Source organism: Dipteris shenzhenensis, chromosome 11 (genome assembly GCF_047967505.1).
Source record: "Dipteris shenzhenensis isolate YYH24624 ecotype China chromosome 11, Dip_SZ_1.0, whole genome shotgun sequence".
In the NCBI taxonomy this organism is placed as follows: domain Eukaryota; kingdom Viridiplantae; phylum Streptophyta; class Polypodiopsida; order Gleicheniales; family Dipteridaceae; genus Dipteris; species Dipteris shenzhenensis.
Window position 1 is genome coordinate 52,815,961 of NC_141606.1, and position 144,179 is coordinate 52,960,139.

The 144,179-nt window shown below is 44.1% G+C and overlaps 1 protein-coding gene and 1 long non-coding RNA gene across 2 annotated transcripts; one reads left to right on the forward strand and one right to left on the reverse strand.

Annotated features, from left to right (window-relative positions):
- Positions 1-28,985: 28,985 nt before the first annotated feature.
- Positions 28,986-106,509, reverse strand: LOC147897165 (RNA-binding KH domain-containing protein). Its single transcript, XM_087381432.1, has 12 exons — positions 106,069-106,509; positions 105,712-105,788; positions 87,190-87,300; positions 86,447-86,515; positions 67,659-67,715; positions 67,509-67,547; positions 66,610-66,711; positions 65,904-65,986; positions 65,673-65,754; positions 42,314-42,457; positions 41,866-41,967; positions 28,986-29,287 (listed from the first exon to the last, which is right to left on the reverse strand). Exons 1-12 carry the CDS (start codon positions 106,274-106,276, stop codon positions 29,204-29,206), a joined length of 1,158 nt encoding a protein of 385 aa, XP_087237558.1. The 5' UTR covers positions 106,277-106,509; the 3' UTR covers positions 28,986-29,203.
- A 6,542-nt stretch (positions 106,510-113,051) lies between these two features.
- Positions 113,052-113,431, forward strand: LOC147897166 (uncharacterized). The gene is made up of 2 exons (XR_015541741.1): positions 113,052-113,207; positions 113,294-113,431. It is a non-coding gene; the product is annotated as an uncharacterized LOC147897166 (long non-coding RNA).
- The last annotated feature ends 30,748 nt before the right edge of the window (positions 113,432-144,179 follow it).

The window sequence follows — 144,179 nt, forward strand, 5'->3', positions numbered from 1 at the left end:
AAATCTACGATTGTTCTCTGGGGGGATGGGCTGCGCATGGTCCCCTACTCTTGTTTCCTCAATCTAATGAGACGATCTCTATGCCAGACCACCTTGTGAATAAACGCTCCCAGGCATCTCTGGTATGGGTATAGGAGGGCTCTGGAGAGGCCCTCAAACCTGTCTCTAAAAAGGCAATGGTATCGTCCATGAATCTCATAGTAGATTGGGCAACAGAAAAGAAAGTTCTCCTCTAACTCCACCTCATGGCATGCACAAAATGTGCAAATCCGATGGGTATCCCCTCTGCGCACGCCTGCTCTCGATACAAAGCCAGTGCAATGAGACACATAACTGTCCAAGGGCAATCCTGAGTGAATGAGGTAGGTGGGTTTGGGTGTATCTCAGTGGAATGATGAAACCCTCTACTAAAATGTGCAAGCAATGGTCCTAATAGAGGCTAAGCTTCATAGGGAGCCTGCATGTGCTCGCCAGGTCATGAACGTGTGTAGCTGTAGGAGATCCTCCCAGATGATTGGGTTGAATTTCTTGCCTTGGAACACGACAAATGGAGTGTCAATGTTGTACTGAAAGGGTGGGAGCCTATCTATATGAAAACCCAATCTCTCAAACCACCTGCATGGCCATACGTACCAACATCTATGATCAACTTGAGCTGTTAGGGCCATAGAAGATTCTAGTGCCAACCAAGGTAGCCTGCCTCACCCTGTGGTACATGAGCCGTATGCGTGCACTTGGTAGAGATAAGTGATAGCCTAGAATGCCGCATCAACTATAGAGAAGATACCCCGAGCTTAGCTTGAATGATCTGATGAGGGACAGATGGCTTGCTTTGTATCATCCGTGAGAGTAGCAGAACCTGTGATCTCTCCACTCGAGCCCACTCTGTGTCAGAGAGGTCTGGTCCCCAACAAGTGCTACTGTACATGCCCGCAGGTCGAACCAAGGAATAAAAAAGGAGAACCTTGGAAGCATAACCTCTACTCAGGCAGGCCTGCATCGCCAATCTCACCGTGAAGATAGGTCATGAAAACAGAACCCACAATATGAAATGATCTCAATTGGTGCCTGTCAAAAGTAAACTACTCTCTATGTGCAGCTACTTTGGAGGTGTTGAACATCATAACCTTGGTTTTACCCAGGTTGACCCTCAAGTCATGAGACTCGCAAAAAGCCAGTAGTGCATCTAAATTTCTCTGGAGCCCCTCAGCAGATGAGGATAATAGCACCACATGATCAGCGTACAAAAGGATCTGGAGCAAGTCACCAGCAAGAGAACAACCAGCACCTCCCAATGTCCTCATAAAGGACTAAAGCGTGTCTATGAAGAGGCCAAATAAGGTTGGTGATACAAGGCAATCTTGTTTGACCCCAATGGTGCTCATTATCTCATTTGTCCATCCGCCCCCCATCCGAACCTTGCCAAAAACCCTCTCATAAATTTCCATAAAATGCCAAACTATCTATAGCCCATACCCTAGTTCCTATAACCTCCTCATGAGGTGTGCTTGAGGTACTGTATAAAAGGCTTTGCAAAAATTTACAAGCAGTAATATACCCTCTGTCTACGTGTCCCGGCCTCCTTTGTGACACTTCTAAGTGCCAAGATCTGATCCATGGTCCTGTGGTGACATCGAAAGCCTGCTTGCTCTGAGTCCCTACATCTTTGCATAGTAATTGACCTCCATATCTAGCACCAAAGCATATATATTGGACATGACATGCCAGATCACATTAGGAAAAAAGGGAGCTCATTTTGGGGCCTTTTAGGGTTTAGAAAAATAGGCTCTCGACCAATCAAAAGAGGGCCAACATAACTTTGGTAAAATACCAAAAACCATGTAAAAATATGAAATAAGTCATATTCAAAATCTTTTTCTTTTATTATGTTTGACATACATGATCTTCAAAAGATGATTTTATGTGTAGAATTTTATGATTTGGACATTGCTAGCATATCTAGAGCGGGCCAAAACCCCCAATTCGACCTTGGAGACACTAAAAACCGACCCCTCGAGGCCGAAAAAGGGTAAAAATACTCAGAATGGGGGATTTGCACAAAAACGTGATTTGGCTAGCTGGCACACCCCCAAATCGACCCTGGAGACACCAAAAACCAACCCTCGAAGGCCCGAAAAAGGGCAAAAATGATTGGAATAGGAGATTTGCACAAAAACGCGATTTGGCTAGCTGGCATAGTTGGCCCACTCCAAACGCGCTGGAAATGTCAAAATCACCAAATTTTATGCTAAAAAGCAAGGATCTTATATATGTATTTAATCTGAAGCCTGCATACTAGACTAACATTTTTGTAGTAAGTATCCGTATATTATGGCATTTCCCACATTTTGAGTGCAAAAGAATAGGTAAATAGTGAATTTCTTATAGGGCCCCAAAATGAGTTCCCTTCTTTCCTAAATGTAATGGTCCTATAGTTACTTGGATCCATGGGATCCCCTACCTTGTGGATAGGTGTAATAGTGTTGAGGGTATATGCAACAAACTCGGTACATAATCCCTCATGATTCTTCACTCGGTCACTATGAAGCTTTATGACAGCATCTTTGATGCCCCGCTTAGTGTAAAGAGTGCAAGAGGTAGGTCATGGTATGTCTAAGAGATCAAGTGGGGGTTGGTCGGGGATGTCATAAAGTGTGCGGGCATAGTTGTGCCAAACTTAAGTGTCTATGAGTGGTGAGGGAGACTACCATCCAAGAAACCATTTCCAAAAGTCCTTGGAATTATTAGTGAAAGGATGTTTAGTAATTCATCCTTGTTTTGGTGAACAAAGTTTGTTTCTTCTGGAAAACTAGATGGCGATACTCGTGTAATGTGTCTGGCTCACTTGGTAGGCCATGTCATGATTCGAGTCGGAGTTGTCGACGAAGAGCCTTACACTCCTCATCGTACCACCTATTATATGGCACAGAACCTAAAGGTGGTGGACAATTAGAACATGTGGTGTGAGAGAAGGCATGAAGGGTAGCTTCGTGTAGTGATTGGCTAATCAACGTGGCCCAATCCTCTAGGAGGGAATATGTGGTCAATATAGGTGAGTAGAGTGTAAAGCCGTGCGGAGTATATGGGTGAGAGGCTATGGTCAAAGTGTATTTTGTGATAGGTGGTGTGGTGAGTGGTAGAGCAAGGCAGGGAGTGGTGATATTGAAGAAGAGATATATGTGATCAGCCCCAAGTGGTGGTGGTGAAACGGAGAAGCTTGTGATATGTGATGTGAAGGCAGGGGATCCCACGATGTAATCAACTATGCTAGAACCCCTCCATGCAGAAAACAGGTGAAGCTGCTAGAGGAGGGCCATTGCTCAAGACCATTATAGATCATGAGATCATGTGTCATACCTAGATCTAGTAGTGCATGTGCGTAAGAAGTGATAGGGGCCCATCTATCAGCAGACACCCGTGATATGTCAGCATCAGCCATATCTATGTCTAGAAGTAAAATAGCATCATCTCAAAAATCTAGGACATGCTCCTGTCCTCACGTTGAATCCCCCAGTAGGAGAACATCTCCGTGGCTCGAGAGATCCATGATATCATGATATAGGGGTGTATATGGTGATATCTCAGCCTCCTCTCATACTATCCTGGCAAAATGTGAGTTCTCTAGTGGGAAGTAGCAGGTTGCTATAAAGAAATCACCGCTATTGATTCATCGTAATCAGATCCAAAGAAACCTAGAGTGTGGATCTCTCCTCTCCATTGAGATCACCCCAATAAGAGATGATCTATATAAGACTGCTACTCTTCCTGATCCTCGTACTCCACCAGTCTCCCTCACCTACCCCCTATAGGCTAACTCCCAAGTGTATCCACTAACAATTGGTAAGGGGCACTCTGGGCTCTGATGTGTCTCTGTGTAGAAGACTATGTCTTTTCCTATGTATGACTCCAAAAAATTCCCAAGCTCGAACCATAGGGTACCATTACAATTCCAAATGTTACAAGCAAGGGTCTCAATATCTTGAGTCTCATAGACCCCATCCCTCTATGTGGAAGAGCGGTCAGGTGGTTGGCGGGGACCCGGTAATGAGGCATCCATCCTACACCACTGCCCACTTCTCCTCTTTGCGAGCCACATCACACAGTTGCAAAAGGGTATGTGTCTCCTTTATCTATAAAGGATTCAAGTCCTCATCCATAGATATAATGGGGTGATCACGTAGAGCCGATCTATGTCGCAAAGCTACCAGGCATGCCTGAGTCTCCCTAAAGCGTGTAACAAGAGGTTGCTCTCTATTGGGATCTCCCCCCACTCACCATGCTCCCACAATAGCATGGTGTGAAACTCCTACTATGGTCTCCACGAAGGTGGTTGCGTCACCCATCGGTGCACTCTCTATCCGTGGGCCTAGGGCACCAACTCAACACATAGTATGTTACTACCCTTGTCCAAAATCCAGCGTATGGGGGGACAAGGTCCATACATAATATGCATCGATTTCCTTAAAACTATTCAAATATGCATGGGAAAAATATGACAATGTCATGTCCCTCGTCCCACAAAATATAAGGTATATACCTTTAAAAATATGCAAGATTTTAAGATTTGTATATATTTTAAATAATATGTGAGGCCCAAGGGGGGGGGGTCTTTTGGATGAGGGGCATTCAAACAAAAAATACATTAAAATATGAAAACCCAAATTAATGTGACTTTTTCATGTGTTACCCAAATTTCAAGGTATAAAGACATATTTGAAGCTCTTTTAGTATAGAACACAACCATGTTGATAATTTCTACTCATGGCATATTGTTAATTTCATCTCATACTCAAGATTTTGATAGGTTTTCTTGATATATTGAGAGCCTTGGTATCCCTCTGATGCTGCTGCTCCAAAAGGGTAGTCGAAACAATTTCTTTTGTAGGTTCTTGCTTCACCACATCTACCCATTTGGATGTCTCTACTATGGCCGACTGCATGGTGGCTATTTGAGCCTACTGCAATTGTACTTCTCGAGGCTATGCTTAAGGAACAAAACTCCTTTCTGAGCTCCACCATGTCTTATTTGAGCTCCTGAATCTATTGGTTGAATAATAATTGCCTGCTCTTGGGTAAAATGGGTATGCTTCTGTGCAAACCGGGTCAACTCCACCTCTCGTGCTCGAATGCTACATACCTCCATGAGGAGATACTCCCATAAATCTAGTGGGTAGCTCCAATCTCTAAGGATAGAGAAGTGGGGGGGCTGGATGGTGGGTGGTGAGCTGATGAAATGAGCAAAAAATGGCGATATCAATGATGAGGGGATTCTAGTAGAGTACTAGAAAGAGGGTTGGCTCAGAGGGATAGGGGAGGGGGAAACACAGTATTAGATAAAGTGGGACAAAAGTTGCATTTTGGGAATTTCGAAATTGGGTGGATTTCATTAAAATTGGGAAAGGCTTCATTAAATTTGGGAAATTTTCCATTGATTGTGGGAATTTTACCAATATTGAATAAGCTAATATTTGGAATTCCAATGATTATGAAAAACTTCATTGGTTGTGAAACAGTTTATTGCGTAACAAAGCATTTGTGGCAGAGTTTGAAAATCATGTATTTGGTGGTGTTAATAAACACCGACTAGGGACAACATGTATATTTTACTTGAGGTGTTAATAAACACCAATTGGTGGTGTTAACAAACACCATGCATAGTGAGATCCACTAGAAAAAAGGAGTTGTTGGTGAAGGTCAGCTTCTGAAAATTGTCATATTAATAATATGCAAATACCCATTGACAAGATAACAATTGAGAAACATCACATGAGAACACACCTTACAATGGAAGTTTGGGAGATTAAGAGGGAGAAAATCGACACCATTTTCTATGCTCTGATACCAAGCAAACTCTCCTGTGCTTTGATACATACGCTCTGTGGAATCTTGATCTTCTTGGGTCTATTTATGGATTTTGATGTCCATGACCAGACAATTGCATCAATACACTCCCATACCTATGGATCCAACCTATTCTCTGCCCAATACTTGTTCCAACAATCAACATAGGCATCTGCATCACTGAGCCCCTTTCTCTTAACTGATGGTGCCCAATATTGAATTAATAATTTCTTGAAATTAGGAGAAGCAGCATCCATCTCGGCAATTGATATGGCAACCCTAAGCCATATGGGGTATATAGGATCTGATGGCCTCACCAAGACGAAGTCACCTTGTTTAACATCCACCATTGGTCTAAACTCTTCCCTTGGCTTACCTTTTAGAGGCCCACAATAGTGATCATTCCATTCGTCATAGCCTTGGAAATCATTAATGCAAGCATCTATATCATCCTCCTCATCAAGAGATTGTGTTCTTGGCCAAAACTCTCTGTACACTCCTATCTCTGAGATGTTTTCCTGTTCGAGCTCACCGATCATGGTTTTCCAATAGTCTATCACTGGCCTAATGTACGACTCATAGGATGCATTCTTTCCACTTGCACATCTCTCCCAAAACTTAATGTAATCCTTTATCCCTGATATTACTTGCAAGTGATCTCTCACAAATGCAGCCATTGGCAGTATATCTGGACAACCTATTGGCAACAATGATCGACCCTCACTATCTTTCTTCCATAGCTCAATTCCCCCTTCAATGGGCATCCAATTCGGTGATTTTGGATGCACCTTGTACTGCATCATTGGTATGTCACCTTGCATGTAAAATCAAAATTGTAATGGCTTTGCATGTCCAACTAGCATTTCTTGCCCATCACATAGGTAGCCATCCACATAATCCTTGAAGTTAGGAACCTGTGTAAGAACAAATGGTGCCAATGAAGATGATGTACATTTTTTGAATGCATCCATCAGATGTAGGAAAGTGAATGTTTGTCCCACCTGCAAGCTCTCAGAAAACCTACTAAACATTGCATCAATGTCCTCATGTGTGTGCCCTACCATCAAGAAGCCCAATTGAACTGTCTTGAAAATGCCCCTTGCTACAAGAAGAGAAAGGTATGCAAACAAGTATCTATTTTTGTTCTCAGACCCAAAATATTCTAGTTAGAGTAGCAAGTTATCTGGCAACTTTTGGAATGGTGGCTCAATAGCAACACTCCCCTCTAAAGAGGGTGGGTTTTCTCTTGTATTTGATGAAAAAAATTCATACATGTGTCTGTAGCCCTTGCAATGGAAGTTGTCATGGCCTCCATGACAGACTTTGGGTCACTTTTCGATACAGTTTCTAGATTTGCATTTGTGATCGTGACATCTACATTTTTAGACAAGCTAGCTCCACTTGTGGAAACATGTGCACCTTTAGAACTGTAATGGGAGTCCAAAGCGTTTCTTGAACATAGAGCATTCAAAAGGTGAGCATTGCTTCTAGGAATCCCATTGGTAGCAAGGTCTCCAAGGTCATGCATATCCATCCTCTTGAGGTTGCACAAACAAATTGAGAGCGATCCAATCGTCAGGTTGGGATCAGATGGCCACAAACCATTGAGGGTGAAGTGTCCATAATGACCGTTTCCATGCCCATGGGTAATCATTCCAATGAGTGAAACCTATAATTGCCATGCAGAATCGGTGTCCTTGGAGCTCACCCAAAGTCTTGGAATTGCCATCTTTTTGTGGTCCATCTTATCATGGATTATGCATACATACTTTTTTGGATCCATCTCGGAGTACCTACGCCATGTGTAGTAAAGTTCCTACAACTTTGTTGCTGTATCATATGCATCTTTCTCTCTTCCATCAGCGAATTGCACTCATCTTGACTTTTTGTGGTTTCCAATTGAGCCTTGATCCGGCTGCACAAGCTACATTTAGAGATTTCACTCGTCTTAGCAAGGGCTACATTTTTTAAGTCTGATTTCCAAATCCTGCCAAATGTGGATGTGGATAGGCTGTGATAACCACGTTGATTAAGTGAAGTGTTGACCTCACGTAGGATGTCTATCTTCTTATACACTTCAGGTATCACTTGCTGTGTCTCTCTAGAACCATCCTGCATGGTTCTGCTCTTGTGAGGCATATGCTCTGTGCTATTATCCACAAAGTGTTGAATGAGAGCCCTTCCCATACCTATGTGCTCCCTGCTCCTCCTCATAATCCCTAAATTGCCATGCACATATCACTGCACACCACTCTGAAATTGCTTCCTGTATTGATAAAATGATGTCCTTGGAATTCCATGCATCTCATACCATGCTCTACAACAGACATCCCGACCATCTATTTTGAAGTTGTAGCATATCCTCCCTATGTAGTCATGATGCCAAGCCATTGACAACACATCATATATAAAGTTTGTACGAGACTCTAAGGAGCTGCCCCAAAAGTTCTTCCTTAGATTCATTAAGAGATCTCACTCTGCATGTTGGCAACACCTACTCCCACAACAATCGATGGAAGAAACCTGATGCACTGAATCTAGTGACATTTTGTACATTGGTGTTGGAGGCTCTCTTTGTTTAGGCACCCTGTTAATGAAAGTGTAACTTCTTTTCTTTGATGTTGGATCATCCCTTTTCAACATTTGATCATTGACCAACTCATCTATACCAGCAACGTGGTCCATGGGCACATATTGTTGCAATGGGCTTCCTTCAAGTAAGGTAATCTACTTGATGGGCCACTTTACTAGGCTAAGAGAGCCGACATCTTGCATAGAAGACCCTAAGTCCCTTCCTCTAATTTGTTCTTTCTTTTCAATACCCACACCAATGCAATCATTACCCAATAAGTCAAAGTTTATAGAGTCTCCCAGGAAAACATATAAGATCACACCTTCCCCCATGGTCTTTGTTTTGCTCTCATCCCATAAGACAACCTTTTTCTCTTTCCAAGATTCACGAATGAAATTGTCAGTTTCCAATGAAGAAACTGGCATTGCCTCAACATAAGGTCACTCAGGCTCACTTGTTGGTGTAGCTTCTTCAGTTACCGCATCATCTAAAGAATCACCAACATGTTTTAGAGAGCCCTTAGGCCACTTGACAATGCTCCAAATTGCCTCACCAATAAGCATTGCATCCATAGTGGGAAATGGCAAGAGCATTTCACTATTGATAGACTTCTCCACTATCACCGATACATTTTCTGTCCCAATCTTCACACCACTACATTAGGCCTCTAGATCTATTGCACACACTCCACCAATTCCAACCACTTCATTCCCCACCATCATCATGACCTTCTTCCCGCTTCTGTTACCATCCCCTGTCATTATGATTACGGAGAATCAATTATGAACAAATTACAACCAAAGAATTTCATAAGACCATAAAACATGTCCTTCTAGAGGGGAAGAATGGCATTGGTGCAAATCTCTAGAATGCATGAATGAGTCTATACAAAATTTTCATGAAAGCATGAATTATTTCCCTAAAAATTTTAGCAATTTGATAAAACTTTTTCTAAAGCATGAATTATTTTCACCATCGTCATGACCTGATTCATGCATCTGATAGTAGCCATCCCCTCTCATTATGATGATAGGAAATTGATTATGAACAAATTACAACCAAAGAATTTCATAAGACCAACAAAGGTGTCCTTGTAGCCGGGGGAGAATGGCACCAGTGCCATTCTCCATGTGGGATTGTGGAGAATGGCATTGGTGCCATTCTCCATGTGAATTCGGCTTTCCTATGGAGAATTGCATATCCCATCTTTGAAAAGGGGAATGGCACCAGTGCCATTCTCCCCATGCATTGACTTGAGAAAAACATTTGTCTTCATAAGAGGAGAACAGACTAGTGCCATTCTTCCTTTGGAAGATAAAATTTTTTCTTGGGACTTTGCCTTGGGAGAATGTCAATGGTGCCATGCTCCCTTTGCAAAGCCAAAATTTTATAATAGCACATTGCAATGGGAGAATGGCACTGGTGCCATTCTCCCTTTATGAAGGCAAACTTTGAATCAAGACATTGCATTGGGAGACTAGCACTCGTTCCATTTTCCCTTTGCAAAGCCAAGATTCTGAATCGTGACATTGTAATGGGAGAATGGCACTAGTGCCATACTATCTTTGTGAAGTAGAAATTTTGAATCACAACATTGCATGGGGAGAATGGCACAGCCAAAGTTTTGAATCAGGACATTGCAATGGGAGAATGGCAGTGGTGCAAATTTAAAATTTAAAATTTTTGGCTTTGTAATAGAAAAATGGAGAATGGCACTAGTGCCATTCTCCCATTGGAAATTGGAGAATGGCACTAGTGCCATTCTCCCAATGGAATGTCTTGACTCGAAATTTGGGCTTCACAAAGGTATAAGGGCACCAGTGCCATTCTCCCATTGGAATTAGTAGAATGTCAATCTATAGGTTTAGTTTGTCTAGATTACCACTAGTGGAGAATGGCAGTGATGCCAGTCTCATGCTGGCAACTACATAATGACATTGAGATCATCAAACTCACATGTGGAATGGAATCAGACACCACTCTCCTATGATCACAGTCTTCGCTCTGTAGAGTTCATATGGATTTGTGTCAATCTCTGTGAAGAATGGTAGTGGTGCCAATCTCATACCATGAACTGAAAACGTGCACAAGGAATCCTAAGCTCACATGTGCATTTGCACTTTTGCCATTATCCTACTATAGCCAATAAAATTAGTGGAATGTCAATCTATAGGTTTAGTTTGTCTAGATTACCACTAGCGGAGAATGGCAGTGATGCCAATCTCATGCTGGCACCTACATAATGACACCGAGATCATCAAACTCACGTGTGCCATTTTGACTCTGTGAAGCCAAAACTTTGAATCTAGGAGAATGGCACTAGTGCCATTTCCCCTTTGCACAGCCAAGATTTGAATCAGGAAATCACAATGGGAGAATAGCACTGGTGCCATTCCCCCTTTGCAAAGCCAAAGTTTTGAATTGGGACATTGCAATGGGAGAATGGAAGTGGAGCAAATTAAAAAGAATTTAGCTTTGTAAAATGGGGAGATTGGAGGATGGCAGTAGTGCCATTCTCCCATTGCAATGCCAGAACTTGAGACCATAGACTCTGTGTGTGTGTGTGTGTGTGTGTGTGAACGTGGTATTCATTTGAAACCATACACTATTTTACTTCCATTTATTCATATATGTGGTAAAGTTGATCGATATTACTTTATGAAACCTAGATCGTTATGTGAGCTTATTCATGTTAGTTTGGTTGTGCTAGGTTGGTTAAGTTACAAATTTTTATGTTAGAGTATGTTTTTCTTGATCAAGGTCCAAGTAATGTAAAATTTTGCTTTTCGTATATCTCGCCGTCCTTGCTGCCTTGACTCAAGAGGTAAACTTACCACCCAATACAATATTCTCTTGTACATTTCGTTGTGCTCTCTCTCTCTCTCTCTCTCTCTCTCTCTCTCTCTCTCTCTCTCTCTCTCTCTCTCTCTCGCTCTCTCTCTCTCTCTCTCTTTGGCTTTGACCTCAACTCAGACGTGCCCCTCTGTAGGCTGAAGTGCCCTTAACTTGGCAGCTTGAATGCTTATGCTATTTTCACACTAAAGCTACCTAAGTCCCTCTATGGTGCATTGAATGCATCTATGCCATGGGTTGGATGGGGCGGGCAATCTTGCCCATCCATGATGTGTGGGTGGTGCCCATGGTATCGAACTGATTGAGTGTCAGTTGTGTTGTTTCCTTCCACCTCCATCAACTTCACAGCTCCGATGGAGTTCAGGCTATCGAGCCATTGGTTGCCTTTTTGGACGCTCAAACGTAAGCTTTGCCTACGCTCAAATGACCATCAAGCTCCGTGCGACCTCCTCGATTCTGCCCCGACCTCAAGACTCTCCGTGCGAGCTGTGGTGAGTAAAACTCTGAGACTCTGAGACTCCTCTCCAATTCTGCTAAATTGCAATGATTTGTTTGGAATGAATAGAAAGTGAATGAGGGAAATGCATTAATTGAAATGAGAGAAAAGGTCTTGATTTGTATGAAATGTAGATTTGAAAGTTTAAAGTGATAGTTTGAAACTACTAAATAATTCAAATTTTGAAATATAGCTCTTCTCGCCATTGTTCCCTTTTGAATTTTGGATATATAGAGTGGCACTTATGCCATTCTCTCTAATATTAAATTTAAATTCAAATTCATATTGATATTTTTAATTTCAATTTGTATTTCAAATTGAAATTATTCTTCATGATTGAATGGCAAATTTAGAGATTGAAATTCTAATTTTAAATGGAGAATGGCACCAGTGCCATTCTCCAAGACCTCATAAGAAGTCCTTGAGAGTGGCACTAGTGCCAATATCCCTTGAGATAAATTGAAAGACTTGCAACACTAGTCAAGATTTATGTGTAAGATTTGGTACCAAAATAAAAATATCAATGATACACTACCATTAAAATCAATGGAATGCCAATCTACATGTTGAGTATGTGCAGATTTCCACTGGAATCTACATAATGGAACTTAGATCCCCAAACTCACATGTGTATTGGAACCTGGCACCATTCTCCTATGATCAGTGGAATACCCCTCCTATTATATTAGGGTAAACAACTATACCAAGGGAGAATGGTAGTGGTGCCAATCTCTTATTGGGCCCTAGAAAATGGCATTGAGAAGCCTAAACTCACATGCCATTCTTCTATGTTCCACCGGTGGAGAATGGCAGTGGTGCCATTCTCTAAAACATGCACAAGGAATCCTAAACTCACATGTGCATTAACACTTTCTCCATTATCCTACTGCAGCCAATAAAATTAGTGGAATGTCAATCTATAGGTTTAGTTTGTCTAGATTACCACAAGTGGAGAATGGTAGTGATGCCAGTCTCATGCAGGCACCTACATAATGACATTAAGATCAACAAACTCACATGTGGATTGGAATCGGACACCATTCTCCTATGATCACTGGAATACCCCACCTAGAATAGTAGGGTAAACATTTGTACAAGCAGAGAATGGCAGTGGTACCAATCTCTTATTAGGCCCTAGAAAATGGCACTGTGAAGCCTAAACTCACATGTGCAGCCAATAAAATTAGTGGAAAGTCAATCTATAGGTTTAGTTTGTCTAGATTACCACTTGTGGAGAAGCCTAAACTCACATGTGCATTCTTCTATGTAGTGATCACTGTCTCTGCTGTGTACAAATGTTCACCACTCTCCTATGATCACTGGAATACCCCTCCTAGAATAGTAGGGTAAACATTTTTATAAGTGGAGAGTGGCAGTGGTGCCAATCTCATACCATGACCTGAAAACATGCACAAGGAATCCTAAACTCACATGTGCATTCTTCTATGTAGAGATCACTATCTCCACTGTGTAGAGATCATATGGAATTGTGTCAATCTCTGACTTCATCAAAGTCACATGTGGATTGGAATCAGACACCACTCTCCTATGATCACTGGAATACCCCTCCTAGAATAGTAGGGTAAACATTTGTACAAGTGGAGAATGGCAGTGGTGCCAAACTCATGATGGCCCTAAGAAATGGCATTGAGAAGCCTCAATTCACATGTGCATTCTTATATGTAGTGATCACTGTCTCCACTATGTAGAGATCATATGGAATTGTGTCAATCTCTTGGGAGAATGCCACCAGTGGAGAATGGTAGTGGTGCCAATCTCATACCATGACCTAAAAACATGCACAAGAAATCCTAAACTCACATGTGCATTCTTCTACGTAGTGATCACTGTCTCCGCTGTGTACGGATCATATGGAATTGTGTCAATCTCTTATTAGGCCAATCTCTTATTAGGAGAATGGCAGTGGTGCCAATCTAATATCATGACCTGAAAACATGCACAAGGAATTCTAAACTCACATGTGCATTGGCACTTTAGCCATTATCCTACTGCCATTCTCCGCTAGTGGTAATGTGCATTCTTCTATGTAGTGATCACTATCTCTACTATGTAGAGATCATCTGGATTTGTGTCAATCTCTATGGAGAATGCCACCAGTGGAGAATGGCAGTGGTGCCAATCTCATACCATGACCTGAAAACATGCACAAGGAATCCTAAACTCACATGTGCATAGCACTTTTGCCATTATCCTACTACCATTCTCTGCTAGTGGTAATGTGCATTCTTCTATGTAGTGATCACTGTCTCCGATGTGTAGAGATCATATGGAATTGTTTCAATCTCTGTGGAGAATGCCACCAGTGGAGAATGGCAATGGTGCCAATCTCATACCATGACCTAAAAACATGTACAAGGAATCCTAAACTCACATGTGCATTGGCACTTTTGCCATTATCCTACAGCAGCCAATAAAATTAATGGAATGTCAATCTATAGGTTTAGTTTGTCTAGATTACCACTATCGGAGAATGGCAGTGATGCCAATCTCATGCTGTCTAGACTACCACTAGTGTGGAATGGCATTGAGAAGCCTAAACTGACATGTGCATTCTTCTATGTAGTGATCACTGTCTCCGCTATGTAGAGATCATATGGAATTGTGTCAATCTCTATGGATAATGCCATCAGTGGAGAATGGCAGTGGTGGCAATCTCATACCATAACCTCAAAACATGCACAAGGAATCCTAAACTAATATGTGCATTGGCACTTTTGCCATTATCCTACTGCAGCCAATAAAATTAGTGGAATGTCAATCTATAGGTTTAGTTTCAACTCACATGTGGAATGGAATAGGACACCACTCTCCTATGATCACTGGAATACCCCTCCTAGAATAGTAGGGTAAACATTTGTACAAGTGTAGAATGGCAGTGGTGCCAATCTCTTATTAGGCCCTAAGAAATGGCATTGAGAATCCTAAACTCACATGTGTAGAGATCATATGGAATTGTGTCAATCTTTATGGAGAATGCCACCAGTGGAGAATGGTAGTGGTGCCAATCTCATACCATGACCTGAAAACATGCACAAGGAATCCTAAACTCACATGTGCATTCTTCTATGTAGTGATCACTGTCTCCGCTGTGTAGATATCATATGGAATTGTGTCAATCTCTGTGGAGAATGGCAGTGGTGCCAATCTCATACCATGACCTGAAAACATGCACAAGGAATTCTAAACTCACATGTGCATTGCCACTTTTGCCATTATCCTACTGCAGCCAATAAAATTAGTGGAATGTCTAGACTACCACTAGTGGAGAATGGTAGTGATGCCAATCTCATGCTAGAACCTACATAATCACACTGAGATCATCAAACTCACATGTGGATTAGAAGTGGACACCACTCTCCTAGAATACCCCTCCTAGAATAGTAGGGTAAACATTTGTACAAGTGGAGAATGGCAGTGGTGCCAGTCTCTTATTAGGCCCTAGAAAATGGCATTGAGAAGCCTAAACTCACATGTGCATTCTTATTAGCATCAGTGCCCTTCTCTAGAAGGTCACGTGAGAAAAATCTCATGTGATAACCTTCACATAAGGAGAATGGCACTAGTGCCATTCTCTGATTCTCTGTAATCCATGTGATGAATCGAACTTCTACCATTCTCCTTAACATCATGGAGGATGGCACCAGTGGCATTATCCTCAAACTCTCACGGAGGATGGCACTTGTGCCATTCTGAACAAACTCACAATCCATGTGTTCAATGGCATTTGTGACACTTCTAACATCATATTATGTTGGAGAATGGCACGAATACCATTCTTTATTATAACCATCTTAACTTTGATAATGTGTATATTTGCTTACTGTGTTGTTGTAGTTTTTCATAATGCATATATAAGTTGCTTCGCCTTGGTTATTTTGTTAATAGAAGTTGCATTGTGGTTGTAATATTTCCTACTATAGTTATGATTTTCTATTATACATTTCATTGTGTCCTTGGTTCTTTTGTTAACAGAACATTGCAAGAATGGCTAGCAAGGGAAAGAGAAAGGTTCGAGAGGTGTCAGTTTATGATGGAGTTAGTTCTGGAAGAGGATGGTTTTTGGATATATACAATAACGAACTCCAAAAACTCCATAAAGTGCATTGTTGAGATTAAGCATGATAGAGCCCTGAAAGAAGCGCTCATCAAGGAGTTCAACTCACATCACCCTTTGCCCCAACATCAAACATGGGATGCCCTTACAACTTACTTCAAAATTGATTCAATTGTTTATCAGAGCTTCAAGGGTTCATGTGAGTCATGGGTCAAAGAGAAGCTGCAAGTTGGCAAGTCCACACCTGATTTCCCAAAAGCCGCATCAATCTATGTTGATTGGGTGATTAGTTCAATAGAGGGTAACAAGTCTACATCACAGTCTTGTTTTCCTTGGACAATTATTCAAGTGAACATGGAGATGGAGGGGGAGAGCTTTCTAGCACGTCACTCCAAGGGACAACTTCCAATTAGCTTGTGTGTTCTTGACACCTCAAAGGGATCTGCCAAAGCATTTGTTGGGATAAGGATGCCTTCAAGAAGTTGCTCTATGGCTTGATGGAGACCGTTGCCACTCCGTCATAGTATGTATTGCTATCATTTATGACAATTATAGAGATGATAAATCTCAAGGAAGCAATGATAGAGGCTCGATTTTGGCATAGAAGGTTTGTGGGTGTTATCCATGAATCAGATAGTGCACAAAAGGGTTTGTCTGAGACCTTCTGTGTTTTGTCATTTGTCAGCTCACATGATGGGTTTGATGGATTTGAGCACATGTTAGAAAACACAAGGCCATACACAATAATTGAGGACAATATGTTGAGAGATATGGTGCCATGAGCACATAGATTAAAGGGAAAAGGTATGTGATAAGGAAAGAATTAAAGTAGCCACCCTAAGATGTGGACTACATGATGTGGAGATGTGGATTGAGGATATCCACAAGGAGAGATGTGGATGAGAGGATCCCACATGGTTTGACTATTCTAAAGGCTCTCTCTATATAAGAAGCCTATCATGTATTGTTGAGTACAAGGAGAAATGCACATTCACTCAAGATTCTGTTTATGAGTCCAAGTTAATCTATCTTGGAACCTAATTGACTTGAGGTACATGTCATGAGCACTCTCTTCATCATGTTTACACACAGGTTCCATCCACCTTAGAGCGCTCCATAAATCCTGAGGCACACATGTTTTGTCATGGTATCAGAGCTTAGGTCTATCTCTTCTTGATTAGTTGTAGGCACACCTTAGGTACTCATGGTTTCTCTTAGCTAAATATTGAAACTCCATTTGGAGATTTGAGTTTCCTCTAGCGTGAACTTCACTTCCATTCCAAGACAGATCACTTTCTTCTTAAGAGAGACATTTCCGTCCACTTATTTCCGTTGTGTGTGTGTGAGAGAGAGAGTTTCATTCTGGTAGTCCCAAGGTTCAATATCTCCTTCTATTTTGAGAAGACTTGAAGGCTAGTTGTCCCAAGAAGATCCCGCAACTGATCGGTCCACTCCTTCAACTCAGGCTACAGCTTGCGAAGGTAGAGAGGAGGATACAAAAAGCGATGGTGTCGATGATGGAGATCCAGTAGATATGCCAAGGTCTCTCAACGACTACCAGCCCTGAGGCGCAGCACTAGTCGATGTCACATAGCCGAAGCAGCATATGCAAGCTCACAAGAGGCTCCAACCCTCTACAGTAACGAACTAAGCAATAGTAGCCGCCCTGCTACTTACAGTCTAAACCTCACGGTAGCTCATCTACCTCTTTAGCAACAGAAACGGGATAGGCAAAGTATCAGACACGAAGTGCACAGAGCAACTCAACTGAAGCCTACGTCTATGCAAGCAAAACAAGCCTGACGGCGTAGCAAGTTAGCAAGACAGAGCCACAACAAGGTTTGACTATAGCAGCAGCTCATCCTCATTGTCGCTTGGCGGCTAACCAACCACGAGCACAACCTGCAACAGCAGACAACCACCTCGCAAGATAACCTCGCAACAACGCCAGACGAGCAGCTGCCAGCCCTGACAGCCAGCACCTATGCTCAAATGACTAGCCCATAGCAAGCGCTCTCAGAGACTCCGTCTACGTCCATGTTTGACTGCAAGGATCCCGACTCCAAGCTATCTCCACAGCTCTCACGTCTCACGACGTCCATGCTCTAAGGTGCCCCGAAAAGCAACTGTCTCCAAACGATTCTAGACTACAGCAGACTCTCAACGACTCGGCCCAGCAGAACTATACGACCATCAACAGCTCCCTCGCCAACATGCTCTCAAGGCCTCCTTCTCCAAACGAGCGACCTCACGGTATTCTGCAACGACTAAGCGACTCCCTCCATCTCCAAAATCGACGAATCTCTACATCACTGAATGCTCCATGTCTTCTCCGTCGTCGCCAATTCTCTGTTGTCTCCAAGGTCTCAGATCTTAGGAAAAAGTGACACGTGGCAGATAAGGCTTTAACTATGGTTAAGATCAACCTTGGTCAAGTTTATGGTTAGGTTCAGTTACTTGGACCATGGTTAAGTTTTTCTTAGACTTGGGTTAACTCAGTCTGGTTAGAAGACTGCCACATAAGCATGCACAGTCAGCAGTGTCTTCGAAGCACACAGCCTCTTGCTAAGCACAGTATGGAATTCAGCATGTGAATCCCTGTGCCACATCATCAAAGGCCCTTTTCTTCACAAAAGCTTCAACAAGCCGTAACTCTCAATCCAAGAAGAATTTGGACATGCTCCAAAAAGGAAAAGTGATCGTCTTTTCGAGCTCTACGTGCCTGTCATGTCAGAATCATTGTATGCAATTAGACACTGCCAATATTGAAAGAATTCAATTGGTAAGACCTTTGCAACAAATGGAAAAGCAAAGCATGAATGCACACATCATTGTCATAAGCATGCCGAAAGCACAAGTGCATGAGATGACCATAGCAGAAAGCATGGCATCCACACAGAAAGCATCAAGGCACATGGAAGAACAAAGCATCATGCATGAAGCTACACCAAGCAAAGAAGCAAACGAGTCGTCATCAAGCCATGAGCCAAAAGATGACATAAATGGAATGTATTGAGAAAAGCAAAAACCTTGCCAACCTTGCCTATGTTTTGTAATCAAACCTGACCACCTGAGAGTAGCTATGAAAGCACCCAGGGGAGGTATTGACATGTAAACCACACTTGACCACCTTAAGTAGCAATGCAAGCACTAAGGGGAGGTGATGGAATGTAACTCACATCTGACCACCTTGCAGTAGCCAAAGGATCATGGCACCAAGGGGAGGTGTTGAGAGATATGGTGCCATGAGCACATAGATTAAAGGGCAAAGGTATGTGATAAGGAAAGAATTAAAGTAGCCACCCTAAGATGTGGACTACATGATGTGGAGATGTGGATTGAGGATATCCACAAGGAGAGATGTGGATGAGAGGATCCCACATGGTTTGACTATTCTAAAGGCTCTCTCTATATAAGAAGCCTATCATGTATTGTTGAGTACAAGGAGAAATGCACATTCACTCAAGATTCTGTTTATGAGTCCAAGTTAATCTATCTTGGAACCTAATTGACTTGAGGTACATGTCATGAGCACTCTCTTCATCATGTTTACACACAGGTTCCATCCACCTTAGAGCGCTCCATAAATCCTGAGGCACACATGTTTTGTCACAATATTCTTTATTCTGATGAGGATGATGAGTATGAAAAAGAGGCAGTTGTGAAGCATGGCATCATCAAGGAGTGCATCAGGTGCTATTGTAGTAGGGAACATGAAGTTGTTGTTGATGTCTTTACTAATGGATGTGTGGCATGACAAGCATTGTCAAGCAAAAAAAATTGATCTCACTGGTGAAGACATCCCAACAGGCGACAGAGGTCAAGGCTATGTGTGTGGCACATGCATCAAATAATCCCCATATTAAGATTTGGTCTAGCATTGAGAGACCTCTTGAGACACATAGAGCTGATTCACCTATCGATGAAGGAATAAAAGAGGGTGAGCATCACATTGAAGACTTGTGACCTTTAACTGAAGCAGATCTTGAAGCTATCCCAAAGATTACATTGGAAGATTTGGAGCAAGGTCTTTAGCTACTCATTTATGCCTTGTATATTCAGTTTCAAAATAATATGACTTTTATGGATTTTCTCGATTGCACATACTCTCATTATATTAAAGAGATTAATCATTAGGTATGATAAAATTGTGTGACATAATGACATGGGTAATGGTACTAGTGTCATTCTCCCTATGTCAGGTTATATGTAAGAGGTACTATTAACATTTTATGTGACCTCGTATGGAGAATGGCACTAGTGCCATTCTCTCTTTGTGGTTATGTAGAAATGGTAATACTGTTATGTTCCTTTCTTGAATCTATGTTAGTTGAAAGCATTAAAGAGATTAAAAATTGTATGGTATTAACTATGCTACCAAAGTTTGGATTTGGGTGCTTTCTACAAATCTATTGGACTAAAGTAATACAATATCTATGCTTTTAGATCATGCATTGTACATTTCTTTTGGGACATGAGGGGAGGTACTAGTAGTATTCTCTCCTCCAAATGAGGATATAGAGAAAGGCACTAGTGGCATTCTCCATATTCTTATATGTAAAATGGCACTAGCACCACCCCAAGAGAAGAATGGCACTATTGCCATTCTCTCTCTGAGTTCAGAGAGAAAGGTCGCACTATTTGCATTTTCAATTGACCTTTAGAGAGATTGGCACCAGTGCCATTCCCCAAAAAGACAATGGAATTAGTGAACGGTGATGGATAATGTTCGTACTTTATTTTTATTTATTAGTTTCATATGCTTTTGTGCTTCGACATTGTTGAGCACACTCTAAAGAATCAAAATATTTCTATATTCCTCAACTTCCATAGGGACCAATGATGCATGGAAGGATATGGAGACATCAAATGTAGAGGACAACATACCACCCAAAATGGGGACTATCAATTACGCGATGGATACAGGAGGTATAGAAGAAAACATAACCCCCAAAATGGAGAAAATTGCAAGGAATATCACGAATCCTATACTTTTAGAAGAGAACGTGGATGAACGTACTGTCTCAACATTGGGGACAAGACTAGATAATCTTATTGTTGTTGCAGACATGTATGAAATCATAGCACCTGACAATTTGGATGAGTCAGAAGCCAGCAACTTCAAGGAGAACTTGGATCTATATCCACATACAATTTCTTTGGATATGCCACGATTAACAATCATATTAGACTTGAATGGCCTGTTGTTAAGTCGCTGCCTATTCAAGTCTCCAATACATCCATCTATTATGCATGGCAAAAGTAGCTATATGGTTGTTTGTCCTGGGTGCATAGAATTTCTGAAAATCTTGCTACAAAGATTTAATGTAGGTATCTGATCAACTGCGATGGAGTATAACGTACTTGATATGGTAGGAAAGCTACAAAATTATGCAAATGAGAGCCTCCCTTTCTTTGTTATATGGTCTCAGCAAGGATGCTACACTTACAGTAAGACGAGGATAAATAGGCCTGACAAGGTTGGTATTGACACAATGTTCAAACCCTTAGCAAAAATCTCAAAGGCATTTGGATGTGATGCTAGAAGGACAATCCTTGTTGATGACTCCCCATACAAGGCTTGCATTAGCCCTCCATCAAATTGCATATTTCCTTCAACGTTTGATGTACAAGACAAGGATGATAATATTCTACTGAGAGAGTTGATGCCGTACTTACTACAACTCGATGAAACTAAAGATGTGTGCAGCATGATTGAGAAAATCGGTATGGACAATTACGTGTGATGGAGGGGCATAAGGATTTCAACCTTGTCCAGAAAGTAATTGATGAATGGAGGGAGGAAAATCATGCATGGTCAAGAATGGAATATAAAACAAGAAATCATTCTCTTGCAGATCAACTAAGAGAGAGGGATATAGGTGGTAATATAGAACCAAAGGGTGTACAACCTAGGGCAACCCATGGTGGTGATGGCCAAGTGCCTAAACTCAATGCATCCCAAATAAGACTTTTAAGGAATGCCCCGCAACTATTTAGCATGAATGCTATGCAAGTTTCTCAATTGGCTGTAGACCTAGGGTACAAAGGTCGCTATATCAAGAAATACATTGCTAAGGGCTACATAAACCGACTACAGAATGTGTATTTTTCATGAAGGTACATATGTCAAAGTGTTTTTTGATTTTATCTCAAGTCTATATAACTGTTGTTGCAACTAATTGAATTTGTCTTTTGTGATGTAGATAGATATACGTTCAAATCAAGCTTGAGTAGGTACATACCAGAACGAGATCCATTTGGACCACCAAAGTTACCTGTCCCTATCAACGAAGTGTTTTGGATAAAAAATGTGGCTTTCGAGGTGCATGAGTCAACCATTACAGGTCCTGGCTTGGGCTTTTTTGTGCATGGCTCCATCAAGAGAGGGACTACTATTCTCCATTATGGAGGTGAGACTGGAAGGAATTATGTAGAGTTCATCCAAGGCTAAAGAAGTACTCTATCCAAGAGGACCCTACTGTCCCTATGAAGGATATGGTGCATATTGTTGGTGATGTTCAATATGGCAATGTGGCAGGATTTATTAACAGCAATAGAAATACCAATGTAAAGCCAAATGTTTGTTATGTATTTTCCCCTAATGTTCCACCTTGGTATGACCCCATGATGAACATAGATATTGCAGAATATGGTCACATTTGTATTGAATCCATAGATGATATACATGCAGGAGAGGAGCTATTTGTAGACTATGAGTTTTGAATAACAATATTGTATTTCTTTATACAATCATTACTTATGGGAATTACTACTTTCTTGCCAACTATGTAAATTGGTGTGTAATTGTTGTGTGTGAATAATATGCAAACATGTTCATAACTACATTCATGATGTATTTTGAAGGAGTGTCTCTCGTGCCATTCTCTTTGGGGTTAGAAATTGAGAGTTTCTTTGGAATCATGATTTATTTCAGGGATTTCAATGGTGCATCAACAAGTTGTTATGTTTTCGTCCTAAAGTGTACTTTTTTACTTTGCAATGAGTAATCAACATGACATGTAAAGTTATCCTTTTACAATAATGCTAGTCAGTCTAAACATTGAAAGTGCACAATAAATGATTGTCATTGCCACCTAAATTGCATCAAATGCTTGTCATTGCCCATTGATTTTCCATCAACTACATATCTTGCATTCATTCTCCTCAACTATATATCTTGATTTTCCATCAACTACATATCTTACTAAGTTAAAGAGCCTATGCATTTTCATTGCAATACTCATGGTTATTAATTACACTACATTTTTTAAACGGTGTTTTGGAGATTTTCAAATGAGAATGCTCACAACAAAAGCGAGTCTCAATATCAATGGAAATTCCAGAGATTCGCTATTATGAAGGTGTTTTTGAACATCACTATGGCTCACGAGATGAATCTAACTCAAATGGGTTTCAAAGTTTATTATTTTGTTGATGATAACGTACTTTAGACACTGATATTCTATTTATTATTTGAGAATGTAGTTGATATTTCACACTTCATGAATGGCTATCTAGTCTATTTTCACATATTTCTCCTGTTTTTCCATTGAGGGGAGCTACAATCTCTTTCAAAACTGCCATTCTGGGAATTGTGTTTTTCCCGAATTATCTAATATGGTCTTGGGAAGAGAAAGAGTACTATAAAGCAATATGTGTATCTGGGGACCGATGGAACAGTCATAGGTGTAACAGTCGATATGGCTGTCGAAGTAGAGGCTCTTGGTCTAGCTATCAAAGTCGATGATGAGGATCCCAAGGTGGATGCGGGTGGTGATGATGATGAAGATGGTGGCCCCACCAAGGTAGGTACTGTACTAGTCTATTATTGCTTTGTTGTCCACATCGAGTCCACTCATGTTGACACCATGGATGATTTTTTCAAGTTAGTTTCGTTAAGAAGCTAAGCTTTAATATTGGCTTTGAAAGTTTTTATTCCCTAACACAAATAAATGTTTGAAACATTCGCTAGGATTTGAAACTCTTATGCAAAAAAATATAAAGTTTCACCAGGATTTGCATTTTTTCCTTCAAAATTCAAATAAAATATATTAAAAACTAATATATTCTACCAATATTGTGAAACTAAAAAATGAGATCGAAAACTTTCGCCAAGATTTTATATTGATATATAAGCATAGCTTTGATAAAAACATCCTTGGTTGACACGTGTGTTCACATTGTCTAGAGTAAGTTGTTTTTGAATCTTGTCATCTCCCCTCGTCCTTTTCTTTGTCATTCTCTCACTTGCCTTTTCCCATCTTGCTGATATCTTGCTAATTCAAAACTATATCTTTGTTTTTGTATTGGCAGGTACGTGGGCATCACTTGCAACCCCTTATGTGGGCCTGTCAGCCCATGCTCGCTCCATCATCAATGGGCAACTGGCCAGGTGGGAGAATCCTAGGCGGAGGGGAAATTGGAGGCAGAAGGCCTAGGTGGGGGGGAAAGTAGGGAGGCCTAGGCAGAGGCAGGAGGCCTAGAACGAGGATAGAGTAGGAGGTGGGAGGATGGAGTGGCGAGGTGGAGGCCTGGGCAGGAGGGTGATGCAGGAAAGAGGCATGGGAGTGCAGTAAGGAGGCGGGGGGGAGCAGTAGGCGAAGGGTGGTGTAGGAGGCGAAGAGCAGCAAGGAGGCAGAGGACAGCAGTACGGAGGAGGGGGGGAGAAGTAGGTGGAGCAGGAGGAAGCTTCACGGAGGGGCAGAGAAGGCACCAAGGGGCAAAGAATGTGGAAACATGGGTGGAACATGGGTGGAGGGTGGAGCAGCAGCGCGGGTGGGAGCAGCAATGCGAGTGGACCAAGGAGCGGAGCAGAGCAGAGCGAGCAGGGCTGGGGTGGAGCACGGCAGGCGGAGCAGGGCAAGAGTAGAGAGAGAGAGAGAGAGAGAGAGAGAGAGAGAGAGAAATTCGTTTATGCCATCTGGATGCCTCATAGGCCTATGAGACTAAGGACACTCAAAAATAGTTTCTCATACAAGCCACCATGGGTTAATGCAAGGGCTCACTATAGCCCTGCCCCTTATTGGGTGCTATGCTAAAAACATGAAATCCAATACTCAAAATCCTCATAGAACCAAGTATCAACTATGACCTTAGCTCCCTGATAGTCCTCCGTGGAATGAGGATATATCATATATGGCTCTATCAGGTTATCTCTCGTTGTGCTGGTGAAGGGTGTGGCCTTCGTGATCTATATATATGATTGGCCATACAAGAGTGTACCTCGCTTCTAACATTCCCCTCTGAGTAAAGCCAAGATTGATTGGGCCTCCATCCTGTGTGATTTGGTTTATCTCTACACTGTGTATTCTCCATCCGGTTCAGTTTGAGTTTGAGTTTGAGATTCAGTATCTCTTAACCCAACTCAGTTTCAACTCAGTCCATTAACCCCATGTTGGGCTAAATCCCTGGCCGAACCTAGAGGTTAGGACCAACATTGGGGTAGGCAAGTTTATATAGGCCATCATGGAACCTACCAAGAAGTCGTTTGCCACATCTCGACCTCAACCTCGACTAGCAAGTCTCTTACTTGACTGTTGCAGCTTTTACCCCGACTCCTAGCGCAAAGACATACCACCCAATGAAGACCGTCTCAAATCCAAAGAAGCGCATTTATTTACCTAGAGCTTGAAGTTCAAGAGCTCAAGCTTCGGCTTGCAACTCTAGAAAGGAGGGTTCCTGATATGAAGGGTTATGGAAAGCAAGAAGTCATCCATGAGGCAATACAAAAATGTAATGCATCTCCACCGGCACCGCAATTGGTTTCTAAAGTGCAAGACATGGTCACCACTCAATTGAAATCTATGAAGCAAGAGATGATTGTTGCTGATGTGAATATCAAAGTGAACAAAGTTGATCTTCACATGTGAAAGATCAAGAATCTATGGTGAATAATAGATGGATCTTATGTATTGGGGGTTTGAAAGATGGATGCCTTCATGATGATGAAGAGAAAGAAATAGACGATATAATTGTAGGCCTTAAGAAGGAAATACCGCAAGTTGAATGGGGCGAGGATGATATAAGCAATATCTATCAAATTGAAACTCAAGCACAAGTCTACTTCAAAGGGAGGGCAGCAAGAGTTAAAATCCTAAGACAAACAGATAAGTTGAAGGGCACAAAGATTTGGATATCTAAGGAAGTCACACCAACCCAGCTCAAACCAAAAAATAGTGAACTCGCCAAGGTAAATGAAGGACGCAAATGGGCAATTTATCGAGTTCGGCAACAATTGATTAGGGACTTCAAATCTAAACCCAAAGAATCTCAGTCTTAAACTGATGTTATAAAGGCCACCTTATGATAGTTCTAGAATGTAGTTATGCCCTATAATAATTCGGGAGGAGCCAAGCTTTGTGCAATCCCCCGACCCTGTCTGGTCTTCCAAATGTGGTTAGTCACTTTTTGAAGGTTGCTTTATCTCATAGACCCGTGAGGTCTTCTACAAATGTTAATAGGTCTTTCTTTCTTTCTATGTCATTGCATCTTGATAAGTAAAGGCCAATGTAGACCTACCTTATCATGAACGTAGATCACCTGAGATAGTGGTCCAAACCAATGTCGTCTTAAAAGAGCCAATGATATCTTCCCTGAATCTCGTAGTAGTAAATTAAGCATGTACAAAGAAAGTGTGCCTCTATCTCTGCCTCCTCCAATGTGCATAGCGTGCAAATCCATTGCTTTCTAGGTATATCTACAGGCCTCCCTCTCAATCATCAACTAGTGGAACGAGACCCACAATTGTCCAAAGGCTATCCTTAGTGCATGAAAAACTCATCTACCCTCCAACAAATACTAGGGTCCGATCACTCCTCTGATACTTTGAGGAAGTTATCATGATAAAGGTAGAGCTTGGTAGGAAAGTAATCATGATAAAACTAGAGCTTGCTATGGAACTCCTAGTTCCCTCCCCCAAGTCCATGATGTATGGAGCTCAAGTACCAAACCATATCATATGGTTGATCTCATTTCATAGAATGCAAGAAGGTGGGTGTCCAAACTGTACAAAAAAGGCGAGTAAATCCATCTAAATGCCCTAATTTGCAAACCATCTGAACATATGTGCATGCAAGGCTATGCTAATCCCTCTGTCCACTAGTCGCCTGGATGACTCTGTAGCCAACCTCAATAGTCTCCAGCTGGGCAAGGTCCAAATCATTTTAAGATGTTACTATCTAAAAAATGGCATCGATATGGATTTGCATCATGGCAAAACTCTACCTTCATTGTCTGATGAGAGACAAAGAGGTTTCTTCCAATCATCTTGGATCCCATAACACCTGCAACCTCTCAAATCTCCTCCACTTAGTCATCACTGAGAGATCTCTCTCTCAAAAGGGTATTGAATATATATGGTTGTCGATCAGACCAAGATATCGAAAAACCATCATCCCTTCATCGAAGGATCTAAAGTTGTGAAAACATTGTCACTCTAGTCGAGCCAAAGCTCACTAACCTCTCGTAAGTTGTGCTCTCTCTCTCTCTCTCTCTCTCTCTCTCTCTAGCCAAGATCTATAGGTCTCTACTATAAAGGGAGAAGCACTCCATGCTAAAGCTCATCTTCACTATAGGGGCCATTATTGAGGAGTTGAGATCAAGATCTTAGAAAGTCTATACTTAATTTGTAGACTTTTGCAAGAGCTTTCGACACAAATTTGTCACAATTTCAACACTATACATCTATCGTGTTGTCTCTCACTATGGCAGAAAGAAGGGAGGGAAGGGAAGGGGAGAGTGGAAAGAACCATTGTTGAGCAACTTGGGGGTCATGGCACGCAATTAAGTGATCTAGGTAACCAAGTCATTAAGCTACAGTGTAAACCAAAGCTCAAACTTGATGTATTAATGCACACGTCCCATGAAGTTCATTCTAATTTGTTCCATGGACCATGATCATTGCTTATACACTTCTAGCAATCCTCTCGCCACTCCGTTATGCACGCACAGAGAGATGGTTCGAGGGACTGGGGCTCCACATAGACAGACTACCCCCATTCCAGTACAGCATGGATGCTCTGTTTTCTCCCCTCCTATCACACAAGATCAACCAAGATATCCGTGAGGATCTATTACAGCTACACATTCCGGACCTGGCTGGCCCGGAGTGATCTTCCAATGAAGCTGGGCTTCTACATCACTTCTTACATACCACAGCGGAGGGTTTCATTGACCCACCAGGGTACACTCAGATTTATATACCCCTCACTGAGGATCTCACTTGGGTAGTTCCGAGTCTCTTTACATAGACTTCGTATCGAGAGCGGAAGAGCAGAGCGACTACCCAAGGAGAGGCGCATATGCACACTGTGTGACATGCAAAAAGATTGAGACAGAGGAGCACTTCATCTTCAAGTGTCCTATTTACTATGAGATCCACGGGCGTTTCTACTACCTCTTCAAAGATAGCTATGGAGTTTTGGGTCAACTCATCTCCTACCCAAACCAGCAATGTTTGGCAAGTTTCGTTCATAAGGCACTCAAACTCCGTGAGAGGATACTTCGAGCATGACGACATGAGCAAACTTCTTCCTTGGCTGATCTCTCTTGGAGTTCTATCACGAAGTTTTTCCAACCAAATCACATGGACACCCACGAGACGAGGCCTCGACCGTGACCCGGAGCCTATGACCTAACAGCTCAAATAGAGGGTTGACCACAAATCACACTTGGGGATATCCCCTCCATGTTTAGAGTCGAGTCTCACTCGACGAGGGTCACACTAGCCCTGGTTAGACGCAGAGCTATGACTAGGAGACATGCCAGGGCTGCACCTTTGAGTGGATGACAGCACTCGCCAATTTCATGCCCCCATTGCCACATCCACCCTGATGTCTTGATGGTGATGATGATGATGATGATGATGAGATAGTCGACTACCGACATAACATGACTATGTTGTATCTAGGATTTAGTACTAACATTCTGCATATTTTGCATTTGCATTGGTGTGGATGCTCGTTTAGTAGCTCCACTACCACAGCTCATTTATACCAGGTTTTCACAGTCTCATAGACCCATCGGTCTTCCGAAGAATTTAATAAACTTTATTTATTTCTTTCTTTCTTTCTTCTATCAAACCTCAACCCCCTTGTAAAGATGTTCAATAATTATAGCTTTATAGTTGGAGCAATGCATAGAGAAAATGAGCAAAGCAATCTCACTATTGCAAAAATGAATATACAAAGGTGTAATCATGTAGTTTAGCCATTCACCCTACAAAACATCCATTCCACTTTTACAATGAGCAATAACAAAAATCCCCAAAAGATTCAAGGATTCTTCTGTGTTTCACGATACCAAGACTTCTCGTACAACGTTATAAGATAATTGGCCATATCAAGCCCGGCCTTCGACTTCCACTTCATTTCACCATTTTTGTAGCAAGGTAAGATTCCACATCTTCCAACTTTGCAGCTCCTCTTTGTCCCATACCCTTAACTTTTCCCTGAAAACATTATCGAGTACTAAGTCATAAAATGCAAAAGAATACTCATCACCTAAGGCAACATGTAATATTATCTCAAAGACTGTAACCTTCTTAAAATTGCAACACCACATAGAGAAATCTCTCTCTCTCTCTCTCTCTCTCTCTCTCTCTCTCTCTCTCTCTCTAAAGAATGCTCATCACCTAAGACTGTAACCTTCTTAGAATTGCAACACCACATAGGAATCTCTCTCTCTCTCTCTCTCTCTCTCTCTCTCTCTCTCTCTCGGCTATCACATCTTCACTCTAAGGGCTATCATTGAGGAGGCGAGGTCCAGACACCAAAAATTCTACACATGCTTCATAGACTCTCGAAAGGCCTTCGACATTGTCCCACGATCCCGCATGATGAGGCGACTACAAGGGATGCGGATTCCAAAGACAATGATCTTGGGTGTGATGAGTCAGTTAGAGGCAGATTTCGTGCCCCAGACGGTCTATCGAATTGGATTGAGAGCACGATCGGGATGAAGCAGGGTTGCCCCCTCTCACTGACTCTCTTCGTACTCTACATTGATGACATCACATCCTTCATACACAGCCTAGGGGGCAAGGGATCATTACTAACTAGCCTCATGATACAGATATTGCTATACAATGATCACATAGTCCTTATATCATCTTCAGTGGAGGGGTTGCAGAGACATCTGGAGACGCTAGAGGTGTTTCACGCACGCGCACATACGCACACACACACACACACAGCGGACACTCAACCTTGGCGAGACCAAATTTTTATTTTTAAACTTTTCAAAAAATTTGTGGGCCAACTCAAGCTTCACTTATTGTGGCGAGCCAATGGAGGTAGTAGTCCTACACATATTTGGGAGCAGTCTTCTTGGGATGCGATCCACCCGAAGACAGAGTGGAGGAGATTTGAGTGGTTATAGGTGATTATGAGTTTCAGGATAATTCGGTGTATAAGCCCTCAGTCCCATATGAGATGGCACAAGCAGAGTTCGCCATGACACCTCTCCAAGTTGTTGCCATCTTTCAGACAATGACATTCATCCACAAAGTTTGGGACTTACCTCACTGGAGACTTCCGAGGCTGGGCTTGAAGTCATCCAGGCAACGAGCAGAGAGCGGGGCAGACACATGGTATGCATGTATATCCGCATGGCTTGCTAGGCATAGTATGCATGTATATCCACATGGCTTGCCAAGCATGGTATCGAGATGATCAAACTTCCCCCCTTTCATTACGGCATGGGCATGTCTCTTGAGTCAATCCCACGAGATGAGATCTACCGTATCACAAGGTTAGATCTCCTCCAGCTCCATACATCCCACACTTGGGTGGGTGGGGGGGGACCAGGAGCTCCCCACCAAGATCCACCACTTCTACCACAACCACTTCTTAGAGAGTATTGGAGAAGGGATTCATCATCAGACCCCAGCATCTCGAGGAAAAGGGAGTCTCACATGCACTCTATCAAAGCGTCTAATTGAGCAACATCAGATTGCCATTGGACAAATGCGAGTTTCGTCCCATCAGCTGAGGATTGAGGCGGGGAGAGCCACAGGTATACCCAGAGAACAATGGATCTACATGCTATGTGCACTGGGGGAGGTTGAGACAGAGGAGCATTTCCTTTGTGATTGCCCTGCCTACTATGAGATTCAAGGGCACTACAGGCCTCGGTCCACTATCACGACTGATCCATTTCCATGACCAGGTCTACATTGGGCTCCACTCAAAATAAGACCCTTGCAAAGAAAATAAACCGGTGTAGAAATGTCATGGTAAATTCTGAAAATATTGATGTAATATGCAATAATTAGGGCTTTGTCGTCCTTTAAAACATATTCCCTGTGTCCCAGCCCTTGTGACTTGTTACATTACACTGCCTGCTGTCGAACTCTGGAAACAACTCACGTATTAGGCTTGGCATTGTATTATTACTAGCTGTACTATTCCACACACCGATATGCATATGATGACCACCCTCTTTATGGGTTTCTATACATATGATGATACTCCGACATATAAATGTAAAAGTTAACTTCGTAATTCCTACTGGAAGTCTTTATCAGATTGCCAAGTAGCGTCCGAGTCCTCCAGACATCACCAAACTTTCATACAAAATCTTCCGACACCATGGATTGCCCAAGAACATCGTCTCCCACAGAGTTCTTAAGTTTACTAGTCATTTTTTTATTTCTCTTTTCGAATCCTTGGGTACAACTCTATTGTTGGTTCTATGATGAGTGTAAGGCTTTACGCCGTCAGCTCTGATTCGAAATTAAAAACAGTCTTTTGAGCGCACCAGATACGCTACGCGAGTACCATAGACTGGTACGAAGGAAGAAACTAGACTTCGTTCGTCGGAACGAGAAGGAGCTACTGAACATTTTGTTTGGTAACAACTCTAAGGACTTCTGGCGGAGATTTCTAAAAGGACGGTCCCCCCCGCCACTCACTGACACTAAAATCTGGTTTGATTATGCATGCACACTTTATGACATCCCAAGTCAGCCAGTCCCTAATCTCTCACACATTCCCCGTCCCACATCCTGCACCCTCTTCACTAGAGGAGGGGTAAAGGATGCCGTAATGAAGCTTCATAATGGCCGAGCGAAGGATCATGAGGGGCTATGCACTGTGTTCATTGCATATGGGATTAACCTCCTAGCCCCGATCTTAGCAAAGCTTTTTAATGAAGCTGTTTGTTTGGGGTTTCCACGCACTTGGACCATTAACACTATCTCACCCATTCACAAGGCAGGGGATCCCATGAGCCTAGAGAACTACAGGACCATTATGATTGGACATGTCATGTCCAAGGTTTCTGCATCAGTACTTGACTCTGAGGTTAGCAGATTTGCAGAGTGTCGAGGACTTAGAGCAGCAGGACAGCAAGATTGCAACGTGATCATGGAACCATGGACCACATTCTGACGCTTAGATGTATCATCGAGGAGGCGAGGGCACGGAAGCAAAGAGTTTATTGTTGCTTTGTGGATTTTCGCAAGGCATTTGACACGATTCCGAGAGCCCGCCTCATACGGCGCCTACAGGACTTGGGTTGTGACCAGGAGATCATTTGGGCTGTCATGGCACTTTACGAGAGTTTCAGGCAAAGTTCGGGCAAGATCCGAGTGAACAGACGAGATCATGAGCACTATCAGGGTCAAACACGGGTGTCCTTTATCACCTACCTTGTTTGGCCTCTACATTCACGAGCTTGAGACAGTGGTGCACACACAGGGGGGTGTAGGTTGCTCTCTTGTGCGCACGCTGATCCAGATATTGCTCTACGTAGATCACGTGGCTCTCTTGTCTTCTTCGGTAGAGGGGCTCCAAAGACACCTAGACGCACTATAGTCCATTTGTGAGTCTCATGATTTGAAGGTCAACTTGGGTAAAACCAAGGTCATGATCTTCAATACATCTCGAGCGATCATGCGTCAGTAGCAGTTCACATTTGAGGGGTCACATGTTGAGATAGTTTCATCATACACTTATCTTGGGGTTATCTTTTCTAGACCCAACTTCACTATGAGACCCGCGATGCAGGCACGCTTGAGCAGAGGGTATGCTTCATTGGCCAGACTAGAGAGATAGTGCTTCCGCTCGCACTTTTAGGATCCACGCACCACGGGGTTGCTTTTTGACTCCTTGGTTTGCCCAACAGGGACGTATGGCAGCCCTAGTTGGGGACCAGACTTATCGGATATAGAGTGGGCCCATGTGGAGCGGCTGCAGATGATTCGTGGTAAGCCATCTGTTCCTCACCAGATCATTCAAGCTGAGTTTGGGTCACCCCCTTTACAACTAAATGCTGCATTTCAGGTTATCACATATCTATACCGAGTCAGGGAATATGGGGATTACACCTCAGGGCGTAGCAAACTACCATGGATAGCTCTTTCCTCTTCTACGGCACTTGTAGCAGGAGGGGACCAGAGGTGTTGGTATGCACGTACAGAGATGGTTTGAGCGACTGGGGCTCCACATGGATAGACTCCCTCCCTTTCAGTACAGCATGGATACTCCGTTTTCTCCCCCCTTCTATCACACGAGATCAACCAGGTTATCCGTGAGGATCTACTACAGCTACACACATTTCGGACCTGGTTGGGACCGAGTGAACTCCCAATAAAGCTTAGCTTCTACTGAGATCACTTCTTACATATCACAGCGGAGAGTTTCATTGACCCACCAAGATACACACAAATTCACCTACCCCACTCGCTAAGGATCTCTCTTGGGTAGTTCCGGGTCTCTTCACATAGACTTCGCATCGAGAGCGACAACGCAGAGCGACTACCCAGGGAGAGGCGCATATGCACATTGTGTGACATGCAGGAGGTTGAGACAGAGGAGCATTTCATCTTCAGGTGTCCTGTTTACTATGAGATCCGAGGGCGTTTCTACTGTCTCTTCAGAGATAGCTATGGGATTTTGGCCCGTTTCCTCTCCTACCCAGACCAGCGGTGTTTGGCAGGTTTCATTCATGAGGCACTTAGACACCGAGAGAGGATACTTCGAGCACGGAGACAGAAGTAGACTTCTTCCTCGGCTGTTTCCTCTCAGAGCTCTATCATAGAGTTCTTTCAGCTAGATCACATGGACCCCCATGAGACGAGGCCTCGACATGACCATGACCCGGAGCCTGTGACCCGACAGCTCAAACAAAGGGTCGACACACAGATCACACTTGGGGACATCCCCTCCTTGTTTAAAGTCGGAGCCCGACCGACGGGGGTCACAGTAGCCATGGTCAAACGCAGAGCTATGACTAGGAGATGTACCAAGACCGCACTTCTGAGTGGCCGACAGCACTCTATTGCCAACTTCATGCCTCCACTGCCTCATCCATCCTGATATCCTGTTGTTGATGATGATGATGATGATGATGATGATGTTGACGATGATGCTGAGATGGATATATAGTCGACCATCGACATTAGTATTGCCATTCTGCATTTTTGCATTTTGCATTGGTATGGATGCTCATTTAGTAGCTCCACTACCACAGCTCGTTGTATCAAGATTTTCACAATCTCATAGACCCATTGGTCTTCCGAAGACTTTAATAAACTTCTCCGACATTATATTCAATCAGGATTGGAAGCTTGGGAAGAGTATCTACCAATCCTGAAGTTTTCTTATAATAACTTTTTCCATAGTATCATCAACATGACTCCATTTCAAGCTGCTCATGGCACGCTCCGATTGTACCAACAAATTTTAAGCTGCTCATGGCACGCTCCAATTGCAGTCAATGATCATATGCGTAAAGCGCAAGAGCGGTATCAACAGTCAACCAACAAACGAGTCCCGATGTGGCATCCCGCAGCGTCCCATCCCCCGTGACGCCATCGATGCCTTGCGCACCTGAAAGCCGCCGCGTCCCCATCCCACGATGGTGCCTCGGGCTCTCGGGTCGGGTCGGGATGCGTGGTGCCCCGAGCACCCGCGTGGTACCCCGAACGCTGTCGCGCCCCTCGACGATGCCCTACGTACCCATGCCTCCAAACCGACGCTGCCGCGACCCCGTCCCACGATGGCGCCTCGGGCTCTCGGGTCGGGTCCAGACGCGTGGCGCCCCGAAAGCTACCATGCCCCCTGCGACGCCCCGTGCACCCGCGCCTCCAACCCGACGTCGCCGCGCCCCCGTCCCACGGTGACGCCTCGAGCCCCTCAGTCGGGTCGGGACGCGTGGTGCCCCGAACACTGCTGTGCCCTCGGCCACGTCCTGTGCACCCACGACTGCAACCCGCGATGCTGTCGTGCCCCCGGCCATGCCCCGTGCACGTCCCGCCGTAGCAACCCGACGCCGCCATGCCCCCGTCCCACGGTGGCGCCTCGGGCTCCCGAGTCGGGTCGGGACGCGTGGTGCCCCGAACGTTGCCGCACCCCCGGCCACGTCTCGCGCGCCCATGCCTTCAACTCTTCACAAGAGACACATTCATATGAAGAGGACTACTACTAGTATTATTGTAATGGACCCTCGCATCAAGGATTTAGGGTTAAACATCATTACTATCAGGATTAAACAGGTATCACCAACATTGTTTAGCCTCTACATCGACGAGCTTCAGGCCTTCATCGAGACAGTAGTGGGGTAGGCTCCATCTCCCGCAGGCTCTTTGACCCAGATCCTCCTCTATGCAAACGATGTCGTCTTACTCTCCTCTTCAATTAAACGCCTCCTGCAATATCTAGATGCACTACACACCTTTTGTAAGACACATGATTTAAAGGTCAATCTTGCTAAACCAAGGTTATAATCTTCAACACACCCAAAGAATCCATGCATAGAGAGTAGTTCACCTTTGATAGATTAGCCGTGGAGATCGTTGCGTCCTACACATATCTAGGAGTGCTTTTCTCTAGCCCAATCTTCATGATGGGACAAGCCATGCAAGCCCAACTGAGTAGGGTTATGCTTCGCTTGCCAGCTTGAGCGACAGTGCTTTCACTCTCACTTCTAGGACCTGGACCAAGTCTCTTCTCTTTGATTCTTTGGTCCGCCCAGCTAGTATGTATTTATCTATATCTTAGTTCCTCACTCGTAAGGGTCCCAAATGAGGAGCCATGAGCATGACAAGATAGGTGAAGGTAAGATACATGAGCATTAGTGTGCAGCCATGCATCATCCCATGAGGTTCGCTCCATGTTGAGAACAAAAGATGTCTATCCACATCATCAATGTGCATTCGGGTGAATGCAAGAGGTGGCATTCAGCAAACCAAGGAGATGATCTGGCCTGCAAGACACGTGGTTGATGTACATTGCTTATGTGACATTGTATGGATGCTACAGACAGCCATGCAGGGCTATACGGATGATGACGTCATAGGAAACAAGGTTTGCTGACATGGACCTATGGTTGATTATCCTATGGTAGCTCAAATAATACCTGAGGCAGTGTCTTGAAGTACTTCCGCGACTGCTCAAAGGTAGGACACAACACAAACCGTCCTGCCTCCCCTCGTGCCTTAGGCCACCCTTGATATCCCTCCACCCCCCGCTTCCTCACCTCCACCCGCGCCCCTTGTTGGAATCACTCCCTAACCGCCCTTCGCCTTCCACACTCCCTCTTGAGTTAGCGGCGGTGACACGATGGCTGCTAGAGCAAGTTGACAGATTCTATGTTGGGGATTGGGCAATGCACAAAGAGGGTGCCAGGGGTATTTCGCCCAGGGACCACAATGTCAGATCAATCACCGGTTATGCTCCATTTAGAGCAACCCCATCTTCGTGGACTCTCACCAAGAGGGGTCTGCATCCTATGCATAATATTATTACATTGAGAGTGATTATGAGGGATGTTTCTTAAAGGAATCAACACTTTTTTAAGGTAATAACAAGGGTACAAAGAGATGTCTCTAAATAAGAAAATTATGTTGTGAAAAAATGAATGAGTGACTAGTCTGTATATTTTTATGATAAAGGGATCTAGTTCTAGTGAAAATAAAAGTGTAAAAACCATGTTTCCTAAAGAAATACATTTTTAAATCTCTTGAAAAACACACTCGGATAAACCTACTCATAGGTTTTTGCTCGTAAAATTGACGCATCCCGCTCAGATCTACAGGAGATCTTATGCACTCAGATCTATAAGAGATCTTGGAGAGCTGGACAATATCTCGATAGTGGTCTCCCCGAGTATGAACAACCAAGTGGAGGCGCCTTAAGTGAATGAGGAGCTTTTGGAGGCCCTCCCTACGCAGAAGTGCCCAGGGTAGGATGGATTGACACCATCCTTCAAGTGCTTTTGGGAGTACATTCACACCCCTCTTCGGTTGTCTTTGCAAGAGATTTTCGCTCTAGGTCTCTACCCCTATCCCTGAGTCAGGGGTGGATTTGTTTTGATAAAAAAGGAGGGGGCAGGTCTGATACCTGCATAAGTGAAACTGTATCACCTAACACTGATGTGACTTGCACCTGACCAATCCCTTCCACAGGATAAGCTGCATTGTTTCTACAAGTGACAATGCCCCCATGTAGAGCATCACTCAAGGACTGAAACAGAGATTTGCAAAAGGTCATGTGCTTAGAAGCACCGTTGTCAAAATACCAGGCTCACTTAGAATTTGAAATATATAAAGCTGAAGCATGCATCTCTGGATTGTAGTGGCAGGTCACAACAAATGCCCATTCATCATGAGCCGAGTTTGCTTCCTTATGAGGGTGATCATGGGCAGCACGAGCATGTGTGCTAAGTGTGTGGCATTCAATTATTGCTGTGTACCGCAAGACCTTTTTTCTGTTTTTTCTTCTTTGAGCAATGCGCTTTTGACATTCAAAAGTGTCATGGCCAGGCTTTTTGCAATAATTACAGCACTTCTCCCCATGAGCAGGAGAAGAAGATGATGAGGTACAATGAACGTTTGGGCTTGCTGTAATCCCCCCCCCTTGCCTTTGCTTCTGTGAACGGTAGCAAAGGCATGATCTACATGAGTATAAACACCCCTGTTTCTATTTTGATGGCTCGACTCCTGCAGGAGTAGGGAAACAAGCTAATCGAAAGAATAGTGGTTGGCCACTAGCCTCAATGTCGTAGCAAGTCCCTGTTATGAGTGAGGGAGCCCATCAAGTGTCATAGACACTAGCTGTGAATCTGGGACAATGTCATCAACATTAATGAGCTGCTCTCTAAAATCATTAATCTATGTGAGGTAGGTGTCCATGATGCCCCCTTGGTTGATCTTAACACCATCCAGCTGCTTGCGCAAATAGGCAACCCTAGCCTCATTCTAGAGATTGGCCAAAGTATCCCATGCAGCCCTTGCCTCATTCCAAATTTGATAGAAATTGGCCGAAGTGTCCCATGCAGCCCTTGCTGTCTTATAAGACCAAATGTCTGGGATAACTTCCCTTTTGCTATCAATAGCAATCACTGCATGTGCATGTGCATCTCTCTGATCCCAACGGATCTGTTCCGGTGTGAAAGGCACTACGAGCAGTGGTAGATGAACCAGAAGTGGCGATGGTAGTTGTTGCGGGGGCAGCAGATGCCTGTGCTGGAAAGATGGGTCAAGTCTCAGAACCAAAAATAATAGCCCGAAAATTCCTGGATACCAATAGGTGGCACACCAAGTGCGACCACATGGGATAGATGGTACCATCAAGTCTGTCCTGAGCGACGAGCATTCCAAATGACTCATTGTTTGCCATTGCAAATAAAAATTCCCCAAAAAAGAAAGTGCGCTGCAAATGTCAAAGTTTCAAGGCAACAATGCCATGAGCTCGCTGCACAAGAGTGGACTGCAAATCTGCAAATGTCAACTCAAAAAATTAAAGCAAGGCTTTGCAAGTGTTTTTGCCACAAAGGGCTGCTCAAACACTGAGCAAAAATGCAAAAGGTTGTCCCCCAAATCCCATCAATAAGCTGACCTGCAAAATTATGTCCAAGAAAGCACTGGCCTGCAGAAGTGACCAGCCCAAATCAAAGGGCAAACGTCTGCAAATCTATCCAATGCAAATCTGAGATGAATTTGTCCACAAATAGTGGATGATGTTCCTCTAAAGCAATCTTCGAGGCAAGAGTGCCAAATGGAGGACAGGGGATACAAAAGTCCCAAAATTTTCAAGAACAAACTACCCTAAATTGAGCTGTACCATGCAAATGTCACTGCAAATGACACCAAATCTAGCAAAAGCCCCAAATTCTGAGAGGGTAATTATGCCAAAGAGAGAAAAATGGGACAAAATCCCAAACTGTGCTGCAATCCACCAAATGTCCCTCAATGTGCTGCAATTTCTAGCCAATGTCAATGCTCCTGTATGCAATGTCTACAATAAATTGCCCCTAGCCTCAAAAATCCCCAAAATATGTGAAAATCAAACTACTGACTATAGCAAATGTCTACAATCTCACTCAAACTGAGTGTAAAAGTTCTTGCAAATCTGCTAGAAGCCTTGTCCTTTGCAAAATTGAAGCCCTATGTGAAAAGGCCCAATTTATAAAGGGTAAATTGCAACAAAAGAGGGGAAAACCAAGAAAAGCCCCAAATTTCAACTATATCAGACAATAGAACTGAAAACCTACAAATCTGAGCCAATAATGGTGCTAGGTTGAAGCAATGTCAACCAAAAGCCCCAAATCTGTGATCAAAGCAGTAATTTTCAGTTGTATTGACGATTTGCCGCTAGGACGATCTGTGATCTACAAAAGTTTCTTTCATCTGTACGGACACTATCCAAGCTGTACGGACGGCTTGCAAACAAATTGTACAGAAGTTGCGTATAGATCTGGTAGGTTGAACGGCTAGTTTGATGAGAACGTACGATAGATTTCAAGGAGCACATGGCAGATGGTACGGACTACAGCAGATTTCAAGGATGTCCACAGTGTAGATACATGTACAGCGCTTGTACAGATGGATTGTCGTACGGTGTACAAACAATAGGGTCGCTGACAATGGTTGTAAGTTGAAGCACTGTACGGACGATCACCACAGAGTTCAGCCTACGGACAAATGCTTGAACCTAGCACATGCAATACGGGTGAGTTCCGTGCATTGTATGGATTATTCGCGCCACTTGGTCGGATGCTCACCTAGGCTATACAGATACTCAAAACAAGTTGTATGGATAATATCCCAAACTTGTACAAATGTGTACCATACGATTGGCGATGGTGGATGCAGCACAAATGTAGGCTAGAACAGCAAAGTGATGATTCAACTCCTACATATATTGACATGTGGGAATGGGGAGTAAGCTAGATCAACACTGCTCTGATACCACTACTAGGTGTGGGGAGCAATGGAATGCAAGTGGAATGCAAGAGAGCCAACAACAGCTCAGAGAACTCAGCAAACTAAGTAGCTTACAAGGCCATACCAGGGCAAAGTGCTCACAAGGCCTCCCACAATGCTTCAGGCGCACTTTCAGAATCCACCGACAAAGGGCTAGCTTTACCCTAGTGAGGTTGACTGCCATGTATGCGGCACCTTTTTGGGGGAATGATCTCGCGGCGACAAACTGGAGGAGATTTGAGCGGCTACAGGTGATTATGGGGTCTAGGATGATTTGGAGTAAGCCCTAGTCCCCCATCAGATAGTACATGCAGAGTTCGCCATGACACCACTCCAAATTGATTCCATCTTTCAAACAGTGGAATTCCTCCATAGAGTTTGGGCCTTACCCCACTGGAGACTGCCGAGGCAAGCACAAGAGTCATCCAGGCGGCTAGGGGTCAGCGCAACATGATATGCGCATGTATTTGGTTTGCTAGAAAGGGTATTTAGAAGGACTGGCTTTCCCCCTTTCAATATAGCATGGATGCACCATCCGTGTTCATCCCACGAGATAAGATTAACCATATCATACAATTAGATCTCCTCCAACTCCATACATCTCGAACTTTTTTTTTTTTGCCTGGGGGGGCCAAGAGTTCCCCACTAAGATCCAGTTCTATCACGACCACTTCTTGAGAGCTTCAAAGGATGGACTCACCATTAGACCCCATTACCTAGAGGACAAAGGTCTCACATGCACTGAGGATTGCCATTGGACAACTCGTCCCATCAATTAAAGATTGAGGCAAAGAGAGCTACAAGCACACCTAGAGAGTACCAGAACTATAGGTTATGCACGCTAGGGGATGTTGAGACAAAGGGGCACTTCTGGTTTGCCTGCCCAGCCTACTAAGAGGTTTGGGGACAATACCACTGCCTCTTTAGGAGCGGTATGGCTTTGGTCCACTCTCACAATTGATCCACTTCCACGACCAGATCCATGTTGTTGGGCATAGAGAGACACTATTGTGACGGGTCAGACAGCAACAAGAGGTGACCACACCACAAGAGGCTTAGGTAGTCCGAGCACAGTGACATGTCACGAACTTTCATGCATTTGAGTTAACTCCATAACAGAGTGGGGTGGAGGAGGAGGACATGATGGCAGTATGGATCAACAGGAAAGATGGCATGACACTGCCGAGCCAGAGACACAAAAACCACACATGACACAGAGAGTGACCAAAGCACATACGATCGACGTCCGGTCTATCTCAGCTTTCCTCACTAGAGACGAGGCGTCACTCTTGACATAGCCCATCAGATATAGAGGTCGAGGAGACCACGTCCTCCACCACAACGAGAGACAACTCGGCGGAAGTAGATCAGGGACATCTCTACAGCCAACCAGAGAGCCACTACGGTGCCGGGGTTTGGATCTTGAATTTTAGTTTTCAGTTTCAAGTTTTGAGTTTGAGCTCTTTAGCTCTTTAGCTTAGAATAGCACTCAACAAGGACCCAAGCACACCCCTTTGCTTCATCCCACAAAGGCTTGTATGAGTTTCTTCTCTTGATGTACTTTGTCCCATAGGCCTTCTGAGGGCGTTAATATATGTTTCTTTCTCTCAACATACACACTCTTTCTCTACCTTTTTTGGGTGAATCCATTTGTCATTATAATACAAAGAACAGTCCCAAGGACAAGCAGCTACAAACATCAGAAGATGTCATTATATGACAAGAAAGAAAGATAATCTATATCTCAAGCACACACGCACATAGACCAGACCCCCCCCCCTTCCAGAAAACTTAAAAAGGGAATTAAAGTGCCTACTGACCTTCAACTTGAGAGCCATTGCAGCTGCATCTTTCGTAGTTATCTTTTCGTGTGCATTTCTGTCATTTGAAGAAGCTCCATCATTCCTAGCTTTCTTGGGCTCCTGTACAAAAAACCAAAGAAGCTAAGGCACGTAACTGCACAGATATTATAAAATAAATGACAGCTGCTGACTATACACACGTGTAGCAACAAGCTATTTAGTGTCCCTGTTCCCATGTTTTATTCCATGAAATCAACCAAATTTTCCAAAAGCTTTAGATTAGAAGCCTACAATAAGGAACAATGGCCTGCCCCTACCCCCAAAGAAAGAATAGAAAGTTCATTTATTCTGAGGCATGAAATACATGTTGCCACAGTAGATTTTATAAGCATAAGAGTGGAATATGAACAAATCCCTTAAGTTGTCCATGATGTTTTAGCCCTTCATTTGGACGAGCCGAGATTACCTTAGGAGGCACAAATGCAGCCTCTCGTTTTCTTTTGCTCTCAACTGCTTTTTCAGCCTGCTTCTCATTCTTCTCCTGCCACTTCTTGGCAGCTTTCCTCTCTGCACTAAGAAAGTATTCTCCACTTTCCAATTGCAAGTCCACCTATCATGGCAGCAAACATTAACTTCATGCAAACCTCTCTCTCTCTCTCTCTCTCTCTCTCTCTCTCTCTCTCTCTCTCAGAGGAAGCTTTATGCCAATACATGGTCCGCCCCAAGCTTGAGAAGATGGATGCAAACAAAATACCACACAAAGCAATGGAAGCTAAAAAGACCACTGAATGGCACAGATGGAAGAGAATGGATGGAATTATGGGGCATACATAGCAGGAGATAAGATATTTAGTAACGCAGAAAATGCTAGAGAAACTATGGCAAGACCGGCCATGAAAAGGCAGTTTTACAAACAATAAATTAATCCAATGGACAGTTATGAGATGCAAATATACCTCAGGGACGATATATCAATGTTCGAAAGGCATTTAATCTGCAAAAAAGGACCAGCTCACATGAACTAGAGGTGGAGAGGGGCAGGTGGGCAAGACCCAGGATCCCAAGAGATGCAAGAATCTGCAAATCTGCCCCACCGCGGAGGTAAAAGATGAGCAGCACATACTCCTAAAATGTTGAGCATAAATACACATCAGAGAAAAATATGGGAACAGCAGGGACAGACCGAAACCCTGTTGGAACAACCAGCCAAAATACTGGGAAGTTACCGAGATGAAGTTTTGGAACACCGTAGCAGAGTTCTCGAGCTAGAGCATAAGTTAGCTAAGCAAGTACTCACAACATAGCATGTTTTGTAAAGATTTCTTTCGGTGGGTGTAAAAGACCACTATTGGTTTATGGCAGTCACCAGCCCCATAAAGGACTTTAATACAATCATCTCATATCATATCTCTCTCACACACACATACACACAATAAATAGATCCTATCAAACACAAAGAAAGAAGGAACAAAGTCCAACAATGCTCGTGAGTTTTAATCAGTAGTGCCACAGCCAAAGCATCCAGTTTCAGCTCTGTAGATATTGCAACCAAAAAGATGAGTCATTTGAACTACTTAACTTATCCTGGCCACACACCAAGGCCCAAGTTCTACTGAAACACTAACTCCTGAGAGACTTTAATACAATCATCTCATATCATCTCTCTCTCACACACACATACACACAATAAATAGATCCTATCAAACACAAAGAAAGAAGGAACAAAGTCCAACAATGCTCGTGAGTTTTGGTCAGTAGCGCCACAGCCAAAGCATCCAGTTTCAGCTCTGTAGATATTGCAACCAAAAAGATGAGTCATTTGAACTACTTAACTTATCCTGGCCACACACCAAGGCCCAAGTTCTACTGAAACACTAACTCCTGAGAGACGTTGACACACACCCCATAAAAGGCAAGTCAGATGGCCCCCTCCGCACTGAGGCAGGCAGAAGAATATGGGACAGACAAGATATCCCTGCTTGTGATAGGGAAAAAGAGAAAATCAGTTGCATGTATCCAGTAGGTAACTTTCCTAGAACAAAATTCCTAAACTTCAAGGCAAGAATAAATATTACTTTTAAACTGTTTTTTTCTTAGAAAGCACCTTACTAGATTATAGCTATAATAATAGCTTTTGCTAAGAAAGTTAGGAAAGCATGGCCACCCCACAGCTTCATTTGATGATAAAACAGAAGTTTTATGTTTATTCTGTTTTTCAAACAACAGAAGCAGTAGGTATGCCCAATACTCGAGTCTCATTGAGCAAAAAGTAAAGTGAAGGGTTGGGCCTCTTAAAGAACAAGCATCCACTCCTACCAAAGACGACCTGCTCCCTGCTCGACGTGCTTTGCTAGCCACCCTCTGTTGCCCTCCATTCTCCACCCATGCCTTCTCTCCCCTTCGCCACTCCATGTCCCCACTTCTGCCTTTGACGGGTCTATAGGCAGGAAGTTTTGGGCCACCGCACGTCCTGCTCAGGGGATGCAGCTCCCGCTGAACCCCCGCTTCTATTTTTGTCAATTTGTCTGGCTTTTCAGTCATACCAGTAGGCAGCCCACTTTGACCTGCCTGCCTGCGCTTACACTTGGGGATTGTGTCTGCTTTCAGTACTGGCCCTAGGGCCATTGTGCCCTACTTTTGCTGTGTCTTGTCTATCTCCCCTGCCCCTTCTTTTTCGCCGCCCCTCCTCCTTCCTTGTCGCGCCATGTCCTATTTCATCAACCCGTCCTTTTTCTTTTCCCTGTTCTAGCAGACAGGGCTTTGGTCAACAAAGGCGGCAGAGATCTTTAATGAACTTTCTTTCTGCCTTCACTTTGACATGCTGCTGCAGTAGCCTGTCAGTCTGCTGCTTGTTGTGGCCTCGACTTGCACATGCAGTCTTCCACTGGCTGTTCTCGGCAGCCCGTTTCTTGCCGCTGGTGCTACGCACTGATGCAGACTGTTCCTGCTGCTGTACCAACCCAAGTATCATCATACTCATGCCCTAATAGAAGATCTATGTGTTGCCCAGCCTCCAGGTGGCAACTTTCTGTAACCCTCAAGTCCTCTAGGGTCTTCATGTACCAGCGTGGTAATCTTTTCTCATTTGTAAGAGTTTTCTTCTTTGGCGGGTTTGATTGTGTTCCTTCTGAATGTGATTCTGAACTTTCTGAATGTGATTCCGCTTCCTTTGCTGATCATACCTATCTTTTCTTTAGCATCTCTACCCGCCGCTGCACAGCACTTTCTACCTCGTTGAGTTCTTACTCCAGCTACCATGATATACGCTTTGATCGCGATCACTCACCTACTTACTCTAGCCGTCTGTACATACTTCTCGCATACATTGACTTTATACCCCTATTAGAGGACCGTGCTGCCCTAGTCACTCGCTCACTACACGAGACTGCTCTTCACACCGTACCCTGTAATAGCTAGTACGATGATGAGTGCAAGGCTTCACGCCGTCAGCTCAAATTTGAAACAAAAAACAGCCTTCCGAGTGAACCAAAGACACTACGCGAGTACCGTCGTCTGGTACGTAGGAAGAAACTTGACTTCGTGCGCCGGAATGAGGAGGAGCTACTGAACATTCTGTTCAGCAATAACTCTAAGGACTTCAGGCGGAGATTTCTAGAGGGACAGTCCCCCCCACCACTCACTGACACTCAAGTGTGGTCTGAAAATGCACGCACGCTCTATGATATCCCAAACCAGCCAGCCCCTAACGTATCACATATGCCACGCCCCACATCCTGCACCCTCTTCACTAGGGGGGGGATAAAGGATGTCGTAATGAAACTTCATCATGGCCAAGCGAAGGATCATGAGGGACTATGCACTGAGTTCATTGCATATGGGATTAACCTCCTAGCCCCGATCTTAGCTAAGCTATTTACTGAAGCTGTTTGCTTGGGGTTTCCATGCACCAATCTCACCCATCCACAAGGCACGGGATCCCATGAACCCAGAGAACTACGAGACCATTATGATTGGACATGTCATGTCCAAGATTTCTGCATCAGTACTTGATTCTGAGGTCAGTTGATTTGCGGAGTGTCGAGGACTCAGAGCAACGGGACAAGCCCATTTCAAGCGGGATCATGGGACCATGGACCACATTCTCGCGCTCATATGTATAATCGAGGAGGCGAGGGCACAGAAGCAGAGGGTTTATTGTTGCTTTGTGGATTTCCGCAAGGCATTTGACATCGTTCTGAGAGCCCGTCTCATACGACGCCTACAAGATTTGGGTTACGACCAGGAGATCATTTGGGCTGTCATGGCACTTTATGAGCGAGTTTCAGGCAGAGTCCGGACAGGATCTGGATGGACAGACGAGATCATGAGCACTATCGGGGTCAAACAAGGGTGCCCATTATCACCTACCTTGTTTGGTCTCTACATCAACGAGCTCGACACAGTGATGTAGGCATAGGGTGGGGTAGGTTGCTCTCTCGCAGGCACGCTGATCCGGATATTACTTTACGCTGATGACGTGGCTTTCTTGTCTTCCTAGCAGAGGGACTCCAGAAACACCTTGACGCACTACAGTCCTTTTGTGAATCTCATGATTTGAAGGTCAACTTGGGTAAAACCAAGGTTATGATCTTCAATACATCTCGAGCCATCATGCGAGATGAGCATTTCGCATTTGATGGGTCCCCTATTGAGGTAGTTTCATCATACACTTATCTGGGGGTCGTCTTTTCCGGACCCATCTTCACCATGAGACCCGCGATGCAGGCGCGCTTAAGCAGAGGATATGCTTCATTGGCTAGACTAGATAGACATTGCTTCTACTCTAACTTTCAGGATCCACGGACCAAAGGGTTGCTTTTTGCCTCCTTGGTCCGCCCAGCAGGGATGTATGGCAGTCCATGCTGGGGGCCAGACTTGTCGAATACAGAGTGGGCCAGGATGGAGCGGCTACAAGTTCTCATGTTATCACGGATGATCCGTGGTAAGCCATCTGTCCCTCACCAGATGATTCGAGCGGAGTTTGGGTCACTCCAATTACAGCTAGATGCTGCATTTCAGGTCATTACGTATCTGTACTGAGTCAGGGAGTATGGGGATTACACATCTGGGCGTAGCAGGATACCATGGCTAGCACTGTCCTCTTCTATGGCACTTGCAATAGGGGGAGACCAGAGATGCTGGTATGCACGCACAGAGAGATGGTTTGAAGGACTAGGGCTCCACATGGATAGACTACCTCCTTTCCAGTACAGCATGGATGCTCCTTTCTCTCCCCTCCTATCACACGAGGTCAACCAGGTTATCCGTGAGGATCTACTAGAGCTACACACATTCCGGCCTTAGTTGGCCCGAGTGATCTTCCATTGAAGCTGCGCTTCTACAGAGATCACTTCTTACATATCACAGCAGAGGGTTTCATTGATCCACCAGGATACACGCAAATTCACCTACCCCCCTCGCTGAGGATCTCCCTTGAGCAATTCCGGGTCTCTTCACACAGACTTCATATCGAAAGCAGCAGAGCAGAGCGGTTACCAAGGGAGAGGCGTGCAGGAGGTTGAGACAGAGGAGCATTTCATGTTCAGGTGTCATGTTTACTATAAGATCCGAGGGCGTTTCTATTGCCTCTTCAGAGATAGTTATGGAGTTTTGGCCCGTTTCCTCTCCTACCCAGACCAACGATGTTTGGCTGGTTTCATTCATGAGGTGCTCAAACACCGCGATGTCCGAGCACGGAGACAGGAGCCGACTTCTCCCTCGACTGATACCTCTCAGAGCTCTATCACGGAGTTCTTTCAGCCAGATCACATAGACCCCCACGAGGCGAGACCTCGACATGACTGTGACCCGAAGCCTGTGACCCGACAGCTCAGACAGAGGGTTGACTCACAGATCATACTTGGGGACCCCTCCTTGTTTAGGGTAGGAGCTCGACCGACGGGGGTCACAGTGGCCCTGGTTAGATGCAGAGCTACGACCAGGAGACGTACCAAGACTGAACCCTTGAGGGGGCGACATCGCTCTATTGCTGACCTCATGCCTCCACTTCCACAGCCTCATCCATCCTGATGTCCTGGTGCTGATGATGATGATGATGATGGTTATGATGATGCCGATGATGATACTGAGATTGATATATGTAGTCGAGATATGACTATGTTGTATTTAGGACTTAATACTGCCATTTTGCATTTTTTTGCATTCTGCATTGGTGTGGATGCTCGTTTAGTAGCTCCACTACCACAACTCATTGTATCAGGTTTTTGACAATCTCATAGACCCATCGGTCTTCCAAAGACTTTAATAAACTTTCTTTCTTTCTTTCTTTCTAAGCTTGGCACCGTCGAGGTTATGCAGGTGCTGTGGTTGTTTCATTGTCTAGATAGGGCTTAGTCTATTGGACAACTATGTCCTTGCTAACCAACACTTTCAGTGACTCCTTGTCATATAGCCAATAAAATTTGGACTCATCATTATATTTGACAAGCTTTATGATAGGCTTCTTTCTAGTATTCACGACGCAAACAGACGCTCTCTGTCCATAAGGACCTTGGAACATTTTTACCTCTCAGCACGCTCAAACCCATCTCTAGAATCGTACTATTCTTGTGCTCTGCCCCCCATTTTGTTGGGATGTTCGTGCTGGCATCAACTCATGTTTGATGCCGTTCTTCTTGCAATATGCATTGAACTCACCTGATGTGAATTGTCCCCCTCGGTTTGTTCTGAAAGTATTAAGTTCCCTTCCTGTCTCCTTGTCTACTTTAATCCTTTGTTCTTGAATTTCTCTAGAGCTTGTGACTTCTTGGACAAAGAGTAGACCCAAATCATTCTTTCAAGTCATCAATAAAGGTTAGGAAGTATTTTCACCATAAAGTGATCTAGTAGGCATGGGCCCACGGATATCTAAATGAAACTCCAGTGGATCAATGACCTGATTTGTGTTTGACGGGCATGATGCCTGGTGTTGCTTGCCTTCCAATGAAGATCTGCAAACTTCCGGTTTGCTTGTCAGTTATAGAAGTCTCTCCACCATGCTTGCCTTCTGCATCTCTCCCAAAGCTATGTATCCGATGTGCACGTGCCATAATCTAGACATTCTTGTGTACCATTATTGCACTAATCTTGTAGAGTCACTCTTTCTCAATGATTCGGACTCTCCCTTGTTAGAATTATTCTTTTTCAGATCCTCCCCCTCCTTTCTCAACTATCCTTTCCGAACGTCTCATAGTAGAAGCACTCCTTTTCTTAGAATCTCTAGATTTGTATTTTTTGGAGTCTCCATCAGATTGAATCTTGCTCTTGATGGGCTTTTTGCTTTATAAGGAAGGCCTTGTGGCTGGATCCATTAAACTTCTCCTCTTTTTTGCTCACTCCATTCATCAATAACTTCTTGGATGAGGTTGAAATCATTATCGCCTTCCACCACCAGTAATTGTCCATACCGATTACTCTCGATCACAACACGTGCATCATTAGCTTCATCAAGATGTAGCAAGTAAGGCATCAACTCTCCCAGTAGAATGTAATCTCCCTTGTCTTGTACATTAAACATATGAGGGAATATGCAATTTGTTGGAGGATTGATGCAAGCCTTGTATGGAGAGTCATCAATAAGTATTGTTCTCCTAGCATCACATCCAAACACCTTTGAGATTTTTGCTAAGGGTTTAAACAGTGCCTCTACATCAACCTTGTAGGGCCTATTTATCCTCCTCTTGCTATCCCTACTGAGCCCATATCACGAAGAAAGGGAGGTTTTCCTATGCATATATTTGACGATTTTCTACCATCTTAAGGACATTATGCTCTGTCGCTGTTAGTCAAATTTCTACATTAAATTTTTCTAGCAAGATCCTTAGAAATTTGATGCACCCAAGTCGAATAAACATAAAGCTATTGTGGCCATACATAACAGATGGGTATATTGGTGACTTGAACAAGCAATGGGCTAATAGAAACCCATTCCAATCCAAGATCACATCATCCTTGGCTTATCCAGAGATGATGGCGTTGAATGGATTACATCTGTATTGGCTCACTAGATCTTGACTCCTCCAAACTGCCTTATGCTAGCTTCTTCTTGTGGAAGTAGGGGCAATAGCTCTTCAAATGTAACTGTGCCGACCGTTGCCCCGCAATGACGGTGGTCACAAAACCTTTGTAGCTCCCGGGAACATGCAAAGTAGAAGCATAGCAACCTGAGACGAATCCGTTTGTTGACCAACTAGGGAAAGCTGGTCCCTTACTATCGTCATCTTTGTCATGTGATCATGTACTTAGGCCCCCTCATCCAGTAGTAAAGTTTAGTCAAGGAGTCTAGCTGCGTTGTTGATCTTGTGCATGTCCTTCAAAATAGGCCATGCTTGAAACGCATATCTGCAAGCTGAATATGCTGCAGGGTCATCTGCAATCGTGCCAATGATTATGACTAAGGGCCTTTGCATGTTGTTGTGCCCAATCTTTGATTGCTATAGGATCTCTTGGTGTCACCAATACCATGGCAGCATTCTCTATGTCTTGGCGCATGAGATCTATTCGTGTCATAATTTCCCAAAACGCTCACCGCAAGGTGGCCATCTTCCAGAGTGGGTAATTTGTACAATCAAGCTTTCCTAAATCCCCAAAAGCTTAGAATTGGTAATTTGGTGGCCAGGACGAGGATGTGAAAGGCTGAAGGGAGTGAGCACTCTTTAAAAAGTGTCAACTTTTGTATGTTGTTGAAATTGGAGTCGCCTCTTTCTCATGAGGAGCTCCTTCCTTTAGGATTTGGGGTGTATCAGAAGAGTCGCGGACAAGGCTTCGATACCATCAAGTGCTTCCTATAACACTTGTACGCAATAGAAAACAAACGTGAACTCTTTCCAAGGCATGCGCAATAGTACAGTGCAAATAATATAACATAAAACATGGATTTGCAGAAGATATGACTTCAAATAGAACCTCAAAAAATACTCAATACATCCAAAACACTGTTGGGATTTGTGGACTCAACAGACTTTATATTGCATGCAGTGAGAAAACTGAAATTGTAATGAAACCTTGAGATTCTTTGACACTATCGATCTGAATGATATAGACCGGAAAATCAGCTGCGCAATAAACTCAGACAAAGAAAAGATGTATTCACGTAAGAAATATCCTTGCCACGAGCAGAGATGAACCCAAGAATAAAGGCAGCCAAAATCATGAGCAATCAGTTCTTACCACTAAACAACTTCTTCTGTAGCCTTTCATCAACACATGTCTAGACCTTGGAAAATTCTCTTTAACTGTTCAAAGAATTTCTGACTCCCCAAACGATTTGCTATGAGAATCACAACATGAAAACTTTCAGACAATCAAAGACTTATGACGTGCTCAAATTTTCTCTGCACCACACAGGCCCTCAAACGACTTGGATCAAAACCCAGATTCTTTCATAAGCTTTCAGACCCTCAGGGATGCTTTCGTCCACCTCACGAACAACAGACTTAGGAAACCCGCTCTGATACCGATTGTTACGATTTGTGGACTCAACAGACTTTATATTGCATGCAGTGAGAAAACTGAAATTGTAATGAAACCTTGAGATTCTTTGACACTATCGATTTGAATGACATAAACCCGAAAATCAGCTGTGCAATAAACTAATAAACTCAGACTAAGAAAATATGTATTCATGTAAGAAATCTCCTTGATGTCGAATGACTGCTTGAGCTCACCTCTACGGAGTTTGTTGCATTTACAAAAGACTCTTATTGACTCGACTGACTCGTCTATCTTACTTTAGAGCTAACCTTATAGCTGCAGCTACATAGACTCTTTAGAGCATCACGTTGATCCCGACTCTCATCAGTGAAACCACCGGCTGGACAAAGAGAGAAAACTCATGGCTCAGAGAGAGTTTATATCGACCTGGCAACACCACCTTGGAACCTCTTTCACCACCATGAAGTCACGTGTTTCAGCCAACCTTTGCTCACAAGCACCCATGTCGTCTCAACAGCTGAAGCTGGTTGGTCCACATACAATGACCAATGCATGGCCACTTGCCACCTTGACATTCCCGAATGGTCCAATCACAAAGCATCTAAACAAGGCCTCCCCAACCTTAGAAGCATGTCATGCCTCCCCATGAGGGTCATTTTCCAACAAACACACCCAACAATACATTGCAAAAGACCTGTCATAAAACACTGATTTGCTAAAGATATGACATCAAGTACAACCTCAAAAAGTACTCAGTATATTTGTCCACAGAAGTGGGAAAGTGTAACTCCAAGTAGAGCACAAACACTAGCGGTGTTGACCAAAGCTAGCTAACCAGGGACGACCTAGTTTGTTGCAGATCAAATGACCAGATGAGACTGACCTAGTTTGTTGCAAATCAGCCCAGTTGCTGAGCTATGTTGACCTGACCGACAGGTCAAACATGTCAACTGTACTTGTCTGATTTATTGACTGAACCGGTCAGCCTTGCACCTTTCCAAGTGCCTCTTCTGGTCGCATATTTGGTGTAGATATGCTACTGACTATGTTAGCAATCTACAACACTAATCTTTCTTCCAGATTGCCTCTATTTGAGGATTCTTGTAGCTGCTCACAATCTCTACCTACCTTGCCTAGTCTATAGATCTACTCCCCTTTGTCCAAAGGCTAATAGGTGGGGTTAGTGATCTCAAACTGGGGGATTTTTGGGTCCTACCCCCTCGGCCATCCTACTAATGATCTGGAAGGACATGGGGGTGAGAAGAGGGAGGGCTCGCAAAACATGGTGTAAAACCTTGGCCAAGTTGCCCATCTCTTTGCAGCCTAGGTGCTGCCTTAGTAGGCATGAAACCTTACCTCACTGCTTAAAGAAAGGTGCCCTCCTGCTAATGATCTGGAAGAACCTGGGGGCGAGGGGAGGGGTGGCTTGTGGTCCATCTGCTTGCAGTACCTGGTAGGCATGAGACCTCAACCCATTGCTTGCTGACACCTCGAACCAAGGTCTCTAGAAGTATCTCCTCTAGAAGAAGAGTATCGATATCATCTACAATTAGTCGCACCTTCAGACTCCATTGTCAAAAACCAAAGCTGTTGTGGTCCATGACGCGAGTACAATAGGCTCCAATAGAGGACAAGATAGATCTGTACTCTTTGGGAAGGCTTGGGAAGCGAAGCATAATGGGATACCGTGGTGTGTGATGCATCATCGCCATATCGTCCAATGTGAAACTATGGTATCAAGAGATGAAGAAAACCAGTGTGATCCAAGGTAAACTGAGCTCTACTCCACCCATGCTTGAGTGATGTCTAAGGAGTTACGCTAAAGGAGAACAACCCTCTCTCGTAGACGTAGTCTTGTCGGGGTGTGGGGATGAGACCAACAAGGTGTCCCACCACCACTCTTTCCTGAAGGGACTACATAGCCTTCTGCATTTGTTGTTGTCCTTTGGGGAAAGGGGGTTTTGGATGGCTAAGTTGATGATATTGCCACGTGAGCCCCTCTCGCCAAACCAAAAGGCTACCTTTTGCTCCTGATTTAGTGTCAAAACTTGATTTGATTTAAAATCAAGCCTTGAGAACTTCTATCCTGATTCAATGTCAAGACTCAAGCTAAACTAGATGTGAATGTCTAAGTTGCATTAATTCGTGTGAATTTTCTTTAATGAAAAAACATTTTTCCTTATTTAAAATGAAATGGACAAAATTATCCCATTTTATTCGTACAAATAACTTTATTATGAATAAATGGTTATTCATACGAATAAACCTTATTTGTGCAATATAAAAGTTGTTCGTACAAATAACGTTATGAAGTTATTTTTCCCTAAGGCTTCGAAAGACCGAAGGGTCTATGAGACTAAAAAGAACTAAACTAAATGGGTAGAGCCTCTAAGCGGGCATCAACGCCCATGCCAAATACAACATAATAATATAATTATCATCGTACAAACACTAGTACATAAACTGTCTAAGCCCATGGAAAGAATGGAAGCTATGGTGTGGTATCACTATGGTGGTCCTCTGGAAGCTAGCAGATGTAGAAAAGGGGTAGGAGACAGATTAGAGAAAAGGGAATTGAGGGGGGAGAGAGAGAGAGAGAGAGAGAGAGAGAGAGAGAGAGAGAGAGAGAGAAGGGGTAGGAGAGAGATGACGAGGTGGAAAGAGAACCGGGAGGGGACAGAGAGAGAGAGAGAGAGAGAGAGAGAGAAAGAAAGAAAGAAAGAAATATATATTAACGTCCGTAGGAGGCCTCGCGGGCCTATGGGACAAAGTACAGAATCAAGTAACTCATGCAGACCACTGTGGGCCGAGGCAAAGGGCTTGCTAAGGAGGCCCTTGTTGAGTACTAAAATGCTATACTAGTACAAAATAGCAAAAAGGTAGCAAAAAAGCATGAGGGTGGCATGAGAATATCAAGTGCTCAGAGCTAGAGTCCCAAGTGCATGAACCGGCTCCACGTATCCAGACTCCATGGTGGCTCTCTAATGAGATGCAAAGAGCTCGCGTATTTGCATCTGTCGCGCTGTCTCCCTTGGTGGTGGAGAGAGAAAGAAAGAAAGAAAGAAATTTTATTAGAGTCTTCGGAAGACCAATGGGTCTATGAGACCAAAAGAAAACCTGATACAAATCACAGCAAGGGTGGAGCTACTGAAACGAGCATCATCACCTGTGTTGAATCCTAAGTCTGATCATACATAATCAAATACATCTAGATGTAACAATGAAAAGAAAAGGACTGGAGCGGAGCGGAATCCTTCGTACGTCATGTCGCCCTGGCTGGTGCATATCCGGTGATAGGACGCTGGCACCCGTCAAGGGGTACCGTGCGTCTTGGTCTCTTGGACGAGGCTCGACGCAAGACCAAAGCCACCGTGACTCCCGTGGGACGTATCCCGGGTCTAAACAATGACGGGAGGTCCCCAAAGTTTTGTGTGTCGTGCTGCGGTCATCGCGTTGGGGTCTCTATCACGTTTGCGGCTAGAGACTGGACGATCAATGTCACTCGATGGGAAGAACTCTATGATCCTGCTCTGAGAGGTGTCTGATGATGTGGCCAAGCCCCGTCGCCTAAGTAAGCACTCTCTGTGTCGGACCCCCTCGTGAATGAAGGCCGCAAGGCATCTCTGATCTAGGTAGGCGAGGAATCTGGAAAGGAGCCCGGAGCCATCTCTGAAGAGACAGTGGTAGCAACCTCGGATCTCGTAGTACACTGGGCACCTGAAAATAAAATGCTCCTCCGACTCAACCTCCTGATAGTCGCACAATATGCATAAGCGATGCTCCCTAGGGATCCCCTCTGCTCTATTGCTCTCTATGCGGAGGCGGTGTGATGATACCCGAAACTGTCCGATGGAGATCCGTAGTGAGTGAGGCATATGAAGCTCAATGTACCCTAGTGGTGTGATGAATCCCTCCTCCAAAATACGAACACAGTAATCTTTGTAGAAATTCAGCTCCACTGGAAGCTCCCTCGGCTCCAACCAGGTCCTAAAGGTGTGTAGCTGTAGGAGATCCTCTCGAATGACCTGGTTGGTGTGTGGCCCAATCGGGATGGTGGGTGGGAGTACCGGAGGGGCATCTAAACTGTACTGAAAGTACAGACAGTTTCCCCCGGATCGTGTGTAAGAGCATGAGGATCTGCAGGCACTCCACCCACGTCCACTCTATCTCTGACATGTCAAGTCCCCAACAAGGGCTGCCATACATACCGGCTGGTCGAACCAAGGAGTCGAAGAGAAGAGCCTTGGTCTGAGGGTCCTGGAAGTGGGAGTGGAAGGCTGAAGCATTGTCTCTCTAGCCAAGCCAGTGAGGCGCATCTCCTACTCAGTCTGGCCTGCATCGCTGGTCTCATCGTGAAGATCGGGCCAGAGAAGATGACCCCCAAGTAAGTGTATGAGGATACGATCTCAACTGGTGACCCACCGAAAGTGAACTGCTTCTGTTGCATGTTTGCTCGAGAGGTGTTAAAGATCATGACCTTGGTCTTGCCAAGGTTGACCTCCAAATCATGGGATAAACAAAAAACCTGCAGTGCATCCAGGTGTCGCTGGAGCCCCTCGGGTGTGGACGACAAGAGTGCCACGTCATCTGCATAAAGAAGAAACCTGATGATGATCCCGGCAAGTGAGCAACCGGCCCCTCCGAACGCCCCCATGAAAGTCTCAAGCTCATCGATGTAGAGGCCAAACAGGGTTGGTGATAAGGGACAACCCTGTTTGACCCCTATGGTACTCAAGATCTCATCTATCCAACCTGCACCTGTCCGAACTCGGCTTGAGACTCTCTCATAAAGTCCCATGACTGCCCAGATGATCTCCTGATCAAATCCAAGTATAAATCTGTCCAGGCTGCATTTGATCTAGCGTAGACTCTGTGTAGAGCCTGTTCTGGGTGCCATTAGTGCATGAAATCATGCATTTTAGGTCCCAAGAATGTGTACTTATATAGTAGGCATATAATTTTTTGTAAAACAGGCGCCTGGGGAAATTTTTGAATCGAAACACGTTTGGAAAATTTTCCAAACGTTAAAGCGTTTCCAAACGTCTAGCAACTATGATAGGCATTGTGCTGAAACACAGCTGAGAAATAAACACCAGAGGAAAAGGCTCTCCCAAAAGCATCCACACAAGGCTGGGATGTGGCAAATGGCAGTAGTGAAGACCGCCCTTCCCCTGCACTGAAGTCAAAGATATCACCCCTTGGAAGAGCCACTAATTGGCGCCTTTGGCTGAAATTTCTCATGGGCAAGATCATAGTGGACTGCTCACTGATAGGTTCCAACACATGGAAGAATAAAATCCACATGCATTACTGACAAGGATGTAGCATTATCATGACCTATGAGATCACCCTCCTTGGAAAGAAGCCGATTGCCTTTGTCCTTCATGATCCTCAACTTCTATTGTGATAAGTTTGCCTTATCCCCAACTATAGACTTACATTGGTCTCCTGCAATAGCACTTCCATATGCATCTTTTCCATCAAGTTGCATATCTCCATTACCTTGCTGTTGTGCACTAATGTACTGCTGGGGACAGTAACTATTTAGACCAATGTGGTTGTCATTACACCCATTTTCTAAAGTGTCATAACAGCCATCTTTCTTTTGATGCCCATTGTCTCCACCATTTTGGCTGCCATTTTCAGGTTCTATTGTAAATGTGTCATTACAGTCATTTTCCTTTTTGGAGACCATACAGTGCTGGATACTCACCTCTGCCTCAGAAACTTTGTCCTCAAAGTTTGCATGCCTAAAAGTATCCATTGTAAGGGCATCCAAGTCCTGGTCAACATCTCCATCTTGATTTCCATCATATATTAGCTCATCATTGCTTGGCTCATCACCCATCAAGCCTGCTTCATTGTCACTATTAAGTAGGCTTATTCCATCACCCTACATATAGGTACTTCTTCCCTGAACTGCTAGGGCATCATTGGAGCAATGCATTGCTTCTGCAAACAGATATAACAGCCCTCTCTTGCTTCTCATTTTTGTTTCCATTATGTGGGCTGCTGTTTGCATTTGAGCAGCTATTTCCACAAAATCCTCTTGTATTTGCAGCCTGAAAACAACCAAATTTTTGTCCTGCATACAGAGGCATCATCAACTGCTCTGAAACATGATTCGGATGTGTACTCGGGAGAGGCATAGCATGGCTGGGCTGTGCTGGCTGCATTACCAGCATTGGCATTGCTGCATTTTCCTCAGATGTTGGGTGTCTACTTTATAGGCTTGCATAGCATTTGGCATGTCTCCCCCCAGCATCATAGTTCCAACAATTGGCTGCTCTATGGCATTTGTGTCTCCACATTTAGCATAGAATGACATGGCTATCAAATCTAATAGCGGAATATGTAAGGTACAACCACCGTCATATATATCCCGACCATGCAGGTTTCGTGCTTGAAATGCACTAGCATGTGAGGCAAATTGTATTTCAGCTTGGAGGCCATGTGAAATCTGATGCATGACAATCCTCTCAATAAGCACAAAAGGAGAGAATACCTGATGCAACACATCCAATGTAATGGGATACAACAGACTGCTGATGGTAATCAAAAGGATTCTGTTGGACAGTGAATCTTCCTCAGGCTGAAGCTGCCCTAGCTTTTTTGCAAGCTACCCAAGGCCCTGCATAAGCTCCAAAAAACTAGAGGCATGTTGCCCCATGTTCCATCCATGTGCATTTGGATGTCCCAGGTGTGTAATAAAGTTGTCCCCTTTGCCAAATGTATGCACATGTGAATTCTTGTCTTCCGAAGACTCTAATAAAATTTCTTTCTTTTCTTTCTTTCTAATCTGTCCCCTATCCCTTTTCTACATTGGTATCAAGGCTTAGACCCTGGCACCTTTGTTTTCCCTTTTCCTTCTTCACTCTCTCCTTTCTGCTCTTATAGCCCCTTTCTATAATTTGCCCTCTACCCCTTTTCTACATTGGTTGGGTTAGGTTAGTTAGGATAGGGTTAGGTTAGGTTTATGCCAGCTGGGCTAGTATAACTAGGGTTATATTAATCAAGTGATTGGGTTAGGTTAGACTAATCCACTGTTCTAACTGCCCTAGCAGTCTTTAGGCTAGTACTAACTGTTCCCCCTGGCCCAAAAAAGGAAAAAAGAGAGCCTTGGCAGCCCAAATATGCAGGTTTTTGCCAGCCCTTACCAGGCTGTTTGCAGCCCATTTTCAGCCTCATTTCAGCTCCTTTGAAGCTTCTTCACCCACCTCCGTCCTTGCCTCTCCATCACATTTCAAGCAGTGAAAGAAAACCTGATACAAATCACAGTAAGGGTGGAGCTACTGAAACGAGCATCATCACCCGTGCTGAATCCTAAGTATGATCATACATAATCAAATACATCTGGATGTAACAATGAAAAGAAAAGGACTGGTGGAGCGGAGCGGAGTCCTCTATATGTCATGCCCCCCTGGCTGGTGCATAGCTGGTGATGGGACGCTGGTGCCCGTCAAGGGGTGCCGTGCGTCTCGGTCTCCTGGACGAGGCTCGACGCAAGACCAGAGCCACCGTGACTCCCGTGGGACGTATCCCGGGTCTAAACAAAGACGGGAGGTCCCCCAGAGTGATTTGTGTGTCCCCTCGATGTCTCGTGTGTCGTGCTGCGATCGTCAGGTCGGGGTCTCTGTCACGTCGGCGGCTAGAGATTGGACAATCAATGTCACTCGATGGGAAGAACTTTGTGATCCTGCTCTGAGAGGTGTCTGATGATGTGACCAAGCCCCGTCGCCTGAGTAAGTGCTCTCTATGTCGGATTCCCTCGTGAATGAAGGCCACGAGGCATCTCTGATCTAGGTAGGCGAGGAATCTCGAAAGGAGCCTGGAGCCGTCTCTGAAGAGGCAGTGGTAGCGACCTCGGATCTCGTAGTACACTGGGCACCTGAAAGAAAGGGGAAATAGGTACCCCCAGATTGAATTTGGGGGCGATTAATTCATTAGTTTGTGGGGGAGAGGGGAAGGGGGCAGTGGGATAAAGGGGGGAGGACTTAAATTAAATAAAGGGGGAAAAGGGAGGGGCAATAATTAGAGGGGGAAGGGGGAGAGGCAATCTCACGCATGGGGAGGGGAGAGGTTGAATTAAATAAGGAGGGGCATTAAAGAACGGGGGACCACTTATAAAAGGGTATGTATAGGGGAAGGAGGCTTTATAATACTATCATAAAAAAAGGGAAAATAATATAACTTGTAGCTTGATGATAGGGCTCACAAGGCCAAATTCGGTTGCTTCAGTGGTAGCAGATGACAGGGTTCCCAGGATTAGACTAGAGTCCTCCTAGAGTTGATCCTTCTAGAGACCCTTGAAGGGGGCACACTTTGCAAGCGAGTGGAGGTTTCTGAGTTACCAGGCTAGTGTCTTCGTTGCAGACGGATGGGTCACCTAGCTAGAGATTGTCCCCGCAGCCAGGGCCGTGCTCCTCCCCCCCCACCCCCGCAGAGCAGGCAGAGTCAACAAGCCAAAGCCCAGCACCCCCCAGATAGGAGCAGCAAGAGTCTCAGACCCCTGGGTGACCCCCTCAGAAGGGGACTGGACCCAGATTAAAAAGAAAAAGAAACCAAGCAAACAGGCCCGCAAGCGTCGCACGCAGAGGGCTAGACGCAAAGAGACAGACAGGGTTTTTTGAGAGGCACCTATGGAGCAGCACCAGCAGGAGCCCTTACATGGAGATCCACCTCCCCCAGCAGAAGGGGCCACTACCCAGCCAAAGGACCCTCCCGTGATGGAGGCTTCAGCGTCCCCACTCACCCTTGCGCAGCAAGCCTAGGAGCTCCACGCTGTGATGGCGGGAAGCTGCAGACGTTAGCCCGACAGTGGCTCAGGAGGAGCGAACCCAGAGGCCTGATGAGCCTAATCAGTAGAGGGGGGTATGGTCGCCCCTACTCCCCCCCACCCCCCTCCCCCTCCAGATCCCACTCCCTCTCCACTCCCCCCCCTCCCTCCTGGATCCCCCCCGCCCCTGCCCCCCCCTCGCCCCTCCTGATATGGTCACCCTCACCGCCCGCCCGCCTCCCCCCTCCCCCTCTACCCCCCTCTCCACCTCCTCAGCAGGTTCTTCAGCCTCCCACCCCTTCCCTACCTCGACACCCCTGCCAACAAGCAAGGGTAAGACGACGTCCCCTTCCGCATCCTCACCGCAACATCCTATCCGGTCGAGGAGGGAGCCAGAGGGAAGGGGCTCGTCCTCCCAAGGTTAGCAGCTCCCAATCTCCAGCCTGGGCGTCCCTTACCACGGGACTTCTGGAGATTGGGACCCTGGAATTATCTGGAGATTCCGGACTCTCACCCTCTACCCCTGGAGGTAACGCTTGTGGTCTTGCAGCCTTGGAAAGGGGCTCAATCAGCATAGTGGGCTCCCAGACACACCCAATTTGGAGATTCCAGTTCACATCCACAAGGTTGGAGAAGTGGTCCCCAGTGGTGTTTGATGCTATTATGAGAGATCAAATTTCACGCATGATGGATGAGTGGATGGTGTCACAGGGACTGGACCTTTGGCACGCCCATGGTGCGGAGGTGAATTTTCAGATGTGCTTCATACGAGAGAAGCTGGTGTCTGGTTTGGCGGTAGGAGTTATCAGATTGCTGCTTGAGGCAAAGGTTGATCAAACATACTACTGGCCACTCCATAAGTGTGCGGAGTGTTCGGGGTGGAAGTCTCCTTTATGATGAAGTGGGCACGGAAGATTGGCATTGAGCCAGTGTCCACCTTAGTACGTCAACGTACAAACACGGACTACTCGCCCTCCAAACCCCTGGCAAAGTCACACAAGGCAGTCTTTCTGGAACAGACACCCACTCACAGGAGAGCCTTGTTTTTTGCATCCTCGTCCTCATGAGCTGGACCATAGTGAGTTGGAACATGCACGCGGGCTCCACGACCATGCTCATAGTAAACCGCAATACCTAATCCTTCGGCAGGATTTGCAGAGGGCAGTGGTACGACGGACAGTGAACATCCTTTTGACTCAGGAGCATATGTTCTCAACATCAAACATCAGACGGCGACACCACCTTCTCCCAAGGAGAGATCCGGAGGAGTGGTCCCCGGCAGTAGGACGGAGCGGAGGGGTCTGCATCTCGGTCTCACAGATAGCGGCTCCAGAGGTCTATGATCAAGGCGAGCTTACCCCTGAACAGCCAGGGATAGGAGAGTCCACGATTGGGATCCCGTGTATGCCCTAGCATGCAGACAGTACCATCCGGCCTTTCGAAGGAGGCTATCAGAGTGTCTTCCGGATGTAGACTCCTGGATTGTTGGAGGGGACTTCAACAACCTTGAGCTTGGGGAGGACAAACAGGGCGGCACCGCCTTCTCTAAGATGCCAGCAACAGAGCAGAGCACCTGGGAGCAGTTCATTTTCATGATCAGTGGCAGAGACTCGTGGCAAGAGCCAGATTTCAGCAGGATACCTCGAAGCCTCCTCTTCTCTTTCGGACAAAGGAGACATGATGGACTCCTTGAGAGGCCTGACCGCTTCTACGTTGGGGACTGGGCACTACAAAGAGGCGGATCTACCAGGATTCTGACAGGTACCACGATGTCAGACCACTCTCCAGTAGTACTTCACTTAGAGCAGCCCCGTCGAGGTCTTCCCCAAAAGGGGGTCTGCATTCCAAAGGACCTCCTGCGAGACGAGGAGATTTAGCAAGTCATGGCAAGGATTTGGCAAGAGTCAGAGATGGCACTGTGCGAAGGCTGGGCTTCGTGGGTGGCCGATGCGATCCAGAGGAGCAGTGAGGAGTTGCAGGCTCATGCCCTTCAGCGGAGGAGGACTCTTCAGGAGCACGAGCGGGCACTGAGGAGAGACCTCGCCTCCATAGAGCGGCTCAGGGAGAAAGACCCAGGATCTCAGTGGCTTAGTGACAGGTTTGAGAGCGCTCACCTTGAACTTCAGGACACGAAGATTCGGCGGGATGAGTTCTCCTATGCACGTACACCTGTACAAAATAACTGCTGTGCAAGCCCTGTTGTACAACGCAGGTACGAAAGAAGATGCGACGGGCAGAACAGCTAGGGACGTAGTTGGGCGAGACGTAGTTGGGCGGCAAGACTCGGGATCTGTACGTGATCCGTACGGAAGTCCATACAGTCGTACGGACTGTACAGATGGAGCGCAGCTGAGGCTGTTGAAAGCTTTGAGCGACGCAAATCCGAAGGCAAGGGAACAGGTCCAATGGCGCTCTGATACCACTGTAGGGGCGATGAGGAAAAGAGGTACAAGAGTCGAAGGAGATAGACTGTTACGTCAACTAGATTAGATAAAATGAAAAGTACATAGTACTTGAAGGTAGACCCTAGGACTAAGTGTCCTAGGTGTCACATAGGACTAAATGTCCTATGTGGCATAAAAGGCACTAAAACACTAAGTGCCTATAACTATGCCTACAAGGCACATACCGCGGCCCATAGGGCATCACTAGAACCGGGAGAAGATGGCCTACACTTCCTTCACTTTAGCTAATTCTGTGGCTTTCATCTTGAATTGAATGGGGGTGAGCTCCTCTAAGATCCATATCCTGGCACCTCTTAATTTGTTGGTTTGCTTAAGAACTTTGCTTCTTGCTATCTTGTCCTTCAGAATTAATTTGGCTTGTGTCCCTTGTTGGAGGACACAAACCATATCTTCCGAGTCCCATTCAATCTGGGGGATTGCTTTGTGACGTGCTGAAGCTTTTCTACTGTGCTCCTATCTTGCTAGCCCTCGGGTAATCCTCCTATTCGTAGTATCCGGGTATTATTAGCTCTTCTTTCCTGTTCTTGTACTTCTTCATAGGCATCACATGTATTGATTTTGTTGTACATCTTTGCTGCAATTTCCTGTTTAGCTGATTTGACCTGAGTGGTAACTAAGTCCTGGACTTTGGTTACCAGTTTTGGTTCGACCATTGCTTCACTTTGTATCTGTAAAACTTCTTGTATGATTTCCTGTTTTGTTCCTGTAGGTTCAAGCCTGTGAGTTTGCTTCGTTGCCTTTGATAGTTCAAATTGTAAGGAGAGGGAGTCGAGGCAAAACCAGTAATGGCAGAAAAAGACAATTTCTTCGTTGTAGGGGTCAAGGTTGGGGTCGAGATAACAGGCTTCTTCTCCATGAAGGCCTTCAAGTGCTCCATGGCAGCCTGTGAATAGTTTGCAGGCCCCTTTGCTGTCCAAACACTGAGCCAGGGGCTCAGCTCAGCCTGGGGCTAAGAGTGGGCTACCGCTTGCACACCGCTGCCAGTACCTCCAATATGGTGAGCATGGAGGGAAGGTCCCCTAGTCTGATCTGTGCCTCGAACCATTGGTGAGTCTGGCATGTCTCTCGCTCTCCGGTCCTCGAATTTGCGCTCCCTGAGCCATGCTGGTCAGTGTTGTCTGGCTGTAAAAACAAGCGATTATACACTGAGTGGGGTCTGATTGTGCATCCTGATCGAACCTACGTGTCCTATGCAAATGCTCCCTATGTCAGATGGCATCATGAATGAAAGCCACCATACATCTTTGATCTAGGTAGGACAGGAGACTAGATATCCAAAACCATCCTTGAAGAGGCAGTGATAGCGACCTTTGATTTCATGCATAGTACACAAGGCATCTGAAGACGAAATGCTCCTCCGACTGTACGGCAGGACAGCCCAAATGGGTCGCCAATTTGCTGGCACTTGCAGGGCCTGGAGATTGCACGTGGGCTGGGGCAGATCCCAGCAAGAGGTGCTTAAAGCAATGCCTTAAACAGGCTGCCCAAAACAGGGTCGGCTGATCAACGAAGGGGCAGACTAGGTAGGCCTAGTCTGTGGTTGGGTGATAGACTAGTTGGCCCAGTCTACAGTGGGTCGGCTCTATAAGTAGGCACCATGAGGGGGCAGTCAGTCATTCTAGGACACCACACTTTCGGCTGCATTCCAGGGCAAAGAGGTCACGAGATAGTTCATGTTGGAGTAGACATCCAGCAGATCCAGAGCAGACCTGGGTGCAGACCTACATGCAGTAGGAGAGCATAAGGGCTGCAGAGGAAGTGTCTGTGGAGTGGAAACGTCTGTCAACAATGAACAACAGAGCGACTACTGAAGCCTATCACAAAGGCAAGTGGCAGAGAGGAAGAGGTTTCTACAAAGGGTGCAGCAAAACAGAGCCTGTTTTGGTACCTTACCTCAAGGATTTTTTCTAGAAATGTTGGTACACATTTGTACTTGAGATTCATTTATATATATTTCTACTCTGGCTAATACATCTGAGTACTCTTTTTGATCTGCCCTCTCACATCTAAGTAGTGTTCTGCATTACGTATCTTGTGATCCTGGGGTGAATCTTCCACTACAGAGTAGTGTTCGCCGTAAGCAACCTACTCTACTTTTCTGACATAGATTGTAAGATTTGCAACCCCTTCCACGTTTGTTGCCTTATGAGGTACACTCTCACTCATGGTCGTCATTGCCCACAACATTTGCCATGAGCTTTGCCCGCATCTGGGTCGACTAGTCTCCTTCAAATTATGCTTGATAACACCCTTAGAAGCATGACCATATACGGCCCAGAAAACGAGGGTCTGATGTGGGCAAACTTACCCCCAAGGAGGTAGGAATCTGGCAAGAAAGTTCTAGTACTTGTTGAAATGGCCACCTAGCTCATTAGCTCTAAAGACCCAGCCTGTTTGAGCAGACCTGGTTAGCAGATGATCAGCTGCGCTAACTATCAGCCCAACCGATTAAGCTCTGAAAGAGTGATACCTCTATAACTTTCAAAGAGTTAACCTTGTGCAATGCAAGGGGTGTGAAGATATTGAATTAGAACAATGCCGAAACTGCACCTGCACATCTACAAGCCCATTGAGCCCAAGAGACTCCCAGAACTATTTTCGAGGGATCACTGCCATTATAAAGCCAACCATCTGTCATACAAATAAGTTCCGTGCTGCTTCTCAGGCTAACAAGACAACTTCCTGAAATAGAATCAGAGTATGGCACTACAGGTGAATGTTCTTTGTTGTACCAGAAACAGACTTTCCAGTTTGGCATCGACCTTACTTGGTTTTCCTGTTGTTCAGCACAATGTTCTTTTTTGTAAGCAAAATGCATCTTTAACTTAGTCACCATTACCAAAGATTTTTTCTATCATGTATGCACTGAGGGGTCGAAATCACAAATGATAAAGAAAACCCAGCTTCCTCATACAGAGTTTAAACTTCAGCAGGCACAATGCAAAAGAGATTTCTCCTCACATTCCTGAGTGAGAGGTGGAAAACAGCATGTCAGTGAGGATAAGCGGAACTAGTACGGTGCATCCTCAGGTATTTAATTTTGATACTGAGATCATCAGAAATAATTGCTGCAATAAAACCTGGCATTACTTGAGATGCTCCACTGACTCCTATGGCATTAAACGAATTCCGAACACACAAGAAAAGCTTACCTTGCTAGGCTGCTGAGGTGGTGGAAAGGGGGTGTATGTTTTCTTCTCTTTCTTTTGAGTCTTTTTTTGCTTCACATTCTTCCTAATAAAATAATAATAATTTGATTTTAGTCATCATCACTGTAGTACAAGATATTTCTATTAATACTCAACTTTTGATACTGATGTACAAATTAGTCTACATCCTGCTTTAGAAAAAAGAAAAACGAAGCATTTACCACATTTCCTTACTTCTTGAATTTAGGAAGAAAGCGATCCCAGTTCTGATTTGCCAACTCAGGGTCCTTTGAAAGTTCTCTCTTGATCATGAGGGCCTGCACCAGTTTAAGAACAGATAGTACTTGGTCCCAGTCAGGAAGCCTAGATTTCAAGAGGCCATCTATATACATCTAGATGAATCTAGGGGCATGCCCAAACTCATTCCTCTGAGAACACAACAAATAGTGCAGTCTCAATCTCATGACAGTTACAAGGTTGAAAATTATGAACTCCATCACACATAGCAAGGACAAGCTACTATGACATCTCCACAGATGTCATCACAGATAGCAGGGACTAGCTAGTATGACATCCCCACCAACGTCATCAGCCCCAACTGCGAGTCTAAGCCATAACACAAGCATATGCTCATACAAACCCCCACACAAGCTTAAGCATCCATTATACATAGGTCTTCATACTGAGTTCTTGTCAGCAGTCCAGGCGAAAGGCAAACTCAGCTGTGATGAAGACTAGCACTAACAGAAGACAATCTATAGCCTATATAATACAGCAGAGAAATAGGTTGTGTACTACGACTTGGCAGGAATTTTGATATTTCAAGAGGATATCGCCGCAACTGCAAGCTAATCTACAACATGACTTTTAGCTCTGTACGCACAAGCTTGTCATCATAATATAACTTGCACTAACTCCAAATCGAAAAATAATAGCAAACCTTTATATGGTATATGGGGTGAATATTGCGAATACAATCCTCCACAATACGACGCACTGCTTTAAGCCCCTTGAAAGGACCCATAGCAGCTACAGTATTCCCCTGTACACAGACCAGCAGAGATGTTATCAAAGAGTTCTCCATGAGATGTCTGGTGGGTGTAAGTGCCTCACACAGCAAAACCGGCTCTCAAAAAAAAACAAAAGATGTTATCAACTTGTCCATTATAAGCAGAAAATTCACAGCCTTGTAACAACAACAGGTTCAAAAGCATTTTTTATCAATATGTTTTCTTGTCGTAGGAGAGTAAAGAAGATACAAATCCTCGTAAAATTGTCCTTCGTGTAGAAGTCTCAGCAAGCCTAACTGCATACAGCCTTTGATTAAGAAGGCAATTAATGCAACATAGACACTCCAAGAAGTAAAAGGATGTGAAATTTTGGTAATCATGATGAACTTCTAGCCCTCTTGGTCTGAAATGACTACTTGCAGGGAAAGCAAGGATGGATTGTATGCTCGTGTCAAGTCAGTTTGCATAACCCATCCCTTTGAATAGCATGAGCATCAACATATTATTTCTCAGCCAAACATGAATAAAGATAGGAAAGCAAAACTGGCTTCAGATGCATATAGACACTGCAGAATCAAGAAAATTATCCTCTCGATTTAGTTTATGGAAAGCAAATTCAACTCAAAATCTACTGATCTTTCTTTGAGGTGAGTTTTGCTACTTATGAGCCATAAAACAAGACCATGCAATCGATGACTGCCACTGTGTATGATAACAAAATTTCGCACCGACAATTCTTTTGATTGATAATTTGTAAATTACTGCAGATATCCTCTTTTTCTCCACTTCAACCCTATTAATTAGAAAGATCTTAAAGTAGGGAGCTCACCTGCACCAGCATATAACAGCCAGTCAAAAGCTCAATTGCCTGCAAGTTATCATACAAGTAGATTTGCCGTCAAAGTCTTCACCAGTGAGCCAAAAAGCACCCCTTGTTGACACTCACCTACAAACTTCCCACCAAATAAATAGTAGGCACCTTCAAGGTTGCTCCATTTGGACCTAGAAGTCTTTGCCTTCTCTTCACGAAGCGCTCCTGTGAGTGCCAAAATATGAGTATAATGGAGCACAATCATGAAAAAATAATTCAAAAGTGATAGCTATGTCTGTGGAACTCGAATCACACACTGCAAAGGATTAAAGCCATCCAAATAACAAGACACTATGAGCTTGCTCTCCCCTTCCCCCCTGCTGCCTTCCAACCGTCCCACCTTCCCTTGCTACCCTTTCCCCTTCTCTTCCCTTCCTATCATTCTGTCCCCCCTCCCTCGTTTTATCGGACATGCCCCCTGAGGGGCCCTCTCCATCATCTCCTCTTTTCACCGCCCCTTCACCCTTCCCTGCCCTCCTTTTAATCTCTTTCCCATAGCCCCAGTCCATTCTTTCTCCCTGTTCTACCTCCCTGCTAGCCCCCTCTTGTCAAAAAACAGAGAGCCACTTGCTATAGCCAACTCACTGCAACGAAAGACAGGCTTCGTACAATGTGTAAACAAATCTCACTCCATCTCGTGTGCACAAGAGAAATACTTCAGTAAATCACAGACACGTACTTAGATCATGTACAAGAGTAGAACAACCAAATCATGTAGAATAGATTGCACAAAATTCGCAAACCCTTATACAAAATGGTGTGTGCACTGCACTACCATCTAGTGCCAGGTCACAAGAAAGAAGATTGCCCACACTACCAGAAGCTTCGAGCAGAAAGAGCCACATCAGGTGGTTCACCCCAACTTCGACTCCTACGGGGGCAACCTCAGTGGTCATCGAGGAGCTTGAAGATCAACAGAAGAAAGAGCCTCGTCAGTTTCCCAACATGTTTCAGTTTTGGTGGTCAAAAGGTCCTTATCCTGCCAGCTCAGAGGACATCATTTCCACCAAAGCAGCTAAACAGGCCCAAATGACTCTTACGCCGACGGATTCAATTGCCTTGAATGGCGCATTTCTGGGGCAGCAGCAAAAGAGCAACATGCAGATCTCTTCAGCCACTATGAAGATCTTGTTAGAATTATTGTTATAATTTAGCAGTGACCAATGTAATGTAATGTAATAAGTAGGTTAGGGGCACTTTTCCCTCATTTTAGAGGTTTTTCCCCCTAACCACAGTTAGTTCACTAACTACGGTTAGTGAAGGATAAGGTTTTGTCACTTAGACAAAACCTATCCCACTCTTCAGTTGTACTACACTCTTCTATTGCAACTATTGCTTTCAGCTCTCACTCTCCTACTCTCTTGCTCTCCTGCTCACACTCTCTGCTCTCTCTCCCTCTCAAACTCACATTTGGTATCAGAGCAGCAAGATCCTGCTCTTTGCTTCCTTGCTCGCAAGCGGACTGTACTTTCTGCACCGCCCGTACTCAGCTCCTGCGTCGTACCAACTCCTGCCGTCAGGTCCGTCCGTACATCGCCATACAGCTCCTGCCGCCAGGTCCGTCCGTACATCGCCGTACAGCCCGTTGCCCGTACAACCGTACAACGCGCCAGTCCGTACATCTGTGCCAGCCCGTACAACCGTACAGCCGTACCTTCGCCGTACAACCGCCGTACAAATCTGCGTCGACTGATCCATACATCAATCCGTACATCCGTACAGGAATCAGTACATTGTACGGATTTCGTACTCACAGTTCCGTACTGTCAGTTCCGTACAATCTGAAGAGGCCATACTTTCTGCAGATTTTGTCTTTGCAGGTAGACTCTAATAGGTGTTTCGTGATAGGCATTTGCGCAGAGAGCCTTGTTTGGCTAAGATCTTGCAAAAATTTTGGGGCTTTTAGTTCATTTGTGCCTTTCAGGTGTAATTTCTTGCAGAAAATTGGAGCTTTTGCAATTACACTGCAATTTTGTAGTGAAATTTGGGGATTTTGCAGGCAGAGAGCAATTTGTGCAACATTTGGGGCTTTTAGACCATTTGCCCCTTTCTGGTTGCAATTTCAAGCCACAAATTGGGGCTTTTGTGTCGGGAGAGCAATTTTGCAGGTTTCAGTTCACACTGCCTTTCTGTAAGTGTTTTGAAGCACTTTTGGTAGGTTTTGGGAGAGAGTGGATGCTCTAGCAAATTTCTGACAGAGACATTATAGAGATTTGAGTTGCATTTTCAGCCAGTGTTTGGCTGTATTTTTTTGGGAATTGTGCACTTCATTCCCTCTAGAGTTTTATGGTACGCAACATTCTCATTTCCCATAATTTGTGGGACTATGTAAATGGGGATGAGATCTGGCCAGCAAATGTGGCACCTAATACCCCTCCCAGCAAGGAGGAGGCAGAGGTCGTGCACAGGGTACAGCTGCAGGACAAGTTATTGGTGCAGCTATACCTACCACTCCAGAGCAAAAGAGATGGGATTCACGTGATGCTTTAGCTTTGTTGTGTATTTCTCTTTCAGTGAAAAGATTCATCATTCTGCATATCCGGTCGTGTAAGACCTCAAAGGCAGCATGGGATATTTTGGAGAGCATGTATGCAGCTCGGAATGATGCCAGGGTGTCTTTTTTGAAAAGAGAATTGTCTCATACACACATGGAAGAGGGTGACTCCATGTCAGTGCACCTCACAAAGCTACAGGATTTACGAGAGCAATCGCTGAATATTGATGAGATCATTCCTGATTCAGAGATGATTACCACTACTCTGAATTCTCTTTCTGAGTCTTATCTCAGCTTTCATACCTCGCTGAATTTGTCATTGAGGGGGGGTACAAATCCTCCTCCTCCACATGCCTATGAAGGGTGCATTCTTGGTAAAATGCACAGATTTCCTTTCAAGAAGGATGGATCAGTAAAAGCTGTTCGAAAATTACAGCTTATCCATAGTGATGTCTGTGGTCCCATGAGGACTCCATCATTGGGTGGTCATCTTTACTTTGTCACTTTTATAGATGACTACTCCAACTACACTTGGGTTTATGGGCTGAAACGCAAATCATAAGTGTTTATGGTTTTCAAACACTTTACAGCCATGATTGAGAATGAATCAGGACTCAAAATACAGACATTACGCACAGATAGAGGAGGGGAGTATTTGTCTGCATATTTTGATGCATTTTTAAAAGACAAGGGCATTGCACATCAGCTTACAGTGAGGCTAACCCCTCAGCAAAATGGCAAAGCTGAGAGGAAAAATCGTACTCTAATGGAGATGGATAGATGCATGCTAAAAAGCAAAAGATTGCCTCACAAATTTTGGCTTGAAGGTCTCATCATGTGTGCCAATTATGTTTTGAATCGGGCTCCCACGAAAAGCTTTGAAGACCAAGACTCCCTATGAAGTTTGGCAAGGGAAAAAGCCTTCTGTGGATCATTTTCCTGTTTTTGGATGCCTTGCATATGCTCATGTGCCCGTTGAGTTTCGGCATAAGTTGTCTGATAAGGCAATCAAATGCATTTTTGTTGGGTATAGTGCAGAGAGCAAGGGCTACCGTCTCTACAATCCTGTCACTTGTCAGTAGAGATGTTATATTTTCAGAAAATTCAGCTCACACTCAAGCTGAATTTGATATGCCTACTTCTTCCGACGATGTCTTTGAGGGATTACTACCCATTGCCTTGGGTTCCCCTGCTGATATATCTGATGCAAATCACAATTTACAGATACCTCCACATGCTCCGATTCAGCCACAAGATGTCTTACCACCTCCACAAGCAGTGGAAGAGGTTGTTCAGCAAGAAATTGCAGATATACATGCAACAAAAACAGTTCCAAATTGGCTGTTACAAACTCTCAGGGAGAGTAAAATTGATGCTCCATTACCTGGCAAAACTCGTAGTGCAATAAGGCGCATGGAGGGAGCTCTTTCAGTTGAATCAGCTTATGCAGGTACTCTTGTTGATGAGGAGGAGCCTGAGACATTTGAAGAAGCACAGGATAATGTGCATTGGATGAATGCCATGCACGATGAATTGCAGTCCATTCAGAAAAATCAGACATGGGAAGTTGTCGATTTGCCACCAAGTAAACATGCCATAGGTACACGGTGGGTTTTCAAAGTCAAAAGAAAGCCAGATGGGTCCATTGATCGGTACAAGGCAAGGCTGGTTGCAAAAGGATATGCTCAGAAAAAGGGCATAGACTATGAGGAGACTTTTGCTCCTACATTTAGAATGACAACTATCCGGTCAGTTATAGCCATGGCTGCAAATTTTGAATGGAATGTTCATCAGTTGGACGTTAAAACAGCTTTCCTTAATGGAGACTTGTTCGAAGAGGTTTATGTCAAACAACCTCTGGGCTTTGAAATCTCAGGAAATGCACTTCAAGTATGCAAGCTGAATAAAGCTTTGTATGGGCTGAAACAAGCCCCACGTGCATGGTATGCCCAAATTCATGCCTTTCTGAGCAGCAAGGGGCTAAACAATAGTCCAACTGAAAGCACCCTCTACATCAAGAAGGATGGGGGGGATATTTTAGTCATCATTCTTTATGTAGATGACTTACTGCTCACAGGGTCAAATGAGGATAATATTGCAGATTTTAAAGCTGAATTGCAGACCACTTTTGACATGTCAGATTTGGGGCTGCTACACTTTTATTTGGGGATCCAGTTCACTCAAGAGAAAAGTGGCATCGTTATGTCTCAATCCAAGTATGTGCAAAAACTCTTGGACAGATTCAACATGCAGGATTGTAAGCCCATAGCTACTCCCATGGGGCCGGGGCTGAAGCTTACAATGCATGATGCAGGTGAATCAATTGATGTCACACTCTACAGTCAGGCTGTTGGATGCCTCATTTATCTCTGTAATACACGACTTGATATTCAGTTTGCAGTTTCTGAGGTGAGCAGATATATGCACATCCCAAAGACTATGCATTGGCAAGCTGTAAAATGCATCTTCCGTTACTTGCAAGGTACACAGTCTTTTGGCTTGATGTTTCCCAGGGGGGTGACTTGCAGATGCATGCCTACAGTGACTCAGATTGGGCTGGAGACTATGACACTAGGCAGTCCACAAGTGGCAATTGTTTCTTTTTGGGCAAAGCTTGTATTTCTTGGTTGAGCAAGAAACAGTCTACAGTGGCTACCTCCTCATGTGAAGCTGAGTACAGGGCAGCTTTCACAGCGACAATTGAATGTGTTTGGCTGCGTCGTTTATTTGCTGATCTTCATCTTTCATTGGAGGGTCCTTCTCCAATTCTCACTGATAGTCAAAGTGCTATTGCAGTGGCAAAGAATCCTGTGTTTCATGCTCACACGAAGCACATTGAGGTTAACTATCACTACGTCAGAGAGAAGTTGCATGCAGAAGAGATCAGTATGATATATGTGTCAACACATGACAATGTTGCAAACATTTTCACCAAAGCACTTCCACGTGAAAAGCTTGAGGCATTTCGCAGTGCCCTGAACTTATCTCCTTTTGGTGATTGATCATTTCCTTGTACATGACATTGGCACTGCAGGGGGGTGTTAGAATTATTGTTATAATTTAGCAGAGACCAATGTAATGTAATAAGTAGGTTAGGGGCACTTTTCCCTCATTTTAGAGGCTTTTCCCCCTAACCACAGTTAGTTCACTAACTACGGTTAGTGAAAGATATGGTTTTGTCACTTAGACAAAACGTATCCCACTCTTCAGTTGTACTACACTCTTCTATTGCAACTATTGCTTTCAGCTCTCACTCTCCTACTCTCTTGCTCTCCTACTCACACACTCTGCTCTCTCTCCCTCTCAAACTCACAGATCTCAGGGTGTGGGTAGACAGCCGGCCACTCAGGGTCGCACTTACTCAGGCCACGGACATCATCATGGTGGGGACACGCTGGTGGCACTAGTTTGAAGTTCAACCTAATTATCAGAACCAAGGCTTGGATGTCAAGATCTCGGATCATGGGTCCAAGTTCATTTCTTGGCTTAGAGCTGTTCCGCCTCGACCTGTCAAAGGGATCAAGTCAAGACCCAACATGACATAGTACTGCAGCAGGACCAAGATGTTCCTTATACTTTTGTAAAAAAGTGTCCCTCCAATTGTTTTGGGCCAGGTCTCCCTTTTTTTCAAATGTGCCCATGCTGCCTTCTATTTTTAGCACTCTCTCTCTCTCTCTCTCTCTCTCTCTCTTCCAAAGACATCTAGATGCACTACTAGCTTTTTGCGATTCTCATAACTTGAGGGTCAACCTGGGTAAAACCCTGGTTATAATGTTCATCACCTCCAGAGCAACCGCACACAAAGAGAAGTTTACTTTTGACGTGGCACCAATTAAGATCGTTTCATCATACACATCCTTAGGGGTTTTGTTTTTAGGACCTATCTTAACGATGAGACCTGTAGGCCATCCTCTAGTGGTTCTAGTGATGCCCTATAGGCCATGGTATGTGCCTTGTAGGCATAAATAAAGACACTTATAGTGTTAGTGTCTTTTAGGCCACATAGGACACTTAGTCCTATGTGACACCTAGGACACTTAGTCCTAGGTCTAGGTACTTGTACCTTGTACTCGTTTGTTTTTGGTTTTATCCAAGATTTGACGTGACGGCTAACTCATCACTTCTTTAGCTACCTGCACTCTCTCTCTCCTATCCGATCCTGCAGTGGTATCAGAGCCACGTTTAGATTCATCACTTGCACCCGCTCCTTCATCCGTACAGTCGTGCGGTACAGCTCCGTACCTATTTTCGACTGGACTACGTACGTCTCTTGTACCTGCGTCGTATAACCGTACGGTTCCGTACTGCTCCGCTTCATGCTTCTCCGTACTACGTGCCTGCACCGTATAGTCGTTGTACTCACTCACAATATCTGCTACAGCCGTACGCTCTTCTCCGTGCCAGTGATTCCGTACACCAAACGTCCATACATCGTATCTACGCTGTATACCGTACATTGGATTTGCTTCGTACACAGCAGCTGTCCGTACAACGTACCTGTTTCGTACGTCACCGTACATTGTTCCGTACTGCTTTTCGTACCTTCGTCGTACATTTCGTACAGCTGTACCTGCACTCCGTACAAGCACAGTACATGTTCAGTACCTGCTTCCGTACAAGCATCGTACCTTTTTCTTTGTATTGTACTTCCGTACATTCACTGTACAGTACTCCATACAGCGTGTCAGAATCCATACTAGCTAGCATTGGCTATGAATACGGACATTGGCAGTTCTTGGGGCTTCCAGTTCTTTCCACCTTCTTTGGTTGCAATTTCTTGCAAGAACATTGGGGCTTTGGAGTTTGGTCTGCAATCTCTTGTTTGTTTGCAGTACATTGGGTCAGATTGCAGGACATTGAGTCACTTTTGCAGGACAGATTTGCATACATTGGGTCACATTTGCAAAATTTTCAGCAAAATTTGGGGCTTTTCTTTTATTTGCCCTCTTTTTGGCCTATTTGCCCTCAATAAATTTGGGGCTTTTGCCAGATTTGCTATTTTTGCAACGAACATTGCCTGCCACAGTCACATTTGGGTCAGGTCTGCATTTGCCCTTTGATTTGGGTCAGAAATTTGCAGATATTTGCTGTCATTTTTTGGACAGCCAGCTTTTTGCAGTGATAGCCTTGAGGCTTTTGGGTTTTCAGGTCTTTTTCAGGGTATCACATTTGCTATGGCTGAGAACAATCAAGATTCATTTAGAGTTCTTCGTGAAGATGATAAGCTGGATGGCACCAACTATCCGATGTGGTCTTATCCCATGAAACATATTCTTGTTGCAAAGCATTTGTGGAATCTTGTTTCTGGGGCTGATCTGAGGCCAGCCAATGCTACAGTGATTGCCTCTACTGCTGGTCCTTCTGCAAGGGGTACTCCTCCTGATGCCTATTCCTCTAGCACTCCTGTTGCTGCTCTTCCAACTCAAGAACAGTCAAGATGGGATGCAAAAGATGCAAATGCACATTCATGCATTGCTTTATCATACAAGAGAATCATTATTCCACACATCCGGTCTTGCAGGACAGCAAAGGATGCTTGGGATAAATTGGCTTCTCTCTATCAGATTTGCAATGAAGCTCGTGTTGCATATTTGAGAAGGCAATTACAGGAAGTCAGTATGAATGAAAGTGATTCTATGGATGCATACCTGACAAAGGTCAAGGACCTCATGGAACAGCTTGCCAACATTGATGAGGTGGTGCCAAATTCACAGCTTGTCAGTACCACATTGAATGGACTGCCAGATACATATCAAGGGTTTGCTACAACCCTTCGATTAGTGGCCATGGGTAATCCAAACCACTATTCTTTTGATCAGCTAGTTACTTTGCTTTTGCAGGAAGAGCAAAGTAGAGCTAATAGACAAGCCATTATTCCTGATCATGCATTTGCTTCACAGCAGACAGGAAGAGGCAAGGCTTCCAAGCCTATGGGCAAGCCAAAATCTGCGCATAGCAGCTGCAATTCCTCCCGTGCATCTAAAAATACAGCAAATAAGTCAAAGAAGAAAAGATGCAACTATTGTCGCAAGCCTGGACATGACATTTCAGAATGCAGGAAGCGCATTGCTTTGGAGAAAAAGAAAGCAGGATTGACAATTAATGCCTCACATGCTATTGAATCCCATGAGCCAGAAGATGCTTCACATGCACATGCTCTTCAGGATGATTGGGCATGGGCTGTCCATTGCTCATTTGATCCCTCCAAAGCTAATGCATTCTTTACTGCTAATGATGCTCAGTCCTGGTACTTTGATAGTGGTGCTTCCAAGCATGTCACATCTTGCAGACAGTTGTTTCATTCTTTAGCTGATGCACCTCGAGGGGGGACTGTTACATGTGCTAATAATGCTTCATATGCTGTAAAAGGAGTTGGAGATGTGCAGCTCACATCCATTTCAAGCCATCCTGTCACTCTGACAAATGTTCTTTTTGTGCCTGGAATTGAAGTCAACTTGATTTCAATTTCAGCAATTGCTACTTCAGGTTTCAGAGTGATTTTTGATGTCTACAGATGCCTAGTTTATGATCTTTGTGATGACAATGCCATAGTTCTCACTGGCACTTTACAAAAAGGGCTTTATCACCTTGATCATCATTCAGCTGCACTTTCTATTGAAGCATTGGCTGTTTCAGATTCACAGCTTGCTGAAACTCATCTTCATCTTTGGCATGAGAGAATGGGCCATCTCAATTATAGAGCTCTTGCAAAGCTACATTCACAACAGATGGCAAATGATGTACCTCAGACTCACACAGTTTCCAAACATGTGTGTGAGGGTTTTCTTTTGGGTAAGATGCATCAGTTTCCTTTTCAAAAGAACTCTCACAAAGGAAATTGCAGCTAGTACACAGTGATGTCTGTGGCCCAATGAGAACAAATGCCATTGGGGGGTATAAGTATTTCATGACTCTCATTGATGATTTCACAAGATATTGCTGGGTATATCCTTTAAAAGCCAAATCTGAAGTTTTCTTATGCTTTCAGAGATGGCTGAATATGGTTGAGAATGAATCAGGATGCAAGCTTGTCACCCTCAACACAGATAGGGGGGGAGAGTATATGTCAAAGGAGTTTGATGGATTTCTGTCTTCACAGGGCATTATTCACTCATCCATCACTCATCCACTACTCCTTACACTCCTCAGCAGAATCCTGTTTCTGAAAGGAAAAACAAGTCCACAATGGAGATGGCCAGATGCATGCTTAAGGCCAAGTCTTTGCCCAATAAATTTTGGCTTGATGCAGTAATGTGTGCCAACTATGTGCTGAATAGATCACCTACACGGGCATTGAAGACTCTTACACCTTATGAAGCATGGAAAGGTAGGAAGCCTTCACTTTCACACATGAGAGTTTTTGGGTCTCTTGCATATGTTCATGTACCATCTCAACTGAGACATAAGCTTGATGACAAGGCAATCAAATGCATATTAATTGGTTACAGCCAGGAGAGCAGAGGGTATCGGTTATATCAACCAAATACTAGGAAGATTATTGTCAGTAGAGATGTAATCTTTGCTGAACATTCAGCTTCTCCTCTTGTGGACTGCAAAGCAAAGCCAAATGTTGACATGTTTGATGCCTTTGAATATTGGTTACCTCTGCCATCATCAGAAGAGGATTTTGACCAGCAACATGAGCCTCCTGCAGGCCCTCCGCTAAGCAATAATCAGCCACAACCTCATGCTGATTTGCAAGTTTCTCTTCCGGCACAAAATGATCCCACTATTCATGATGCAGTCATTGAAGAAAGAGTTGTCAATAGACAGCAAAGGCAAGTTCCTAGATGGCTTCTTGATACATTGAGGGACAGCAAACAAGATCAGCCTTTTGCTGCCTGGACAAGATCAGGGAATAGACAGCATGGTCACTTTCTTGAGTTTGCACTCCTTGCTACAACTTGCAATGAAGAAGTTCACTATCATTATGTTCGGGAGCGGTTGTCAGCAGGAGACATAGAGTTGTCCTATCTTCCCACAGAGGACAACATAGCAGATATGTTTACAAAGGCACTTCCACTTGGTTCCCTTTGTTACATGATCTGACATCCCTTGTACATTCATAGGTGGCTATATCCTTTTGGATGAACATGTGCCACCATGACTAGAAAATACCAGGTATTCAGAGACGTTTCCAGAGTACTTCAGCCCATCCCACGGAGGGGGGTTTGTAGGCCATCCTCTGGTGGTTCTAGTGATGCCCTATAGGCCATGGTATGTGCCTTGTAGGCATAAATAAAGACACTTATAGTGTTAGTGTCTTTTAGGCCACATAGGGCACTTAGTCCTATGTGACACCTAGGACACTTAGTCCTAGGTCTAGGTACTTATACTCATTTGTTTTTTGTTTTATCCAAGATTTGACGTGACGGCTAACTCATTGCTTCTTTAGCTACCTGCACTCTCTCTCTCCTATCCGATCCTACAAGACCCGCGATGCAAGCTCGCTTGAGTAGAAGTTACGCTTCCCTGGCCCGACTAGAGAGAGTGCTTTCACTCGCACTTTCAGAACCCGCGGACCAAGGTTCTCCTTTTCGACTTCTTGGTCCGACCTGCAGGCATGTATGGTAGCACTTGTTGGGGACCAGACCTCTCCAACACAAAGTGGACTCGAGTTGAGAGACTACAGGTTCTCCTACTCTCACGGATGATACGCAGCAAGCCATCTGTCCCTCATCAGATCATCCAAGCTGAATTCAGGGCATCTCCTCTGCAATTAGATGCGGCATTCCAGACTATCACTTATCTCTACCAAGTGTGCGCATACGGCTCATGTACTACAGGGCGACACAGGCTACCTTGGTTGGCACTAGCATCTTCTATGGCACTAGCAACTCAGGGTGATAAGAGATGTTGGTATGCACGCACATGCGGGTGGTTTGAGAGATTGGGTTTTCATATAGACAGGCTACCACCCTTCTAGTACAACATTGACGCTCCATTTGTCCCGTTTCAGGGCAACGAATTCAACCCAATCATCCAGGATGATCTTCTACAGCTACACACATTCAGGACCTGGCTAGCACAGGCGGAGCTCCCTGTGAAGCTCAATTTCTATCGGGACCACTGCTTGCACATTTCAACAGAGGGTTTCATCACCCCACCACGGTACACCCAGATCCATCTACCACATTCACTCAAGATTGCCTTAGACAGTTACGTGTCATTGCATCGACTCTGTATCGAGAGCGGGCGTGCAGAGTGATACCTTGGGAGAGTCGTATCTGCACATTGTGTGAGCTCCATAAGATGGAGTGAAACAAGCACTTTCTTTTCCGTTGCCCAGTCTACTATGAGATTCGTGGACGATACTGTGACATGAAGTTGGAGATAATAAAACTTCACGCATCTCTTCACTTCCTACTACTTCCAATCTTAGTGACAAAGATCTTTATCACTGACAAAGGAACATTAAAAAGAAGCTTTTATGCCAAGAGACCACACCATACTTTCCTCCCTTAGATGAGAATGAAGATGATAACATCCCAAGTGATGTTGTACTCAAGCATAGGAAAAGGAAAGGATCAGCGGAGGCCATAATCTCAGCAAGTCGGTCTGCGCCAAAGAGAAGAGCGATACGTTGTTGAAAGAAGATCTTGCGGCTCAAAATGACATGAACAGATATATATCGAGGAGTTTGAAGAGGCTGATTGGGTCAGATGGGTAGGTTCCGGGGAAACATTGCACCTTCATAGATACCTTTACAGTTAGCTCAAAATACTCTGCAAACTATCATCAAACACAGAGACCTATAACTTCCAGCAAAGACATGATATCAAAGATTCAAACACATTTAGGGATGCACCTTGAAATGTGCTTCGCTCTGATATAAGTTCCGTAAGGAACAGAGAAGCGGTCGGAAAGATATGGACAGTTTACTGGACGGGAGTAAAAACAGTCATAAACACAGACTGTCTGACACAGAGACTCATTATCAGACACAAGATACAATCACACAATCCAATGCGTCTTAAAGAGAGCTTCATGCTGATATAACTTCCGTCAAAATCGGACCACCGAGCAAAAAGTTATGAGCAAAACACTGGGAAGGGGTCAAACAATCATGAAAACCACACACTCCTTCTACTAGTGCCGACTTGGGAGAATACTCCCTCCATGCTTAGACTTTATCAACAATCCAAAGCCCATAGAGGTCGCCTAGGAGAGAGGAAACAATGCCCTTCGTGGCTCAGGACACGGGTGGATCATGTGCACACAATGAGCGGCCCACTAAGAAGCACTTTGAAGACTTTGAAAGGAAGAAAAGAACAATGGAAGGAGAGAAGACTCAAGGGAGGTAATCTGAAGTGACCTTCATTTCCAATAGAGTGAGACTCTATTCAATTGCAACTCCATATGCTATACACGCAAGGGAGAAAAAGAGGTTTTATACATATAAGAGAGAGCGGGAGCTCCAAGACTACTCATAGAAAGAAAATAAACTAGAGAGATATGGACTCAAGAGTCTACATAAGAGGATATCTAAGAGAGAGAGAGAGAGAGAGAGAGAGAGAGAGAGAGAGAGCTCATGGAAGAGGCTTGAGGAAACTAGAGCTACAGCAGCATGAGGCTCAGTGGGAGAAGAGATATGTTAAACAAGGAAGAGAGAGAGAGAGAGAGAGAGAGAGAGAGAGAAAGAGAGAGAGAGAGAGAGCTCATGGAAGAGGCTTGAGGAAACTAGAGCTACAGCAGCATGAGGCTCAGTGGGAGAAGAGATATGTTAAACAAGGAAGAGGAGGTCTCCTTTTATAGAGATTTTGTCACCCTCCTTCACCCATTACAATTGCTGCCTATAGGTTCCTTTCCCCATCAATCATGTAAGCCCGTATGTCACCATCCATGTCCTTTTTGGCTACTCTTGCCATGTGTCCCATCAAAAGATGCTCAGCACTCTTAAAATATTAAGAAAGTCAAGAGTCTCCCCACATGGAGCTCATAGGGACCCTCTCTTTTCCATATGTCCACGTCCTCCTTATTCCACATAGGAATTCTAGAAGGATTCCTATTGACTCCACACTCTTGTGGAATCAAACTTCTTTACTTAATGTGCATAAGATAGGTGTGCAGACTCATCAATAGACAATGAACCAACCAGATAGAGAAACCACCAAAACATATATTTCCGTCCAAAACTATGGACACAATATAAAAAAGACAGATCCAGAGTCCCACCAATGGTGTGGTCCTCTGATCTTACCACAAGGTCCTTCTCCTATCTGCTCGATATCTCTAGACTCGAGCCCGCGTGCTCCACCTCGAGCGTAAGTAGACTTTTCGTCCAAAGATCTCAGCACCTTGCTGCCCTAGTAGACAGCCTAGGCTCAGCCCCAAGTGAGCTCAGTCTGCAGCAACTCTGGCCCTGCTTTGCCTCCTGGATGTAGGCCCAAAGATCAGGCTTCTGCTGCTCCTGCTGCTCCTCTGTTTGCTGACTTGCTGGATGTTGAAATGAGGCCAAGAGCCTCTCCTTATATAGGCCCTAAGGCCTGCTGAGAAAACCGACCAGCCAGCCTAATACTGGCCAACCAGTCTGCTGCTGGTCCAGCCCTTTAAGGGCTCACAAAACTAGGCCTTTATGGCCCACACTTTTAGGGCTTTTGGCCCTCCAATCTAGGCAAGGGCCCAGCCCCTAGGTCAGCCCTATATAAGGCCTGGTTGGCTGCCTCAAAGCAGCCCAACCAGCCTCTCTCCTGGCCGACCCATGTGCTGGTCTGTCCCGCCTCTGCTGTGCCACTCTGATCTGCCCACTTCCAGGCCCGCTCCATCACTTGGATGCCCCGCCATCTGCACTGTAGTTCGTGCCATCTGTTGCAGCCTTCTCTTGTGAGGTGCTGCCCATGTGGCAGCCCCCTCTCTCTCTCTTCTCTGGGCATCTTTTGCCCTAGGTCTCCCTCCCCCACGCTCTCCTCATTTGGGGGCTTACAGATGAAGAGGTGACCTTTCCAACACCCCCTCTCACCGACACATCTTGGCCCAATGCCAACACGTCGATGACAATGCTCCAGTAACTCCCTGGTCGTAGTCCTCTGGAACTCTTTGATGTCGAAATCTTTTCCTAGCTTTTCATCCAGTGGCTCCTGCTCCACCAGGTCTAGTTCCGCTTCCGCACACCATCTTGGTACACAGGTCCATCTCTGGTAGCACCTCCTGGCACCACCTCCTTCAGTCACGTTCCCGCCTCCGAACTCGAGCAATCCAGCCATCACGATCTTCTAGTTGTCCCCCTCATAATGAGTGAACAACCTGGAGTCTTCCAAGCACCATGCTCTGAGGGTCTGTTTCAACCCGTCCTTCCTTTGGCAAGGTCTGCAACCAATGAATATTTCCAAATAACTTGGACCATGAACTCTCGCTGAGTTCTCAAGCAAATACTCTTCTGGCTTCAGTACTCTTTGTCCATCGTCCGAGATTTGAAGATTCCAATCTCGTATAACCTGAGACAAATGAAAAGCAGAGTCTCTCCACAGCATGCTATAAAGACTCAAATGCAAAATATCAAGTACATACCAGACTGTTGTCTACCTGAATGTTTGTCCTGAAAGCAAACTCTCATTAAGGCACCCACCAAGCGCCTGTGTAATCCTGTACTGCCCCCTTCTGAACTCCCTCCAACCTAGGCAAGGGCCCAGCCCCTAGGTCAGCCCTATATAAGGCCTGGTTGGCTGCCTCAAAGCAGCCCAACCTGCCCACTTCCAGGCCCGCTCCATCACTTGGATGCCCCGCCATCTGCACTGTAGTTCGCGCCATCTGTTGCAGCCTTCTTCTCTTGTGAGGTGCTGCCCATGTGGCAGCCCCCTCTCTCTCTTCTATGGGCATCTTCTGCCCTAGGTCTCCCTCCCCCACGCTCTCCTCATTTGGGGGCTTACAGATGGGGAGGTGACCTTTCCAACACTTCCACACTCCTCCACATGCCTTCCACACGCTTGGCACGTGATCTCTCTCATATTATCGGAACACAGGGACATGAGACCCACCTCTTTATATGACTCAATCTTTCTATTTTCCAAAAACCCCATAATATCCCATACACAAATAACTAACCCCATACCAAGGTATTTATCATTCATACACATGGTATTTACAATGATCCATTCCACTCATCCTCTCAATCCCATACAATATCTTAGAAAATAGAAATAAGTAAGAGCCACTAGGCTATCACTTGATATCTCATCAAACATAGAGAAAAGCAATACCAATAATGCAGGGCACGACAGGTTACTCATCCAGATAGCAAATAGTGATCCATTATGGGCTTCCTGACAACACTCCTAGTCCGTCGTTGGGTGTATCTTGATGTTCTATATGACTATTGTATGGTATTGAATCAGACTGTGTCTCCACATGAGGATGATGTGGCCAAGATGGATGCATAGGTTTATGGTGGACATGTACTATGATACCACTGACTATGTCTACACACAGTTTTGTAGCATGGGTTAGGATGCTCGCTTAGTAGCTCCACCCTTTTGCTCATTGTATCAGGTTTTTCTCCAGTCTCATAGACCCATCGGTCTTTAGTAGACTTTAATAAACTTTCACGCCGAGTCTTCCTCCCTCCCTATCCCAATACACACAAAGGAGAATCGCATTGAGCATCTTCCTAGATCAAGACACCACCGCAACAAGTATCCTTACCAAAAGTTAGCAAAAGACCTTAGGATTCAGTTCCTTCATATCAAGATTCATGAGCTAGGTATACCACCTTCAACCACCTCCTTCAGCATCTTAGAAGGCCCTTTTCAGGGATGAGTTCCGAGTTTCAGCAAAAGGGGATGTCACAAGCATCCTCAGCTTGTGGCATGCTAGACTATCACGTGGACTGTCACGTCAACACTCTACCCATGCAGCCAAGTCAGAAGGTGCAGGTCCCACGTGGAATGTGTTAGAAATGGACCAACAAAGGATACGCACAGCGGAAGACTGATAGAATAGCTCAAGAGCTCACACAGTGTGTGTGGGGAGTGGAATCACAAACTTCTTTAACTTATGTTCAAATAGATGTGCCGACTAGTAAATAGACAATGATCCAGCCACATATAGAAACCACCAAAAGAATATATTTCCGTCCAAAACTATGGACACAATACAAAAGAGAGGGATCCAAAGTCCCACCAGAGCGTTTTCCTTTGATCTTACCACAAGGTACTTCCACTATCTCCCGGATATCTCGAGAACACTAAACCCGCGTGCTCCACCTCGAGCGTAGTAGACTCTCTATCTAGAATGGTTCTCTCTACCTTACTGCCTGTACTCAGCCTAGGTAGGCAGCCCTTCAAGCTTAGTCTGCAGCTCTTCCTGCTCTCTTGGTCCTCCAGGAATAGGCTCCAAGAGTAGGTCATCTTCTGCTCCTTGCTGCTTATCTTTTGCTGCTCCAGAGAATGAGTGAGGAGGCCCAAGGCCCCTCCTTTTATACGCCCAAGGCCTGCTCCAAAAACCAACCAATCAGCATCATTATAACCGACCAAACTGGCCGACCAGTTTGCTGCAGGTCCATCCCTTTAAGGGCTCTCAAAACGGGACCTTTGACCCTCTTTTCTATGCAGGGGCCTAGCCCCTTTGCTGGTCTGTTGGGCCGACCTGGTTGGCTAGCCCAACGGACCTGGTATGCTCAGCCCAACCAGCCACTATAAGAGGGCAAAGGGGCCAGCCCCCTTTGCTCCTTTTTCTTCCCCTTCTGTCCTGCTGGTCCTGCCCCTGTTCAAGCCTGTTCCAGCCCTCAGAACCTGCGCCATCCTTGCGCCTGTCCAGCCTAACATCCCACCATGTGTCCACCTCTGTCCTGGATCTGATGCAACCCTGCAGGCCATGCTCCAGCCTCCGTACAGGTCCGTACACCTGGCTGATGTCTTTGCCAGCTCATCACCTCTTCTTTGGGCATATGCCCTAGGTCTCCCTCCCCCACGCTCTCCTTATATGGGGGCTTACAGATGGAGAGGCGACCTTTCCAACAGACTGCTACGTAGACTGCCATAGGCATCCAGGTCATCAGCACAGTCAGCAGAACACGTGCCATGTCAGCAGGCGTAGTGCCATGTCAACCAAACAGGTACCACGTCAACAGAACAGGCGCCACAATAGCAGGCCCACACAGTCAGCAGAACAAGCACCACGTCAGTAGGCGCAGTGCCACGTCAACAAGCACACTACCACATCAGAGTGCCACATGGCAATCTGCTACGTGGTAGGGGGCGGGGGGACGGCCATCGGGTCAGGCAACAGGCTGGCCAGTGGGATTTACAGCTTGGTCAGCCTGTTTCATGGCCCAAGGGGGCCTATAGAGGGCAACCCCTTGGCTCTCATTCATTCATCCACTTCCACGGCAGTTTGGCTTCAGTCCTCAGCAGCCACCACAGGGATCAGCAGCAGTTCAGGCCCAGAACAGTCAGTAGCAGATCTGCCGGGCATCTATAGGTTCAATCTATAGGCTCGATTCATCAGCAGTTAGGTTCTGCACCAAAGCAGTCCCTTTCCTCCTTCAGCAGTCAGTTCGGCAGTGAGGATTTGATCCCTCTATACTGTAGCTCCATTTCTCTTTTGCAGTGACCCTTCATCCCCTCCATCCGTGTTTGGTCCCTTGAACCCTTCAGTTCTTTACAGTTGTATTCAGCCCTCTGGGACAGATTTCAGTTATTAGTTCCCTCTTTGGAGGCCCATTGTATTTCCTCCCTCGGATTCTCACATTCACTCCACAATTCCAGTTGTGTTTTGATTGCATTATTCTCACAGTTCAGACAGGAGAGAGAGCGAGTTAGGCTTCCTCCCTGTCACAACACATCTTATTGGGGTCTCACCACAGACCAGCATCCCAAGGACCACCACAATGATGCCATGCCACAGCTTCTGTCCTCACCATGGACTCCGACATGATGTACTAGCAATTTTTGTGTTTATGCTGTACTTGTCTTGGGTGTGAGATGCCCGTAGAGGCTCCACCCATTTCGCATATTGTATCTAGTTTTCTCAATGTAGGGCTCCTTGCTGGTCACATGTCTTTTTGTCTTCCAAATCATGTGCGAGGTACTCCATTTGGAACCCTTCATGGCCTTTGGCCCTTGGGCCTCCCCATATGAAAGATTCAGTATTCCATCTCACACATTTTCCATGTCAATATTATAGGCTGAACAGAATCATACAATATCTGGGGATGGGTGATCAGGGAATCATATTATGTACAAGCAAGAGCACATGTGTCTAGGCTTGTGATAGGAAAAAGCACTTTTCCCCAATAGAGAAAGAGAAAGCTTATTCATCACTTGGTGTATCCCTATAATACAGAAACAGCAAGGCCAAACTATCACAAAGAGACAGAATAACTTATATTCATGAAGCTCTGAAGATTGTTATACAGAAAATAATCACACCCCTCATTCGAGAGGCATATGATCCGTTTATAGCTCACCTGGTTGCGTATTATACTTCCAATCTTGATAATGTCACACTGCATGTCATCATCCATGATCTTGAGAGCCTGCATCATAAGAGAACATAGAAACATGGAATTGGAAACATGTAAGCATTCATATAAACAAAAGCAAACTGCATTCTTGAGCCTCATATAATCACCCACAAGATTTTGAATTATCCTTATGCACAGCCGTGACTAATACTGTGGTTCTCACAAACTTCATCGGCACACCACAGTAGGCATAGATCAATCAATACACCTAAGCACTCTCTCTCTCTCTCTCTCTCTCTCTCTCTCTCACACACACACACACATTGACACATCATGCATGCACAAGCCTTTGTTTACTGTCACAGATCCCAAAAAACAGGCAGACTTAGTTATGACGAAGTCTACCCCACATGGATTAGGATACTCCAGAAGCATTCTACATGCTATATGAATAAAAGTATTTACATCCCCTTTCACCCCATCCAATACTTTCATCTTAGTGGGTGCAAAGACCAAGACAACATTAGACAGCAGCAGCATTCAATAACACTCTCAGGCAACATTTTCAGGCATGCATTATTAATCTTGGGGGCAGACACACTCATCTCGTGCCTTAATGATAATAGTAAAGATAAAGTATTTACCATTAACAAACTATGGTAAAACGAAATTCAAGATGAAGACTAGACAGCTGCAGCACAACAGGAAACCCTCTAACATCACATGTCTAAATGGACATTACTCACTTGGGGAGCAGGCACACTGCGTGAAAGCAGCTTGATGAGGTCTCTGGCCTTGATGATAATAAAAGGATCTCGAGTTTTGAGAGTTGTTGAGACAGTCATTGATCCTTCTACCTGACACAATCCAAAAGAAGTGTTACTCATCTTCTGTAAGCCTACAGCAATCCATTTCATAACTGGCATGTGCCAATGAAGATAGCAGGAAAAACATTGTAATGATCCATAACTTTCACATATGTTAAGAAGCAGCATTGAGCAAACAAATCTTTTGAACGTGAGATTTTACGACTAACTATCAGTTCCAATCAAGGTATGGTATCGAAGATCTACCTAAGTATATTTCATCTTCACGTAAATGAATCTGGATTTCACTCCTAAGAGATCTCCTTCGGGCATGGGTCGGTGAAAGAAGGCAGTGTGGCTGAAGATCTCAGCTCACGTAGAGTGTGACCTTCCAACAACTTGTAGAGACATTCTCATAGCTGAACAGTTGGGAGTAATCAGAAAGTTCGAAAGGCAAGGGCGAAAGTACTCTGTGCTCATTAGTCAAACCCAGTAGATTTCTCAAAATTGTTGAAACCACAGAACGACGAATGGGAAATCAAGCTCACGACAAAGAGCAGCAAAAGGGCCCTTTGGAGTTGGTGTACCCCCAACAAGCAATTGGGAGACCTGGGATGGACGAGAATCAGGAATCATCACAGACGCATCGTCTCTGAATTGGGAGCTCAGTACGCAAAAAGAAATCACGAGCATGATGCAAAGCCTATATAGAAATGGACCTCTGTCGCAATGATTGGGTCGACTGTGGCTGGAGAAAGCTCGCACCATGTTTAAAAACTGAACAACGGGCAGATTTTGGAAAGCGAACAAAAGGAAGAGCGGAATATTTTCATGGTGCCAGAAGGTGGGAGAATAGCTGCGTCAACAGTGGTTGCCCTTCCTGGCAACCTACGTTGAATTCAATATGATTTTGGGAAGCGAACATCTGAGCCTCCTCGTGATCTTCGCATCAGCCATACAATAAGGATAAACGTGTAGAACCAGGAATGATGAACAGTTTAGAACCGCAAACGATGGACAGCGCTGTAGATTCATGTACCAGTATTGTCGTTGCAAGGAGAGAAGAAGCGCGCAAGCTGGAAAACAAAACACGAATCAAGCAGGGTAAAGGCTTTGCGAATCAAGCCGAATGACCACAAGAAAAGCAGGGTAAAGCCTTTTTAGGCAGGCTTGCACAAATAGCATGACACGTGGCTGCACCACGGCTCGAATTTCCACTTGATGGCACAATGCTGCCTGCCTAAAGACTGATTTCAAATGCTTAAATGCTCTTGCATGATCTTCCTAAAGGTAAGAATATCATCCAAAAAGGCTACTGCAGACTTACCTAGATATAGCCTACAATATTCATTGTTGTTGGAGATGGTGGCCTCACCCCTCGGTTGGGCCTAGTGAAGCATGGTTTATTGGTGGGGCCTCGCGGCTGCAGGACACGTGTACATTTGAAGGGGGGCAAATCCCATACGCATAAGCGGTATTTGGAGACCCTTGAATACGGGGCTTTAAAGACGTCGCTATGGGGTGGGAACTGGAGACCCCATACCCGGTGTGATCTCTGGGCCACGTGGCCTTTGCTACGTGTCCCAACAATTGCAAGAATTAAAGAACACCAATTGTGGGTCCAAATATGCTAGATTATGAACAATCAATGAATGTGTGGTCTCCGACGATGTATAGTAGAAAAGGAAAACTCCTCCCCCATTTATGGTGATATGGTCACCCTCAAGTGCTAAACTCCCATATACGGTGACCTCCCCTCCTCATATATGGTGACCTCTTGTATATAGCCACTTTGACTGACCCTCAGGTGCTAAACTCGCCTAAATGCAATCATGCAAATCACTAGCTACAAGATGCACAATCTTAAATGCAACAACTAAAGGTTAACACAATGAATCCTACACATAGCAATCCTAGCTAAGGTAAGAGGGAGAAGCCCCCGGTGGCAACGTAATGTTTACTAGGATGGAGCGTGAGAACCTTCCAAGCAGACGCATATGAAGCTTCTTGGCAAAGGCTCGGTGGTGGTGGTAGTGTTGGTGTGGAGAGCTCTATAGAGTTGGTGCTAAGAAGTGAAGTGAACATTCAAGATTTCTTAAGGAACAAAGGCATCATGCTAAACTGATTTGGTAACCTTGCTGAAGACTTTGTGTCAGAAGCTAAGGAGCCATGCAATTTAAAGTAACTATTTGGTACCTCGGTGGGCTCAAGATTTAAACTTGAGAGATTGCAAGTTTTCTCAAGGATCATGCTTGCAGGTCATGCTAGTTGCAAATTGGGTTGAAAGAAACCCATGATACTTCGTAATTGGCAAGATCTAGTTTGTTCTCAATTTTGGAGGGGACAGCCAGATACAATGTTCCAAGTGCCAGACATCCAGCCATACATCAGATCTTGGATTTGGCCAAAAGCCAATTATCGGGACCGTTAAAGGGTTATGATGCTATTTGGGTGTTCGTAGATAGACTAGTCAAGTAAGCACGGTTTATCCCAATTGATCCAATCTAAAAAAGCTCAAAGCTGGCATAAGTGTTTGCAGAGGAGTTCTATGTCATGACAAGAAAAATGATTATTTAGTTAATTAATAGTCATTAGAACTTTATTATTGTTAGGCGCCAATTTGATGGTGCGGTTATATGTTTGTATTTATGATCGATCAAGCGGTGTAAATAGTACCGCCAAAACTATGTAACATTGGCCAATGATTAGTAATAAAGATGTGCACACACGTGTCTAGGTCCTAGGGGCAATAGGAAAGGGAAAGGGTGCATTAGAGAGCATTGAATGGTAGGTGCATGGGTCATAGGCTAAGGGTAGGTGTAAATGGGAAGATGGAACTTGAGTGATCTCAAGGGACATTAATGAAAGGGTATCACCCTTTCATTGTGAATCTCACGTAGCATTCTTTCTACCACATTGCATTCATCCGTCATCTCTCTCCCACCTTGCATGTAGGTCGAAAAAGAAACAAGTACTCTCACGAGGGCACTCTTCCCCATTGGAGGGCCAATCGGCATTCAAATTCTGCATGCATTGCACACATTTGCATTTTCGAAAAGTGTGGATCTTCACATTTGGTATCAGAGCTGCGACGATCCACGAGCCGGACGAGAAGAAGGCGACATGTGGAAGGGGAGAGTAGGGAGCACACCCACACACTCAAGCAGGATAAGAAACAAGAAGTGTGGGGATAAAAGGTATGTGAGTACCTCCCCTAGCACACAGTGAAGCTTTTATATGAAAGGATAAGGTTACAACACTAAGTACGGTGTACTTAGTGTACTTAACAAATAAAGTACTAGTGTACTAACTGTACTTGGGTGGCCATAGAGCCTTTACCCCAACAACCTCCCACTTAAAGGCAATATGCCCTCAAGTAAAAATAAATGAGGCTCAACCTATACCCATCAACTGTCGGCAATGTGCAAACCGCTCTGCAGGTAAGCCTTTTGTCAACAGATCTGCTGGATTATCATCTGTGTGAATCTTGACAAGCTGAATCAGCTTATCATCTATCACCTCCCTGATGAAGTGATACTTCACATCAATGTGCTTTGTCTTTGCATGAAAGACAGGATTGTGTGCCAACTGAATAGCACTCTGACTGTCACAATGCAACAATGGAATATCACCTGTAATGCCCAAATCTCCCACTAGCCGAGATAACCATAAGGCCTCTTTGCATGCCTCTATGGCTGCAATATATTCAGCTTCCGTAGTAGACAAGGCTATGCACTGCTGCATCCTTGACATCCATGACACTGCACCTCCAGTGAATGTATAAACATAACCGTAGTAGACTTCCGGTTATCAGGATGACCAGCAAAATCTGAATCCACATAACCATGCACCTTTGCATCTCGCTTGCCAAAGCATATGCACAACTCCTGTGTGCCCTTCAGGTATCTCATGATACCTTTCACTGCATTCCAATGCTTCTTGCCTCGATTTGCCATATACCTGCTAACCACTCCCACTGCAAACGCAATATCAGGTCTGGTAGCAACCATGGCATACATGAGACTGCCACAAGCTGAAGCATACGGAATCTTGGCCATTTCAGCCCTATCAGCATCTGAGTGTGGGCTGTCCATTGCACTGAGTTTCACATACGGAGGCAATGAAGAGCTAAGGGTTTTCCCCCCCTCCATATGAAACCTGTGCAATACTTTGCCAATATATTCGGTCTGAGACAAATACAACAAACGCTGTCCCCTGCCTCTCCGTATCCGCATTCCCAGTATGTGATTTGCATCACCAAGGTCCTTCATATCAAAGGCCTCATGCAATCTTTTCTTAAGGTCATCAAGCTCCTTACGAGCTCTACCAGCAATAAGCATGTCATCCACATATAAAATGAGAATGATTAAGCTGCCATTGGCAGCCCTTTTGGTATATAAGCAGTGATCGTCATCACTTCTCCTGAAACCTTGGGACTTCATGAAGGTATCAAATTTCTTATACCATTCCCTTGGTGCCTGTTTCAGCCCGTAAAGGCTCTTTTTAAGCTTGCATACAAGTGACTCCTTGCCCTTGACTGCAAATCCTTCTGTCTGCTGCATGTAGATCTCCTCATGAAGATCACCATGAAGAAAGGCTGTCTTCACATCCATTTGGCATAATTTCAAATTTTCACATGCAACCAAAGCAAGTACAATCCTGAGTGAGGTCATCTTAACCACTGGAGAAAAGATCTCATCAAAATCAACACCATACTCCTGCTTAAAGCCCTTGGCAACCAACCTGGCTTTATACCTTGGCTTAGCTCCAAGTGTGACTTTCAATCTATACACCCACTTGCATGGCAGTACTTTCATGCCCTTAGGCAACTGCACCTATTCCCAAGTACCATTTTTATGGAGACTGTCCATTTCAGACTTCATGGCTAGTTCCCATAGCCTTTTATCATGCATTTGCACGGCTTCCTTGTAACAGGAAGGTTCTCCACAATCTGTAAGCATAATAAAATCTGCTCCTGGAACAAATCTGTCTGGCGGTTTCATTTGTCTAGTGGACCTTCGGACCCATTGGTCTTGCTGTCCAACTTGCTGCTCACCTAAAACAGGTTGCTGTTCTAGTAGATCAGGCTGCAGAATTATGCTTGGGAGGTCTTCCAAAGGTGGCATGTCCCGTAGTACATCTTCCACCACTGCGGGCTGTCCATTTGGACCTGCTGCAGCATCATGCATTGGCTGATTACACTGCTGTTGTGGCTGATTTGCAGCCTGCCTAAACTGTACAGGATGTCCCGAGTCATCAATGTCAACCTCTAAAGCATCAGAAGGCTTATCTGCTGCCTTAAACATACATGACTCATCAAATAAGACATCATTGCTGCGTATTAGCTTCTTATTCACAGGATCCCATAGGCAGTAACCCATCTCACCACTGTCACCATATCCAAGAAAAATGCATTTAAGAGACTTAGGATCAAGCTTGCTGCGATTTTCTCTGCGTATATGCACGTACGCAGTGCAGCCAAAGACCCTCAAGTGCTTATAGGAAGGAGGTTTTCCTGTCCAAAGCTCCTCTGGCACTCTGCCATCTAGTCTTTTATTTGGTGACCTATTGATGAGGTGTACTGCTGTTTTTACAGCTTCAGCCCAAAATCCATGAGGTAAAGCAGCATGTGACATCATAGAGCGAGACTTTTCTTGTATGGTTCTATTCATACGCTCTGCAGTGCCATTTTGCGCTGGACTGTAGGGAGCAGTGAGTTCTCTTTTAATACCTCTAGCATCACAAAATGCATTGAATGCATTAGACAGATACTCCCCACCGTTATCTGACCGCAAAGCCTTCAGTGTTCTGCCTGTTTGGTTCTCAACCATAGCAAGACATTTCTGGAACACTGGAAAGACATCACTCTTCAATTGAAGAGGAGACAACCACACCTTCCTTGTGGAATCATCTATAAATGTGACAAAGTACCGTGCACCTCCAAGTGAAGGACTAGGCATCTCACACACATCTGTATGCACAAGCTCAAGTTGAGCATCTTTATGTCCTAATCTCCTTTTATGAGGACACTGTAACTGTCTACCATATATGTAGTGCTCACAAAACTTTAAATCAGAAAATTTAAGAGACGGTACGTAGCCAAGGCGAGCCAATTGCTCCATTCCACTTATGCTCATATGTCCCATCCGGCTATGCCACATAGAAATATTCGGCAACTCGATGGCATGAATATCAGCATGATTACATACTTTAGCATGAAGAGTATACATTGTGTCAACCTTAGAGCCTCTGGCAACAACCAGGGCACCTTTGGTGACCTTCCAGAAACCATGACCAAAGCTGGTCACAAAACCTTCGTCATCCAACATGCCAGTAGAAATCAGATTTTTCTTGACTTCGGGTACATGCCTAACATTGTGAAGCATAAGCTGAGTACCATCAGCAAATACAAGCCTGACATCTCCAATACCAACAATACTGCATGCATGATTATCCCCTAGAAAAACGACTCCATTACTGCCTGCTGCATATCTTACAAACAATTCTTTGTAAGGTGTAACATGGAATGAGGCACCTGAGTCAATGATCCAAGAGTGCATGTCTGCAAGATCTCCTGCATGGAGAGAATGAGCATCCAAAGTAGAGAGAAATAGAACCTCTCCCTCACTGTCATAACCATGTGTAGAATGAAGCTCTTCAATCTTCACACTGCTCTTGCCATTGCTTACTGGTACAATTGCTTTTGCATCTGACGCATCAGTGTTTTTGGCTTTGTCTCTCTTATCATTTTTCAGTTTAAAGCACTGCTTTTTAATATGTCCCTTTTTGCCACAGTACTAGCACTCAACATCTTTGTTGGAGCGGGACTTGCTCCTCCCTTTTCCCCTTTCCTGAGATTTGCCTCTTTGCTGACTTCTCCCCCTTGCATTTAAGGCATTGTTAGGCTTTACTGCATCTTGAGCTTTCAGCTTCTGCTCTTCTTGCAAAATCAGCCCTGTGATATCTGAAAAACTTATGAAAGTGTTTGCATTTGTTACAGCTGTGGTGAATGTATCCCAACTTTCAGGAAGAGAAATCAAGAGTGCCATACCCTTGGTTTCCTCATCCACCACATATTTTTGATTTGCAAGTTGAGTGACAATTGAATTAAACTCATTGAGATGTGCATCCATGGAGGTCCCTTCCTTCATCTTCAGATTGAAGAACTTGCGCAACCAATATATCTTTGTGGCTACACTCTGCTGCTCATATGTGTCCTGTAGCTTTTTCCACACACCCCAGGCTGTTTTTTTCACCATCCACATTCCAAACAACACTCTCATGGAGTGACAATTCAATTATGGACTTTGCTGACAGATCAGCTAGTGCCCAAGCATCATCAGATGTGCCAATGGGCTTCACACCTTTGTGTATAATAGGAGCATGAAACTGCCTGAGAATTAGCACATTCAGGACCATCTTTTTCCACATTGGGTAGTTAGCAGCACCCTGCAACTTTTTAATATTGAGAAGAGAAGATTCCGAGGATGAAGCCATTACAATCAGCAAGAAATATAACCCACACTTGGGTGCCTGACTCCCTGCAAACTAAGTGCACATATGCACTTGTAGTTGTGCTCAAAAGTTAATTCCTGCAATTTTCTCCCACTTAACAGTAAATACTGTCTGTTTCCTGCCGGCTGCAGATCCAGAAAAATAATACTTAATGCATTAATTGAGGCTCTGTAGTACAGTACAGCAGTACCTTGATTTGACACAATGTATGTCCCTGCTGTAACAGTGAAAACAGCACTGTTTTATGCACTTTAAACTTCAGTAAAGTGACTGTTTACAGTCCAAAAAATTGACTCCGGACAGTACCCGACTGTACTTTCTAGTACAGCAACAGAAATTGACTGTATAACTGTCCAAAACTGTCAGAATTAGACTTTCTCTTGCCTCTATAACTGTGTTACACAGTTTAGAACTTGAATGAGGCAAAAGCCCCTTGACTAGAAGCCAATTTTGAAGATTTTAGTGCATACACAGCTTTCCCAAAGCTCCAATGATCACATAAAGCATCTAGGTGTTTCCCCCAACACTGATATGCATAACAATGTCAAAAGCCCCAATTCATATGCATCTGCCACAGTCCCAAAAGTCATAAAATGCATCAAATCCTTGCACAAATCAACTCCAATCAGGAGGATATACGCAAATAAGTGCGTGTATAAGCCAATGCTTGGCTGTGGCTACAAAAGCCCTTTGATTCCACAATTCAAAAATGAGAATTTCTCTCACATAGGAGGCATAGATCTGCAGATCTACCTCACTGACAACAGAAGGAACCAAAAAAAACGGGTGAAGCGGGCTGCTATATGATCGTGAACATCTCCGAGCTCTCCGGCGATGGCGATGGCAAGGACCTGCACCTGTGGCCACTTGTGGCGCTTAAGGCGAATTTGCTGGCGCCGCCTGGGGTGCTGGTAGCGCCGCTGTTGGCGCCTATGGCGCTGGTGGCGACGCTGGCGTCGCTGGCTGGCATCGGTGGCTGCTGGTGGCGCCGATGGCGTCGCTGGTGGCCGCTGGCCGCTGGCTGGCGTCGGTGGCTGGTGGCCTTGGCCCTGGCTGGCGCCGCGTGGCCAGTGGCCTTGGCCCTGGTTGGCACCGCGTGGCCGGTGGCCTTGGCCCTGGCTGGTGCCGCGGCCTTGAAGGCTGCTAGCGCTAGCAGCTTAACACAATGGCGAGGAGAGCAGGAGCAGCTGTCGAGGCTGGTACGGGCAAGGAGAGCATGAGCAGCTATCGACGAGGAAGCAGCTATCGAGGCTGGTACGGGCGCTTTCTTGCAGGCTGTCGCTGCTGTCGCCGCTGCCTAGCGATGGCTGTTGGTGCTCCTTGGCTGCTGGTAAGACCCACGTTTGGGCACACCCGCGAATAGGCTCTGATACCAGTTGTGGAAGGGGAGAGTAGGGAGCACACCCACACACTCAAGCAAGATAAGAAACAAGAAGTGTGGGGATAAAAGGTATGTGTGTACCTCCCCTAGCACACAGTGAAGCTTTTATATGAAAGGATAAGGTTACAACACTAAGTACGGTGTACTTAGTGTACTTAACAAATAAAGTACTAAGTGTACTAACTGTACTTGGGTGGCCATAGAGCCTTTACCCCAACACGACAGTTGCGAACGACGGAAGTCGCAAGAGAGGTTGGCGGAAAAGGATCACGACTGACCGATCTCGAGGTTCTGACAAGGGATTTTTCTGAAAATTTTTGGCCTTCAACGGCGAACGGCGAACGGGGTGTTCTCTTTTACCCCCCCCCCCCCCCCACCATGTGAATGTACCCTTAAACCGTGAGGAAAAGGGATTCCCGTTCTACACAACCGGAAGTCGGATCGGAATAAGATTTTAAGGGAGTGATCCACCCATCAAGTACCCCCTATAACGGTATCTAGAGCTCCAATCCGCTCAAAACAAGTAGCCCAAACGGAGCGTACCAGTTTACAGCAGATATACAAGAAGAAAAGCTTGAAAGAGAAGGGAAAGGAGGTGATTTTAAGTGTCTTCTCAACACAAACGAAGCGGGAGTCGGATAAGTACCACCACCTCTACAACACTTGAAGTTTGCTGTAAAATAAACCTTCTTTTTTGAAATTACAGCAAGAAATTTTTCTCTCTTGTATTAATAAAAGGAAAGAATGGAAGGGGAAGGGACATATAACAATGAACTTATTCCTTTTCCTCCATTACCCCAAGGAGAAAGAGAAAGAACACCTTCACCCCCTCTTGAAGAGGATGGATTAGGTGAGAGTTATATACATCTTGAGTATGATAACCCACAAATAGATTTACAGCAGTCTCTCCTTCAAGAACCTACTGATAGGGAGTTCTCCTTTCGTAATGAAAGAAGAAATGAGACCAGCCAAGAACAAGGTGATGAGTTCACGCCTTCAACTCAAAACCCAATACACATGGATTCTAATCCAAGTGCAAGAGGAAGAGAGGAGACTCCTGTTGATAAGCTGGTTTTCTAGCTTAGCAATATGATTGAGCAGTCCATTATGACAAGATTAGGGACTAAGAGGACTTTAAACTTCGGGGATGAAGAGTTGAGTAACCCTTCTAAGAGGTCCAAATTCCAACCGCGAGAGAGAATTGAGTTCCCCAAATATGATGGGGCAAGGGAGGCTGACAAAATCCTCAATTGGATTCGTCATTTTGAGCTTTACTTTGCCCATCAAGACAAGACCGAGCAAGAGAAGCTTGCTCTTGCCACATTGCATCTGCAGAAGGATGCTCTAATGTGGTGGTCCTTGTCACAAACAGGAAAAGAGCCTATTCATGAATGGGCTAAATTTGTGGAGCAACAGCAACTGAAAACCACTTTCATGCCACCGAGGCATGAAGAGAACCTAACCTTTCGTTGGGAGAGGTTTAGGCAGTTCGATAATGAGAGTAATGCAGATTTTACAGCCAGATTTTGGAAACTCTCTCTAGAGTTACCCGAAAAGAGTGAGGAAGATAGGAGAAAGAAGTATTTAGCAGCTTTAAGCCCAAAAGTAAGGTACGAGGTTGAAATGTTTAACCCGACCACGCTTAAGGACCTCACTAAGCTGGCTGAAATAGCCGAGAGAAAATTGAATCCTCGTAAACCCTTCAATAAGGAGTATGGGTCATCATCTAAGACCAATAATATACCCACTTTTAGGAAACCAAACCGGTTTAAGAATAATAAAGGGAAGGGTAAAGCTCTTGTAAGGAATGTGAACAGCCAATCACGTCCTGGATGGGTGCCATTTCCTTCTATGACTGACGAAGAGAAGAGGAAGTTGATTAAGGAAGGAAAATGTTTCGGTTGTAAGAAACATAAGCCAGGGCACGTATGGCATAAGTGTCCTGTTCTCTTGGCTAAGATTGCCAAGACGAATTCAGTAAAAGGGAAAGCCAAGGCATCCAAGCAGGAGGGTGAGGCTTCTACCTTGTCACCCTCAAAATCTACTATGACTATTTAGCCAATAGTGAATGCTGTCCATTCAGCCAATACCTTTGGGCCTCATGATCTTTTTAAGGTGTATGGATTCGTGAATGAACAGAGAATAGTGGTTCTCCTAGATGATGGATGTAATTATGACTTAGTAAGTGATAGATTGGCAAAATTACTCCATCTTAAACCAGAACCTATAAAAAACATGTCGCTTTCAGGAGCTTTTAGGGGACACAATGAAGAAGACACATCCATAGTACGAAATATTCCTTTTCGTATACAAAAATATAGAGATCGAAGGGATTTTCTAGTAGCCCCTTTACAAGACATTGACATGATACTAGGTAAACCATGGCGGTATGATTTTAACCCTGCTATTCATCCTCATACTTATCATTGTTGCTTTGTACATAAGGATGAAAACATAAGGATCGTAGGGGATCGGGACGTGTATACAATTCCATTGATTACTCCTACCCAAGCGAAAAGATTGGTAAAAAGAGGGGTAGATTGTAATCTTGTGTATATACGGGATTCACGAGATCTTCATATCTCAAAAGAAGATCGGAAGAGAAATGAGTTCCTTAGAGCTTATGAGGATCGATTTTCAAGAGATGACTCATTCGAATTGCCCATGGAGAGAGAAGATGATCATGCCACATAGACTTTGAGCCAAGAGCTTCCCCTCCATGTAGAGCCCCATATAGGATGAACAGGATAGAAATGGAGGAGGTAGAAAAACAAATTGAAGATCTGTTGCAAAAAGGCCTGATTCGACCAAGCAGTTCTCCATTTGGAGCACCTGTATTATTGGTTAAGAAGAAGGATGAATCATATCGTATGTGTATAGATTACCGTGCTTTGAATAAACTTACGATTAAGAACTGGTATCCGATTCCAAGAGTGGATGATTTATTGGATATGCTTAAAGGTGCTAAAGTTTTTAGCAAATTGGATTTGAAATCTGGTTATCATCAACTTCGTATGAAAGCTGGGCATGAACATAAGACTGCTTTTCGCACTCTCACTGGACATTATGAGTTTTTGGTCATGCCTTTTGGCCTAACTAATGCTCCAGCCACTTTTAGTAGGCTGATGAGAAGGGTTTTGCGACCCTACTTGGGAAAATTTGTAATAGTCTTTTTTGATGACATTTTAGTGTTCAGCCAGAATGAGGAAGAGCATAAGGATCACCTTGCTAAGGTGATGGAGCTCCTAAGGAAGGATCGATTGTTCCTAAATATCAAGAACAGTGAGTTCTTCAAGACAAAAATAGAGTATTTGGGACACATTGTGTCTGTCGAGGGAATTCGGGTTGACCCTAAAAAGGCGAAGGCCATAATTGAATGGCCAATACCCAAAAACTTACATGAGCTGAGATCCTTCCTAGGGATGTGTAGTTATTATCGCAGATTCATTAAGAATTTTGCACGTCTTGCTTCCCCACTAACAGATTTGTTGAAGAAGCATTCCTTGTATGAGTGGGGAGAGGTTCACCAAGTAGCTTTTGAGGAGCTTAAGAGAACATTAGTGACTGCACCAATGTTAACACTTCCGGACATGGACAAAGAGTTCTTTGTTGTATGTACGGATGCAAGAGGTACCTCGATTGGGGCAGTGTTGATGCAAGGAGGGCATCCCATTGCTTATGAGAGTAGAATACTTCAAGGGGCTGAATTGAAATATATCACGTATGAGAAGGAGTTATTGGCAGTCATTCATGCTCTAAAGTTATGGAAGCATTACTTATATGGTTCTGCTTTCAAGATTAAGACTGACCATCAAAGTATCAAGCACTTGTTTTCTCAACCCATTGTCTCTTCAAGGCAAATCAAATGGGCTGAATATATTCAATCCTTTGGGCAACCAAATATCGAATATCAGCCAGGAAAGGAGAATTTAGTAGCTGATGCTTTGAGTAGACGGCCCCAAGTTAATCACGTTTCTGTGATTAAGGAGAAATCATTAGGAGCAATGGTTGAAGCTTATCCTTTAGATGAGGACTTCGCTGACATTTATGGGAAGATTCAGTGTAATGAGGTTGAGGATTTAGAGGCTTATTCCATCGTGGATGGATACTTATTTTTGGGACGTGCCATATGTGTACCCAAAACATTTCGGTATCTAGTCATGAGTGAGTTACATGCGAGTCCATATTCTGGACATAGAGGCATTAGAGGAACCATTGACAATATTGAGAGATACTTCCATTGGCCTAAACTTCGCAAAGAAGTTTCGACCTTTGTTCAACAATGTGACGTGTGTCAGCGCATTAAATCTGACACAAGTAAGACTGCTGGTCTTTTGCAGCCTTTGCCCATTCCTTCGGAAAGGTGGGAACACATTACAATGGATTTTGTGTCTGGTTTCCCCAAGGTTGGTCAGTTTGAGCAGATTTTCACTGTTATAGATAGGCTGAGTAAACAAGCTCATTTTATTCCCTGTAAAAAAGAGTTGTCTGCTCCTGAAACAGCAAGGTTATTCATTAGGGAAATCTTCAGGTTACATGGGTTACCAAAATCCATTGTATCCGATAATGATGGCCGTTTCATTAGCAACTTTTGGACAGCTCTATTAGAGAATCTCGGAACCAAACTGAAATTTACTACAGCTTTCCATCCTCAAGGAGATGGACAAAGTGAGAATGCCAATCAAACCATAATTACTTTACTTCGAGCTTATGTCCATGACCAACCTAGAAGGTGGCCAGAGTTCTTACCCATGTTAGAGTTTGCTTATAATAACACTGTACATACTTCCACCAAGAAAGCCCCATTTGAAATCATCTATGGGCAATGTTTACCCACTCCAATAACACACTTGGGGGAGCGAATTTTTGCTGCTGACCAGTTTGCTGAGGATATGTCACAGGTTATTGAGCAAGTAAAAGAACATATTAAGAAGGCCCAGGTTCAACAATCCAAGGCAGCCAATAAAAAAAGAAAAGAAGTTTATTACAAGGAGGATGATTGGGTTTTATCGAAGATTGATAAAAGAAGAATCAAGTCAGTGAGAGGAAGTACCAAACATGTCAAGCTAGCACCAAAGTTTTATGGTCCATTTCAGATTTCAGCAGCTTTATATCCAGAAGAAGGATCCAGAGCGTATGAGCTGAAGTTACCAGCCCACTGGCGTATGAAGAACATCTTTCATGTGAGCAATTTGAAGAGATACCATGGCGATACTTCTGCGTTTGTGGATACTCAGCATCAAGAAGAACCTGAACTTGAAGATGGGACTAAAGTTCTTACTCCGGAACAGATCGTGTACCATAAAGAGAAGAGTACTCGTGGAAAGAAGAGATATATGTATTTACTGAAGTTTAAAAACCAGCCAGCTAGTGATGCACAATGGATGGAAGAAGAGTTCTTTACAGATTTTCCACAGATACTCGCAGATTACAAAGAGGCGATGCAATGGCAGAAGTAACAAGAGAAAGTGCACATAAGAGGAGGAGACAAGCAATAATCCAGAAGAGGACTTCTGCTCATTCAAGCAGGAGGGAGTGTCATGACAAGAGAAATGATTATTTAGTTAATTAATAGTCATTAGAACTTTATTATTGTTAGGCGCCAATTTGATGGTGCGGTTATATGTTTGTATTTATGATCGATCAAGCGGTGTAAATAGTACCGCCAAAACTATGTAACATTGGCCAATGATTAGTAATAAAGATGTGCACACACGTGTCTAGGTCCTAGGGGCAATAGGAAAGGGAAAGGGTGCATTAGAGTGCATTGAATGGTAGGTGCATGGGTCATAGGCTAAGGGTAGGTGTAAATGAGAAGATGGAACTTGAGTGATCTCAAGGGACATTAATGAAAGGGTATCACCCTTTCATTGTGAATCTCACGTAGCATTCTTTCTACCACATTGCATTCATCCGTCATCTCTCTCCCACCTTGCATGTAGGTCGAAAAAGAAACAAGTACTCTCACGAGGGCGCTCTTCCCCATTGGAGGGCCAATCGGCATTCAAATTCTGCATGCATTGCACACATTTGCATTTTCGAAAAGTGTGGATCTTCACATTCTATGAGCTTTGTGGATTGAACAGAAAGAAATCAAGAAAGAAAGAAAGTTTATTAAAGTCCTGCAAAGACCGAAGAGTCTATGAGATTGAAAGAACCAAATAGAATGAGAGAAATCTGCAAGGTGGGGCCACTAATAGGGCATCCACACCCAAGACAAATACTAATATTTGAAAACCCTGGAAGAAAGATAGATATATAGGTAGATACCACTCCACAGTCCTCTGTATGCTATCTACTAGCTGAGAATGCATAGAAGGGCCTCAATTGATAGAAGCTCCAGCAGAGGTCAATGTCACTGGGAGATAAAGCCCGTAATAGAGCGTTGCTATCGATCAACCTACATAATCCCCTGTGCCCGCCTTGCCCTCCGCCGAATAAGGGATATTGTCACTCCAATCAAATATGTCCCTGGAGAATCAAACATAAGGGAAACATCTCCAAGCCTCATACATGTGTCACCACACTAACGAACCTGTCTCTCTCTGATTGAAAAACAGCCTCATGAAGGAAAATTGGTACCCACCTCTAATCTAGATAGACTAGGAGGCTCGAGAGACATCTAAATCCATCTCTGAACAGACAATGCTAACAGTCTCGAATCTGAAAGCAACGTCCTTCTTTGACTCAACCTCTTGCAAGTCGCATAAAGTGTAAATGTGGCCCTCTCAGGGGATGCCCTAAGCCTGTCTAGTCTTAATGCGTAAGCACTGGAGACAATCACCAATTCGAAATCCTTGAAAAGTGGGTGCCCATTGCACTATTACTTGGGCATCCAGTTTGCCAGCCATTTTCTACACCATTGGAGCACTGACTTCCGTTTCTCCTTTGCAGATGGGAGTGCCCCATTTGATGCCACCCTTTGTCAATCAGCTGTGGGCTGCCTCATTTTATTTGTCATACTCGGCCTAATCTTAAGTATGCCATCTCCCAGTTGAGTAGATACAAGCACAAGCCCATCACACAACATTGGCAAGCAGTGAGGTGGGTCTTCCGTTACTTGAAGGCCATGCAAAATGTGGGACTTTCCTATGGTGATGAGTCTCCATTGGTCTTGCATGCTTTCATGGACAGTGACCAAGCAAGTTGTTATGGCACAAGAGTGTCCCATAGTGGCATGCTTGGATCTTCATGCATCTCATGGTTCGGCAAGAAGCAGCCTACAGATGTTGCTTCCGGTTGTAAAGCTGAGTACAGGGCAGCTTTCACAGCTACAATAGAGTGTATCTGGCTCCGCAAGCATCTTGAGATCAGCCAGCCGGCTTCTACTACCATCTACACTGACAGCCAGAGTGCTTTGCCAGTTGTGCATAACCCAGTGTTTCATGCGCGTACAAAAGCACATTAAGGTTCATTATCATTATGTTCGAGAGCGATTGTCATCTCGAGACATACAGTTGTCCTACAGAGAACAACTTAGTAGATCTCCTCATGAAGGCTCTACCACGACCCAAGTTTGAGGCTTTTCGGCTTGCCTTGCACTTGGGTCCATTTATTACGTGATGATGATCTCCCTGTACTATCATAGGTTGCTATTTCCATCTTGGACGAACATGTGCAACCATGATATAGATTTTAGGTCTTCCTAAGATACTTATGGAGGGGGGTTTGTTAGCACTTAGCCATGGTGTGTGCCTTGTAGGTCAGGTCAACTCATAGAGTTGACTTCACTGGTCAACCATATGGTTGACTTAGGGGCCATATAGGCCAACCCTTTGTACTTTCTCATTATCCATTTTGCAAGTACTCTCAGTTTCCTTTAGATGCTGTTTGCTCCCTTGCATTCCACTCCCTTTCCATTGGTTCCCGCACCCAACATGGAAGACACCCAATGGTGCAGCTCCTTGCTCAGCTATGTCAGCAGCTTCTTCAGCCCCACTGAATCCCCTGGATGGTGGCCCAGATCTTGCTGCTCTGCTGCTCCAAATCCGCTCTATGTTTGCTGCTGCAGTGGATGCGGAATGAGGCCCCAAGACGCCCGTTTTATAGCAGCTGGAAGCCCCCAAAATGGGCCAACCCAGCAGCCCTAATCAGCTGACTGGCTGCTGGCTAACCCACAGACCTATAGTTTGGGCTGTGGGGACCCTCCATGGGTCTGTGTACTGGCCGACCTGGTTGGCCAGTCAACCAGCCAGCCCAGGCCCTTTATAAGGCGCAAGGGTAAGCCCCTTTTCCCTGCTGTACCTGTCCTGCAGACTGCCCTGGCTTCTGTCCTGCTGGCTGACCTGCTCCAGGCCTCTGTATTGAGCCGTACTGCTGACTGCAGCAGCCCGTACCCTGGCCACTGGCACACTGATCCGTACTGTTCTGAGCCTCCAAAAGGCCTCCGATCTGCTAGGTATGTCATGAGGTGTGCCACCCACATGGCAGCCTGTGTGCTGCCCATGTGGTAGACCCCTCTCCACTCTCTTTCCCTTGAATTTGCTAATGGCAGCCAATAAGCTGCCCATGGTAGCCCTAACCCTAAGTCAATCTCGCCTTACCTAGTAGCAGACTTACCTGCCTGTTACAAACCAAGTCACCCATATGTAGGTCGGCTGAAGCAAAGTAGAGGTCAGAGGTTTGGGCCAAGGTAGGGCTGGTATGTTGGTCGTAAATGGGGTCTGGTCAACCACTTTAAGGGACAGTCGGCCCAGATCTGCAGACAAGGACAGCCAGCCCTCCCTCTATAAAGGAGCCCTTGTGGCTCATTGTCTTCACCATTCCCACCTATTGAAACCTACTATAGGCATGCGGCAAGATCAGAGGGGGAGCAGCAGCTGTTGAGTCCCACAGTCCATTTTGGTGCAGCTACCAGGTTGTAGGAGGATCGGCTGTCCATGTAGAGTGAGTGTGAGTTTTGTATCAGCCCATGTCCTTGAATTAAAGGAGAACGATAATGAAGACCTTTTGCTGTCTACTTTGATGAGTACATGTCCAGAACTGAGGGGATAGTGAGGCCTTTGCTGTCCTGGTAACTTCGACACAGAGTGCAATGCCTGCCTAAAATCCTCACTGGGTGTGAGCCAAATGCTAGGAGGTGGCCCTATTCTCTACCAAACCCCCCGCCAGCCAACAGGCTTGACCACGCCAAGGGGGTTGACAACCTCCAAGTATAGCCACATAGTCAATTGTCTGCATAGTCAGGTAGCTGCTTCAACAGCTTCCCTGCTGCCGAACAGGCAAATTTGATTGTCACGCTGCAAAAATGCTTTGGGCAAGTGCTTGTGATGAGTCAGTTTCACAAGCGAGCTTCTTGCCTGATTGAAGGCTAGTGGGAGAGAAGTGAGGCTCTTCTGATTGATAGAGAAGGACATAGGATAAACTGTGATTAAGATTTCAGGATACCAAATCCAGATAACGGGTGGGGCAACAATCTAAAAAGTCTCCCAATGAAGAAGGCCTCTCTTAGTCAACCCTTATGCATCAAGATCAAAGAAACAAGGGCACAAACCTTACATTTCCAAATAAACAAAGAAAATCAAACATAAAGGCATTGCAAGATAAGGAAAGAAAGAGAGCCTTACAAGATTGAGCTTGCATGCAATGCCATGTTCTTTAAGAGTTTTTGTCACCACAGGCCAGACTTCTTGCAAATACTTCTCTGTATCACCCTATTCTAGTATCAGTGCCTCCAGCTTTTTTTTTTTACCATTCTCAAAACATGAAGAAGAAATAAATTATCTTTTATTTTTCATTCCTACCCCAAACAATCCAAAAGAAGATTACAACAAATTGGACCTTAGAAAGAATAATCTACTGTAGCATTCTTCACGCTCCACACCCTTCATGAAGTTATCCATCTTCAAGCGATCGTATTTCAGCGTGGAAATTTTAAAATGTTGACAAGGTATGCTCCTGCAAACGGAGACTAGCAAACATACCTCTGTACTGCGGAAATAGGGTGCAAAATGAACTCTCTTCTAGCAGTCCCCCTTCGTTCCAAGAAGGCTGGAATGACTCCACCTTCCAATGATCAATGTCAGCGGTGTCCCAAGGCTTGGGTTTGTCGTGCTTGCCTTTACGCTTTCCCTGCGCATTGTACTGAACTGCACCCTCGCCGGTGTTACCATTCTCCTCGTCAACCGCCATTGCGAGCTCCCAAAATCAGCAACCTGAGTTGCCTGCTTGTCTAAGAAACGAGTAGTAGACCTGTTTATCGTGAATTTCCCCGTGTAATGCCTTTCTTAATTATAAAGTTCTTTTTCAAGGTTTTTTCCCCTAAAAAGCCTATGGAGCATCACTATTTTGCTTTATCCTTTTGGAAAGCTTGCTACATTCGAGAGTGCCCATGTATGCTTGTGCACTCTTGTTTTTGTCCCCCTCCAAGGGTCTTAGGGTTGTGTTGAAATTTAGAGATTGGGTTTAGGAAAGGCCTTTGTGCGTGTAGTTGGTCAACTTTGATTGGGTTGGCGGGACCGCGAGTTTGTGTTGAGGCTTAGGTCATGTTAGGGTTTAGAGATATAGGGTATTTGGGGTAAAGACGTTAGTGTTTTGGCGTGAGTTGCCCTATTCTCACGGCGCCCTTCGTGGTTGAGAACTATCACAGAGCAAGCTCCCCAAAGGATTTGGACATGCAACTTGCTAGTGTAGCTACATGTCGGTGCGACTGGGTATAGGAAGAGTGTTTTCCAGAGGACTGTCGCATGTTGTCTATGTTCGCGAAGCATCTACGTTCCTCTTGTTTGCGGTTTTGCTGCATTTTCATGAAGCAGTTACATGTCGGTTCGACTGGGTATAGGAAGAGGGTTTTCCAGAGGACCATGGTTCTTTGTCTTCGCGAAGCGTCTACCTTCCTCTGTGTTTGCAGTTCTGCTGGGTTTTCTAGAGGATCGTCTTGCAGATCGAGGCCACCCTAAAGTCACACGCTCATAGCAGCAAATGGCCGAGTACAGGGAGTACCGGAGTGTAGGACCTAGGTGTATGGTGCAGACTACGGAGACCAAATCGACTAGTACAACAGTAGAGAGAATATGGAGGCTGGAGCAGGAGAACACGCGCACAGCAAGACTCAAGAGAGTCAAGAGGTAGCCTGAAGGTCGGCCCGAGACCTCGGGCAAGTACAGCACGCTAGGGATCAAGAAGAGCTCATGAAAGTACAATGAGTCGTGAGCAGGGGAGGAGATCTACTCTTGAGTCCCTACCGCTGACGAACTAGCCATTTGGGTTTTCCCGCTTCCCCCTTCCCTCTCAATTTTTGGGGCTAAAAGCTTCTAATGTTAATTTGATGCCCTTTCCAGGGAGCATTGCTCTTCAATAACACTTGCTAAGCTCCCCCATCCTCTTACCATTGAAGCACCATTCCAATACACGGCCTAAGCTCTTAAATTTACATGCAAGATTTGTGCTGTCATAGCTTCATCAAACGTATACTTTTAGCCACAAGCCAATCAACATGAAACTTTCAAGGACATATAATTAATCTAATTAAGACCCATGCAAATTTGTATGCCCATCTAACATTTAATCATTCCATGATGGTTCACATATGGGGATTTCATGCACTTGTGCATTGTGCATGCGCAGAAATGGGAAATCTCACATGCCCATCTATCTGCAACACTACCTAATGGACATGAAACTTTGCGAGGACATGATGGTTGATCTAATTAACACCCTTGTCAAGTTTCATGGCCATTTAGCACTTGACCATTCTATAACGGCCCCATTTGGCACTTTAGACATTCCATGATGGTCCAGAGATACAATTTTCATGCATGGACACACCACGCATGTGCAAAATGGGGAATTTTGCATGCCCAGCCACCCACAAAATTTGCGATTGATAAAAAACAAAATGAAGACATGACACCTACTCTAATTACACCCATGCAAAGTTTCATGTCCATTTTACACATGATTATTCCATGATGGTCCACATATGTTAATTGCATGCACCTATGCACCATGCATGTGCATAAAAAGGGAATTTGACATGCCCATCGACCCAAATGTTTTGTGATTGACATGAAACTTTGAAAAGACGTGAAACCTTCCCTACTTAACACCCATGTGAGGTTTCATGGCCATCTTCCACTTGACTATTCCATGATGGTCCATACACATGAGTGGTATACTATCTGTAGCCCATGTATACTTGCAGCACATGTTTGAATGGTGGAGTGAAACCCAACCATCTGTAGACACATCCACATTAGAAGCAAGGAATCGTTTGAATACTACCTTATGACCAGAATTGAGCAAGTCCTTGTCTTCAACCAAGACATGTAGAGGATCCCAAACAAAGGATTCCCTCAAGATGGTTGCATGGTGGAGAACTTAAGCACTCCTCATCAAATAGTGAAGATTCTGGCTACTTCCATGAGTTTGCATATGAGCCAAGCTACAAGTGACGTCATCACGTGACTCAATGGGTATTAGGCCTCAAGGCAAGATGTGCCTCTCACTATGAACTTCTTATTGGAGTAGATGAACCACAAGTGAGTTCTAATGATGGACAACAACACCAAAGCAAAGTTAAGAATATAGACAAGTATGCTTCAAAGTGGAAGTGTATGAGCTGAGCTACGAGAACGTCTTCCTAGAAGCATACAAGACAACAATATCCAAGTCTAGACTTGCATTTGACCAATGATTACCTTGCATGTAATTGTGTCATACTTTGGAAAACTCTTTTTTCCCTTTGAAAACTATTACAAATAATGCATAACATAAAAGATAGAAAACATAATCCATAACATAAAAGATAGATACCATAAAGGCGAAAGTGCATGCCAACAAATGTCATGGTTGTGAGTTTGCTAGGCCAATGGTAGACAATGTTTTAACATATGACCGCATTGAAAGTTTGGTGCATAAGCAACACTAAACAAAGACACTTAGGCTAGTTTGCCTTGGAGGCACTCTATCCCATTGATGAGTTAGCCGTTTGGGAGAGACCCGTTTGGCTTTTCCCACTTCCCCCCTTCCCTCTCAATTTTTGGTGCCTCGGATCTTTCTAATGCATCTTTTCTCACTTGACCACGGGTCTCAGGGTCCACATGCACAAGCTCTACCAAATCTTCTCACTTGTTTGACTTGCAACTAGCGATCCATGCATTGGTTTATTTGGGAGTTGCAACAAGGATTGGTTTGAAGAAATGGATGGGTGACCACCTCACATTGTTAATGCAACATCGCCTCACATTGTTGTACTTCTTTTTCCAATATGAGAATTTGGTATTCATAGTGCTTTTTCTATGATCATAAATCACATTTTACTTTGTTGAGTCAATCATGAGAGTCTTATAGGTCATCTTCTATTCTATCATCTCTCAAAGCTTCTTTTTTTACCTTCACTCTATACTAAGGAATATGACTTGCTAGCCAAAGAGATTCCTCTATAAAGACTTAAGCTTGCTCATTGATTGTTACAATTGCCAAAGACATTGGTTATTAACAAAGTTATAAAACAACAAGCACTTTGCACTCAACTCTCATGATACGTGACTGGTCTTTGTGGATATCATCATACTTGAAAGAACAAGCTCAAGAGTTATTGTGACCCTTGTTGTGGTAATAGGCAAAAGTATCCTTAATTAGAGAATAATCCTTAATTTTAAAAGTCAAAAAATACAATAGTTTAGAATACTATCTCGAATCATGACATGTGCCAACTTTCATGCCCTAATTACTATGAACTTCACTATTTCTACTGACATGGAGCATTGCACTCAAACATGTTGGGCAACCATCTGCATAATAAAACTAAATTAAAGGCATCCATGATGACCAAGCTCACCCCACCATGACCCTTAGGAATCTTGAGAGCTTTTATGGACTAAAATGCATCCTAGATTTATTTCTACAACTTCTATCCAAAGAAACCTAGATCCTCCTAAATAGCTTCTCCATTTCCAACCAATGAGTCTTCCCAAAACCCCATACTAAATTTAAAAATGTAGTAGCAACACTCAGAGATAACTAGAATTCTAGCATTCCACCTCAGATACTAGCCATGCCACCTCTAAGATTTTTCTCTTAACTTACCTTTAAACCTATCAAAGAATTTTCTTACTGACAAGCCTACCCCTAGCAAAGCCCTAGATAATTGATTATCGCCCTTGTCCTAACACAATGCAAAGAAATATAATCAATCCAATATTCATGCCCATCAACACTATTGCAAATAGCAAAATTTTTTACTAACTATAGATTTAGCCCCCGAAGGCTCACAAAACAAACAAAGGATTCCCATCAAGTGGTTGACTTTCTCCTTAACTGTAGTTGAAAACATAATTCTATCATCGGCAAACAATTGTGCATAAAATTGTCGCCCTGAAGAAAATCAATGAAAAAAGGATTGAGGGAAGGGTCCTTGGAGGATGTCTTCCAGCTTTGATAGCATGTAAAACTAAAAGTTTTACTCTTTGAAATGCCTCATCCTTAATAAACCATGTGTGCAAACATGTGCTTATGCACACATAGAGACATGAGAGTACTTATGCATACTTATGGCATGTGACAAGTAAGCTTATGACAAGGATGCTTGAATAATGCATGGATGGTCAAGCTTCCATATAGTTCATGAGTGGAAGATATAGACATTGGAATGACCTCTACATATGTTTGAAGTGAAGAATATATCTTAATGACAAAAAGGATCGGCCAAAGGTCCACATAAGCTTCCCAAGAGCAAGAGAGGTGACATCTTGCATGAGTGGAAGGGATGCATCTTGAAGTTCAAGTTTGGGAAGAAAGGACGGCTCGCAAAAGTGCAACATGTTTACATGGGAAAAGATATGCAGCTTCCTCCATCATTCAATCAATCTAGGATACCATCATAGTATGAGCTTTTCTATCTATGTACCTTTTTCACCTATAAGTGTAATGAGTCCATTTGAAAATTTTGTGTTTGGTTTCTAAGAGCTCTTATTCATGGTGGCAGATGTTTTCCCTTTGGACCTTGAGGAGTGGGAACTAGTTGAATCATTCATAGGCAAGTTCACTGCGATTCATGAGGATTTAGGTAAGCAAATGCATGTTGGGGAGAAGTTGGCCTCCTTGCGAATGAAGAATGTGTACTGGCATAATGCAACATACATCACTCCAATGACATCATCAAGCTATGGCCGTCTGCAAACCATTGCACCACCACAACTTCAAGACATGGATTGCAGCAATGTGGACTCGAGGACATTGCAATCGTACAAGGACAAGATTGCAAAGGATGTGGGCATGGCCATGAAGTTTACATTTGGATCCAAATGGGCAAGGTTATCTTGGTTTACGCCTCTGCACATTTTTGCTTCTTTATTTCAGAATATACATATGCATAGAACAAAAACTATGTGGTCCTGCAAGCGTGTAGATGAAAATATTCTTGAAGATTTACTTGCGATGAATTGGGGAACCAGGTCAGGCGACCAAAAGGGTGATGTGTTTCAATGTCATGCATGTAAAGATAATGTGGTTATTAGATACCATTTGTCACGCCAAATGTTGTATTTAGCTTTTCAGTACAGGTGTTGGAAGAAAATGAATGGCCGGTGGCTTCCCCTAGACTCTAATGAAATGAAGACAATACGGGGGTAAGTTTGTCTATTGATGTTGAAGAGGAAGATGTCAAGAATGTGAATGTCACATCGCAATCGACTCTAAGGGATGTGCGAGAACACCTATTGGTCATGGAGGACGGCATGTCAGAGGCCTACTTTACCTTGAATGTTGGTAAGATCAGTCGCCGTGTGGAGAAGTGCATGCATAGTGCCGATTTCATTCCTCATGCAACTTTGAAGATTGCTAACAATGTGTTTGACTAGTGCAACATATAATTTTTTGTCTGTCAAATTCTAGTTATTGCTTCAAAAGATGATGGACAATTACATTAAAATGTTCTCTTTTAATGTTTTCTCCTTTCAATTCATGGTAAATGTTTTTCAAAAAATTTGGGGATTAATTTTAATTTTTAGGGTTTTGATATCTATTAAGGGGTAAGAGCTCTTTTTACATCACATTCTCACTTTCACATTTAGAGAGCCATAGAAACTCTTGTCCTCAGAAGTTCCTCCCTCCATCAACTGCTATTTGCTATGGATTCAGTTACAACTGCGTTCCATGACTTCATCTCACGAATTGCATTTGCAGATCGTGAGGAAGAGCTATTTTTATTGTTTGATAGGACTTTAGATGTCCTAGGCACATATATGCGAGCCAAGGATGCGAGCTAAGGATGACTTCTCAGATCTCTTCCTTTACATGCAAGATAATTTCTCAAATTTTGCCTATACACTTGACCACTCTTCAAAGAGATGGGTTCCCATAGATTACATAAAGTGTCTATTTGTAGAGGAACCCAAGTTTGTAAAGCGCTTGGCCCATTTTTGTGACAACCTTACAGACGAAGGGTTTAGGACAGTCGAAGTTCAAGACATCCTAGACGCGGGGATCACAGGAAATACAGGCACCAAATTCCTTTCGTGGGAGATGACATTCATCTTCCTTCTCCAAGAAGGAAATTTAGAGGAAGAAGCCTCATCATCTAGCACCCCCTCTAGTAGAACAGCTGATCTGGTCAAACTCAGACATCTACATGGAAGAGAGTCTTGACGATCCAAAAGAGGAGATGGAAGCAGCTTAAGCATTGAGCCTACTTCAAGAGCCCCTAGTAGAGAAAGAATCTGCATCGGAGACCATTGACCCAGACTCTAAATTATGGTCCTTGCCCCCCCTCATCATCGATGGAGAAGAGTATGTATTCCTCCATGACATTGAGATTCTTTTTGGACTACGAGAGGATGAGGCACTCGGAGTCCTATTAGGGTTCGATGTTGACACAAGTGTCAAAGATCTCGAGGTCTTAGGTACCGAAGACTAGACAATGGAAGACTTTCTCTTGATGACGCTAGTTTCAATGAGGGATGTAGACATGTCCATATACGATGCACAACCCTCTCATGCAGAAGCTTCCACCTCCAACACAGGTCAAGAGAAAGCGTCCACCTCCCAAATGGAACATCACACAACACCTGGTTCCATCAACATTGCAAATGAGGAAGGGATAGAAGCCGACGACGCTGTAGTGGTAAGTTCGAACAATATTTTTTATTTTGATGTTCTTTCAGTATAATTTGTTTTGTTGGTCTTCTAATGTTTGTTGAATTGTTGCAGGATGCGTTTGAGCTTGATGAATTCTCATCTCAAGGGGGTAATGTTCGCAGCGCATTTGGGCGAGATCATTCTTTGGCCCATTACCTTGACAAAGTCGCAGAGCATATCGTGGTCTTTCACAGCAAATTTTCTCCTTGAGGTCCTTCAGAGCTGCTAAAGTGCAAGGCTTTGTCGCGCGCTATCGGCTGCTACAACATTACTCAGAATGCCGACAAAGTCATTTTGGTACACCGCCTGGCTGCTATCAATGCCTTTGGATCGAACATTCATGGCAGGGCATTGATGGCAACGACTATGTCTTTGGCAATAGGAGAGGAGGATGTTAGTGTTGTTGCAGCTAGATTTATATCTAGGAATCCACTAGGGGATTCAAAGACCCCTATTCTCGATGTACTCAAACTAGCCAAGAAGAAAGATAGCCTGTGAGGCCTTTTGTATATATAAACATATATTTAAATGGATATTTCAATGGATACATGACTACATGTCTTTATTATTTGTTTTAAGTTATCATTGCTCGTCATGAATTTCATTGTATTTTGTTTAAATCTTTGATGATATGTTTTCTCCATCATTTTAATTGTGTTAATTTAATACATTTGTATCCAATTTAGCATCATTTTCACCAATTCTAGGTATCAAAAGTTCATTTTTGTCAAATCTTGAAGGAATTTCACCATTGCACAGAAGGGAAAAGTGTCCAGCACGTTGCCAGGACCCCAGAAAACCCAAAACCCACCACGGCACAAATTTGGCATTCTGGACTTGTGCCGGACACTTTTCCCTTTTGTGCGATGGTGAAATTCCTTCAGGATTTGACAGAATTCAAACTTACATTAAAATGATCAGTTACTGCAGTCATAGAAATGGAAAATACACAACAATGCGATGGTGTAGAGAATGTCGATATATTTTATTTAAAAAAATGGGCCCTTGGGCCTTAGATACAAGATAGTGCCTTCAAGGGCAGGAGGTGGTCTAAGTCCTAAGAGTGGGTTACAAGAGAATCTAGGGCTTCAAACTTGGGTCACTCCATAGCCGCTTCGCTAGAGCCATGTCCTTGTCCATGACTGTGATGCACTTTGCATGGATGGCACACAAGTTGGCATTCTCGAATAGAGCGGTGGTCACTTGCTTCGCAGCCTCTTGGAGCGCCCCCATAGCTCCTGTGCTGAATCGCACGTCGTTCTTGTATCCCTGTGCTATCTCCCGTACCACACGTTGGAAGGGAGCATGCGGGATCAAGTTGTCGGTGGTCTGCATTTGCCTGATCTGCCTCAGGGCCCGCGCTCATGGCTTTGCTCTATACGGCTTCCTGGCTCTTGGTGGGGGCCTTACAGGTACCCAAACACCAGCCCACGGCCTCCTGTCTGCCTTGAACTTCTTCCACTGCTCTTGTCTGCATTGATCCTCCTCTGAGTCCTCCTCTCGCTGACGTCTTGAGCTTTGACCTTCTTTGGGATGGGGCTTCCTCGGCATCTGCTTTACCCTCCTCATGGGCACATGGATCATCTCTGAGATGGGCTGTATCACTGGGAGAGGGAAGATGGTGCTCTTCCTGGCTGTTTGTTGGCCCTCAGGAGGCCTCTCTATGTCCAAGAGGTTATCGAACACATTTTGCTCGATTGGGAGAGGGCTCTCATCGGGAGGGGAAGGCCAAGGGGAAGGTTGAGGGGAAGGCTAAGGGGAAGGTTGAGGGGAAGGCTAAGGGGAAGGATGAGGGGAAGGTTGAGGGTCAGAGGCTGAGGCTGAGGGGAAGGCTGAGGTTGAGGGGAAGGCTGGGGGAAGGCTGAGGGGAAGGCTTGCTCAGGAGAGTTGTGGGAGGGCTCACGAGAGTCGGGGGAGGCACCACTGGACTTGAGTAAGTTTGTGTGCGCAGATGCCATGGAGGTGGTGGAGCTAGAGGAGGAAGGGTGGAGGCGACGTCTAGTGGGTCTAGCCGTGTTCTTCACTCTTGCCATTAAATAATGAGAGTGAGGTTTTTTTTTAACGTTTTATATAGGCCCATCATGTTTTGACATCCCTTTTAATTACGTTTAGGGTTTCTTCATGCCCCCTGCTGCCCCGGCCCTAACCCCTCTAAAACCCCCACCCTCGTCGCCCTCCCCCCCATTGCCCTCCCCCTACTTGCCCCACCCACACCTGTCGCCCTCCCCCATACCCCCCATCCCCCCCCTTCCCCCACCCTTGCTACCACTCCACCCCTCCCCTTGCCCTGCCCCATGCTCCTCCTTTCTCTCCCCCCTCCTTCACCATGTCCCCACTTTCCCCAACATCACGTGAGTACAAAAATTGTGGTCAAAATAAGCAAGATATTAAAGAGTGAGTACACAAATTGTGGTCAAAATAAGTAATATATTTATTTCATATTTGTATACAATTACACCATAGCTTTTGTTGGTGGTTGGACCCATCTGCTCCCTTCTCTCACTCTAGCTTGCAACCTATGTGCAACTCCTCGACTCCCTATGGATGCTTTCCAAGCACTATGCCTTCTATTCTTTGATACAATTTGAACTGCTTTTGCAAGTTCTGATGCCTTTGCCTTTTTAGACTTCAAAGTCCTTCCTAGTAGACATCTAAAAAACCAGTCAAACATCTCATGCAATGCATTGCTGCGAGTGACACCACCACCATGCCTTGAGTTCTTGAAGTAGGCTGCCTTGGCTCTATAGTGCGACTTCTCCATGCCTTGTGTATTCCAAATGGACAAAGGACCCCAATTTTGTACAAACCATGGTCCGTGTGCATAGAGAATATGCAACATGATGAGAATCATTTTAGCAAACAAAACTATTTATAAAGCAAGTGCTAAATTTACGACCGTGCCAAGATTACCATGTAATGCGTAATGTGCAACTCCCCCCATGCTTACACCATTAACTGCATAAACTCTTTCATAGCCATCTTGAACCTTTCATAATACATCTCATCGATTTGAACCCAGCGAAGCAATTTTATCAATGCATCTACCTTTGTCCATACTTTAGCTCTCAAAGTTGCTACTTGAGGATGAGAAGCCTTATTAGTTGTGCATTCACACAATGCTTTCCAGTATTCCCAACCCAAACTACTTTGAGACAATGTATGCTTGTCTTTATTGAGATTGTGGTTCGATAGGAATCTCCTTGCCTTCCCTCCACCCATGGACACTTTTGCACAGGAAGATTTTGTGTTGCCCTAGACATTTTCTTATCCTCCTTAAGTTTGACATGTCCTCCATGGAATCCCATCTCTGAAAGCAACTTCTTAGCTTCTGTAATGCACTGTGCGGATACTTCTTGCGAAATTAAATTCCAAGCATAAACAAGATGCAAATACAACAACTCATCAAGTACATGCAATTTTGCATGTAAAGTACATATATGTGTACTCTCTCAAGTGGGATGGGCAAGATGGGATCCCACTTTGGATCCTTCTTGTTGTGATTGGGAGCTTGCATTTGGCTACAAGATAGAATGCCATTCTCCCATTATAAGCCAGCCTTTTGATTATGTTGCAAACACATGCAATAAAGGCATGTGTTCATTGCATTTGCCCCTATATCACAACCATGCAAGCACTTGAGAGTTTTCAAATCACCATCAAGATGCCATTCAACTTGAAAGGTTCCATGGCCATCGACTATCAATGTTTGCCCTTCCTCTTGTCTTTAGATCGTCGATGGAATTCCTGTTCTATCTAGAACCCACTTCAATGTCTCATGGCACTCTTTTGGAGTCTCAAATGCTGCAAGCCACCATATATCTTTCTTTGATTGCACTGAGACGTCTTACTCTACTTCTTCGTCCCCTTAAACAAAGGCTAAGGCTTTATTCATAATGCAGATGTTGACTCTCTCTAACTTGTGTTCTTTCACCAACTGAGCTTCATCCATTTCGATCACAAATATGACCTTTCGATTGTAATCTGTACAACAAAAGAGAAAAATCGTTAGGATAAACATGATATAGGAAATGAACTAGTAAAGTGCAATGTTATAATGGATTTCCTCTTACCATCTTCTCTCATGCCATAGAATTTGACCATTGCTTATTGCAGTTTCTCAACATCTAAGTAGACATTGTTGAAAGCATTCATCTCAAAGGTTTGCAAGCCAGATTTCTTTTTACTCTTCCAAGTCATTGTGCCCCTTACACAATGTTACCCTCCAAGCATTTCTCTTGCACATTGGTTTGTCTCTCGCGGTGCACGTCTCACAAACCAAGGTGTGGATAGGGGCACTGTAGACTTCTTATACTTTCCTAAAATAATAGACTTGAAAATTTTGAAAATAGATGTGTAAGCTTCACGACTTACACCAGCAATATCACAAGCTATAAGCATCTCCTTTCAACTTTGCATCCACAATATCCTTGAAGTCCTTCATCACTTCTTCAGCAACTTGCACATGTAGGCGCTTGTATCTTGGGTCCCTTAGTATCCCAATGACATCGCTTGACTTCAATAAACTAGCTAGAGCATATGAACAGTCAATATCATCCCCGTCTGTTCTTCCCATCACATCTTCCATGAAGTTCCTAAAGAAGAACGCAATAAAAGCTTAGTCACAAACAGTGTAGCACAAAAAATTGTAATCTCATTGGAACATTTGATAACCAATCTTGTAGCTCGAACTCTCCTCTTTCTAGCACCACTAGTGGGTGCCAATGCATCCATGTTATGTAAGTACCTTCTTTTCCTCTAGCTTCACGACTTACACCGGCAGTATCACAAGCTGCAAGCATCTCCTTTCCATCCACAATATCCTTGAAGTCCTTCATCACCTCTTTAGCAACTTGCACATGTAGGCGCTTGTGTGTTGGGTCCCTTAGTATCCCAATGACATCACTTGACTTCAATAAACTAGCTAGAGCATATGAACATTCAATATCATCCCCGTCTGTTCTTCCCATCACATCTTCCATGAAGTTCCTAAAGAAGAACACAATAAAAGCTTAGTCACAAACAATGTAGCACAAAAGAGTGTAATCTCATTGGAACATTTGATAACCAACCTTATAGCTCGGACTCTCCTCTTTCTAACACCACTAGTGGGTGCCAATGCATCCATGTTATGTAAGTACCTTCTTTTCCTCTCCTTCAATCCCAAAGGTGTTTCTTTCATCTTTTGCACTCATTCTTCTGCCTTCTCTCCTTCCTTCTCTACGGCTCATTGAACTTGATTGTATATAGATCTTTCCAAGCCTTTTTTGGACTGATCTAGCTTACAGAGTGACTCTTCTAATTTATGTCGCTCCAAGTCCAATGCATTTCGTGCGAAGTCCAATGCTTTGGCTTTATCACATGAAGATCCTGGTTCTTGCTTTGAAGATCCTGCATAGAGTTATGCATTGCAACAATGGTGCTGTTTCCTAAATGTGCTAGCATCTCTACTTGGGCTTTGTGCATCTCACTTGCTTGCATAGCCATTGACTAAGCATTGTTTAACTGATTGCAATAACCAAGCAACCCCGCATGTCCATTTCTAACAAACCAAACTAGCTCATGAATTGTATGGAAAGGAGGGCTCTTTTGGTTGGTAGGATCTAAAGGATACAAGGATCCTTCTACCCAAAGGTCGAGATGCTTCTTTCCTTGCGAACGAAGACTGTGGATTTTGGAAGCTCCCCTTAATTCTAGACTACATGTGCTTGCATATTTAGCCTCCAACTCTTGGTACTTGTTGGAGACGTCCTCGAATGGTGCCATGACTAAAGGAGTGTAGAGAAGGAGACGGTGTGGAGATGCAAGCTTGAAGGAGCAGCACGCAGGAAGAGGGAGGGCGAGGAGGAGGAGGGATGGGGGAGGGAGGACCAGTAGTTGAAGAGGAGGAAAGGGGGGTAGACCAGCAGGTGTGGAGGGTGAGGAGTAGGCATGGAGGAGGAGGGAGGGAGGAGGGAGGAGTAGGAGGGAGGGGGGAGGAGGAGCAACGGTGGAGGAGGAGGGAGGGGGAGGGGAGGAGGAGCAGGTGTGGAGGAGGGAGGGAGGGGGAGGGCAGGAGGAGCAGGCATGGAGAAGGGAGGGAGGGAGGTGGAGGAGGAGGAAGGGGGAGGAGTGAGGAGGGGGAGGGGGAGGGGAGGAGAGGGGAGGGGGAGGAGGGAGGGAGGGAGGGGGAGGAGGAGGGAGGGGGAGGAGGGAGTGAGGAGGGGGAGTGATGGAGGGGGAGGGAGGGAGGGAGGAGAGAGAAGGAGGGAGGAGAGAGAAGGAGGGAGGGAATTCAAAATTCAAATTTTGAATTTTGAATTTTTTGGTTCCCACCTAGGAGTAAGAGTTGTGTAAGAGGTGTAAGAGGTGGGGTCACTTTTGGGCTTAACCCACCTAGGTGAGGGGGGGTTAGGACTTTTTGGGACCTACCTTGGCCCTTTCATTAGGACTAATCCATTCCTTATGAGGCCCTTTTGAGACCCCAATTCTCCCCTAATGTGCCTCTAGGTGCGTGAAGGTATTAATATATTAAGTATCATGACTAACGTATTGTAGAATATCTGGTGTCTAAGATATATGACACAGATTTATTTTTTTTAAATATATTGTCCTCACACACCCATTGAGTTGTCATGAATAATGTATTGTGGCATATCTAGTGTCTAAGATAGAGGTAACCTTGATATGTTGAAAAGAAAAGGAAGTTGCCACTCGTATAGTTCACATCTAAGCTAAGTGCCACATCTACATGTTATTGGTCTATCTTGCTTACATGCACACATGTCCAAGCACAGGGAGTGTTCACGAAAGACTGACATTTGATGTTTGCAAAGTTTCAAACACTTAACTATTAAAACACCAATTTTTGTAAACAGTCATGAGGTATGCATTGCTTCAAATTCAAAAACCATGAAGGTAGTTTCAAGCATCCCTTCCAATTCAAAATTCTCAAATAAAGGAGACTATTTCAAAGGTCCAAAGGCTCAAATTTTGGATATGTGGCATGCTCTTAGTCTCCAAGTGGCCAAGTGTCCTTGCTTCTTTTTGCCTTTGTCCATGGTTATTAGGTAATACATAGATATATTCTCTCCAATTTGCTTGACAAAAACCTCATTTTCTATATAGGAATCATAGATCCTAATTCATTCTCGATATGCAATTTCACATTTCCTAGATAGTAACATACTTGGGCTACATACGAAATACACTTCCCCACACAGCAAACTAAAAATTCACATTATTATCCATATAAAATCTCACATTTCCTACATAGAAATATACTTGTACTATATGGGAAATACAATTCACTATATAACAAACTTAAAATCCAATCTATTATCCATATAAAAACTCACATTTACTAGATAGCACAATATAGGTAATCAAATTTCCTATATAAGAAAGGAAAAATCCACTTGATTCTCCATATAAAGGCTCACATTTATTGGAAAGCTATATAGCAAATACAATTCTCTAGACACGAGGAAAAAATGGTTAGTTATATCTAGCAAATATGCATGAATTTCCTAGTTTGGAAGCACTTCACTATATATAGCTAGCCCAGTTGCACCAACAATCCAGGCATTGAGGATTCACCCACCAGCCTTCATTGAAGGCAAGCTAGATGGTATGAACTACACTTTGTGGAAGTTTAAAATTACTACTATTCTGGATTCATATGAGCTTCTGGAGACACTACTGGGGACTGACCCAGAGCCACAAGGAACCCCCGACCCAGCAAATCTGAGGAGTATGCTACCTCTTAATGCCGACCTTCTACGAGCTTGGAAACATAGGAATGCAGATGCCCTGTGTGCCCTGGTTACTACTAATAGTGTTTTGACCTTAATTCAACATACATCTAAGGCAACTGTGGCCTGGAACATATTGAAGAGTCAATATGAGACGTGGAATCAAACAAGGATCTAGAACCTGGAGAATCAACTCACAGTTGAGAAGTTTAATGAGGGAGAGACAGTGGAGGCGTTCATGACCCGAATCAAAAATCTGCATGACCAGATGGCTGTGGGGGGCTAAGGTCACTGTGCCTTTACCCCGGTTATGTAAATACTCAAACACATATATATATGAATGAAAAAGAAGATTAGGGTGTTTTGCACCCACCAAAAACTTGTGTGGCTCTCTGTTTCTCTCTCTCCCTCTTCCGTTCTACTTCTATTGAGAGCAATCTCAACTAGTATAAGAGCCCGGGTGATCTAGCTGAGCGTGCATGAATGCTTGGAAGCTCAGCAGCTTTGTGGGAGGAAGGAGAAGCTCTATGAGAAGCTTTGTGGGTGATTGTACTTGCATTCGAGTGCATAGAGACCTTGAAGGAACCTTTGGAAAAGTCACTTTGGTTTTGCAAGGTGGTTTTGAGAGCCTGTTTAGTGTTTTCAAAGAAAAAGTCATTTTTAAAGATTTTCCCTGTTCCATTTGATGACAGAGACTCCGTATTGACTTGTAGAGGCAACCATTGCCTGCTTTTGGTGTCCATTTCACTTCAGAAGCTTGGAAAAACCTTTATTCTTGAATTTAGGATCATTTCGTTGGATTTCTGACTCACTGTGTTTTCTGCCCGAGTGTTGGAACTCAAGTTTGGACCAACCATTTGCAGATCTGTCAGTTCTAGTGGACTCAGGAGGTCCTAAAACTTCTATGTTGCTCATCATTTGCACTTTGATGGAGTTTACAAACAGTTCAGTTTCCAAAAACGTTTTTCAGTCCATGTGTTGGACCCAGTGATTGGGACCATGATTTCCAAAACCAATATCCCATTGCGTTCCGATGCCTAGAACCCTTATTTGTCAGTTCTTGCGCGATTCGGTGGAGTATTTTCAGAGTTATAGATCTCTATGTATTTGATTTCATCTCTCTGTTATGCATTTTTCATTTTAAGGTTTTGAAACCTTAGATTTATGCCACATGGCAGTGGATAAGTGTTGACTCCCATTTCTCACTCATTGGTTGGGACTTTAGTGTTCCAACAGAAGAGAGATATTTGCAGATTGCCTTACTGAGTCTGATTATGCAATGGTGCCCATGTTTTGAGGCATCTCAGGTTCTATTTTCAGTAGTGGTCATTGCCATGGGACCATGATTTCTTGAGCATACCTTATGCAGATCACTCTGGTTGCAGTTTGAGCCATGTGCGCTCATTCTTGCTGTGCATTGGGTTGCAGTTAATGATTTATAGGCCTAGATTGCCTTGTGGGATGCTATTTTATGTTGAGGGATAGCTTTGACAGTATCTTTTGATGCTTTGAGCTTTGAGTTTTGGTGATATTTCACTCTATTGTGGTATACACATTTGGGTGCACTTGGTATCTAGTGCGATTCTCTCTTGCAGGCACTAGCATTTGGGATTTTGCTTTATTTGCATCATGGCATCCTCTTCCATGTCTGAAAAGGAGTTTTTAGCATTAAAAAGTTTGATGGGACAAACTTTTCTTTGTGGAAAGAACAGATAAGGGATGTGCTTATTCAAATGAAGCAGATAAAACCCTTGCAAGGGATTGTAGCTAAGCCTACAGCTATGTCCATAGATGAATGGAATGAGTTGGATGCATTGGTAAAGTCTACCATTAGACTTCATCTTGGGGAGACAGTTTATTTCACAGTAGTCACTAAAAAGACTACGGAAGCTTTATGGAAAAAGTTGTGTGCTACATATGAGAAAGAGACTGCCTCAAACAAAGTCTATCTCATGAAGAGATTGTTTGAACTACACATGAAGGAGGGAGTATCCATAGCTTTGCACTTGAATGAATTTAATATCATTTTCACTCAGCTTCAAGCTCAAAAGCTGAATTTCGATGCGAAAATGAGGGCAATATTTCTCTTATGCTCATTACCATCCTCATGGGATACTTTTTGTACTGCTATCAGTAACTCTGCACCTGGTGGAGTATTGAACTTTGATGATGTGGTTGGTAGCTTATTGGTCGAGGAGATTATACGGAAGTCAATGAAAGGCAACAAGCAGGATGAAGCCTTAAATGTGCAAAGGGGCAGATTACAATCCAGGGGGAAGTTTCAAGAAACAGGGAAGTCTCGTAGCAAGTCGAGGGCATGGAACATTGAGTGTCACTCTTGTGTAAGAAGGGCCACATGAAAAAGGATCGCTACAAGCTTAAAAGAGAGAAAAAGGATAAGAAAAAGAATGCAAATCGGGGTGCAGATCAGAAGGAAGAGAGTCCAAGGTAGGACAAAGGAAAAGTGTGTTAGATATGCTCAATGCTCCACCCTCCTGGTAACCACTAGTGGTCCAAGGTGCTCAAGTTGTAAGGCCCCCATATGAGGAGAAGCCATGTGTGAGCCTGGGATAGTGGATGGTAGATCCTGACTTTCATGTCAGATGAGGTTTATCAATGAGACTATTGATGGTAGAAAGGTGATTGTGTGGGAGCCCCTTATTCTTGCTGGGGCTTGGGGGCCAATTGGCCCCCTTGGTGGGGGTTCGGGGGCCGGAGCGCCCGAGGTGACGGTATAGGGAATACTCCTTGAATATTCCATGGATGACTAGTCAGTTCCACTGACTAGGTTGATTGGTTGGCTCCACCGACTAGGTTGATTGGTCAACTCCACCGATTACGTTGATCCGACTACCGCCCTCATAGCTATAAAGAGGCGACCTCCCTAGTCCATTGTATTAAATTAGTTCAGATCAGATTAGATCTTCCAGCTAGTAGCTCTTCACCTAGTATCTGTCTAGATCGCCATCTAAGCTCCACTGTGGGAGCACACAGGTGGACGGAGCCATCATCTGTACTACATCAGTATTGAAGGAAAAGTTTGTTCCTCTTCAGTTTGCTATGTACTCTCTATTCTTTATTCAGTTTCTGTTTTGCTGTGCTCTGTAATTTAACATGGTATGAGAGCCCAGGCAGCTCTAAGGATCGAGGAATAGAAGAGAGGCAAGGGCCTTAACAGCATACGGAGTGATGGCAATAGGAAGCGGCTCAACATTAAGCAGCTCGAGTTCAGCAGCTGTTGCTGCACCAAAAATATAGGCATTGAGGATTTGCCCACCAGCCTTCACTGAAGGCAAGCTAGATGGTATGAACTACACTCTGTGGAAGTTTAAAATTACTACTATTTTGGATTCATATGAGCTTCTAGAGATACCTCCTAATGATGACCTTCTACGAGCTTGGAAACGTAGGAACGCAAATACTCTATGTGCCCTGGTTACAAGTACTATTGATAGTGTATTGACCTTGATTCAGCATACATCTAAGGCAACTGTGGCTTGGAACCTACTGAAGAGTTAGTATGAGATGCGAAATCAGACAAGAATCTAGAACCTAGAGAATCAGCTCGCAGCTGAGAAGTTTAATGGAGAGACAGCAAAGGTGTTCATAACCCGAATCCAAAATTTGCGTGACCAGATGGCTGGTGTTGGGATACAAAATACTAGCGAAGAGCTAGCTCGGTGGTGTCTCCACATATGTCCACCAAGGTTTGATGGACTAGTAACAATGCTTAACACTCAGGTGAGACCCCAACCAATGTCATTTGAGGAGTTCTATGCTTTACTTATGGAGGAGGAATTGAGGCTTAAAGGTCAAGATGGAGGCGGCAATGGGGATGCTACATTCTCTACCACTGTGAAAGGCAAAGGTGGTTCCTCCGCCAAAGGTGAGTCCTCTACTAGTGGTGACAAAAAGAAGAAGGGTGGCAAGATGAAGTTTCAGGGAGAACACTTCTACTACAAGAAGAAGGGCATTATGATTGCAGATTGCCGGGTCAAGAAAGCAGATGAAAAGAATAGTATCTTGCAGAAGATGGATAAGGGGAAAGAGATAGCTAAGACAGTGGAAGCAGAGTTGGATCTATTTCTGGCCATTGAGGAAGAGTGTTCCTCAGTTCAAGAAGCTTCAACCACTGATTCATGGGTGTTGGATAGTGGTGCCTCCCGTCACATGACCTACAAGAAGGGTCTATATTGTTCCATGCAGCCTCTACAAATATTGCATCACCATGATGGTTGGTAATATTGCAAAATGCCTGTTGAGCTTACAGGTACTGTTTCATTTGTTTCTGCAAATGGAGATGTTAAGAAACTATCCAATGTGATGTATGTTCCACAAATCAAGAGAAATTTGCTATCATTTGCTTCCATAACTGACCTTGACCATCAGGTGAGGTTCAACAAGACATGAGCAAAAATTCTGGATAGTGCTGGCAATCTTGTTGGCATAGGAGTAAGGAGGAACAGCTTGTATGAGCTAAGTGCTCTTATAGCCACCGCTAGGGTGGGCACAAGCAGACTCTGGCATGAAAGATTCGGCCACATCAGATTTGTAGTGCTGGAGGAGATGCAGAAGCAAGGTATGGTTGGTCACTTACATACAGTCACAGAAATCAAAGAACCGTGTGAAGCTTGCATGATGGGTAAGCAACAAAGAAAGGCATTCCCACAAGAAAGCAAGAATAGAGCAAACGCTCCTCTAGAGTTGGTGCATGTTGACTTGTGTGGTAAGATGCCTACACAGGCCTTGGGGGGATTTTCCTATTTTTTATTGACTGTCGACGAATATAGTAGGAAGATGTGGGTGTACTTTCTTCGCGAAAAGGCTCAAGATTTTGGTAAATTTAAAGAATGGCTATAGCTTATTGAAAATGACACAGGGAGAAAAGTGAAGAAAATCAGATCGGATGTGGTGGTGATTTTGTTTCTACAGAGTTTGGAGATTTTTGCAAGAGCAAAGGGATCAAGCAACAAACGACAATGCCACACACGCCTCAGCAAAATTCGATTGTTGAATGGTGAATGCAGACCACGGTGGAGATGGGGAGGTGTATGTTGAAAGGTGCTGGACTGCCAAACCACTTTTGGGCTGAGGCTCTCAATATTGCGGTTTACATCCTTAATCACAACTATACAAAGGCACTCAAAGGTAAAACACCACATGAGGCTTACAATGGTAAGAAGCCATCTGTCTCCCACTTCAGAATGTTTGGGTGTGAATGCTATGCGCATGTACCAGACAAAGAGAGAAACAAGCTACAACCAAAAAGCACCAAATGTATCTTCTTAGGCTATTGTGATGAGAAGAAAGCCTATAAGTTGTATGACCAAGAGGCAAAGAAGATCATAGCGAGCCACGATGTGGTGTTCAGGAAGCAACCACATGCAGTGGAGGCAGAGAAGAGCTCTTCCACTTTATCATCAAGCGAAGAGGTAATTCACTATGAACCTGTCCCAAGAGCTATAAAGGAGGAGGAATTATCAGATGATGAAGGAATAAGTCACCAACCTATTGTTACACCACCGGTAAAGCCATTGCCGCGATGGGTAAGGTAGCTCTACGACCATGATAACCAGATGCCCATGTCTGTTGACAGCATGCAGATGGACCAAGGCGGTCTCAGAGAATCGAGGAGCAAAGGAGGGCTTCTGCTCACATAGTCAATATGGCCTTAATGGCTGAGATTATTGTAGAAGTAAAAGAGCCTACGAGTTGGAGGAAGCACTTGCAGACTGAGATTGGAAAAATGCTATGCAAGTAGAATATGACAGCATCATAAAGAATGAAACTTGGGAGCTGGTAGATTGACCAACTAACAGAAAGGTTATTGTCACCAACTGGGTTTGGAAGGTAAAGTACAAGGCCGATGGGGCTTTGGAAAAGTACAAAGCCAGATTGGTTGCACAAGGATTTTCACAGGTTGAAGGGTTTGATTTTCAGGAATCTTTCCTCCAACTACTAGAATGACTACTATTCGCACAGTACTATTGATGGCTACTCATAAAAAGTGGCAAGTTTATCAAATGGATGTTAAATCAGCATTCTTGAATGGTGACCTCAAGGAGGAGGTGTACGTGGCTCAGCCACCTAGGTTTGAGGCCCCCCATTCTGAGAACAGCTAAAGAAGGCTCTGTACGGGCTGAAACAAGCCCCAAGAGCATGGTACCAACAGATAGACAAAGTCTTTCATAAATTAAACTTCAAAAGATGTGCCTCAGATGCTAACTTGTACATGTACAAGAAAGGTGGAAAAACTACTATTATTGTTCTATATATGGATGATCTCCTGATTAAAGGTGACTATGAAGACATGATCTAGCAGTCTAGAAAGGCATTGAGCACAGAGTTTGAGATGATAGACTTAGGCTTTGATGCACTACTGTTTGGGGATTGAAGTCTAGCAAGAGCCATGCAAGATCTTCATCTCTTAGGAAAAATATTCAAGGGAGATCTTGAAGGCATTTGGTATGTCCGAGTGCAAGGAAATAGCTACACCTATGGAGGTAAATGCGAGGTTGTCTATGGAGGATGGAGGTACAGGAAGTTGGTCGGCAGTCTCATCTATTTGTGCAACACTAGATCGGACATCAGTTTTGTTGTTGGCATTTTGAGCAGGTTCTCCAATAAGCCCAAGGAGAATCATTGGAATGCAGGGATGCGGGTGCTCAGGTATGTGAAGGCCACTCTTGATTATGGCATCACCTATGGTACGGGAACTTCCTTGGCTAGTCATTGTGACTCAGATTGGGCTGGAGATGTTGATTCCAGGAAATCAGTTTTTGGATATTGTTTCTCTTTAGGTTCAGGTATCTTCTCTTGGATCAGTAAGAAACAAACAATAGTGGAATTGTCTTCTACCGAGGCTAAGTACAAGGCAGCATGTTTTGCTGCATGTGAAGCAGTGTGGCTGAGGAGGATCTTATGGCACATGGGAGTGCAAGAGGATGAGGCAACTATGCTGAGGTGCAACAATCAAAGTTGCATGGCCATTGCTAAAAATCTAGTGTTTCATGCGCACACAAAATATATAGAGATTCAGTATCACTATGTGCATGATTTGATCGAGGATAGGATAGTGGAATTGGTCTACTGTCAAACAGAGCAAAATGGAGCAGATATCTTCACCAAGGTACTCGGGAAGGATCAGCTTTAGGGTCATCTTCAAAGACTCAGCATTGGGTCGAGAAGGTAGTTCACCTACGGGTGGACATTGAGGGGGGTGTTGGATATGCTCAATTCCCCACCCTCCTGGTAACCTCCAGTGGTCAAAGGTGCTTAAGTTGTAAGGCCCCCATATGAGGAGAAGCCATGTGTGAGCCCGGGAGGCTGGATGGATCTCTCATGGATCTTGACTTGCATGTCAGATGAGGTCTATCAATGAGACTATTGATGGTAGAAAGGTGATTGTGTGGGAGCCTGTTATTCTTGCTGGGGCTTGGGGGCCAACTAGTCCCCTTGGTGGGGGTTCGAGAGCCAGCTGGCCCCCCTGAATATTCCATGGATGACTAGTCGGTTCCACCGACTAGGTTGACTAGTCGGCTCCACCGACTAGGTTGACTGGTCAACTCCACCGACTACGTTGATCTAACTACCGCCCTCATAGCCATAAAGAGGCGACCTCCCCAGTCCATTGTGTCAGATCAGTTTAGATAAGATAAGATCTTCTAGCTAGTAGCCCTTCACCTAGTATCTGTCTAGATCGCCATCTAAGCTCCACTGTGGGAGCGCATGGGTGGACGGAGCCATCATTTGTACTACATCAGTATTGAAGGAAAAGTTTGTTCCTCTCCAGTTTGCTATGTACTCTCTATTCTTTGTTCAGTTTCTTTCCACTGCACCGTGTAATTTAACAAAGGGAAGATCGAGGAGATCAATGCAGTCACACATGATAGTGACAATGACATTCTCTTCATGTCTAGTTTACCTGCAGAGTTGCTTACCACTTCAAATGATGCATATTCCCAGGATTGGATTTTGGATTTTGGTGCTTCATTCCACGTTGCTCCCCATAGGGAATGGTTCTCCACTTATTACAGTAAAAAGACAGGTTGTGTGCATCTTGGAAACGACTATGCATGTGAAATAGTAGGAGTAGGTGACATAAAGTTTTCTTTTGCAAATGGGTCTGCATTTATTTTGAAAAATGTGAGACATGTGCCTAAGCTGACCAAAAGTCTCATTTCAATAGGTCAGCTAGATGATGTTGGTTTTCAGACCATCTTTGGTTTTGGGAGTTGGAAAATTCAGAAGGGCTCTATGCTTTTGGCTAGGGGTGCCAAGTGTGGGACTTTGTATCCCTTACATGTATCAGGGGTGTTTGATCATGTTGTTGCAATAACCGAGCAGCCAAGCACTTCTTTATGGCATTGCCAGTTGGGCCATATGAGCCAAAATGGGATGAAACTCTTATGCCATTTGGGTTATGTACCGCATTTGAGTTTCTCTGATTTTGAATTTTGTGAGCACTGTCTCTATGGGAAGCAGATTAAATCAGCCCATAAAATAAGGGGAAAGAAAGTTTGAAAATCTTGATTTGGTGCATTCAGATGTATGTGGTCCCATGCCTACACGGTCATTAGGCGGGGCTGAATACTATGTGACATTCATTGATGATGCAACTAGGAAAGTGTGGGCTTATGCTATAGCTCGGAAGAGTGATGTGTTCCAGGTATTTCAGAAATGGCTGGCCTTGGTGACAATGGTGGAGAGTATCTCTCTCATGACTTTCAGCATTTCTGTGATACACGTGGGATTAAGAGGGAGCTCACATCCCCTCGTACTCCATAGCAAAATCCAATTGCAGAAAAGATGAACTGTACCATTCAAGAAAGGTTGCAATGCATGCTTTCCAATGCAAGTCTTTCTGGTGGTTTTTGGGCTGAGGCAATGAAGACTGTAGTGCATGTGATCAATAGATCACCTAGTAAGAGTTTGGATGGTGGTATTTTTTTGACGAGGCATGGAGTGGCAAGAAGCCCTCTTACTGTCATTTGCATATATTTGGGTGTGAGGCATATCCACATGTGCCAAAAGAGCTTCGAAAGAAGCTAGATCCTTAGTCTAGGAAATGCATCTTTTTGGGTTATGGTGAAAGTGGAGAGATGGGCTATCGTCTCTGGGATCTAGAAGCAAAGAAGATCATACGCAGCCATGATGTAGCCTTCAATGAGAAGAAGATGCATAAGGCACCCATGAGGGATGTGGAAATGAGGAGAATCACTTCCAGGACGTGAATCCACCTGCATATGTTGATAGACAACAAGCTGTCCATGCACCAAATGTGCAAGAAATGGTATCACCAAGTACTCCCACAGGTATACAATCAAGGGTAGATGATAGATCATCTATTGGTGGAGATGATGAGCCAAATGTGGTTGATATGCAGGTGGGACAACAAGCTGAAATGCCCTTGAGAAGATCATCTAGAGTGTCTAGACTGCCTAGTAGGTTTGTTCCAGGGGTAGACTATGTGATGCTTACTGATTGCGGGGAGCCTTCTTGCTATAGAGAGGCTATGATGCGCGAGGATCAATGCAAGTGGGAGTATGCTATGCAATCAAAGATGAGTTCACTTATGAAGAATAAGACTTGGGACTTGGTTTCTTTGCCACATGGAAAGAAAGCATTGCCATGTAAATGGGTCTATAAGATGAAGGTCACAGGTGATGATGTGCCTAGGTACAAGGCCCGTTTGGTCGCTAAAGGGTTCAAGTAAGAGAAGGGTGTGGACTTTGATGAGATATTCTCTCCGGTTGTGAAGATGACCACACTTAGATGCATGCTTGGACTAGTGGCAGCAGAGGATATAGAGCTTATGCAGATGGATGTCAAGACAGCTTTCTTGCATGGGGATTTGCATGAGGAAATTTACACGGTGCAGCCGGAAGGCTTTGAAGAAAAGGGCAAAGAGCATTTAGTTTGCAAGCTGAAGAAGAGTCTCTATGGTCATAAGCAAGTGCCTAGAGAATGGTATTAGAAGTTTGATGCTTTCATTCGGTCCCAGGGTTTTAGAAGGAGTGAAATTGATCATTGCCTCTACACTAAAAGGGCTAAGGATAATAGCCTGATACTCCTGACACTATATGTGGATGATATGCTATTGGCTAGCAAGAATACTTATGAGCTAGATGCATTAAAGGCCAAGTTGCATGAGGCCTTTGATATGAAGGATTTGGGACTTGCAGTTCATATTCTTGGTATGCACATCACGCGTGATTGGAGTAGGAAACTCCTTTGGCTTTCACAGAAGGAGTATGTTACAAAAGTATTGCAGCGTTTCAATATGGAGGGGGGGAAGGCAATGAGTACTCCATTGCCTCCATATGTGAAACTGAGTCATACATATAGTCCCAAATCAGATGATGGCCAAGGTTCCTTATGCATCAGTGGTTGGGAGTCTTATGTATGCTATCATAGCTACTAGACCAGACATTGCATTTGTAGTGGGGGTTGTTAGCCAGTATATGGCTAATCTAGGAAAGAGGCATTGGGAGGCAGTCAAGTGCATCATGAGGAACATGAAGGGTACCAAGGAGATGTGCATCTACTTTGGTAGAGGAGACATGCGTGTACTTGGGTACATAGATTCAGACTATGCAGTGTGGATAGTAGGAGATCCACTTCTGGTTATGTGTTCATCTTTGCAAGTGGTGCAGTGTCGTGGATGTCTGGCACACAGAAGTGCGTTGCTTTGTCTACCACAGAGGATGAGTATGTTGCAGCCACAGAGGGTTGGAAGGAGGCTATATGGCTTGATCAGCTAGTGGGAGATTTGGGGATTCATACAAGTGTACTGACATTGCATAGTGATTCTATGAGTGCTATTGAGCTAGCACGGAATCCGGTCTTTCATGCAAAGGCCAAACACATTGAGGTCAGGTACCATTTCATCAGGGAGGTACTTAAGGACAAGTGCATAGAGCTTGTCAAGGTTCATACAGATGATAACCCTACAGATATGCTGACGAAGAGTCTACCTAGTCAGCGGTTTGAGTATTGTCGTGTATTGATGGGCATTGGATAGTATGCTCACTGGTTGTTCTCCCTTAAAGGCACATTGTCCTTTAAGTGGGAGGTTGTGGGGGTTAAAGGTCACTGTGCCTTTACCCCGGTTATGTACAATACTCAAACACATATATAAATGAATGAAAAAGAAGATTAGGGTCTTTTGCACCCACCAAAAACTTGTGTGGCTCTCTATTTCTCTCTCTCCCTCTTCCGTTCTGCTTCTGTTGAGAGCACTCTCAATGGCTAGTGCTAGGATATAAAAGACTAGCAAAGAGCTAACTTGGTGGTGTCTCCGGATATATCCACCAAGGTTTGATGGACTGGTAATAGCGCTTAACACTTAGGTGAGACCCCAACCATTGTCATTTGAGGAGTTCTGTGCTCTACTTATGGAGGAGGAATTGAGGCTTAAAGCTCGAGATGGAGGCGGAAATGGGGATGCTGCTTTCTCTGCCATTGCGAAAGGCAAAGGTGGTTCCTCCACCAAAGGTGAGTCCTCTACTAGTGGTGACAAAAAGAAGAAGGGCGGCAAGAAGAAGTTTAAGAGAGAATGCTTCTGCAAGAAGAAGGGCCATGTGATTGCAGATTGTTGCCAGCTCAAGAAAACAGATGAAAACACATAAGGGGAAAGAGATAGCTAACACAATGGAAGAAGAGTTGGATCTATTTTTGGCCATTGAGGAAGAGTGTTCCTCAGTTCAAGAAGCTTCAACCACTGATTCATGGGTGTTGGATAGTGGTGCCTCCCGTCACACGACCCGCAAGAAGGGTCTATATTGTTCCATATATCCTCTACAGGAACCCATCACTGTGACGATTGGAAATAACGCAAAATGCCCTGTTGAGGGTACACGTATGGTTTCATTTGTTTTTGTAAATGGAGATGTTAAGAAATGATCTAATGTGCTGTATGTTCCACAAATCGAGAGAAATTTGCTATCAGTTGCTTCCATAACTGATCTTGATCATGAGGTGAGTTTCAACAAGACAGGAGCAAAAATTCTAGATAGTGCTGGCAATCTTGTTGGCATAGGAGTAAGGAGGAACAACATGTATGAGCTAAGTGTTCTTACAACCATCGCTGGAGTGGGCACAAGCAGAATTAGGCACGAAAGATTTGGCCACATCGGATTTGCAGTGCTGAAGGAGATGCAGAAGCAAGGTATGGTTGCTCACTTACCTGCAGTAGCAGAAATCAAAGAACCGTGTGAAGCTTGCATGATGAGCAAGCAACAGAGAAAGGCATTCCCACAAGAAAGCAAGAATAGAGCAAACGCTCCTCTAGAGTTGGTGCATGTTGGCTTGTGTGGTAAGACGCCTACACAAGCCTTGGGGGGATCTTCCTATTTTTTATTGATCATCGATGACTATAGCAGAGAGATGTGGGTGTGCTTTCTTTGCGAAAAGGCTCAAGCTTTTGGTAAATTGAAAGAATGGCTACAGCTTGTTGAAAATGAAACAGGGGGAACAGTGAAGAAAATCAGATCGGATGGTGGTGGTGAGTTTGTTTCTACAGAGTTTGGAGATTTTTGCAAGAGCAAAGGGATCAAGCGACAAACGACGACACCACATACGCCTCAGCAAAATTCGGTTGTTGAATGCCAAATGCAGACCACCATGGAGATGGGGAGGTGTATGTTGAAAGGTGCTGGACTGCCAAACCACTTTTGGGCTGAGGCTCTCAATACTGTGGTTTACATCCTTAATCGCAGCTATCCAAAGGCACTCAAAGGTAAAACACCACATAAGACTTACAGCCTAAGAAGCCATCTGCTCCCACTTCAAAACATTTGGGTGTGAATGCTAGGTGCATGTACCAGACAAAGAGAGAAACAAACTACAACCAAAAAGCACCAAATGTATCTTTTTAGGCTATTGTGATGAGAAGAAAGCCTATAAGTTGTATGACCAAGAGGCAAAGATCATAGCGAGCCGCAATGTGGTGTTCAAGGAGCAGCCACATCCAGTGGAGGCAGAGAAGAGCTCTTCCACTTTATCATAAAGCGAAGGGGTAATTCACTATGGACCTATCCCAGGAGCTGTAAAGGAGGAGGAAATATCAGATGATGAAGGTATAAGTCACCAACCTATTGTTACACCACCAGAAAAGCCATTTTCGCAATGGGTAAGGCAGCTCTACGACCATGATAATTGAATGCTTATGTCTACTGAGTAGCATGCAGATGGACCAAGGTGGTCTCAGAGAATTGAGGAGCAAAGCAGGGCTTCTGCTCCAAAGTTAATATGGCCTTGATGGCTAAGATTATTGCAGAAGTAAAGGAGGCTGTGTGTTTAGAGGAAGCACTTGCAGACTGAGATTGGAAAAACGCTATGCAAGTAAAATATGACAGAATCATGAAGAATGAAACTTGGGAGCTGGTACATCGACCACCTAACAGAAAGCTGATTGGCACCAAGTGGGTTTGGAAGGTAAAGTACAAAGCCAATGGGACTTTGGAAAAGTACAAAGCCAAATTGGTTGCACAAGGATTTTCACAAGTTGAAGGGTTTAATTTTTAGGAATCTTTCGCTCCGACTACCAGAATGACCACTATTCGCACAGTACTATTGGTGGCTGCTCATAAAAAGTGGCCAGTTTATCAAATGGATCTTAAATCAAATGAATGGTGACCTCAAGGAGGAGGTGTATGTGGCTCCAGCCACCAGGGTTTGAGGCCCCCCATTCTAAGAACAAGGTATGTAAGTTGAAGAAGGCTCTATACGGGCTAGAACAGGCCCCAAGAGCATGGTACCAATGGATAAACAAATTCTTTCATAAATTAAACTTCAAAAGATGTGCCTCAGATGCTAACTTGTATGTGTACAGGAAAGGTGGAAAATCTGCTATTATTATTCTATATGTGCATGATCTCCTTATTATAGGTGACTATGAAGACATGATCCAACAAACTAGAAAGGTGTTGAGCACTGAGTTTAAGATGATGCACTTAGGCTTCAGACTTAGGCTTGATGCACTATTGTTTGGGGATTGAAGTATGGCAAGAGCCAGGCAAGATCTTCATCTCTCAGCAGAAATATGCAAGGGAGCTCTTGAAGGCATTTGGTATGTCCAAGTGCAAGGAGATAGCTACACCTATGGAGGTAAATGCGAGGCTGTCTATGGAGGATGCCTCACCACCGGTAGACATCGAGAGGTACAAGAAAATGGTTGGCTAACTCATCTATTTGTGCAACACCAGACCGGACATCAGTTTTGCTGTTGGCGTTTTGAGTAGGTTCTCCAATAAGCCCCAGGAGAATCATTGGAATGCAGGGATGCAGGTGCTCAGGTATGTGAAGGGCACTCTTGATTATGGCATCACCTATGGTATGAGCACTTCCTTGGCTGGTCATTGTGACTCAGATTGGGCTGGAGATGTTGATTCTAGGAAATCAGTTTCTGGATATTGTTTCTCTTTAGGTTCACGTATCTTCTCTTGGATTAGTAAGAAACAACCAATAGTGGCATTGTCTTCTACCGAGGCTGAGTACAAGGCAGCATGTTTTGCTGCATGTGAAGCAGTGTGGCTGAGGAGGATCTTATGGCACATGGGAGTGCAAGAGGATGAGGAAACTATGCTGAGGTGTGACAATCAAAGTTGCATGGCCATTGCTAAAAATCTAGTGTTTTATGCGCACACAAAACATATAGAGATTTAGTATCACTATGTACTGCGTGATTTGATCGAGGACAGGATAGTGGAATTGGTCTATTGTCCAACATAGCAAAATGGAGCAAATATTTTCACCAAGGCACTCGGGAAGGATCAGCTTCAGGGTCATCTTCAGAGACTCAACATTGGGCCGAGAAGGTCGTTCACCTACAGGTGGACATTGAGGGGGGGTGTTAGATATGCTCAATGCCCCACCCTCCTGGTAACCACCAGTGGTCCAAGGTGCTCAAGTTGTAAGGATCCCATATGAGGAGAAGCCATGTGTGAGCCCGAGACACTGGATAGATCCTGACTTACATGTCAGATGAGGTCTATCAATGAGACTATTGATGGTAGAAAGGTGATCTATGTGAGTCTAGCCTATGGGCGCTTAGGCAGGATAGGTAAGTTGGTAGCACAACAAGGCTTAATTGTTTTGATTGTGTGGGAGCCCCTTGCCCTCAGTAGGGTCTGGGGGCCAGTTGGGGGGGTCCTAGGGGGGCTAACGGTCCCCTTGGTGGGGGTTTGGAGGCGAGAGCCCCCGAGGCAATGGTATAGGGAATATTCCTTGAATATTCCATGGACGACTGGTTGGTTCCATCGAGTAGGTTGACTAGTGGGCTCCACCGACTAGGTTGATCCAACTATCACCCTCATAGCTATGAAGAGGCGACCTTCCCAGTCCTTTGCATCCATCAGATCAGATGTTCCAGCTAGTAGCTCTTCACTTAGTATTGGTTTAGATTGTCATCTAAACTCCACTATGGGAGCACACGGGTGGACGGAGCCATCATTTGTACTACATCAGTATTGAAAGGAAATTTTGTTCGTCTCCAGTTTGCTGTGTACTCTATTCTTTGTTCAGTTTCTATTCCGCTGCGCTGTGTAATTTAACATAGGCAAGCTGATTGCTAAACATAAACTCCTTTCCACAAGGACGCTCTTTTAAGAATGCGCTGGATGGCATCGATGTAGGATGCCATGAAGATATGTCCACCTTCCAAAGAACCCTTCACCAGACCCATGAGCAAGATTTTCCCGACGCCACGAAGATATATGCACCTTGCAAAGAACCCTTCACCAGGTCCATGAGCACGATTTTCCCTATTGATTGTCCTGCATCCCATCTTCCAAATTCATTTGAGTCATTTGCAAAGAAGAAGAACATCTCATCTTGGTTGACTTCGAGTGTGAGTACGAGTTATATAGGATCACTAAAGCCCCATAGTAGGGATGCAGCAGGCTTACCTTAAATGCCCTAGAAGATGAACTCGTGTTCAACTTCTTCCAAACATAGCACTAAGGTTGTTACAATCGGGTTATTCAACCTTTCAACACCCTCCACAAGCACCTTGGAGAGTGGAACGTCCTCCGAGGGGTGCACTACTAAGAAATTGTATAAAAACCCCTAAGCTAAATTTTTTTCATGAATAAAAACACCCCTCATTCCTTATGAACTAAGTGAATTTTTTCTACATTTATATTAAAAAACCCCTAATCCTGTTGAATTTTTCAAAAAAGTTGAATTAATATACCCCTCCTTTTGAATGCACATGGTACACTAAAAGTTTTTGAGATGCACCCCCATGTCTCTGCTGGTCCAAGAGCCCTATAACAAGTGGGATGAGCATTCGAGCATTGCTAGGATTGTTTTGCTTACAATGTATCCTGAAGCTACGAATAGATAGGTAGGGATGGGGGGATCAAAAAATATGAGGCTCAAAGAAGTCTATCAATATAAAAGCGAAGTATCCAAGAATAACATAAAGCAAAGCCATAGGTGTCAGACCGTTGGATCTTCAGGAGGATGAACGTCCTAGATTGTGACACTTGGCATCACGACGCTGCCTGCCGTAAATAAGGTTTCTTTTACAGGCAGCCTAAAATAAGGTTTCTGTTACGTAAAGCCATGTTTAAATAAGGTTGACAAACCAAATTAAACGGGCGCTCTAAATAAGTGACTTTCCAAATATACGACGAGAGAGCGCCGATCGTATTTCGAAGCATTGCAAAATTTTCACTGTTCCCTTGTCATCTCTGTGATCTCCTCAATGCTTACAACGGAAGAAGCGAAAGGGGAGACTTAAATCGACTAGAGCACAGAAAGTCCCATATGTGAGCAACAGAAGGTCGAGACTTCTACGGTTTCCCCGGAAGATAAATATGGTAGGAGGTCGTCAATCCCGCCGACAGAAAAAGATTGCTGAACCCGTCGCATTCCCAGCTCCAAATCGACCTCGTGAGAAGGTAAATTCTCGCCAGAAGGTGAAGTCTACTCATGCACCCGTCGGATCCCCGCCAAATCGACCTCGTGAGAAGGTGAATTCTCCTCAAACTAGTGAGGGTGCAGCACCCGTCCCATTCCCAGCAAATCGACTTTGCGAGAAGGTGAGGACTAGTCAAACTAGCGATGCGCCCATCGCATCCCCAGCAACTCGTGAGAAGGTGAATTCTACTCAAATTAGTGAGGAGGGTGCTGCACCCGTCGCATCCCCAGTAAATCGACCTCGCGAGCAGGTGAGCTCTACTCAAACTAGCGTTACATCCGCAGCAAATCGACCTCGCGAGAAGGTGATGTCTACTGAAACTAGCGATGCACGCGTCGCATCCCCAGCAAGTGAGAAGGTGAATTCTACTCAAACTTGTGAGGAGGGTACAGCCGTCGCACCCCCAGCAAACCGGCCTCACGAGAAGGTGAAGTCTACCCCAAGTAGCGAGGAGGGTGCGTCACCCTGCAATTGGCTCAGCTTGTGTGGGAACGTGCTTGATAACATCTTCGAGCGTTTGTGCTTTCCGGCTATCGTGCAATGCCGTCTAGTATGCAAGGACTGGAGGTGCAGGCTTGAAATCGAAAAGCTCTACCGAAGATGTTGCCTAACGCCCACTTCCCACGAGCTGTGGCTGAAACCCGAAGATGTTTCAAAGCACATGTGCCCAGAAACACACATGTCGGAATTGTGCGGCTCTATTGACTTACCAAGTGGATTTTGTCTTTCGCGATATGGCCGGGCTAGTTCTCTCGTGGCTTCTGCTCACGGTATTGTGTGTTTCCTTTTTAAGTCCGACTACTTCGACGCGGAAAGGCTTGTTGTCTATAACCCTGCATCTCGGGCAGGAAGAGTTTTACCAGCGATGCAGCGCATAACTAGGGTAGAAGAAGTGGGCTTGAAATATAGCATACTAGGCAGATGTTACACAATTTTGGTGACAGGTCGAAGAGGCAAAGGTGACACAGGTGATAGTAGAACGCAGGCCAAGAACTTAAAGGAGCCCTACTATTATTCCTCGGTGGAGCTGTTCGAGTCGAGACGGGGATCTTGGGAGTACCTTTCGATGTCTGAGACCGATACGGTAGCAGAAAAGGGCAGGATAGTTTGGTGGGAAGGGCAATTCCATTGGATGGTGCAATTGGAAAGATGCCACGGTAAACAGAAGCGGGCTCTATTGGCATACGACATGCAGAAGAAAAGCTGGCGAACACGCGAGACCGAAGGAATGAAGGCCATCGGGGGTTACAGATTGCCCGACATGTGGGTATCTAACGGCAAACTGATGTGTAAGAGCCGAGGAAATACGTGGGTACTGGAATCTGGGAAGAAGTGGACGCCAGTTTTTTCAAGAGATGGACACAAGTCGATGCTGATCGCTGCTCACGCCGTAGGGTGTTCTGAACGTCTTCGAGTCTGTATCTACGACCCCTACTGCTCGGGTCCAACTGGGAGTCCTCTGCTCTGCTCCCGACGCCACATTGTTCATTCCCAACTTCAGCTCACTCCAAGCAGGCGATTCCCTTACACCCCTTGCCTTTCTGTGCAATTGTGAGCAAAGGATCAAAAAACCACAGAAGTGTTGGTTTCACTAACCATCAAGATGTTAGAAGATTTTAATCCTCTATGTTTACGTTAGTTAGGTTGATGACACGTGTTGAATTCTCTATGTCTACGTTAGTTAAGTTGATAACATGGCTAAGCCACATTGATGAATGATTAACTTTTTGCGTTTTCATCCTCTACTTTTAAGTTGATGACATGGATAATTATTAACTATGACTCATGTCTAAAACACTCATGCATGTCTAACCTAATATCTTCCTTCATGAATAAATCATTCTCGTCTTTGCGCTTCACTCTTTAATTCGCTATCTTCTTTACTTCTCTTCTCATATTTTCACATGGTATCAATTTACCAGACTCGAGATCATATCTGATGGTCGCGAGAGTCATGCAGAAAGAACCCTTCATTGAGCAGCTAAGCCAAAGCTAGAGGCCAATGGGCATTACATGTTTCAAATTCAAATGGACCTTGGATCGATTTCAAAACTCAAAACTTGTTTTTATTAGCATCACTTCTTCACGCAAGCTCCTAAACATCCCATCTTTCACACGCAAATCGGCCTTGGGTTGATTTCAAAACTCTAGAAATATGTTTTCAATAGTATCATGGCTTCAGACATACATCCACACAATACCATGACTTCACACACACGTCCACACACTCACACATAAGCTCTTACAAATGTTGGTCAATTTCAAACCTCTATAAACACATTCTCATCACTAACATGGACATATGCCCATCGTAAATCAACCCGAGGTCAATTTTAAAACTCTAAAAACATGTTCGCATCACCATCTCCGATGATAGTATGCTCTCTTGATGTGTAGATGTCCCAGTCTCCACTATTTGAAGGCTTCCACAAGTTCTTCAAGTTAACCTTTTAGCAACCTGTAGCTGAGCTTTGAAGAAGCACCAAGCTTTTCCCCTCTACCTCCTAGGAAGGTTTGAACCCTCCAACCCCTCAATGCCTAAGAAACATAAAGCAAAGATTCTAGCTATATGGTGCTACTAGAGTCTAAACATGTGCAGAAAGAATATATATATCAATTGAATCCACCCATTTGCATGCCTTCTTGTAAACAAGCCATGTACCTCATGGAGGCACTCACAACTCCCACAACAAGTTCTCAAGTTCACCTTCTAGCGACCTATAATAGACGAGTTTTGAATATTCACTAAGACAAGTCCCCCTCTACCTCCTAGGAAGGTTTTAATGCTCCATTCCCTTAACACCTAAGAAACATAATTCAAAGATTCTATGCATAGGTCGATGCTACCAAAGTCTAAACATATGCACAAACAATATATATATCTCAATTGAATCCACCCATTTGCATGCTTTCTTGTAAACAAGCCATGGACCTCATGGAAGCACCCACAACTCCCACACATCAATCTTTCAATTGCCACTAGGCTCCTACACATGACATTTTTTAATTGCCACCATCTTTCACTCTAAAAACACATTCTCATCATCACCAAGCTCCACACTCCCACAGTTTGAGTTTCCTACTTTTTCATGTGTAATTTTGGATGGCTATGGAGGACATCATCAAAGAGGTTGGAAGAGGTCTAGGTTGTGAGCTCAAGGTAGCGGAGGGGGGAATGATGCTCAAGAGAGACCTTGAGCCACCATCAAAAGTTGGCACATGCCCCACATCAAAATATTAGACCTTCTCACAGTGGCAAGGGTTACTTCACATTGTATCTTATAAGTATCTTATTCGTTACTATCATGTGAGTTAATGCATTTTATTTGATGTATATTGTTTCATGTTTCTTTTTTGTTTAACTACTTTTATGCACATAGTATGGAAGCTCTCCTTGACAAGCTTGAGAGCGAGTGACTAGACCTTGATTGGGATGAGATTGCATTGGAGATAACTCTATGTAGACTCTTACTTAATATAATAGCTTCTTTTAACTTATCTAATGCTAGTGTACTTAATAAACTTCTTTTACATTATATAAATTATGCTAGTATAGTTGATAAACTTCTTCATTTGCATGCAACCTAAGCCAAGTAGATAGCTCTCGAGAGGACAAGGGATTTGCAAGACGGACATGGGATCTAGTGCTAGTGAGGGTGGCAACAGGTTTTGTCTTTGAGTGATGAAATTGAGCAGATCTATGTAAATCCTTCTTTTACACATAGCATGAGTTTGTATAACCTTATTGGCCTAGTACAATCATGCCATCATTAGGGATTTTTAAAATCATGCCATTAGGGATTTGTAATTCATTTCAGAAAACATATTGATGCGCTTTCAAGGGAGTTGTTCATTGAGTATGCTTTCTAGGCTTGTGCATGGCACTTCTATACATGGTGCTTATTTGTTTTATTTTTTAATTTTATATCCCATTAGGTGCTTGATAACTTGTTATTCTAGAGCTCTCCTCAGCTCTCCAAATGACTTTATTGAATAAAAAGAAGAAGAAAGGAAACCGCAGCTACAAGGTGGACAAGCACATTCAAATAGAGAAAATTATTCAATGCAATCTTCAAAAAATAAGCATATACACGTGAATTATAGAGCATTATTATTTCAATAGTGATCGATCTAGAAATTTGTGGTGGAAGGATTGATGGGTTAGCAAGGAGTCATAGTGACATAGCCTTGCTTTTTCTATGTCCATTTTTTCAATCTTTGATAAATGATTTAAAGTCCTACTCATTTATTTTTACACCCTAGATCGACCCTAGCTTGATATATAATTGGTATATATCCATATTATAAATCAACCCCACGTCAATTTAGAATGGAAATATATCCACATTAGTGATGAGAATGTATTTTTAGAGTTATGAAATCAACCCAAGTTTGATTCACATTTGTGGAAGTGTATGTGAAACCATCGTACTGATGAAAACATGCTTAAATAGAGTATTGACATGAATTTGTATGTGAAAGATGAGACAATCCGCATGTACATGAACCCATGGTACGAATGACAACAAGTTCTGATTTTTAAAAATTGACACATTGAGGTTGATTTGCATTTCAAATATGTAATGGCAATGAGAATGTTCTTGATGAGAATGTGTTTGCAGGGTTTTAAAATTGACCTAAGCTTGATTTATATTTGAAATATTTGATGTATGTGCATGGATTTGTGTGAAGCCATGATACTGATGAAAACATATTTTAGAGTTTAAAAATCGACCCAAGGTAGATTTGCATATGATAGATGAGATGTGTAGGACTATGCATGAAGCCATGGTGTTAATGAAAACAAGATTTATGTTTTGAAATCAACTCAAGCTCGATTTACAATGGAAATATGTCTATATTGATGAAAAGAATAGGCTTACAAAGTTGTAAAATTGATCCAAGGTTGATTTACATTTAAAAATGTTTGCTATGTGAGTGCATGTGCATGTGTGTGTATGTGCACATGTGTGAAGCCATTGGGTACTCATAAACACATATTTTTAGAGTCTTGAAATTGACCCAAGGTCCATTTGCATTTGAAAGATGAATATGTAGCTTTGGTTTTTGAAATCAAGATAAGGCTAATTTGCTTTTCAAAAACGTAATGATAATGAGAATATGTTTTCTAAGTATAAAAATGTGATGAAATAAGTAAATTTGCTAGTATGAAAAAAACCCTAAGGTCATTTTAATGTTGAATTAATATGGCTTGTTTTTAAAAATTTCAAATTTCCAACAACAATGAGATATAGAATGCTCTTACTTTAAAAGCAAAAATTTAAATCTTTTAAATTGATTTTTAAATAAGTTTTTAGGATTATTAATATTTTTACACATTAAATTTAATTTTGAGACACAAGGCTAAGGCACAAAATCCCAAACTTGATGTGGCATATCCTTTGCAAGGACACCTATGCAATCACAAAATTGAACAAGATCTTTGACATTATAAATGCTAATGTCTGGCTGGCCTACCAACGGCTTGTGAACCTGATCTCCAACGAGAAGATCTCCCTTGGGAAGCAATCTTTCCAAGGGTCCTTGTTACCAACAAATCACTATCGTGCAGGTCCTCTATCGACGTGGAAAGATGAAAACCCGGTTAGCAAGTGAGTTGTAGGGGGGATTCAGGTGATTCCTAACTAGCAAGAGGAAGAAATGATAAGAACGTGGGTAGTTGGGATTTGGATATGGTTACTTTGCCACTGCAACAATCAAGATTCAGATATGACTACTTCCACATTATTCCTTTTTGGTTTGCTTCTGAGAGCACATATGGCATTGCAACCCAACACAAACAATTTGATGTTTCTAGTTTTTGGAAATAAGTCTCAAGATGGTGAAGATCAAGGATGGATTTCAAGTTGTAGAAGTGAAACATGCTATTGGCTAGCAAGATAAATGGGAGATTCCTTATTGATATATTGTTCATGTACTAAACTCCCTTATTGATATATTGTTCATGTACTAGCATTGCCATTGGACAAGATCTCTAAGGCTTGATTCTATTCTATATCTTCTTTTGGCGATGATTTGTTGGTTCTTATCTTTGCACCATATATGCATATATCTGAACATTAAGATGGCTTGCATTGCAATATAATGTTGTCCTTTTCTAGGTATGTTTATTTCAAGGAATGTTGTCCTTTTCTAATCTCTCTATGTCGATCTTGGTTTATCTCTATACTAAAGAATGATTACCATTGGTAAGTATTAATCTTCTCATTCTTAGTGATTCTTCCACACATTGACTTGTTTATCATTTTTGTTGCTTTATAGATGTTCCCTCTTCAGCTTC

Excerpts from the sequence above, each read along its gene's own strand:
- LOC147897165 (XM_087381432.1), bottom strand. The coding sequence starts at position 106,276 with ATGGCGGTTGACGAGGAGAATGGTAACACCGGCGAGGGTGCAGTTCAG. Across the intron at positions 105,789-106,068 it reads CCTATTTCCGCAGTACAGAG|AGAAGTATTTGCAAGAAGTC; the intron begins GTATGTTTGCTA and ends AGGGTGATACAG. Across the intron at positions 41,968-42,313 it reads CTGCATTTGTGCCTCCTAAG|GAGCCCAAGAAAGCTAGGAA; the intron begins GTAATCTCGGCT and ends TTTTTTGTACAG.